General features: G+C 40.5%; 1 protein-coding gene across 1 annotated transcript; it reads right to left on the bottom strand.

Annotated features, from left to right (window-relative positions):
* Nucleotides 1-64,354: 64,354 nt before the first annotated feature.
* On the bottom strand, nucleotides 64,355-108,014 carry tafa5b (TAFA chemokine like family member 5b). Its single transcript, XM_060908989.1, has 4 exons — nucleotides 107,924-108,014; nucleotides 91,961-92,110; nucleotides 64,494-64,621; nucleotides 64,355-64,398 (listed from the first exon to the last, which is right to left on the bottom strand). Exons 1-4 carry the CDS (start codon nucleotides 108,012-108,014, stop codon nucleotides 64,390-64,392), a joined length of 378 nt encoding a protein of 125 aa, XP_060764972.1. The 3' UTR covers nucleotides 64,355-64,389.
* Nucleotides 108,015-144,179: the final 36,165 nt, after the last annotated feature.

The raw sequence follows: 144,179 nt of genomic DNA, 5'->3' as shown, positions 1-144,179 counted from the left end.
TGAGAGTCAACCCACAATCAATGAAGTCAAACCAGTCTTAGTTGAGCAAGTCGGTAACGGAATTTCTTACTTTCACCATAAATTTTTATTTATATGACTTTGGTCTATAGTTGTAAAAGTCCTCGGCCTTAAAACTGGTTACTGCAGTGACGTCACGCACTCAGGGCTGTCTGGCTCAGCGGGGCAGCTCAAATGCCAACTTTGCGGTCGATTTTAACTCTCAAAATATATATATATATTTATTCCCATTTATGCAGCATACAAGAGTCAAGGATGGAGATACTATCCACTCAGAAACTTATTTTAAAATAAAGGTTCTGTGTATCTGTTTTAAGTCAAGATACACATTTTAACTTAAATGTTTTTTCTTTAATTTTTTTAAAAATCTGATTTTCCAGCATTATTATGTTTGCAAGTCATAACATCAAAGGTTGTCCAGCCTTTGAGAAGTTGTGTAACATGCAATATTTAAAAAAACAACAACAACAACCTACATTTATACATCCACTCTATTACTTCTCAGAACAATTATGCACACATTAAAATAAAATAAAAAAAATACAGCGTACTAACACTGCTTAGCATGCTGCCGACCTAGCTTGCTGTTTTGACACATTTTTAAATTGCTTGTCTATGGACAACAACCTTGTTCCAAGATTTATGTTTTGCAACCTAAGTAAGTAATCATGGCACAGCTAATCAAATGTGCCACATATGCTAATGTAACGCTGAATAGATTGACAGGTACTCGATGTTCATTTAGCCATGCAAGTGAATAATAGGGTCACTTTTATTCTTTGCCAAGGATTTATAAAACCTAGTCAATACTTTTTAATAGTTATAACAAAGATTATACATTGAGCATGCAGTAAAGACTGTGTTCATTATCATACAGTAAAGACATTGTAACTGAAGATCATGTTCTTTATTTATTGTTTCATTATACTGTATCACTACATTGCATATAAAATATACTATATGGCCAAAAGTACAGCGCCCTCCACAATTATTGGCACCCCTGGTTAAGATGTGTTAAAAGCCTTAAAATAAATTCAATTTTTATTGCAGAAGCATAATCTCACACTAAAAATTGTAGAAAAATGTAACCCTTAACTCAAGTGAATTAAAAAAAAAATTTAAAAATCCCTGACTAAGAAATAATTATTTTTCATAAAATCACCCGTAGGGTGGCACGGTGGTGTAGTGGTTAGCGCTGTCGCTTCACAGCAAGAAGGTCCGGGTTCGAGCCCCATGGCCGGCGAGGGCCTTTCTGTGCGGAGTTTGCATGTTGTCCGCGTGGGTTTCCTCCGGGTGCTCTGGTTTCCCCCACAGTCCAAAGACATGCAGGTTAGGTTAACTGGTGACTCTAAATTGACCGTGAGTGTGAATGGTTGTCTGTGTCTATGTGTCAGCCCTGTGATGACCTGGCGACTTGTCCAGAGTGTACCCCGCCTTTTGCCCGTAGTCAGCTGGGATAGGCTCCAGCTTGCCTGCGACCCTGTAGAACAGGATAAAGCGGCTAGAGATAATGAGATGAGATGAGAAAATCACCTGTTCCACAATTATTGGCACCCATAACAATTCCTAGAAAATAAATGTAATTGAAGCATTTCTCTCATTTCTACTGTAGTTTATAAAGTTGATCAGAGTATCTAGGAACCTTTAATTAGTAATTCATCATATCCTGTTTCCCTGGGGTATAAATATGATGTGACACAGAGGCCTATTTCTCTTATCCACTCTTCAACATGGGAAAGACAAGAGAACACACCATTCAAGTAAGGCAGATGTGTGTCGACCTTCATAAGTCAGGCAATGGCTACAAGAAAATAGCCACTCACCTACACCTGCCCATATCTACAGTCAGAGGAATCATCAAGAAGTTTAAAACAACTGGAACAGTGGCAAACAAGCCTGGACGAGGATGCAAGTTTATCTTGCCACCACGCACAGTGAGGAGAATGGTAAGAGAAGTAAAAAGTTCTCCAAAGCTCACTGTTAGAGAATTGCATCAAAGAGTAACATCTTGGGGTCACGAAGTCTCCATAACAACCATCCGGCACTATCTACAGTGGGGCAAAAAAGTATTTAGTCAGTCACCAATTGTGCAAATTCTCCCACTTAAAAAGATGAAAGAGGCCTGTAATTTTCATCATAGGCATACCTCAACTATGAGAGACAAAATGAGAAAAAAAATCCAGAAAATCACATTGTCTGATTTTTAAAGAATTTATTTGCAAATTATGGTGGAAAATAAGTATTTGGTCAATAACAAAAGTTCATCTCAATACTTTGTTATATACCCTTTGTTGGCAATGACAGAGGTCAAACATTTTCTGTAAGTCTTCACAAGGTTTTCACAGACTGTTGCTGGTATTTTGGCCCATTCCTCCATGCAGATCTCCTCTAGAGCAGTGATGTTTTGGGGCTGTCGCTGGGCAACACGGACTTTCAGCTCCCTCCAAAGATTTTCTATGGGGTTGAGATCTGGAGACTGGCTAGGCCACTCCAGGACCTTGAAATGCTTCTTACGAAGCCACTCCTTCGTTGCCCGAGCGGTGTGTTTGGGATCATTGTCATGCTGAAAGACCCAGCCACGTTTCATCTTCAATGCCCTTGCTGATGGAAGGAGGTTTTCACTCAAAATCTCACGATACATGGCCCCATTCATTCTTTCCTTTACACGGATCAGTCATCCTGGTCCCTTTGCAGAAAAACAGCCCCAAAGCATGATGTTTCCACCCCCATGCTTCACAGTAGGTATGGTGTTCTTTGGATGCAACTCAGCATTCTTTCTCCTCCAAACACGACAAGTTGAGTTTTTACCAAAATGTTCTATTTTGGTTTCATCTGACCATATGACATTCTCCCAGTCCTCTTCTGGATCATCCAAATGCTCTCTAGCAAACTTCAGACGGGCCTGGACATGTACTGGCTTAAGCAGGGGGACACGTCTGGCACTGCAGGATTTGAGTCCCTGGCGGCGTAGTGTGTTACTGATGGTAGCCTTTGTTACTTTGGTCCCAGCTTTCTGCAGGTCATTCACTTGGTCCCCCCGTGTGGTTCTGGGATTTTTGCTCACTGTTCTTGTGATCATTTTGACCCCACGGGGTGAGATCTTGCGTGAAGCCCCAGATCAAGGGAGATTATCAGTGGTCTTGCACGTTTTTCATTTTCTAATAATTGCTCCCATAGTTGATTTCTTCACACCAAGCTGCTTACCTATTGCAGATTCAGTCTTCCCAGCCTGGTGCAGGTCTACAATTTTGTTTCTGGTGTCCTTTGACAGCTCTTTGGTCTTGGCCATAGTGGAGTTTGGAGTGTGACTGTGTGAGGTTGTGAACAGGTGTCTTTTATACTGATAACGAGTTCAAACAGGTGCCATTAATACAGGTAATGAGTGGAGGACAGAGGAGCCTCTTAAAGAAGAAGTTACAGGTCTGTGAGAGCCAGAAATCTTGCTTGTTTGTAGGTGACCAAATACTGATTTTACCGAGGAATTTACCAATTAATTCATTAAAAATCATACAATGTGATTTCCTGGATTCTTTCCCCCCATTCTGTCTCTCATAGTTGAAGTGTACCTATGATGAAAATTACAGGCCTCTCTCATCTTTTTAAGTGGGAGAACTTGCACAATTGGTGGATGACTAAATACTTTTTTGCCCCACTGTACATGCCAACAAGCTGTTTGGGAGGCATGCACAGAAAAAGCCTTTTCTCACTTACAAGCATAAACGTAAATGTCTGGAGTTCGCTAAGCGGTACTGGGACTTCAACTGGGATCGTGTGCTTTGGGCAGATGAGACCAAGATAGAGCTTTTTGGCAGCAAATGCTCTAAAACATCACAAAAGATGAGTATGCGGAAAAGTACCTCATGCTCACTGTGAAGTATGGGGGAGGATTGGTGATGCTGTGGGCCTGTTTCTCTTCCAAAGGCCCCGGGAACCTTGTTAGGGTGCATGGCATCATGGACTCTTTGAAATACCAGGACATTTTAAATCAAAATCTGGTGGCCTCTGCCCGAAAGCTGAAGATGGGTCATCACTGGGTCTTTCAGCAAGATAATGACCCTAAACATGTGGCCAAATCTACACAAAAGTGATTCACCAGACACAACATCAAGCTCCTCCCATGGCCATCTCAGTCCCCAGATCTCAACCCAATTGAAAACCTGTGGGGTGAGCTGAAGAGGAGAGTGCATAGGAGTGGACCCAGGACTTTGGATGATTTAGAGAGATTGTGCAAAGAGGAATGGTCGAATATCCCTCTCTCTGTATTCTCCCATCTTGTGAAATGTTATAGGAGTTGTACAAAGTATTAACATCAGGGGTGCCAATAATTGTGGCACACATGATTTCATGTAAAAGAATTATTTCTCAATGTGGATTTTTTTTTCCCACTGAATAAATGCACTTGAATTAAAGGTTGGATTTTTCTCCTTTTTTGCATTGTTGTCCTATATTATTTATTTTTTTTAAATGAATTTATTAGAAGCCTAAGAACACATCTTAACAAGGGGTGCCAATAATTGTGGAGGGCGCTGTATGTGGACATGTGCCCATCCGGATTTAGTCATCCTTTTTCTGTTATAAATAACGCCACTCTTCTGGTAAGGCTTTCCTCTAGATTTTGTAGCATGACTATGAGGATTTGCTCATGCAGCCACAACATGATCCATGAGCTCAGGCACGGATATCAGGTGAGGACAGCTGATGCACAGTTGGCATTCCAGTTCATCCCAGAGTTGTTCAGTGGGGTTGAGATCAGGGCTCTGTGCAGTTCTTCTGGAGCGCAGGTGGCCAAGTGGTTAGAGCGCTTGACCGCTAAGTGAACGGTCCCTGGTTCGAGCTTCGGCTCGACGGGGATCTGGGGCTCGCTCCCTGTCCACCCAGCAGTGAATGGGGACCTGGTGGAAACATTGGGGAAGTTAAAGGCGGCGAGGAAAGGAACTGGCCACCCTACCTCACTATGCCGATGGCCCAGGACAAGTGCGCTTTCTAACAGGCACTCCCCCAATGTACGAATCGTATATGGGACTCCCCTTTGCAGTTCTTCCACTCCAACAAGATAGTCATCCCATCCTGCAAAGCCGTTTAGCATGAATTACATATTTGTGACTAAGCTTCATTCACAGTCAATACATGAATATCAGATCCAAAAACCTTCAAATTGAAACATTTAGCATATTCAGTAGCAAAATCTGTGCATAATACTGTATGTCACAAGTAATAATTCAGCTATAAATTCTTTGAATGTTCAAAAATAAATCATTACATTTGTTTTCATTGCTCTTATCAGCAAAGTGTTCATGTTAGATGCATTTAGCCTTTATTTCTTCAAAGAGTTTTCAAATAATTGCATTTAATTATAACTGAGCAGTCATGCAGTTCTGCTAACAATACCTGAATCTGAGCCTTGATAGATAATTACCTTCCACTCTCTTGGATATTCATTGCTGTTCTTTTACATAGACTGAAAGTAGGGGAAATAATAGCTTTTGATAATAATTCAGATTGGCTGCTTATTTCTGTGACAACAGACATCATACTATCTGCAGTGTGCTTTGATTCATCAAACACTGTGATCATGCCCAAGAATAGTTCCTTCATTATAATGAGCTCCTCCTGTTGTGGGCACTGGGAAGTTGAACTTACCCAGCGTCTCTCACTGCCTGATTGTGCAGTCGGTGTGATGCTTTCCAGAATGTGGAAGTTTTCGATGCTGAAATTGACAACACTTTGATCTGAAGGGTCTTGTCCAAATATCACATGCTTCTGTGATGCGCTTCTGAAATATAGAGTATACCTTTAAAGATCAATTAAAATATAATGTAATTCAAGTGGCCATTTCTCAATGAATAAGCATTACATTTACATTTGTGGAATTTGGCAAACACCCTTATTCAGAGCAACTTACAGAAGTGCTTTGAAGTCTCTATCAATAAATAAATCCTGATACTGGTTTACTAGGTGACAGACTAAGAATACCATCAGTCTGAAAACTCTGTTGGGAAGGTAATACACTGTAGTAAGAAGTGAACACAGACAACACTTTTTTTAAGTTCAAGTGATAATTTAAGTATTTCAGGAAGCGGTAAGTCTTTAGATGTCGTTTGAAAATTGCCAGCTGTTCAGACATCTAGGAGACATTCATTCCACCACCTCAGTGCCAGAACAGCGAAAAACTTTGGCCATGCCTTTCATGTACCCAGAGAGATGGTGGGCCCAGTCGAGCAGTGCTACATGATCAGAGGTAGCGTGGTGCAATATATGGTGCAGTGTGGGGTGCTTTGAGCTACAGGCAAACGTAAATGAATAAACTTGAATTAAGTATATCACCGTTGAACAAAGGATATATGTAGGATGTAGGAGCAACTGAATAAAATGAAACATTTATGTTGATGACCAGGTTTGCGCACATGTCAGGAGGAATTTTGGTCCACTCCTCTTTGCAGATCATCTCTAGATCATTAAGGGTTTGAGGCTGTCGCTTTGCAACTTGGAGCTTCAGCTCCCTCCATAGGTTTTCTATGGGATTAAGGTCCGGAGACTGGCTAGGCCACTCCATGACCTTAATGTGCTTCTTCTTAAGCCACTCCTTTGTTGCCCTGGCTGTAGGTTTTGGGTCATTGTCGTGCTGGAAGACCCATTCACGACCCATTTTCAGTGTCCTGGCAGAGGGAAGGAGGTAGTCACTCAGGATTTTACAGTACATGGCCACGTCCATTCTTCTGTTGATGTGGTGAAGTAGTCCTGTACCCTTAGCAGAGAAACACCCCCAAAGCATAATGTTTCCACCTCCATGCTTGACAGTGGGGATGGTGTTCTTCGGGTCATAGTCAGCATTTTTCTTCCTCCAAACATGGCAAGTTGAGTTAATGCCAAAGAGCTCGATTTTGGTCTCATCTGACCACAGCACCTTCTCCCAGTCACTCTCAGAATCATTCAGGTGTTCATTGGCAAACTTCAGACGGGCCTGCACATGCCTTCTTGAGCAGGGGGGCCTTGCAGGGAATGCAGGATTTTAATCCATTACGGCAGGGGTTCTCAACCTTTTGCAACCTGGGCCCCACCAAAGCTGGTTCATTGCAGTTGGGGGCCCCTCTTCTCGTCCCGCCCCAAACACACTCACCCGCAGTGACGCCACCCGACCTACAGCACCTTATATCGACCGATAGATAGATAGATAGATAGATAGATAGATAGATAGATAGATAGATAGATAGATAGATAGATAGATAGCCCTGGGCTAGATTATTATTATTATTATCATTATTATTATTATTATTATTATTAGTAGTAGTAGTAGTAGTAGTAGTAGCAGCAGTAGTAGCATTATCCATTCCATAGAAATACATAGGCCTATTATCATTATTAGGCTATTGTTATAATTGGCAGTAGCACCACATTTCTAATCTGCTTTCGGGCATTATTATAATTATTATTATTATTATTATGGCCTATTATCATTACTAAGCTGTTGGCAGTAGTACAAGACTTATGTTCTTTCAGGCATTATTATTATTATTAGGCCTATTATTATTATTATTATTATTATTATTATTATTATTATTATTATTGCTGTTGTTGGTTGTTGATATTATTATTATTATTATTATTATTATTATTATTATTATTATTATTATTATTAGTGTTTTTATTAGGTATTTTATTAGGCTTATCATTAGCTGGCTATTGATATCATTGGGAATTGGGACCAGGCGTGAATTTAGGTTTTACTTTTTACTGTGCCTTTGTGATCTGCATTTGCGTTAATGCGAGACCTGAGCCTGCTTTGCCTTACAAAGATCCTCGATTCTTGGCGAAATGTTTGACAAGCACAGTCTCAAGTCATCCTCAATTTGCGCACGATTGCGATATTTCATTTTGAGCGCAGTCATTTTTGAAAATCCTGCCTCACACAAGTAGGTCGATGCGAATGGGATGAGCAGTTTCAAGGCTACGTCACACAGTTGCGGGTACTCCTGCATCAATGCTGCCCAGAATGTCGAAAGAGGGCATGAGGTGAAGACTGCCTTAAGTCTACTGTCACTCTTCAGCTCAATAAGCTGTTCCTGCATGTCAACTGGAAGTTCGTCAGCAGTACACACAAATGGATCTCGAACCCACGCAAAAGAGCGATAATCCTCTGTGAAGTATGCCGCAAACTGTTTTCTCATTACCGACAGGTGCTCTGACGCTGCTTGAAAGACAGATGAGAAATCGTGGGAAGTGCCTGCATTACTGATAAAGTCTGCAAGGCTTGGGAACATATCACAGTTCCCCCGACTGATGCGGCCACACACACAAGATTTTATGATAGATTGATGATAGATTTTATAATAGTATTGATTTGTATGTAATAGTCCAATGTCCTGCATTTTGACATGGGTAAATGTGTTGCATCTGCTTAGCTACTATAGCCTGTTAGCCCCAGATTTTTTTTTCCTCCATACATGAAGCCTACTCGCGACCCCCCTGGAGTACCTCCGCGCCCCACCAGGGGGGCGCGCCCCCCCGGTTGAGAACCACTGCATTACGGCGTAATGTGTTACCAATGGTTTTCTTGGTGACTGTGGTCCCAGCTGCCTTAAGATCATTAATAAGCTCCTCCCGTGTAGTTCAAGGCTGATCTCTCACCTTTCTCGTGATCATTGATACCCCACAAGATGAGATCTTGCGTGGGGCCCCAGACCAAGGTTGAGTGATGGTCATTTTGTATTTCTTCCATTTTCGAACTATTGCACCAACAGTTGTCTCCTTCTCACCCAGCTTCTTGCTTATGGTTTTGTAGCCCAGTCTAGCCTTGTGCAGCTCTACAATCTTGTCCCTGACATCCTTAGACAGCTCTTTGGTCTTGCCAGTGTTGGAGAGGTTGGAGTCTGATTGATTGATTCTGTGGACAGGTGTCTTTTATACAGGTGTCAATTTAAGACAGCTGTCTTTAATGCAGGTAACGAGTTGATTAGGGGTGTCTAACTGGTGTCTAACTGGCCAGAACTCTTAATAGTTGGTAGGGGATCAAATACTTATTTCACTCAACGAAATGCAAATCAATTTATATATTTTATAAAATGTGATTTTCTGGATTTTCTTTTTGATATTCTATCTCTCACTGTTAAAATAAACCTACCCTTAAAATTATAGACTGTTCATATCTTTGCCAGTGGGCAAACTTACAAAATCAGCAAGGGATCAAATAATTATTTCCTCCAATATATATATATATATATATATATATATATATATATATATATTGCCAAAAGTATTCACTCACCTGCCTTGACTCACATATGAGCTTAATTGACATCCCATTCCTAATCCATAGGGTTCAATATGACGTCGGTCCACCCTTTGCAGCTAGAACAGCTTCAACTCTTCTGGGAAGGCTGTCCACAAGGTTTAGGAGTGTGTTTATGGGAATTTTTGACCATTCTTCCAGAAGCGCATTTGTGAGGTCACACACTGATGTTGGACGAGAAGGCCTGGCTCTCAGTCTCCGCTCTAATTCATCCCAAAGGTGTTCTATCGGGTTGCGATCAGGACTCTGTGCAGGCCAGTCAAGTTCATCCACACCAGACTCTGTCATCCATGTCTTTATGGACCTTGCTTTGTGCACTGGTGCACAGTCATGTTGGAAGAGGAAGGGGCCAGCTCCAAACTGTAAAAACAGTCTGCATGCCTAGGTGCTTGATTTTATACACCTGTGGCCATGGAAGTGACTGGAACACCTGATTCCGATAATTTGGATGGGTGAGCAAATACTTTTGGCAATATAGAAACTGGTCTCTCATTTGGGACATTATGGTCAAAAAATAATTTTTCTAATTTTACTATCTTTTTTGCATTTACTTAACAGTCAATGTTTCTTTTGTCATGTTTAATAAGAATAAAGATAGCATCTTGCTTTATCTGGCCTCCACTGTGGAAAATTTTAACGATGTTCTGAAGTTCACTTGCATAACATGGAAACATGTATGCATTTAAAAACCCTTTTTAATAACCAAGGAATATCTTTTTTATGTACATATATTTGTTTCTTTAAATGCAATTATTGGACAGAAAAACAAAAACATTTGTTATCATTATTTTTAAATTTTACTCCTTAGTTTCGAATGTTCATCAGTTATCATACATTTTATTAAACTTTACTTTGTTGTGCCTGCAGGATGTCATGTAGATACACCCCTTATTTTGTACTAAATTATCAATTAGCATAATAGTAATACACAGACAAAAGTTTGAAACTGTCACACAATATCCCATTGATTTATTCAATTATTTGCTTTTTTCATCACTAACGTAACATGGAAACACTTTTTTTACTAGTTTCTTTTTACAGTGAAGATATCATTACTTATATCATATCTGAACAAGCTGCAGATTTACACATTGCATTAAAATGTAATCATTCTCACAACTTAAAGTTAAATTATATTTTGATTACAATTCAAATGTTTTTGTAAAATTGATTTACATATAAAATAACTACATCATGAAGAATTAAAGCTCCTTCACAGATGAGTGAAAATATTGAATAAATTTCCTCTTTTTGATTGCTTTGGTTAAAAATGCCAAGTTATGATGACTGAATTGATTATTCACTTAAATATGAATAATATGATACATTTTGGGTATTTGATATGGCAAAATAGGACAATAGGACACAATGGAAAAATCAAGAAGATGCCGGAAAGATGAGAATAACGGCGGTGGTAAAAGAACAGCTACTGTACCGGCTGAAGGTCGTGCGGGTCTCTGCTGCGGTGCGCGAGCAACGGGACATCACTACCGCACCGGATGGAGCCCGAGGCGGGGGCGGGGCAAAATGACTGACCATAGATTCTATCAAAAGTTCGATCTAAATTGACCATGGTTGCAAAATATTGGCCAAAAATACGCAAACACTACGAAATATGAAAGTAAGATGAAAAAGAAATATTCTATTGCCTTATACCGCAAGACTAAAACAAAATAAAACTGTCAAAACTCACCTTTTCAGTGATAATGTCCGAACAGATCACTCGCGTAACAGAAAGACCGCAAATGGAAGCACGATCAACTTCTAACTGTTGGAGTGGAAAATTCCATTCTACACATGCAAATTGTTAATGTGTGTCCTTCCCCGCACACAAATAACCAACCTTTTTAAGGGAATACGATGTCGTCGACCATTTATCATGTCCCAGATCAAGCCGCCATTTTTCCATAAATTTGCAGAATTTTTGCCAAATTCTGAAGAGTATTCACATCAAAGATTTAGTTTTATCTGTATTATTTCTTTCATCATTTTCTTTCAAATTAAAACCAACATCACCATTCAAAACCAGATAGTTTATTGACTGTGAGTATATTTAGTGGGGTACCCCCACGGTACCCAGTTTCTGAGACAAACATTATATATATATATATATATATATATATATATATATATATATATATATATATATATATATATGGGTTAGTCAGAATTATGTTAATTCACAAAACATTCATCATATGTGCAAGATGATTTACAGGACGGTCTCAACCTGTTCGCCATTGTGTTCAACACACAAAAACCAGCAAGCACAGTACCATTTAATCTGTCATCCATGGTGTACATCTATCTGCAGGAGAAAAATAATCCATTAGTGTGAACATAATTTTGACTAACCCTGTATATGGACACAAGTGTTTTACTGGGAAATACACCACTCATGTTGTTCATGCAGCATTACAGAAGATTCAAGACTTTAAACATGAGCTAATTTTATCCCTAATAAACTTGTTTATCCCTGATGAGCAAGCTTGTGGTCACAGTGGCAAGGAAAAACTCCATCAGACAACATGAGGAAGAAACCAGACTCAAAATGGAACCCATCCTCATCTGGGTGATAACAGCTAGCATGATTATAAATAACTTGCTTCTACAACTGTGCCCTATATAGTCACAAAGTGCAACTGGGTAACCAGGAAATTCATTACAGTTTTAAAGGTCCCATGGCATGGTGGTTTGTTGATGCTTTAAACGGGCTCGTGGAGGTTTCCGGATGTTATATCCGCAGCCTTTCTTGAAATGAACCCTCGGCACGTAGATATAGCCTCCTGGGAGAAAGCCCCATTTCAGCGCTTTTCCCAGTGCGTCGTTTTGCTAATGAGAAGCAGGAGGTGGGGAAGGGTAGAGGGTGGGGGCGGGTCTTATCATTAATATTCATGACATGTAAACGTGTTACCTCTGATTGGCTAACAGCACTGTGCCGCTACCTCCAGTGGGTCAGAACAAGCGGATGTGGGTGTCTTACTATGGCGAGAGAGAAGGAACAAACCGCGAAGGGAAAAATACCGCGCGCTGACGTCATTAAGGCGCGACGCGAGGAAATAAAATAAATTCAACAAATGTTTGGGTTTTTACTGAACAAACAAACAAATAAAATGAACGAGTGACTTAAAAAAAAGAATGTGGGTGTCTTTGTAAAAACTGTTTTGATTGGCTATTATAACAGAGCATGCTGCATGCTTTTTGGTTTTGTAGCGCAGAGTACCTGGCTAACTGCAGGAAGTGGTTAGCTGCACAGCTAATGTAGCCATTGCAAGGCTAACGTGGCACCGATTTTAAAACACGGCAAAACATAAGCTCATAAGTTACAGTCAATTTCCAGACTAAACTCAGTTTAACAGAGCATGCTGCATGCTTTTTGGTTTTGTAGCGCAGAGTACCTGGCTAACTGCAGGAAGCGGTTAGCTGCACAGCTAATGTAGCCATTGCAAGGCTAACGTGGCACCGATTTTAAAACACGGCAAAACGACTTAACAGTTATACACTTACTTGTTCGGTGTTTGTGGCTGATGCGGCAGGGATGCTTGGTACGGACCCAGGCTTCAGTGACAGTTGATGTGCAAAACCTGCCCTGTACTGTCCCAAGTTGTGGAAACATTCATCAGGAAAATGCTTCCGACAAACATACACCGTCTTAGGTAGACTCGACGGCGTATTATTGGAGTAAATAAAATTAAGCCACTGCGTCTTCAGGGGCTCTCCCGTCGGCAGTAAAAACAGACTCTTTTCTGTATTGTCACATCCATGTACAGCGCAACTTCCATGTTTGGTGGCAACTTTTGAGCTGGGCGGGCAATCCATACAGTGGGTGGGAATCCAGAGGGGGGGCGTGGGGATCATCTCCCTTGCTGACGTCGGCAAGAGAAGAGCTTCTCAACGCGCCGTTTTGACGCGCCATTCTCAAATATTGGGCATAGTTTGGTTTACACATTGTGAAATTTGTAGCCACTGGGGTGACTTAAGAAGGTCAGAGGAACTCATTTTAACGTTAAAAAACCTCAGAAAGTGAAAATTTCATGCCATGGGACCTTTAACATGAAGTCTACTTTGAAATTATAAACTGTTAATTGATGGAGATTTGAGTGCACAACTGTACATGACAACTGCAGTCCTAAAGTTATCATGGCAACTGTAGTCCTCAGCCATAATAGCAAAACTGTAAGTGTCCAGAGCCATCTTCCAAGTGCGACTTTCAACTGTCCATATGGGGCCATCCTCCACAGGAGCGATGTGATGAGACTCCAGCCAGATATAGGGCATCAGGATGGATCAGGCAGGTCTGAAGAGCAAAAGAGGTCAGAAGGTGTCTTGAGATTGACATGTAACTCAAAAGAGAGAGAGAGAGAGAGGATATTACACGGTGGTGTGAAGATATGAAGTTTATCTTCAAGTGGTGAACATATTCACAAGTGAACAAGTGAAATATTTTTCAACATGAGAAGATAAACTTCATATCTTTGCATCACCATGTAATATTCTTTTTATTATATGGACACCTCCACAAAAAATACTCAAGTTAATCAAAAGAATTTTAATTTTGAACCGGTTCACCGTTTTGACAATGCATGTCAAGTCAGTGGGAAAACATTGGAAGTGACATGATCGGAGTGAAGATATTGGAAAATATGTCACTGAGATCGGTGATGTATTTCGTATGAAAAATATGAGTAGCATATTTCCCAGAAAAACACTCATATCTATCTATCTATCTATCTATCTATCTATCTATCTATCTATCTATCTATACATACCAAATTGTTTTATCTAAATCCCTAACGTTTTAGCTGTATGTGATGTATGCTCTTCAGAGTCTTCAAATAAGTTACTAGCAAGCATAGAAGGAAGGTAAGGATAGCTATAAGGTACTGTTACATACAGCTGGGTTGTTGTGGTTAGTACACTGTACATCACTATCTGCTATTCATTCGACTGCATGTGCAAATGGATTATTTATTTGTCACAAAGGACTTGCTAATTAAAATATTTGCAGTGGAACACCTTACAATACAACCCTGTATAAAGTTGGGACACTGTGTAAAATGTAAATAAAAACAGAATGCAATTATTTGCAAATCCTTTTCAACCTACAGTGGATATAAAAAAGTGTACACACCCCGTTAAAATGATAGGTTTTTCTGATGTAAAAAAATGAGACCACGATAAATAATTTAAAAACTTTTCCCACCTTTAATGTGACCGACAGTGGTGCTTGAAAGTTTGTAAACCCTTTAGAATTTTCTATATTTCTGCATAAATATGACCTAAAACATCATCAGATTTTCACGCAAGTCCTAAAAGTAGATAAAGAGAACCCAGTTAAACAAATGAGAGAAAAATATTATACTTGGTCATTTATTTATTGAGGGAAATGATCCAATATTACATATCTGTGAGTGGCAAAAGTATGTGAACCTTTTGCTTTCAGTATCTGGTGTGACCCCCTTGTGCAGCAATAACTGCAACTAAACATTTCCGGAAACTATTGATCAGTCCTGCACACCGGCTTGAAGGAATTTTAGCCCATTCCTCTGTACAGAACAGCTTCAACTCTGGGATGTTGGTGGGTTTCCTCACATGAACTGTTCGCTTCAGGTCCTTCCACAACATTTTGATTGGATTAAGGTCAGGACTTTGACTTGGCCATTCCAAAACATTAACTTTATTCTTCTTTAACCATTCTTTGGTAGAACGACTTGTGTGCTTAGGGTCGCTGTATGACCCACCTTCTCTTGAGATTCAGTTCATGGACAAATATCCTGACATTTTCCTTTAGAATTCACTGGTATAATTCAGAATTCATTGTTCCATCAATGATGGCAGGCCATCCTGGCCCAGATGCAGCAAAACAGGCCCAAACCATGATACTACCACCACCATGTTTCACAGATGGGATAAGGTTCTTATGCTGGAATGCAGTGTTTTCCTTTCTACAAACATAACGGTTCTCATTTAAACCAAAAAGTTCTATTTTGGTCTCAACCGTCCACAAAACATTTTTCCAATAGACTTCTGGCTTGTCCATGTGATCTTTAACAAACTGCAGAGGAGCAGCAATGTTCTTTTTGGAGAGCAGTGACTTTCTCCTTGCAACCCTGCCATGCACCCCATTGTTGTTCAGTGTTCTCCTGATGGTGGACTCATGAACATTAACATTAGCCAATGTGAGAGAGGCCTTCAGTTGCTTAGAAGTTACCCTGGGGTCCTTTGTAACCTCACCAACTATTACACGCCTTGCTCTTGGAGTGATCTTTGTTGATCGACCACTCCTGGGGAGGGTAACAATGATCTTGAATTTCCTCCATTTGTACACAGTCTGTCTGAACATGGATTGGTGGAGTCCAAACTCTTTAGAGATGGTTTTGTAACCTTTTCCAGCCTGATGAGCATCAACAACGCTTTTCAGGACGCTTTTCAATGCTTTGTTTTTTAATTTCACCTTCAAATTAACTGCTAATCCTAGAGATTCACATACTTTTGCCACTCACAGATATGTAATATTGGATCATTTCCCTCAATAAATAAATGACCAAGTGTAATATTTTTGTCTCATTTGTTTAAATGGATTCTCTTTATCTACTTTTAGGGCTTGTATGAAAATCTGATGATGTTTTAAGTCATATTTATGCAGAAATATAGAAAATTCTAAAGGGTTCACAAACCTTCAAGCACCACTGTATAACCTGTACAATTCAATTGAAAAATGAACAAATCTGTTCAGGGGAAAAACATAAATAAAAAATGTATAATAAGCTGGTTACATAAGTGTGCACACCCTTAAACTAATACTTTGTTGAAGCACCTTTTGATTTAATTACAGCATTCAGTCTTTTTTGGGTAGGAGTATATCAGCTTGCCACATCTAGACTTGGCAATATTTGCCCACTCTTCCTTGCAAAAGCGTTCCAAATCTGTCAGATTGTGAGGGCATCTTTTATGCACAGCCCTCTTCAGGTCACCCCACAGATTTTCAATTGGATTTAGGTCTGGGCTCTGGCTGGGCCATAGCAAAACTTTAATTTGGGCCAAAATTGATTGCTATTTAGAACTGTTCATAATTCCCTCCACCCTGACTAAAGCCCCTGTTCCAGCTGAAGAAAAACAACCCTAAAACATGATGCTGCCACCACCATGCTTCACCGTGGGTATGGTGTTCTTTTGGTGATGTGCAGTGTTGTTTTGCACCAAACATACCTTTTGGAATTGTGGCCAAAAAGTTCAACCTTCATTTCATCAGACCATAACACATTTTCCCACATGCTTTTGGGAGGGTTGATGTATTTTTTGCAAAATTTACCTGGGCCTGGATGTTTTTCTTTGTAAGAAAAGGCTTCCATCTTGTGACCCTACCCCACAGTCCAGACATATGGAGAATATGGGAGATTGTTGTCACATGTACTACACAACCAGTAGTTCCCAGAAATTCCTGCAGCTCCTTCAGTGTTGCTGTCAGCCTCTTGGCAGCCTCCCTGACCAGTTTTCATCCTGTCTTTTCATCAATTTTGGAGGGACGTCCAGTTCTCAGTAATGTCACTGTTGTCCCATATTTTCTCCACTTCTTGATGACTGTCTTCACTGTGCTCCATGGAATATCTAATGCCGTGGAAATTTTTTTTGTACCCTTCTCCTGACTGATCCCTTTCAACAATGAGATCCCTGTGATGCTTTGTAAGCTCTCCGTGAACCCTGGCTTTTGCTGGAGGATGCAACTCAGTAAATGTCTGAACTTTATTTGGGGTTAATCAGAGTCATTTTAATTGATGGCAGGTGTGAACCCAAAAAGACTGAATGCTGTAATTAAATCAAAAGGTGCTTCAACAAAGTATTAGTTTAAGGGTGTGCACACTTATGCAACCAGTTTCTTGTACATTTTTTATTTTTTATGTTTTCCCCCCTAACAGATTTGTTTGTTTTTCAATTGAATTGTACAGGTTATAGGTCACATTAAAGGTGGGAAAAGTTTTGAACTTTTTTATCATGGTCTCGTTTTGGGGTTGTTTTTTTTTATTTTACATCACAAAAACCTATCATTTTAACGGGGTGCGTAAACTTTTTATATCCACCGTATATTTATTTGAATGCAATACAAAGACAAAATATTTAATGTTCAGACTGGTAAAATTTATTGTATATTTGTAAATATACAGTCATCCTGAATTTGATGTCTGACATGATTTGTAAGTTTAATTTAGTTGACTAGCTGTTCTTTGTCCAGTATCATCCCCCAGCAGTATATATGTCCATGTTAGTATGGTTCTGATTATGTTAGCTTAGCATGCTACTATTCTGAGCTGTGTGCAAACTTTGACTTGCAGCATGGCAAAAAAAAAAAGATTCTGAGCGTGCATATTTACTCAAGACATAAGTAGTGATCTGTCTCACACCTAAGGGGAAAACAATGACAAGCCAACAGCAGAGTGCACCTCCCTGCCAATGTTATTTATGAAAAATTGCGATGTCTTCTATAACCATTATCCATTATCGCTTATCCTGTGCAGGGTTGTGGGCAAGCTGGAGCCTATCCCAGCTGACTATGGGTGAGAGGTGGGGTACACCCTGGACAAGTTGCCAAGGCTATAACCTTATCAACGTTATCCCTGTCTAATGGAGATTTGTAGTTGATTGTAGATTTTGTAGGATGGATCAGGCAGTTCCAGAGAGCAGATGCAGCCAGGGCCACTGGTATCTCAGGTTTTGCAATGGCAAAGTCATGTAAAAATGTCTACACACACACACACACACACACATACATACATGATATTCATGCAATAGTATGTAGACTTTTATTCATAAAGAGTATTGCAATCTAGTGTTCTTCTCTGCAGGATGCTGATAATTCCCCCAGGTCAAAACATAATACCTAATGCACTTGGGTGTCCACTTCTACAAGGTCATGAGTGTTGTAGTAAATGGCTTCTTGAGGTGGGCAAATATCATCTCAGATTGTGTGTTCCAGGCGGCACGGTGGTGTAGTGGTTAGCGCTGTCGCCTCACAGCAAGAAGGTCCTGGGTTCGAGCCCTGGGGCTGGCGAGGGCCTTTCTGTGTGGAGTTTGCATGTTCTCCCCGTGTCCGCGTGGGTTTCCTCCGGGTGCTCCGGTTTCCCCCACAGTCCAAAGACATGCAGGTTAGGTTAACTGGTGACTCTAAATTGACCGTAGGTGTGAGTGTGAATGGTTGTCTGTGTCTATGTGTCAGCCCTGTGATGACCTGGCGACTTGTCCAGGGTGTACCCCGCCTTTCTCCCGTAGTCAGCTGGGATAGGCTCCAGCTTGCCTGCGACCCTGTAGAAGGATAAAGTGGCTAGAGATAATGAGATGAGATGAGATTGTGTGTTCCACATATTTTTTTCTTTCCTCTTTTTTAAAAAGAATATGAGGGGTGCAGTGACTGAGGTAAAATTTTTAAAGGTGCCCTTCCACCAAAAACGTTTAATACTGGCTCTTTTTGAAATACCATAGTTCACTCCAAGTTGCATATGCATGCTGCATGTGAAAATGTAATTCTACCCCCATTCCCTGTATTAGCTTATGAAAGAAAATAGTCGGAAAAACGAGCGGATCAGAAAAAGCCATACGATCTCACGTCACTTCGTAAATTAGTATTCATGGCCTCGCCCACCTTGGCTTGCGACCGCCCACAGGAAGGAAGTTCGGATTTAAGCGCGAGGAGAGATAGCAGAGCCAGTGTTGCCAGATTGGGCGGTTTTAAGTGCATTTTGACAGATTTGAACATATTTTGGGCTGGAAAACGTCAGCAGTGTCTGGCAACACTGAGCAGAGCCCATCTCGTCAGTAGCTAACGGAGGGGACCTAACAGCAAGTTGAAAACATGTCTGAACAAGTTCGTGCCTGTGTTATTTGTGGCAATAAGACATCAATGTTGCATTTCTTGCCCAAGATAGAAGAGGCGAAGAATAAATAGTTGGAATTTATCTTTGGAACACCACCAGTGAAGTATAATGCAGCGTTAGTACTGTGTTCTGATCATTTCAACCACAGTGACTTTTCAAACTTCGGTGCCTTCAGTAGTGGTTTTGCTTCGAGGTTGCATTTAATCCCTGGATTTGTGCCGTCAAGACGATCGACCGCCAGCTCACAAGCTATAAGTAAAACATGAACTTTTTGTTCGAAGGTTTTTGTTACAAAATAGCATGTTCATATTCTCCACGTTAGCATGCATGACATGGTCACAAGCTAGGCAGGGATGAGAGTTGTCCGCTTTTTCTGAGTAAAAAACGACCTTTTTATATTATGCCAAATCCGTTGAGAATTTTTTTTTATTAATTTTGGGGGGTTGGGGTATGTTCCTTCATGCTGTTCAAACTTTATTAAGTCCAACGATGTTTACACATTATTTGTAAGTTGCCATCTTTAGTCTCATTTAAATCTCATTGAATGTGATGTAAAATTCGTGTTATCTACATTGTTATTGGTCAAAACATTGACGTCGAGACCATAATAGCCAATCAAAACAGTTTTTACAAAGACACCCACATTCTTTTTTTTAAGTCACTTGTTCATTTTATTCGTTCGTTTGTTCAGTAAAAACCCAAACATTTGTTGAATTTTTCTTATTTCCTCGCGTCGCACCTCAATGACGTCAGCGCGCGGTATTTTTCCCTTCGTGGTTTGTTCCTTCTCTCTCACCGTAGTAAGACACCCACATCCGCTTGTTCTGACTCACTGGAGGTAGCGTCACAGTGCTGTTAGCCAATCAGAGGTAATACGTTTACATGTCATGAATATTAATGAGTAAGAGCAGAAATCCTGTCGTTCTCCCGCCACCCACTCCTCCAGCAAACTAGAGCAGCTTGAAACAGGAGAACCACAGCATTTTTTCACCAAAACCGGCTCACAGGGCATTCATTCATACTAGAGACCACCGCACAATTAATGAAAAAACGATGCAAGGAGACCTTTAATGAATCTCCTTTAGACGTTGGCAAAACCAATAAATTCTTTGATGATTTGGGGAACAGGACAGTTAGTGACGACTTAGATCATGGTATCATCCATGACAACCCCCTTCTTGCTTATAATGTACTCCACAATATTATGTTACACCAACTAGACTGAACAGATTACATAAATGTCACAGAAATGTCACAGGTGAGTGCTAGAGCAAGACTTTACAAAGACTGAATGAAAGTTTGGATTATTTAAAGGAACGGGAATGTCTGTTCAAAACACCAGGTTAGTACAGAGAGCAGATCACTCTGTACATCATTGTAATTTGTCATTTGCAAATAAGGACAAAGAAATGTCCAAGATAAAGGTATTTGAACACAATTTTAAAATGATCTGCATAGACCAGAGCCCGTTTCAGCAATGTAATAGTTTCTAGGCTTCTCATTTTGTAACTAAAATGTCTTTTTTTCCTTTTACCTCTCTACAGATGTAAAATTATGCATTGCCACATTTTCAACAAAAATGCTCTCAGAAAATTCTTCACTGTAGTTTAAGGGAAACACCCCAAATGCGGCACAGTAAGCTATTACATTTCTAATAAATGAGGCATGTGTTGTGGCACACACACATTTTCAGATAGCTGCAAAAACATTTTGTATAGCTGCCAGAAATTGATCCATTTGAACAACAGATGGTATAACAAAGGCACTCACAATTCAATACCAACAGAAGTTTTCAGATATGGATAAAATGTTACACAGCTGAGCCTGTAAGCTTCACTTGGAACACTTATAATAAATGATAACTAATAGCTGATAACAAATTAAAAAAAATCACAAAGAAATGTGATTTTATTATACTAGAATCAGATTATTAAAAAAGTGTATATTTTCAAGTTCACATTTTAGTAATGAACATAATGTAATTGGAGGGGAATGTGATTAAGTACATGCATATGTTTTATAACAGGGGTGTATGCATATTACTAATAGGGGTGTATTAGTAATCACGATCAAGATATATTAGTAGAAAGGTGCCATTACTATATTATACACAGAATAAATTATGCTTATTAAATAATTAAGGTTGGCTGGCATTATTGTGTGCATGTGAAGTTGTGATAAATGAGATCATAAAGTAAGAGTATGAGTACAAATGCTTTTATACAATGAGTTAGTTCCGGTTCACTAATTTGATTGGTCAAGGAGTGTTACAAGAGTGCTTATGTTTACTATGTCTAGGATATTTCTTTTTGTGCGTATCGGATTCACTCCACGTTTCTGAGTTCGTCACATAAATTTCCACTTCTTCCTTTGAAACGGTTACTACAGTAGAGTTAGCAACATCATCAGCAAATATGGCAAATTATACTATTCAGGAATGTAACTTTTGACTTAAATATGAAAGCTCATTTGAATGAGACACTTCATCCAAAAGCAGTTCCCACACTTCCCAAATCCCCTCCCCCCGAAGCTGAAATTGACCAGTTCCTCTCCCTCAATTCAGAGCAAAAACGACTGATATCCGTCATCTATAACAAGATTGCACTTCTGAGTCCAGTCCCCACTGTATTACCTAAAAATGCTTGGGAACAGGATTTGGGGATAGACATATCTGACAGCCAGTGGAGGGACATTTTAAAACTGGTCCATTCTTCGTCTATATGTGCCAGGCATGGTGTACTGCAGTGGAAGTGTTCATAGAGCCCATTTCATCAATGCTGAACTTGCTAAAATATATCCCAATGATAATCACAGTGATGCTTGTAACTGCTGTAACCAGTCTCCAGCTGACCATTCACACATGTTCTGGATGTGCCTGAGGCTGACCAACTTTTTGTCAGATATATTCCAAACTTTCAATCAGGCTCTCAATACAAATTTAGAACCGAACCCCTTGACTGCTCTTTTTGGTCTCCTTCCAACCAAAAATTTGCCCATTACTACCCAGCCTGTCATTACCATCGCTACCCTGCTGGCCAGGCGTATTATTCTTCTCAAATGGAAACATGTTTCTTCCCCAACTCACAACAGCTGGATACATGAAATCTTAGTGTCTGCAGTTAGAGAAGTTAAGGTTCTCACAGAAGGGACCTCTGACATCATTTCATAAAACCTGAAGCCCCCTGCTACCCTATATTAGCAATAATCTTACTATTATTCCTGATGATGCTGAGTACACTTCTTAAGTGTCTTAGCTGCTGGAGAGAGAGAGAGACCCCCCCCCCTTTTTTTCTTTCCTTGTTATTCATTTACTTTACTCTATTTTATTTTGTTTTACTTTATTTATGTATTTTTATGTTGTTATGTAACTAATGCCGCTTTTCCACTACAAACGCGGCTGAGTTGGGCTGAGCCGTGCCGTGCTGAGTTGGGCTGAGTCGAGCTGAGCGGGGCTGTTGAAGTTGCATTTCGACTACAACCGCGCTGAACCGTGCTGGCTGGAAGTGGGTGGACACATTGGGTGGAGTTAGCGAAAGCGGGTGGACGTCACGTGATGTCGTTAAGCGGCGCAAACAGTGACATCAGTGACCTTTTAAGCGGTAGTCTCACAACCCGAATAGTAAACAATAAACATGGAGGACATGGAGTCGTTAGTGTTGCTGGTCTTGGTGCTGTGGCTTGTTGTCACCGACAACGCCAACAGATACTGGCAAGAGCGTATAGATGAGGCGAGGTGCATAAGGCTTCATAATTCTCGTAATTCGTAATTCTCCTTCTTCCAGGTTTACAGTGTTTACAGATCTCAGCGTGCTCGCGGGGCGTGTGTGGGCATGTGAGGACACTCCTCCTCACCAATCAGTGCACAGGGGAGTGTCTGCTCACGCCCCCAGCCTCACTCGGCTCGCTTTGGCTCGCTTCAGCCCCACTCCAAAACCGTGCGAGTTTTAGGGGCTAAGCAGGGCTGAAGCGAGCTGAGTCGTGCTGTTCTTTGGTAGTCGAAACGCGAGCCGTGTCGGGCTGAAGTGAGCTGAAGCGAGCTGAAGTGAGCTGAAAAAGGGTAGTGGAAAAGGGCCATAATTAGTCACTTACTGTGGCCACAACTGACATGGGATGTAGGGTGGGATAGTGGGATTTATGCTGGGGTTTTCTTTCCCTCAAATGCAGATGCTCTGATGTAATGTAAAGTTGCATGATGCCAATTTTACCAGAAGCACCTTTAACGGAAATGTACTAATTAATATGTGCTTGATAGCAAACTGACCATCTATAAAGTGAGTGTAGCATCTTCAGGATCTACAGTTAGGTCCATATATATTTGGACACTGACACAAATTGTTTTTTTTACCTGTTTACTGAAACATATTCAAGTTATAGTTATATAATGGACATGGACATAAATTCCAGACTTTCAGCTTTCATTTGAGGGTATCCACATTAAAATTGGATGAAGCGTTTAGGAGTTTCAGCTCCTTAACATGTTCCACCCTGTTTTTAAAGGGACCAAAAGTAATTGGACAATTGACTCAAAGGCTATTTCGTGGGCAATTCCTTCATTATGTCATTCTCAATTAAGCAGATAAAAGGCCTGGAGTTGATTTGAGGTGTGGTGCTTGCATTTGGAAGATTTTGCTATGAAGAAAACATGTGGTCAAAGGAGCCCTCCATGCAGGTGAAACAAGCCATCCTTAAGCTGCAAAAACAGAAAAAACCCATCCGAGAAATTGCTACAATATTAGGAGTGGCAAAATCTACAGTTTGGTACATCCTGAGAAAGAAAGAAAGCACTGGGGAACTCATCAATGCAAAAAGACCTGGACGCCCACAGAAGACAATAGTGGCAAGGCAAGGCAAGTTTATTTATATAGCACATTTCATACACAATGGCAGTTCAATGTGCTTTACAGAAGCAAAAACAAAACAGTAAACAAAAGAGAAATAAAATTACATAAAATAATTTTATTTTTAATCTAAAACAATTAATTAAAAGAATTAAAAGAAAATAATAAGAATTAAACAACAGTAGAACTAAAATAATAAAATGCCAAAAAGAAAAAAGGAGAAAAAGAAACCAGCGGAATAAAATAGAATAAAATTAAAGTAAATTTAAAACATGCAGAGAAAGTAAAGATTATAAAAAATGTAAAAATATTAATTATTTAACAGAAAGCATCTGAAAACAGCTTGGTCTTTAACCTAGATTTGAAGCTGCCAACAGCAGGAGCATTTTTAATGTCCTCTGGCAGTTGGTTCCATAGATGTACTGCATAGTAGCTAAAAGCTGCTTCACCACACTTTGTTTTAACAACTGGTTTTAATAGTAAATTTTTCTGTTGCGATCTGGTAGATCTGATTGGGTTAGGCCGCTGCAACATATCAGAGAGGTAATTGGGCCCTGTACCATTTAGAGATTTATACACCAGCAGCAATGCTTTAAAGTCAATTCTGTAGCTTACTGGAAGCCAGTGAAGGGACCTTAGAATTGGGGTAATGTGCTCTGTTCTTTTTGTTCGTGTGAGAACCCTCGCCGCTGCATTTTGAACCAGCTGAAGTCGTTTGATGGTCTTTTTTGGCAGGCCTGTGAAAAGGCCATTGCAGTAATCAACCCTACTAGAGATGAAGGCATGTATTAGTTTTTCCAGATCATTTTTTGACATAAGTCCTCTTAGTTTGGAAATGTTTTTTTAGGTGATAAAATGCCATTTTAGTGATTGCTTTCATGTGACTGTCAAAGTTTAGCTTGCTGTCAATGAAAACACCAAGATTTTTAACCATTTCTTTAGTTTTAATCCCTTTTGTGTCAAGAATAGTGGTAATCCTGAGTCTTTCATCTTTTTTTCCAAATAGAATTACTTCTGTTTTATCTGTGTTCAACTGAAGAAAATTTTGTGACATCCAGCTATTGATTTGATCGATGCACTGGTAGAGACATTCAAGGGGGGCATAGTCATTTGGTGATAGAGCAAAATAAATTTGGGTATCATCTGCATAGCAGTGATACAAAATTGAATTTTTATTGATAATTTGCCCAAGTGGGAGCATATAAAGGTTGAAAAGTAATGGTCCAAGAATCGACCCCTGGGGGACACCACAGGTCAAGGACATTGACGTTGAGGAACAATTTCCCAGGGTAACAAAGAAGCTTCTATTTTTAAGTATGATTTTAACCAATTGATAACTTTACCAGTCAATCCAACCCAGTGTTCAAGTCGATATAGCAGTATGTTGTGATCAACAGTATCAAAAGCTGCACTGAGGTCCAGTAATACCAGGACCGATGTTTTGCCTGCATCAGTATTAAGACGTATGTCATTTATAACTTTAATCAACGCTGTTTCAGTGCTATGATTGGCACGAAATCCTGACTGAAAATTATCAAAACGGCTGTTTGATATCAAGAAGGCAGTTAATTGATTGAAGACAATTTTTTCCAGGATTTTCCCGATGAATGGTAGATTTGATATTGGCCTGTAGTTATTTAACACTGAAGGATCCAGATTATTTTTTTTTAAGAAGGGGCTTTACAACAGCTTTTTTTAGGGACACAGGAACAACGCCAGTCACCAAGGATGTATTTATAATTTGAAGCACATCTGTAATTATAAGATGAAGAACAGACTTAAAAAAGTTGGTGGGCAGAATGTCCAATTCAGATGTTGAAGAACTGAGATTTTGTACAGTTTTTTCATAGAGTCTCATAATCAATTAAACAAAATTCTGACATTGTGTTAAAGTTATCTATCTGTGTCATTGGTGATTGCAGTTTTTCAATTTTTTGCAACTGAGATATATTATGAGAAATATTCTGCCTTATTTTATCAATTTTACCTTTGAAAAAAGATGCAAACTCATTGCATTTATTAACTGATAGAAGTTCAGGTGCTAATTGTGGCGGGGCATTAGTTAGCTTCTCTACTGTTGAAAATAGCACACGGGCATTGTTCATATTCCTGCTGATGATGTTGGAGAAGAAAGACTGTCTTGCTTTACGAATTTCATAATTATAATTACAAAGCATCTCTTTATGGATTTGATAATGGATGTGAAGTTTAGATTTGCGCCATTTTCTTTCAGTCTTTCTACATTCTCTCTTTAGCAGTTTAACAGCCGGGTACTGCTTCCATGGTGCTTTCTGCTTATCATTGACTCTTTTTATTTTGAATGGAGCAATATCATCCATAATTTGGGTCATATTTAAATTAAAAAATTCCAGTAAATCATCTACAGAGTCTGACATTTTGGTTGAGTTCTGTAAGAGAGCTTGCTCAAAAAGAACATGTGTTGTCGTTTATGACTCTCCTACCTATAGTCGTTGAGCTATTCTGAATGTGAGGAGACATAGAAACTTCAAAGAAAACACAGAAATGATCAGATAATGCCAGGTCAACAACAGTATAAGAAACAGTAAGACCCTTTGTGATGACGAGGTCAAGAGTATGACCACGAGAGTGGGTCGGTCCCTGTACATGTTGTACCAGGTTAAAGTTATCAATAATTGCAAATAGTTCTTTGGCATAAATGTTATCAGTATTATCTACATGCAAGTTAAAATCCCCAGATATAATAAGACAATCAAACTCTAAGCAAATTACTGATAACAGTTCACCAAACTCTTCAAGAAAGACTTTGGCTGAATGTCTCGGAGGCCTATAAATAGTTAATAATAATATGTTAGGAGAGCATGTAACAAGTGCACATAAGTGTTCAAAGGACGTAAAATGACCAAGTGAGGATTGTTTACATTGAAAAGAGACTTTGAATATATTTGCGATCCCTCCACCTTTCCCTTGTCGGGTAACATTCAAAAAATTAAAATTTGGGGGAGCTGCTTCGATAAGGGTGGTAGCACTATTTGCTTGATCCAGCCAGGTTTCAGTTAGAAGCAAAAAATCAAGATTGTGTTTACAAATAAGATCATTAATTAAAAATGACTTGTTTAAAAGTGATCTAATGTTCAGAAGAGCTAGCTTTACAGAAATTCTAGAAGCTATATTTGGTTGTGCACTTTGATGCTGTTTTAAAACAGGAAGGAGATTAGATTGGTTCACCCCCAGGGTTAAATGTGCTCTATGTTTTCTGTTTCTTATCAACACAGGAATAGTGTCAACATCGGGTCCCAACTTTTTTTCAACATTACATCCATTTGCAGGGACCCAAACTACATCAAACAAGACTTTCTAAGTGTTCCATTTGGTTTGAGGGTGAAAGGACTGGAGATGACATGTATCTTTTGGATGGTGAAAAAGATTTGTAGCCAGCTGAAAGTCCTGGACGAACACAATTTTGATGTACTGGATACACTGCTTGTCGCGACAGATTTGGGCTGGAAAAGGAAAGTGTAGCCATTGGGAGCAGTTTTTTCATGCTATTTGGGAAATCCATCCGAGGAGAAGTGGAGTCGTCTGTCCTTGAATGTTGGGAGGCCTGCAAGTCAGATGTTTGTGTGTCCTTGATGACGACTTGCAAAGATGATTGTTTAGGCTTTGTAACTATGTCAGTCTGCGACATCTTATCAGCTGTTTTCCTCGGTGCTGGCTGAGAAAAGATTGCAAGTTTGTAGTGGTCTGCTAAGACTTTGGCTCCAATCCAGCTGAGTTCAGTGCTATTTGGCTTGTAAAATTCTTTGCGATTCCAAAAAAGGTTAAAATTGTCTATGAAATTCATACCAAATGAAGAACAAGTTTTTCCAAGCCAGGTGTTAAGACTGAAGAGTCTAGAAAAAGCAAAACTTCCTCTCGCTGGGAGTGGGCCACTGATAAAAGATTGAATTCCAGTCTTATAGAGCTCAGAAAAAAGTTTTCTGAAATCATCTTGGACAAACAGCTGTTCTCTGAAAACATCGTTTGCTCCCACATGCACAACGATACGTTTAATAGTTTTATGCTCGGACATGAGTTTCAAAATGCTGTCTTTGGTGTCAGAGATGGATGCATTTGGAAGACAACAAATAATCATCTCATAACCTTTTAATTGTCTTACAGTGGAATCACCAAGAACAAGGGTTGTGGGATCAGGTGGTGTTACGAGCTGCTTTTTGCCTCTTCTCACAGCTCTTCGATCTTGGTGTGATCTCTTTTTACTATGTGTTTGTCCGCTTGACAAATCCTCTTCCACATCCCTGAGGCATTCAAATTTGTTCTGAAGCCTTATAGGCTGTAGATTTTCCATAGGATTGTAGATCCTATTGTAATTTGTAGAACGCGCTGGTGTTGAAGTAATTACTCTTCTGTTTTTGTTTTTTGGCTTAGCACCCATCATTTGCCAGTTTTCAGTACTTACAGGTTGAGTTATGAATTCTTCCACTTGGTCTGCAATGTCCTCAGTCTGTCAGAGCGCATTCTCTGCATTCTCAGCCACTGTTTCAGTACTCCTTTCCTGAGATATCGCTTTTAATTCGTCCATCTTTGGCATAGCATTAATCTTTGATTCCAGAATAGAAATCCTCTGTTCTAATTCCATGCATTTTCTGCAGGATTTTTTGCTTCCTGGCATTTAAAAAAAAAAAGTGGAAATTAAATTAAAATTAAATTAAAAGCTTATAAAGATAAAAAATTTTAAAAAAAAGAATAAAATAGTGGAAAGTCAATGAGAAAGTAAAGTATAGAAATAAAGATTAAGAAAGCAGGAGCAAAGCAAAGAAGCGTCCTACTCGCTTGAGTAGGAGGAGCAGTGGTGGATGATCGCAGAATAATTTCCATGGTGGAGAGAAACCCCTTCACAATAGCCAACCAAGTGAACAACACTCTCCAGGAAGTAGGCATATCAATATCCAAATCTACTATAAAGAGAAGACTGTATGAAAGTAAATACAGAGGGATCACTGCACGGTGCAAGCCACTCATAAGCCTCAAGAATAAAAAGGCTAGATTGGATTTTGCTAAAAACATCTAAAAAAGCCAGCACAGTTCTGGAAGAACATTCTTTGGACAGATGAAACCAAGATCAACCTCTACCAGAATGATGGAAAGAAAAAAGTATGGCAAAGGCGTGGTACAGCTCATGATCCAAAGCATACCACATCATCTGTAAAACACGGTGGAGGCAGTGTGATGGCTTGGGCATGCATGGCTGCCAGTGGCACTGGGTCACTAGTGTTTATTGATGATGTGACACAGGACAGAAGCAGCCGGATGAATTCTGAGGTATTCAGAGACATACTGTGTGCTCAAATCCAGCCAAATGCAGCCAAACTGATTGGTCGGTGTTTCATAATACAGATGGATGATGACCCAAAACATAAAGCCAAAGCAACCCAGGAGTTTATTAAAGCAAAGAAGTGGAATATTCTTGAATGCCCAAGTCAGTCACCTGATCTCAACCCAATTGAGCATGCATTTCACTTGTTAAAGACTAAACTTCAGACAGAAAGGCTCACAAACAAACAGCAACTGAAAACCGCTGCAGTAAAGACCTGGCAGAGCATTAAAAAGGAGGAAACAGCGTCTGGTGATGTCCATGAGTTCAAGATTTCAGGCAGTCATTGCCAACAAAGGGTTTTCAACCAAGTATTAGAAATGAACATTTTATTTACAATTATTTAATTTGTCCAATTACTTTTGAGCCCCTGAAATGAAGGGATTGTGTTTAAAAAATGCTTTAGTTCCTCACATTTTTATGCAATCATTTTGTTCAACCCACTGAATTAAAGCTGAAAGTCTGAACTTCAACTGCATCTGAATTGTTTTGTTCACAATTCATTATGGTAATGTACAGAACCAAAATTAGAAAAATGTTGTCTCTGTTCAAATATTTATGGACCTAACTGTATTTCTGCTAGCGAAGCAAAAATAAACAGAACACTTGGGCATGTTGTGTATTACATGTCATTTATTGATACTAATTTCTTGTTTATAGGTTTATTGTATAAAAGCAATATCACACCAGTAAGAGTGCAGTTATACTGAATATCGGTACAGCTTTGATTACCTACAGCAGTGGTTCTCAACCGGGGGGGCGCGCCCCCCTGGTGGGGCGCGGAGGTACTCCAGGGGGGTCGCGAGTAGGCTTCATGTATGGAGGAAAAAAAAAATCTGGGGCTAACAGGCTATAGTAGCTAAGCAGATGCAACACATTTACCCATGTCAAAATGCAGGACATTGGACTATTACATACAAATCAATACTATTATAAAATCTATCATCAATCTATCATAAAATCTTGTGTGTGTGGCCGCATCAGTCGGGGGAACTGTGATATGTTCCCAAGCCTTGCAGACTTTATCAGTAATGCAGGCACTTCCCACGATTTCTCATCTGTCTTTCAAGCAGCGTCAGAGCACCTGTCGGTAATGAGAAAACAGTTTGCGGCATACTTCACAGAGGATTATCGCTCTTTTGCGTGGGTTCGAGATCCATTTGTGTGTACTGCTGACGAACTTCCAGTTGACATGCAGGAACAGCTTATTGAGCTGAAGAGTGACAGTAGACTTAAGGCAGTCTTCACCTCATGCCCTCTTTCGACATTCTGGGCAGCATTGATGCAGGAGTACCCGCAACTGTGTGACGTAGCCTTGAAACTGCTCATCCCATTCGCATCGACCTACTTGTGTGAGGCAGGATTTTCAAAAATGACTGCGCTCAAAACGAAATATCGCAATCGTGCGCAAATTGAGGATGACTTGAGACTGTGCTTGTCAAACATTTCGCCAAGAATCGAGGATCTTTGTAAGGCAAAGCAGGCTCAGGTCTCGCATTAACGCAAATGCAGATCACAAAGGCACAGTAAAAAGTAAAACCTAAATTCACGCCTGGTCCCAATTCCCAATGATATCAATAGCCAGCTAATGATAAGCCTAATAAAATACCTAATAAAAACACTAATAATAATAATAATAATAATAATAATAATAATATCAACAACCAACAACAGCAATAATAATAATAATAATAATAATAATAATAATAATAATAATAGGCCTAATAATAATAATAATGCCTGAAAGAACATAAGTCTTGTACTACTGCCAACAGCTTAGTAATGATAATAGGCCATAATAATAATAATTATAATTATAATAATGCCCGAAAGCAGATTAGAAATGTGGTGCTACTGCCAATTATAACAATAGCCTAATAATGATAATAGGCCTATGTATTTCTATGGAATGGATAATGCTACTACTGCTGCTACTGCTACTACTACTACTACTACTAATAATAATAATAATAATAATAATAATAATAATGATAATAATAATAATAATCTAGCCCAGGGCTATCTATCTATCTATCTATCTATCTATCTATCTATCTATCTATCTATCTATCTATCGGTCGATATAAGGTGCTGTAGGTCGGGTGGCGTCACTGCGGGTGAGTGTGTTTGGGGCGGGGCGAGAAGAGGGGCCCCCAACTGCAATGAACCAGCTTTGGTGGGGCCCAGGTTGCAAAAGGTTGAGAACCCCTGACCTACAGTATTCACCCTGCAGCCTCGCGCCTATGACCAAATTATGGCCTTGCAATATTCGGTATAACCACATGATTGTGAGTGCAACACTGCTTAACTACCACAAACTGGTCCTGATGATCCTGTAAGTTATATACATTTATTTAATTTATAAAGCATACAGTATGTCTTAACTGTGATTGTTGTTCAATTGTAAATGTAGTTTAAATTGTGTCTCAGATTAAGAAAAATATTTTGTGAAATTTCTTTTAAACTAATAATTTTCAGTTGAGCATTTTAAAATAGTGACTGTGTGTGATTGGTTTGTGTCTCAATTAGAATCACATACTGTATGTCCTGGATACACTGCAGTACTAACACTGAACCCATAACGTCTTTAGCACTAAAGGAGGAAATCACAGTGCATAAGGCAGTAGTTCTTTCTCATCTGAGCAATTTCTTTTGATTCACTGTGTTTGACTTTCTGCAAGGTCTTCCTCCTTGTTTTCACTTATAGAATAATCTAAATATTTTGTTATTGACCCCAACTATTTATGCATATTAAGTATCTGAAAAAATTCTTTGTGTCACAGAAACATCAGTAGTAATAATAATAAGTAATTTTAGAGAATGATATTGTTTAACCTGAGCATTTTTTTTTTCCTTTTGGTGGATAATATGGAAATACAGAATGGCAGGCTGTAATAATTGTTTGGCAATGCAAAATCTACTGAGCAAACAAAATGTATTTTAAAGAAAGTGAAAAATATCCCATCATCAGTATTTTGCACTTCTTTCCACAACTGGGACAGTCTTAAATGAAATGTCATTTTAATACTTCTTTCATATCTAAAATATTATCATTATCTTGTGTTCTCTATGGAGAAATAAAATATGGTGCACCTACCACCATGCTTCACTGTGCAGATGGTATTCTCAGGGTGATGAGAAGTGTTGGGTTTCTGCCAATTGTACTGCTTTCTGCCGAGGCCAAAAAGTTCAATATTGGACTTATGGACATGGCTTTTTTTTTTTTTCAGTAATGGCTTTCTTCTTGATACACTTCCAGAAAGCCCAGCTTTGTGGAATTTACAGGCTATGGTTGTCCTATGAACAGCTTCTCCCATCTGACCAGAGGATCCGTCCAGCACCTTCCAAGCTATATTTAGCTTCTTGGTTGTTTCCAGGATTAATACACTCTTTACCCAGCCACTGAATTTTTGCAGATGTGCCATAATAAAATGCATTTGTTCAAAGTTTTGAATATTTTTATAACCAAACCCTGACTGATACTTTATCAGAACTTCCAGGAACAGGAATATTTCTATTGAGATCATGTGACACTGTAATTGAACACAGGTGGACTTCATTTAACTAGTTATGTGACTTTGGATAGCAACTAGTTGAGCCAGAAATGATTTAGGGATTTCCCAATTGATTTGCCAATAATACTAATGTAATTTTTTTAATTTGCAAATAATTTTATTTTATATGATAATTTTCTTCCCACTTCAATATTTTCGACTCTTTGTGGCAGTTGGGGCGTGGTTAAGTGTCAGTTGTGGATGAAGAGGAGGCAGGTTGAACCAGTAGGTAACACGTGATGAGCCTCATCTGTGTCAGATTGCTGGCAGTTTATTTATGCGTGTTCTTTGTGTGTGTTTGCAGAGAGAAGCTGGTAACCAGAGAAAGAGAGAGAGAGAGCTGAGCCGCCAAGCGCTGTGTGTATGTGCATGTGTGTGCTTAGAGTACAATAAAATAGAAATAAAAATCACTGAAAAGAGAACCAAGCGAGAATAAAACACACATTGAGTTGTCACAAGTCTGTCTCCCATTTCCTCATTTACCATGAGATCGTTACACTTTTTAATGTAAGTTCATGAGATACAATCCCTATTAAGTCCATTTCGGTTTCATGTTCCAACATTACAAAATATGGAAACGTTCATGGGGTTGAATACTTATGCAAGCTGCTGTATGCACATACACAAAGAGGTATGTGCGTGTTGCACACTTTTAATCACTTTGATCCCAACTGCATTATGACTGACTATTACATATGAAATTAATGTCACTATTAGAGGAATAAACCTATTAGTGGTACTGTGCCTCATATCATGGAGAAGAGCTATTCTTCAGGAGGTCTCATTTCAGCATTGATTGGGCTGACATCCTCTTTGTCACATGCCTCAGTAAAATTAATGAGATATCAGCAAAGATGTGGATGATGAGCAAGCTCCATAACCCACAGTTCAGTGCCAGTGTGATAATGCTTAATAGTGAGACACCTGAACTTTAAACTGAACAAAAATAGCATTGTGTTGACACATACTTCAAAAAACTCTTTCATTACTGTTTCTCTGAAATTTAATTTATTGCCTTGCAATCCTTCCTATGATCATGAAACTACTGACCCACAGAATGGCACTAGCCTAATAGTGTATGTGTCTGTATATCACAAAAGCAGCGATAATAAAAAAAAAAAAAAAATATATATATATATATATATATATATATATATATATATATATATATATACAGAACGTGTTCCAAAAAAAAAAAAAAAATAGGGTTGCCATTTGATCTAATTTGCATGTCTTTTAACAGTGGGAGGAAACCAATGCAGGTACAAAGAGAACATGCGAACTCCACACAAAAAGGCCCCAGTCGACCAGCAGGTTCAAACCCAGAATCTGCTTGCTGTGATGCAACAATACTAACCACTACACCACTGTGCCCCCTGGTTTAATGTCCACTGAAGCTTTATTTACAAATGAGCAGTATAGGTATGAGAACGAAATCCATCATCAGCTCTTTTCATCCCAGAACTGTCTTATCTTATCAGTGTGAATCTGTGAAAAAGGCTGTTCACAGGTCTCTTCTGTTATAGTAGGCTAATAAATTACAAATGCTCAACTAACAAGTAATGCTCACACATTTTAAAGTTGAATAACTGCAAAGACATCAATGTATTATTGTCATGCTGACCAACATGCTCTTGTGTCGTAAATTTTATTCAGATTTTCTTTTGCATTGAAGAAAGATGCTAAAGGTATCTCACCCGCTTGAAATGAATTTACCTAGTAGTTATTCCAGAAAATCTGCTGTGCTCTATTTCCTAAATATGACCATAGTGCACACACTTTCTTCTCTTTTTTTGATAGATTATATTCCAATATTTTCAATATATTTTAGAATCGGGCGGCACGGTGGTGTAGTGGTTAGTGCTGTCGCCTCACAGCAAGAAGGTCCAGGTTCGAGCCCCGTGGCCGGCGAGGGCCTTTCTGTGTGGAGTTTGCATGTTCTCCCCGTGTCTGTGTGGGTTTCCTCCGGGTGTTCCGGTTTCCCCCACAGTCCAAAGACATGCAGGTTAGGTTAACTGGTGACTCTAAATTGACTGTAGGTGTGAATGTGAGTGTGAATGGTTGTCTGTGTCTATGTGTCAGCCCTGTGATGACCTGGCGACTTGTCCAGGGTGTACCCCGTCTTTCGCCCGTAGTCAGCTGGGATAGGCTTCAGCTTGCCTGCGACCCTGTAGAATAGGATAAAGCGGCTAGAGCTAATGAGATGAGATATTGTAGAATCACTAGTGTATGTATTTGTTGAAGACTTTATGTAGGTCAAATCCTTGCACAGTTGTGGGTGTCTTCTGGCCCCCATTTTAAAACAGATTGTGTGGGGATTTCAGCAGGATGCCTCTATGGCAATACAGATTAGGCAATTAACCTTGATGTCATTGTAATTATTAAGACACTTCAGCAAAATGAATTCATTTCCCAAATGGTTGTGGTACAAAAATCTTTTACTCTCTATACAAAAGCAGAGAGGAAACTGCAAATAGGTCTGAGAGGCAATGATCATTCTTTGTCATAGAGAGCCTTACATGTACTGACTTTATTTGTAGCATAAAACACCTAACTGGTCAACCAATTTCACCAGCCAATTAATGTGAATTTTTAAGGGTTTTTTTCATGATGTACATTTAAAAGTTTATTTTTACCCTTCACATTTGCATTCAAGGTACCTAATTGAGATTCCTAGGGATGCTTCCCAAGTGCATCCTTTATAACATTTATAAGTAATGAGTAATGGTTGGATAGTTTGCTAATGAATTTCAAAGGTAAGCCTTTGTGACCTTACAGCACCTGTCTGAAGAAAAGATATACATACTTCACTTCATTTAACACAACTGCCTTGGATTAAGTCAGCGTTAATAATTTATGATTCATTGCACTGATTTAGCAGTCTACAGTTTTTCATAGCTCAAAGAGTAAAACATACTCCAACAGACGTATGGGAATAGTCAGATGTTTATGAATGAGCCTAATCATCATGTGCTGTACAGTCTGTAATTAATTTGGCTATTGGCATGATATAATTTGATTAATTCCCAATGTGTTAGTAACTGACCAGTTGATCCCCAATCATTGAATTGTCTCATCTCATCTCATTATCTCTAGCTGCTTTATCCTTCTACAGGGTCGCAGGCAAGCTGGAGCCTATCCCAGCTGACTATGGGCGAAAGGCAGGGTACACCCTGGACAAGTCACCAGGTCATCACAGGGCTGACACATAGACACAGACAACCATTCACACTCACACCTACGGTCAATTTAGAGTCACCAGTTAACCTAACCTGCATGTCTTTGGACTGTGGGGGAAACCGGAGCACCCGGAGGAAACCCACGCTGACACGGGGAGAACATGCAAACTCCACACAGAAAGGCCCTCGCCGGCCACGGGGCTCAAACCCGGACCTTCTTGTTGTGAGGCGACAGCGCTAACCACTACACCACCGTGCCGCCCCTTCATTGAATTGTATTGTAGTTTAAACATCTCACAATTATGATTAAAAATGTAAGAAGTGTGGTGGAAAAAGTAATAATTTAACACCTTGAGACTGTTAGAAGAAAGCAAGGAGAAATCCGACTTTATTATAGACTTGCAAGAGCAGGCTTCCAGCAGTAAAAACAGTGAATCACCCAGAGCGTTTCACCCAGAGAAACGCTTCCTGTTTTTCACGCACACTCTTTAATACAGTCCCGATAACATTACTTGCATATCAGATATTTTCTTAATGTCAGGGTGTTCAGCCTCGACATTCTCTCTATCGCTACCTTGCTATCCTCACTATCTTTACACGTATACATACTTAAGAACCTTGCAGAACAGAACAGTGTGACAGACCTTACCTTATATACAGCGCCCTCCACAATTATTGGCACCCCTCGTTAAGATATGTTCTTAGGCTTCTAATAAATTAATTAAAAAAATATAGGACAACAATGCAAAAAAAGAGAAAACTCCAACCTTTAATTCAAGTGCATTTATTCAGTGGGGAAAAAAATCCCACATTAAGAAATAATTCTTTTACATGAAATCATGTGTGCCACAATTATTGGCACTCCTGATGTTAATACTTTGTACAACTCCCTTTTGCCAACAAGACAGCACTTAATATTCTCCTATAACATTTCACAAGATGGAAGAATACAGAGAGAGGGATATTCGACCATTCCTCTTTGCACAATCTCTCTAAATCATCCAGAGTCCTGGGTCCGCTCCTATGCACTCTCCTCTTCAGCTAACCCCACAGGTTTTCAATTGGGTTGAGGCCTGGGGACTGAGATGGCCATGGGAGGAGCTTGATTTTGTGTCTGGTGAACCACTTTTGTGTAGATTTGGCCACATGTATAGGGTCATTATCTTGTTGAAAGACCTAGTGACAACCCATCTTCAGCTTTTGGGCAGAGGCCACCAGATTTTGATTTAAAATGTCCTGGTATTTCAAAGAGTCCATGATGCCATGCACCCTAACAAGGTTCCCAGGGCCTTTGGAAGAGAAACAGGCCCACAGCATCACCAATCCTCCCCCATACTTCACAGTGAGCATGAGGTGCTTTTCCGCATACTCATCTTTTGTGATGTATTAGAGTGTTTGTTGCCAAAAAGCTCTATCTTGGTCTCATCTGACCAAAGCACATGGTCCCATTTGAAGTCCCAGTACCGCTTAGCGAACTCCAGACGTTTATGTTTATGCTTGTAAGTGAGAAAAGGCTCTTTCCGTGCATGCCTCCCAAACAGCTTGTTGGCATGTAGATAGCGCCTGATGGTTGTTATGGAGACTTTGTGACCCCAAGATGCTGCTCTTTGATGCAGTTTTCTAACAGTGAGCTTTGGAGAACTTTTTACTTCTCTTACCATCCTCCTCACTGTGCGTGGTGGCAAGATAAACTTGCATCCTTGTCCAGGCTTGTTTGCCACTGTTCCAGTTGTTTTAAACTTCTTGATGATTCCTCTGACTGTAGATATGGGCAGGTGTAGGCAAGTGGCTATTTTCTTGTAGCCATTGCCTGACTTATGAAGGTTGACACACATCTGCCTTACTTGAATGGTGTGTTCTCTTGTCTTTCCCATGTTGAAGAGTGGATAAGAGAAATAGGCCTCTGTGTCACATCATATTTATACCCCAGGAAAACAGGATGTGATGAATTACTAATTAAAGGTTCCTAGATACTCTGATCAACTTTATAAACTACAGTAGAAATGACAGAAATGCTTCAATTACATTTATTTTCTAGGAATTGTTATGGGTGCCAATAATTGTGGAACAGGTGATTTTATGAAAAATAATTATTTCTTAGTCAGGGATTTTTTATTTTTTTTAATTCACTTGAGTTAAGGGTTACATTTTTCTACAATTTTCAGTGTGAGATTATGCTTCTGCAATAAAAATTGAATTTATTTTAAGGCTTTTAACACATCTTAACCAGGGGTGCCAATAATTGTAGAGGGCGCTGTAAACATGAGACACAGTGTCTCTGTAACATGATGTCTAAAAATCACTACTCTGCAATTTTCCTCTACAGAAGTTTTCCATACACAGAATTGTATTTCACATACAGTGCCATGGACAGATTATTTCATACAGTCTGACCATATAAATTGTCTAATAAGTGTGTGTGGGGTGGGGTGTGTGAGAGTGAGTGACAACTTCATGATTATCATACTGTTGCAGTATGAGTGTGACCTTGGTTCATTTTGTGCCTTCGATATAATGAAACTATCGAGAGCATGAACTCAGTGCTGATAAAGAGTAATTGCTCAATATAATTAGCATAGAAGTGTGCAGCTGGTGTTCAGCTATAATGTCATTGTCAGTTTTTTACTAATGACTGTAGACGGTGGGTGGGTGAGTGTGTGTGTGGGGGTGGGTGGGGGGGTTAAGATCTTCGAGATAGGATGGACTTAGCAAAATGTGATAGGTCACATTTGATTTGGACAGATTTTTGGAAGCTTCTTAAAAAAAGAACCATTGTACTATGGTGGTTCTAAGAGTTTACAGACATGTAGATATACACCAGACCATTATATCCATATGTGGGTCTGGAACACCAACTATACACCAGGCCACTTCATCCAATATCAGTGCCTGACCTCACTAATGCTCTTGTGGTTGAATGAGCAAATCCATACAGCCATGTTCCAGAATGTAGTTACTATTTCGAGACAAGATCTGGAAACGGGTGTTCAAAAAGTACATGAGTGTCATAGTCGGGTGTCCACAAACTTTTGGCCATGTAGTGTATGATGTGAGAGTTGTCCCAGTTCCTTACAGCTATTTGATTTGCATCATGGTGATTGTAAAATAAGTTTAATCGTCTCAGTATTCCTCTATTAACCTAGTGGCCTCTCAAGGATTTCTCAGATTGGCTGATGAAAGACGGCCTGTGATACCCCAGTGACTGTTGTTATGATTGTAAAACTCAATAAAATTGTTCTTTTAAGAGAACATGCATAATAAACCTTACTAAAATGCTTTTCTTGTTTTACAATGTGCACTGCTTCCACTCATGCCAAGCAATCCTACAGGATCTCTCTCTCTCTCTCTCTCTCTCTCTCTCTCTCTCTCTCACACACACACACACACACACACACCACAGTTTTTCCCATGTGGGGCTGCTGGGAATCAGTACACCTGTCTGCCAGCACCACCAGTGCTGCTGTTCATTTTGTTTGTTTGTTTGTTTGTTTGTTTGTTTGTTTTATTTTAATCTTATTTTATTTGCTAGCATTCAGCCTCAAGGGATAAGGTTTGAACTGGTATTTGTGGATGTAACTCTGTCTTGTAGTCCTTGACAAAGGTTTGCCAAAGTAATCTCAAGCCCATGTGGTTATATCAGTTATAGAAGAAATGATGTTCTTGATGCAGTGCCATCTGAGGGCTCGGAGATCACAGGTGTTCTGCTTGATGACAGGTGTTGCGCCCTTGCCCTTTACACACCGACATTCCTCCAGATTCCTTGAATGGTTTAATGATATTGTGTACAGTAGTGGGTGAAATATCCAAATCCCTTTGTATCTTTCTTAGAGGAACATTTTTAACCCTTTGGTGACTGACCCCTTGAAAATTGTTCCTCCAGGAACGATGACGTTTCAGTTGTCAAGACAACGGAAAAACTAAAATACAAAACAGAAAGATTTTGTTGTAACTTGTTTTGTTGATAAACGTTGTAACTTTAGTTTTAGTTTTTCCATTGTCTTGACAACTGAAACGTCATAGTTCCTGGAGAAACGATTTTCAAGGGGTCAGTCACCAAATTAAACATTTCAGTAATTTTCTCACGCATTTGTTGACAAACTGGAGATCCTCGGTCCATCTTTGCTCCTTAAAGACCAGGCCTTTCCTGTAAATTGATTTTGTACTAAATCATGAGTATAATTATGTGTTGACGTTGTTATTTAAAATCACATCATGATTTAATTGTTTTACCTCATTTTTAGCCCTAAATTGCCCCTGTCCCATTAGTAAATGTAAGAGCAAATAAAAATTTTAAAAAAGTAAATTGATATTATCTTTATTTATGTTTCATTATGAGGCAGCACGGTGGTGTAGTGGTTAGCGCTGTCGCCTCACAGCAAGAAGGTCCGGGTTTGAGCCCCGTGGCCAGCGAGGGCCTTTCTGTGTGGAGTTTGCATGTTCTCCCCATGTCTGCATGGGTTTCCTCCGGGTGCTCCGGTTTCCCCCACAGTCCAAAGACATGCAGTTAGGTTAACTGGTGACTCTAAATTGACCGTAGATGTGAGTGTGAATGGTTGTCTGTGTCTATGTGTCAGCCCTGTGATGACCTGGCGACTTGTCCAGGGTGTACCCCGCCTTTCGCCCGTAGTCAGCTGGGATAGGCTCCAGCTTGCCTGCAACCCTGTAGAACAGGATAAAGTGGCTAGAGATAATGAGATGAGATGTTTCGTTATGATTAAGCCATTAACTAGAAATGTCAGATTTCAATATGAAGACCTGGAACACAGTACCCTAACCCAAGGTTTGATTTAATGCCATCTGACAGTGTAGACAGAAGTATATACAAATAACACAAATTGTTCAGCTATAAGCCTATCATTCAGATGGGTCAGATGCCTCCCACTGATGACCCTGGGCTTTCCGTCACCATGAGGTCAGCTGATGGTCAACCTTGGCTCAAATGTGCAACATAACTCCAGAAATACATGACATCTTGTCAACTAGGATATTGACAGGTGTGGGTGAAGATAGAGGTGAGAAATCCTCCACAAGTGAGAAAAAGCTCTCATTAAACTCTTCACCGTTCTATATTTAGCTATTAGCTAAGCTACTGTCAGGTTTGTTTAGGTTCAGTGGGACTGGCATGTCTCGAATGCTATTGGTTGATGTGTAAATCAGTCAAGCACTTCAACATGCTGTCACTGACACATCCTGTTTCTAAAGGAAATATGTCAGCATTTGAATCAAATCATGACTTTCAACCCATTTAATGGGGATATAAAGGGTTTTTTTAAGTTTTAATTTTTATGCAACATGATTAATATGTTCTTAAATAACATATGTATCATATGGATTTTTGATATAGTAACAGAAACACTTAAACTGGCATACTGTAAATGTCCAACTGCAGCAGTTCTGAATAGATATTTCTTGCAGACACTGAGGTAGAAAAGCTGAGTAGGCTTCATCTCCACCGCATGTGTTGTGTTAATGATTCACTATCTGAGTTCACCATTATAAGCAGTCAGAGAGGCAGATGGTTCCTCCATCTCCATGCTGTAATCACATCTGATCCATCTGCTCATGCACAGTAACACTCCACAGGCTCTGTGTCACACCTGTACGTTCCTGCTTGCCTTTCCTGGTTTTCTAATACTACTGCTCTTATATGATTCTATGTGTCACAAGAGATCTGGGTCAAATATAGGATGTATTTAATGATGGGGATGAGTGAATAGATGGCACCAACAGTTCTGTTTTCTGGTGACTTTTAGCTCTTTAAAGTTAAAAAAATGAATGAATTAATTAATGAAGGAAGGCGATCTATATGAAGAGGAAAACTCTCAGCATATTTCCTGGTGAACAAAATCCAGGAGGTGCTCTTACTGTAATGAGAGATGTCGCTCAATCTCATGAGCCTTATCAGAATAACTTCTGCATCCCATCTATAAACAAACAAAATCTACATATTCATGTGTCACACATAATATTCTGCATGAATAATAGAGTGAAAGTGATTAAGCTCAAACTCTGTTTTGGTAGTGTGTTGATTACTGATTACTGAACAGTGAAATATGAAGGACAGTGAAGGCCACACGTGGTGCAGGGAGGGATTCATCCTCAACCCTTTTTAAAAGCCAAAACTAGATCTGCTGTTAAAGAATAATTTAACATTATTGCCTCAGAGAACTACATTTTGGTAAATCCTGTAATCCATGAATGATACATGAAGGGAATATTAAATATTTCCACCACAAAAAATATTCCTACATTTTGAAATAATTATTCTGTAAATTATTCTATAAAGATTACACAGGGTTAGTCAAAATTATGTTAACAGTTAAATGGTAGAAACCATTTATTCACAAAACATACATCATATGTGCAAAATTATTTACAGGATGGTCTCAACCTGTTCGCCCTCATGTTCAACACACAAAAACCAGCGAACAACAGTACCATTTAATCTGTCACCCATAGCGTACATCTATCTGCAGGAGAAAAATAACCCATTAGTGTTAACATAATTTTGACTAACCCTGTATACAGATGATTGGCAACTACGTGATCAAAATGTGCTACATTATGAGCGTCTGCCATGATGGTGGATATACAAAGCAACTAGGATGGCAGCCACTGAAATTGTGTCTGTAAACAATGCTGAATTTTCTTAGCATTATCACAATTTAAATGGTCAAGCAAAGACAGATATGTGTGGTTTTAACCCATATTATTGAAAAAAGTCAGACTTTTTTGAAGATAAGATGCTTCTACTGACCGTCAAGTACCCAGATATCACGTTCTATCTGGTTTGGCTGCCGAAGAGTCAAGTCCGACCTTGGACAAAACACAGCCCATTTTCTGAGTGGGTGCCCAGTCTGGACTGTTTCTATCGTATAATTTTGCTGGCGCTCCTAGAAGCGAAATGGTAATACATGTGTTAAAATTATAACAACAACCGAGTGAACCACAACAAGAGAACTTCCATTTTATAGCAAAATTCTAGTAACACAATATAAAATTCTTCCATGATATTATTGAGAAAGCTTTTGAATCTCACCTGAGGTAAAATGATTACTACAAACATGAGCTGTTTTGGTTTTAGCCTCTGTTAGATCAGCCCTGCCGATGTTGTTCAGCCGTGCTTGTCGCCTCTCCGTACTAAGCCTCAGTTTCCTCGCCCTTTTTCCGAATCATGGACAGAATTCTAAAAAATCTGAACATGCCATGGTCACAAGTACTGTTGTGACCACAACCATATACAACACAAAGATATGGCTTCGCTAAAAGAATGCTTAAAGCAGTGGAAAAACAAAGAGAGTTGCGCACACGTGACTATGTTTTGTATGGAATGCTGCTTGACCCCGCATTTGTATATCCACCAACATGGCCGACATCGGGGTTTCTATTTTGCTTTGATATCACTTGCAAGTCAAAGATAGTGCTGTAAATAAAGGTATTATTTAGTGATGGAGACCAAATTTGTTAAATGACTAGAAATAAGAGATTATAAATAACTGTGTTAGTTCAGATTTGAACCTACAGCCAGCAGCCAGGATCACAGCACCCAGTCCTTCCACTCCCTTGGGCTTTGCACTGGTTTGTATATAGTACACACCTGCTACTAAGCTCCTGCTGTAGTTTCACCCCTAAGTCTTGTTTCCCTGCCAGCTGGACAGATGCTGCCCAATGCCCTGTCCCCCAGTTTATTTTTTTAAAAGCCAGCTGCATGGTAAATAACCTTTGTGCTATGAGCTGAGGAATGCTTTCCTGACGGAAGATGGATATCAGTGATTCATATCAAAGATGCTCAAGAGTCACAAAGATAATAAATTACTTCTTAGTCTGTGGCACCTATGCAAATGTTTACTGTATATTTCTCACATGTCGTGCATTAATAATAATAATGTCTTACAATCTTATAATGTCCTCATTAATCATTTCTCTAAAATACATTATAATCAGAGAAATTGAACCAATAAATGCAACCAGAACTGGTCACATCTTTTCTTTACGTTAAACCCAAAGAAAGGATTAAATGGCAGACTGAATGGACTGGAACTCATCTATTGATCTATTCCATACTTTTTTGGTGCTCAGAGACCATGGATGAATAAAACTGTGGAAGGAGATTACACTGAATGTTATAGAACAGCTAATCTGAAGAAGGGAAAAAAAAACCTACACTTTGGCAGAAATCACCTTACTAATTTCCTCTCAGCCACTATTGTAATGTTCCCTCGAGACTTTGATGGCTGAGGCCATCAGAGCGGCTACATCACTGTAGTGATATGCCAAAATGGATGGATGGAATTTCCTCTCCTTCAACAATTCTCTTTTGATTTTAGCCCGACTCTACATATCAATTTATATCGAGAGCACATGATGACATGATGACACATTCACTGTTATATTGATTTGAACTATCTGGAATTCCCCCAGCCTCCAACTAAAGCATTGCTCTATTATACTTAAAGACTTTCTGTTTTAAACAGTAACAATGCTCTTGTTAATATCCTCATGAGCATGCCCTTTAAACACATGATAAATGGTGCCTAAAGCTGCAGTTGACACCTGGGATTAGCTAACATTCATCAGAACCCAAGCACTCCTGAAAAGCTACTATTAGAAATAGCTGCTGGGCAGTAATATACACATAATAAATGGACCTCCCTGCAATATAATAATTCATGCATTTGTATAATGCAAGATGACTGAGCTGAACCTCCCCAGTTTGGTACGGGCCACTTATCAAGCAAATGATAAATACATATTTTCTTAGGTTGCATTTTAGGCATAATAAGAAACATTGAGAATTTGCTATACAGGTTTTAATATTTAATGAAGACAATTTTTCAGTTTTCTCTGTGTTACTTAAAGGGATGGAACAGTGGTTTTGTTTGTGATGTTTTTAAACTGTTTACCCAGAGGAGGGTTAAAGAGTTGAGTCCCAGATCAAGCCTAGCTTACAGCTATATTTGATGGTACTCTGTACCCAAACCATCTTAGACTGTTAGAAAATTCTGTTTTTTGTCTGAAAACTCCTGAGGCACCACCATTCCCTGGCCTTCCAGAGTTCTTTTGCTCAGTGGGCAGATGGATATGTTTTTCACTTATACAGTAGTCCCAAACTTTCTTTTCAGAATAGAGGACTCGCTAGACATTTGACTTTGTACAGGTCTTACAATCATACCTGTCAACCCTCCCGTTTTTCCTGGGAAATCCCTTATTTTGACTTATTTCCCGCTGTCTTCCTGTTTTTTTTATTTTCCCAAAAATATCCCGTATTTTCACATTATATAAAAGTCTCAGGCGGCACGGTGGTGTAGTGGTTAGCGCTGTCGCCTCACAGCAAGAAGGTCCTGGGTTCGAGCCCCGGGGCCGGCGAGGGCCTTTCTGTGTGGAGTTTGCATGTTCTCCCCGTGTCCACGTGGGTTTCCTCCGGGTGCTCCGGTTTCCCCCACAGTCCAAAGACATGCAGGTTAGGTTGACTGGTGACTCTAAATTGACTGTAGGTGTGAATGTGAGTGTGAATGGTTGTCTGTGTCTATGTGTCAGCCCTGTGATGACCTGGCGACTTGTCCAGGGTGTACCCCGCCTTTCGCCCGTAGTCAGCTGGGATAGGCTCCAGCTTGCCTGCGACCCTGTAGAAGGATAAAGCGGCTAGAGATAATGAGATGAGATGAGATAAAAGTCCCATATTTTCACAATATAAAAAAGTCGGTAGGTCCAGAATTCATGACGCGCCTCTGACAGGAGTTTACAGCAGGAAGTCGGGCCATGAATTCCCGTCCCCGCCCTCTCAGGCATCAGTAATTACATAACTCCGTCCGGAGGCGAGGCTGAACAAGTGATTAGGTCCAATGTTGCCAGATTGGTCGGTTTCCCACCCAAGTTGGGCGGTTTCAAGTGCATTTTGGCGGGTTTTGAACATATTTTGGGCTGGAAAACGTCAGCAGTATCTGGCAACACTGATTAGGTCTGAGGTGAACATGGCGATGCTAATAGCTAAGAAAAACATTAGCCTCTCTTTCTTTGATGATTTCAACAAGTGCGTGGCTGGAATGTTCCCAGACTCTTCCATCGCAAAGAAATTTTCCATAGGGAAAACGAAAGCCTCCCAAATAATCAAAGGTAAGCTACACATGTTTACATTAAGTATGTCCTGGCTAAGACCTCATAAATAGCCTAGTGTAAACTAATTGGTGTATTAACTGTTTTATCCACTCATTGTCTATTTTATTTTCTATCTGAAACTTACCCATTTTAAATCACTCTTGGTTTAATATCTTATATTACTCTATCTATCTATCTATCTATCTATCTATCTATCTATCTATCTATCTATCTATCTATCTATCTATTGTTCCGAGGCCATATGGTAAAACCATAATAAATTGCAATGGAATTGAATTTATTGACTGGTTATATAATGACCTTTCTTATTTTAACATAAGATACGTATTTTAGCCCTTAATTTGGGAAATAACTGGTACCACTGAAAGCAAATAAAAATAAATGTATAGTTTATTCACAAATGCACTCTATAAACCATAAGCATATTGAGTTTGGGTCTTGGCTATCACCAACATGCACCAGAGTACAGGAAATCACAAATACTAGATAGAAAATTGCCCCCCATTCAACTACACACCCACTTTTGGTGAAGGGTATGACTTTCTGAAATTTTCCCTTATTTTGAGTTAAAAATCTGGGAAATGTCCCTTTTTTTCAAACCTCAAAGTTGACAGGTATGCTTATAATACGACTGTAGAGTCTTTGTTTGTTGTACATTTACAGAGTGTATCTTTTATTCTGATTGTCAAAGGCCTTCTCTTTATTTGACACTTGCTTGCTGGATAAAATTTCTGCCTGGCTGGCCCTGAGGATGCTAACATTAAGAAGAAGAAGAAGCCTTCATTTGTCACACGTACACTCAAGCACAGTGAAATTCACCCTTTGCATTTAACCCATCTGAACCAGTGAACACATGCATGCACACACACAAGTGAGCAATGAGCATGCACACACACATTAAGCTGACATGAAGCAAAATGCGATGATTTGTTTTCAGTATGAGGGCCACCAGTCTTTTTTTTTTTTTGCTTCTTATTTACATTTACAACATTTATTAGATGCCTCTATCAAGAATGCCTATAGAAGTGCTTACTCTCCATCAAAAAACTATCTTCATGGAAGGAATATGGGTCAGAGTAGAAGAATACCATCCATCCATCCATTATCCGTAGCTGCTTATCCTGTTCTACAGGGTTGCAGGCAAGCTGGAGCCTATCCCAGCTGACTACGGGCGAAAGGCGGGGTACACCCTGGACAAGTCGCCAGATCATCGCAGGGCTGACACATAGAGACAAACAACCATTCACACTCACATTCACACCTATGGTCAATTTAGAGCCACCAATTAGCCTAACCTGCATGTCTTTGGACTGTGAGGGAAACCGGAGCACCCGGAGGAAACCCACGTAGACACGGGGAGAACATGCAAACTCCACACAGAAAGGCCCTCGCCGGCTGCTGGGCTTGAACCCGGACCTTCTTGCTGTGAGGCAACAGTGCTAACCACTACACCACCGTGCTACCTCTAGAAGAATACCACTGAGCTAAAAACCCTGTTAGACAGAAGTTAGTACAATAACATATTAGAACAGTTTAAAAAAAAAAACAAGTACAGGGTTTTCTGCCTGGATTTAGTGCTAAGTGCTTAATAAAGAGGTGGCTCTTCCATTTTCATTTGATGGTAAACAGTGACTCAGCTGTTTGGATAGCCAGAGGATGTTCATTCCACTATCTGGGTGCCAGAGAAAAGTCTTGATGCACATCTTCCTTTTACATTGAGGGATGAAGGGTCAAATAGAGCTGTGCTTTTGGCTCAAAGGGAACATGGTGAATAGTAGAGTTTAATAAATCTTCAGGGGCCAGTCCATTCTTTTGACTTCATTGATGAGCATCAGTGTTTTAAATCTGATGCAGGCAGCTTCAGGAAGCCAGTGGAGGGAACACTGCACTGAGGTGATATGGGAGAACTTAAAAAGATTGGAAACAATTGGACTTGTCAGTTGCAGGTAAAGGAGAATCTACATGACTGAGTAAATGTAGCAATATAAGAATGAGAGTTGGTTGTCCGTTACTACTCCAGGGCTATTTGTGTTGTAAGGTGACATGATCCAATAATTTTTCAGAGAAATTCCAAGAGGTTGAGGTGGGGATGCATTTCCAGGCATAAACTTAGAGCAGCTTAATCTTGCTAGGATTTAGTCAGGTGATAAACTATCATCTGTGATGAAATGTCTTCCAGATATGCTGAAATATGAGCAGAAACATGAGGATGAGTTGAATGGCATCAGAATAGTAGGGCTATGAAATAGAATATTACTTGACTGACATAGTGAGGATGGAGGGAAAATAGAAGAGGACCAAGTACTAAGCCTTGTTAGGCCACCAATGAAGAGATTGCATGTCTGATACTATGGTCCTTCCATGTAGAAAGCAATGCTGGGATGTCATGCTGGGAGGCAAATTCTAAGGTTTGTGAGGATGGAGAGGAGAGAAGATGTGACTGACCATGCGAAAGGAAAGGTCAAAATGGATCAGAACAGATGATAATTTGGCTGATCTAATGGCATTAAGCTTCACAAGGGTCATTACTATAAAGTGTACTGCTGGGAAGCCAGACTGACTAGGATCCTAGAAATTGTTCTGAGCAAGAAAAAGAGGCAGCTGTTTGTATACAACATATAAAAGAGAAATTACATCAGTTGGTAGTTGTTGATATCAGGTGTCTAGTATGAGATTTTTTTAAGGATGGGAATAAACCTTGCTTTCTTCAAGCCATTTGGCACATGATCTCTCCAACTTCTACAATCTTAAAAGGGAAGTCTAACTATTTTTCCAAACTATCACCATAGTGAACTGATTGAAATGTAGACATAATCAAAATGGTACACACTAAAGAATTTTACCAGGGCTTGCTTTAGGAACCATGAGTCATAACATCTAGAATACAAAGATAAAGATAAGAGTATACGAAGTGTCTTGTTCAAAATAGGCTGCAGATACAAATGAAGTACCTAGCAAATTGTTCTCTGGTAACCAGAATGACCTACCTTTAGTCCAGTTTACTTATTAAACTTCTGATTTTGTCCATCTCCAATCAAATTTATAGAGGTGGAAAAAAGTTTCCAAAATTGCAGGCTTAATGTGGTCCTGAAAGTGTTCATCATTGGTGATGCAAAGTGCAGTTACTGTTTCATCTCCAGGCACACTGAGGTATTGAATAAGTGGCATTGTGAATTGCCAATCTTAGAAACACAGACATTCAATTTTCGTTGACATGGGGGGACATTTGCTGCAACGACACCACTGATTTCCACCCGGCCTGGGGGAATTCTGCTTCTGCACTGACTGTTTTAGTCTTAGTGGCTCATCGATCCACTACAATTCTTCATTTGTTCATTCCAGATAGATAGATAGATAGATAGATAGATAGATAGATAGATAGATAGATAGATAGATAGATAGATAGATAGATAGATAACTTTATTTAATTTCGATATGTACAGTGAGCCGAAGACTTGTAATGAATACATTCGAACCTTTATATAAAATCTAATTAAAAGAACTAATTAAAAATTTGTAAAATAAAAGCCTAAAACTGTTATACTGCATAGATAAATAATAAATTGTGAAAAATAGGTAATTGTAATTAAAAAATCATAATAATCCTTATCAATAGAGAAAACAACATACATTAAGGTTAATAAAAATATTAATTGAAAGAAAAATAAAAATAAATAAATGAATAAATAATAAATAAGCATACATATGAATATCTCACACATCCACTACTAGTGCAATAACCCCCGCACAACTCGCTGGAGTATTGCTAAACAAATAAACATCACACATAGCAGACGATTGATGTTTTGGAAATAATCTACTTGCTGGACATCTTTGTATACTGACTTTCTCAGTGACAAGGCTAACTATAAACAGACGTAAACTGTAAATGAAATAATATTTTGCTGCACACTTGTTTTTCATGGAATATTATTCATTCTCATTCATTATCTCTAGCCGCTTTATCCTGTTCTACAGGGTCGCAGGCAAGCTGGAGCCTATCCCAGCTGACTACGGGGGAAAGGCGAGGTACACCCTGGACAAGTCGCCAGGTCATCACAGGGCTGACACATAGACACAGACAACCATTCACACTCACATTCACACCTACGGTCAATTTAGAGCCACCAGTTAACCTAACCTGCATGTCTTTGGACTGTGGGGGGAACCGGAGCACCCGGAGGAAACCCACGCGGACATGGGGAGAACATGCAAACTCCACACAGAAAGGCCCTCGCCGGCCACGGGGCTCGAACCCGGACCTTCTTGCTGTGAGGCGACAGCGCTAACCACTACACCACCGTGCCGCCCCATGGAATATTACATCACATTACATTATCTCTAGCCGCTTTATCCTTCTACAGGGTCGCAGGCAAGCTGGAGCCTATCCCAGCTGACTACGGGCGAAAGGCGGGGTACACCCTGGACAAGTCGCCAGGTCATCACAGGGCTGACACATAGACACAGACAACCATTCACACTCACATTCACACCTACGGTCAATTTAGAGTCACCAGTTAACCTAACCTGCATGTCTTTGGACTGTGGGGGGAACCGGAGCACCCGGAGGAAACCCACGTGGACAGGGGGAGAACATGCAAACTCCACACAGAAAGGCCCTCGCCGGCCCCGGGGCTCGAACCCAGGACCTTCTTGCTGTGAGGCGACAGCGCTAACCACTACACCACCGTGCCGCCCCCATGGAATATTAATTTTAACAAATCATTGTGTGCCTCCAGTTTGCTTCATAAAAGCTAAACATGGTCAGTGTGTTTACAGTTTCAGCAGTTTGTGTTATTTTGGGAAGTGAAATAACTTTCCTTTAGAAACTGGTTGATGCATGCTAGAGGAATTTTTCAAGTGGGTCAGGAGTGGGAGGATAAGGAGGCACATGCCTATGGGTCCTAGGTGTGAATGAGCGTGTGTATAGATCAGTACTCTGAAATGACATTTTCATATTATTTAGTGTGATTTAGTATTGCTTTTCTAATTTGAAATCATAAATCTGTCTGGATATATTCATCATATTTCATAAATGTCTCCATAAAATTGAAAACAGTTTGTCAGTAGTGCCTCTTTTCTTCATCACACTACTTGAGCAGTGAAAAATCTGACATCTTGTTTCCAGTGCACATGTTTGGTAGGGTATAGGAACCCTCTCAAGGATGGCTGATGTTCTGCAGGGATAGTGCTGTGTAGTGGTGATGGGAACATGTGATGGATGAGGGCTTGGTTTTCCCCAGGGTGTCTCTCTCTGTCTTCTCTGGGGTTAAATAATATTCAGTCTTAACCTCACTCATCCACCATACAGAGACATACAGATATCACATGCTAACATAGAAAAAAAAACTGACTGCCTACTTCTATTGTATTAAATATTAGCAGTGTCTAGATTATGAATGAATGAATGAACCCTTTATTATCACTGTTACCAGTGAAATTGACCATCAACCTGTCCTTACAGAGGGGAACAGGACAGGAAGACAGGGATAAAGAAAAAGAAACACAGTAGTAACATGAGGAAAGATATTACTAGACTTAAAATTAAATGCATCCTGGCATTTAATTGAATTGTTTACCACAGTCGTGAGCTGGTTAATTAACTCTTGAATTAGATTATTTCCTGGATATAGTGTTGCGGCCTCCGACGCAGTTCAAAATTTGCGCGGAGACGCTCTGACAGGAGCAGCCAGTGAGGTTAATGACACGCGGGTTACTTTCTTAACTTAAACGTTTATTTGTTTTAAATCCTTTTACATTTCTGTTTGCCACGGTCGAAAAACTGTGCCCCCTTCCTACTCCCGCCAGCTGATTCAAAATCACCTGTGTCCGTAAGGTGAAAGGAGGTGGGGCCATGTAGTATCTAACGTGGATCTACTGTAAATCTGTGCCCATTATTGCCCAAACACCCTGTGACACAGACTGACTACATCAGCATAATCAATAATAATATTTAACTTATTATATTCATACTAACAAAATGAAACAACAAAATGGCAAAAATGGCTCCAACATATAGTGTTTTCAAATTTACTCAAGATACGTGACCTCCCAAACTAGACCGAAATGTAACACTCTCATGGTTCTAGGAAATGAGGAATCAGGGAACAGGCTGGCAATAACTTGGGTGGGTTTAATTTGCACTGTCACTTTTCAGTGGAACATCTTTTTATTTGCAGGTCTCACACTGAAACACACATATAGGCACCCACACAGCTCTGTGATGGTTCTCACCCTCTTTCCACCAATGCCAACCAGGTGCTAGTGCTGGTTCAGAGCTGGTTCAATGTGTGAACCTTCTAAGAAGAAGGTTTGCTTTTCCACAGGCTAGAGAGCCACCATAGAGCTATGTCATTATGTTACTGTATACAACCCCGATTCCAAAAAAGTTGGGACAAAGTACAAATTGTAAATAAAAACCGAATGCAATGATGTGAAGTTTCAAAATTCCGTATTTTACTCAGAATAGAACATAGATGACATATCAAATGTTTAAACTGAGAAAATGTATCATTTAAAGAGAAAAATTAGGTGATTTTTAAATTTCATGACAACACATCTCAAAAAAGTTGGGACAAGGCCATGTTTACCACTGTGAGACATCCCCTTTTCTCTTTACAACAGTCTGTAAACGTCTGGGGACTGAGGAGACAAGTTGCTCAAGTTTAGGGATAGGAATGTTAACCCATTCTTGCCTAATGTAGGATTCTAGTTGCTCAACTGTCTTCGGTCTTTTTTGTCGTATCTTCCGTTTTATGATGCGCCAAATGTTTTGTATGGGTGAAAGATCTGGACTGCAGGCTGGCCAGTTCAGTACCCGGACCCTTCTTCTACGCAGCCATGATGCTGTAATTGATGCAGTATGTGGTTTGGCATTGTCTCATCTCATCTCATTATCTCTAGCCGCTTTATCCTTCTACAGGGTCACAGGCAAGCTGGAGCCTATCCCAGCTGACTACGGGCGAAAGGCGGGGTACACCCTGGACAAGTTGCCAGGTCATCACAGGGCTGACACATAGACACAGACAACCATTCACACTCGCATTCACACCTACGGTCAATTTAGAGTCACCAGTTAACCTAACCTGCATGTCTTTGGACTGTGGGGGAAACCGGAGCACCCGGAGGAAACCCACGCGGACACGGGGAGAACATGCAAACTCCACACAGAAAGGCCCTCGCCAGCCCCGGGGCTCGAACCCAGGACCTTCTTGCTGTGAGGCGACAGCGCTAACCACTACACCACCGTGCCGGGTTTGGCATTGTCATGTTGGAAAATGCAAGGTCTTCCCTGAAAGAGACGTCATCTGGATGGGAGCATATGTTGCTCTAGAACCTGGATATACCTTTCAGCATTGATGGTGTCTTTCCAGATGTGTAAGCTGCCCATGCCACACGCACTAATGCAACCCCATACCATCAGAGATGCAGGCTTCTGAACTGATCGCTGATAACAACTTGGGTCGTCCTTCTCCTCTTTAGTCCAAATGACACGGCGTCCCTGATTTCTAGAAAGAACTTCAAATTTTGATTCGTCTGACCACAGAACAGTTTTCCACTTTGCCACAGTCCATTTTAAATGAGCCTTGGCTCAGAGAAGACGTTTGCGCTTCTGGATCATGTTTAAATGCGGCTTCTTCTTTGAACTATAGAGTTTTAGCTGGCAACGGCGGATGGCACAGTGAATTGTGTTCACAGATAATGTTCTCTGGAAATATTCCTGAGCCCATTTTGTGATTTCCAATACAGAAGCATGCCTGTATGTGATGCAGTGCCGTCTAAGGGCCCGAAGATCACGGGCACCCAGTATGGTTTTCCGGCCTTGACCCTTACGCACAGAGATTCTTCCAGATTCTCTGAATCTTTTGATGATATTATGTACTGTAGATGATGATATGTTCAAACTCTTTGCAATTTTACACTGTCGAACTCCTTTCTGATATTGCTCCACTATTTGTCAGCGCAGAATTAGGGGGATTGGTGATCCTCTTCCCATCTTTACTTCTGAGAGCCGCTGCCACTCCAAGATGCTCTTTTTATACCCAGTCATGTTAATGACATATTGCCAATTGACCTAATGAGTTGCAATTTGGTCCTCCAGCTGTTCCTTTTTTGTACCTTTAACTTTTCTAGCCTCTTATTGCCCCTGTCCCAAATTTTTTGAGATGTGTTGCTGTCATGAAATTTCAAATGAGCTAATATTTGGCATGAAATTTCAAAATATCTCACTTTTGACATTTGATATGTTGTCTATGTTCTATTGTGAATACAATATCAGTTTTTGAGATTTGTAAATTATTGCATTCCGTTTTTATTTACAATTTGTACTTTGTCCCAACTTTTTTGGAATCGGGGTTGTACATCTCCACTTTCCCAGGTGCTAACATTACATTACTGGCATTTAGCAGATGCTTTTATCCAGAGCGACGTACAATGTACCCAGAGCAGCCTTGCTCAAGGGCACTTCAACTATTCCTGCTGGTCTAGGGAATCAAATCAGTGACCTTTTGGTCTCAAAGCTTCTTCTCTAAATATTAGGCCATCACTTCCTCACTGTTAGTCCACCCCACGAACACCACTAGCCAGCACTACTAGCCTGCCCCACTAGAGCCACTAGCCCGCCACTCTGGCTCCTTTAACCCATGCTGCTATCCTGCCCAGCTAGCACCAAGCACAACAACAACAACAACAACAATCATGTCTACATCATCTCTTTTAATTCTTCTTTTTTGCTTGGGTTAGTCAAACTAGATAATATACTAGCTTTGGTTTTAAAACATGGCGTTCACAAAGTTTTAGCTGGTCTTGTTGGTCATGATAATCCTGCTCCTAGCCCCTGACATAAGTGGTTCTAGGTTCTAGACCAGCAAAGAGTTGGTGCCATTCTGGAACCAGTTTTCCTGGGCAAGAGCCAGTTCTTTGGCTGTCAAAATGTGAATAACTAGTTCAAGATTAGGTGCTGGCTCCAAACCATCCCTGGAACTGCCTTGTTGGTAAAGGGATATCTCTGGTCACTGGCTTCTCTCTACAAACACACACAAAGGACACACACACTGCAAAAAACTGAAAACTGAATTTGAGGAGAAAATTCCTTAATACTAGTGAAATGATCTTGCTGTATGGACAGATAATTTTACTTGACAAGACATCTTGGAATAAGTTGGTTACAATCTAGAACTAGTTTTAATAATCTCAGAGTTGGTGTCTTGTATTCTTCTAATAGGAAATGCTAGATCGTTTCAACTATATTCAAGATATTCTAACTTGTTAAACTATCATTTTTGCAGTGTAGAAGAATACAAGACACCAACTCTGAGATTATTAAAACTAGTTCTAGATTGTAACCAACTTATTCCCAGATGTCTTGTCAAGTAAAATTATCTGTCCATGTAGCAAGATAATTTCACTAGTATTAAGGAATTTTCTCTTCAAATTCAGTCTTCAGTTCTTTGCAGTGCATAAATCTGTTGCTGGCAATCCAACACAGGTGCACTGCACTGCAAAAAATGATATCTTAGCAAGTGAAAACATCTTGAAAATAGTTGAAACGATCTAGCATTTCCTATTAGAAGAAAACATGACACCAATTTTGAGATTATTAAACCTAGTTCTAGATTGCAACCAACTTATTCTAAGATGTCTTACCGAGTGTAATTATTTTACTGCACTGGCAGAGTATTTCACTTGATTATAGTCTAAATGTTCTCAAATTTATTATGTTTTTCCTTATTAGGATGGCTAGTTTTTGCAGTGTGAGACTCATCACATGTTACCTGCTGGTTCAAACCTGCCTCCTCTCTGTCCACAGCTGATGCTGGACCACACCCTTGCTGCCACATACCCTCACTGCCCAATTCAGGCTGGGGAGCCATCCAGCCTGCAGCTGACTCCCCCCAACGGGAGAGGTCAGCTGCAGATGTCATCACCATCTGCACCCCCGGTCTGTGGACTACCTCAAACTTAAATGATTGATATGCTAGATACCACCAAGTGATCCACACTTTGGCACCCTTCATACAGTGGAACCATTGGAGTAGGGCATGATTGGAACACAGAGTGAAAGGGTGCCCCAGTAGGTAGGACTGGCAGGTTGAGGATGCCAACTCACCAAGATGGCATAAGGCCTGTGTCCACACAATAATTCAAATGGGGAGAACCCCATGGAGGCTTGAAGGACCTCTTGTATGACAAATATGGGTTCAAGCCATTTATCCGAATTCTGTACATCCATTAGTGAATTCACTGACCCCTCTAAAGTGCCATTGTGCCCTGTACCATTGACCGAGATCTGCTTCAAAAGAATTGGTATGGATCTCACCAGGGCATTAGCCCAGACACACACACTGCTCTGTGCTGGTTCGTTGTCTCTCTGGTCAGTGACTTCTCTCTGCAAATACATACAAAGGACACACACAAATCAATTGTCAGGAATCTGACATAGGTGAGACTCATCACATGTTACCTGCCTGTTCAACGACCCTCCTCTCCATTTTCAGCTAACGCTTGACCAAGTTCCCACTGCCACAGCTAGATTATACTACACTGTAAAAAATTATTTGTTGTTTTAACTTAAAAAGTTAGTTTGAATGAGTAGGTGTGTCCAAACCTTAGACTGGTACTGTAAATCAGAAACAATATTATTTTCAAAATGGGTTCCTGCTTTGGTGAAACGTTTATATTTGTTTGTTTAGTAAAAGTTGGCAATGTGACATCATGGAGAAGGATACAGTTTACTGAGGTCATCAATCCTGTGAGTAATAATAAATTATATATATATATATATAATTTATTATATATATATATATATATATATATATATATATATATATATATATATATATATAATTTATTATTATATATATATATATATATATATATATATATATATATATATATATATATATATATATATATATATATATATATATATATAAAATAATTACTCACAGGATTGAAGATATATACACACAAATGCTTGTTTTTTATTTTGTCTCTTTAGACTTTGTTCCTGGGAAAGTTGTGTTAATTTTCTACTCTGTAATAACATCCTCCATTTCAAATGTACATGTATTGATTGACACCATTTTGCCTATACAGTACAGGAAAAATGTCACATCAAGCTGTTTGGGTGACCTAAAGGGCTATTGGTTGGAAGACTGAAGAGGGTAATTTATCATTCGATGGTCTTTTTGTCCTGCGTGTCGTGCTGTCATGTTATTGTTAGCATCAGCAATCAGCTGTCAGCCACGCTGCATTATCAAGCATTGAGGAATGACTCAGAACTCTGGACATGACCAGAACCACACAAAGATGTGTTGCAGCAGGGTTATATGATCACCAGGGTTCAGCATCTATTTGGGTAAAAGCTCAGTGCAAATATATACGAGAAAGAAATGAATATAGCTTAACATATTATAACAAATTGATTGTGGCTCTTTCAGGCTATAAGGTCATTGTTTAAATAGGCTGCTCCATTTCTACCTTTTTAAGTCAGGTCAATTTATTTTTATAGTGCTTTTAACAACAGGCATTGTCACAAAGCAGCTTTACATAAAAATAAAGGTTTTAAACATCCATTATCTGTAGCCGCTTATCCTTTTCTACAGGGTCACAGGAGCCTATCCCAGCTGACTTTGGGAAAGAGGCGGGGTACACCCTGGAGAAGTCACCAGGTTATCACAGGGCTGACACAGAGACAAACAACCATTCACACTCACGGTCAAATTAGAGCCACCAACTAACCTAACCTGCCTGTCTTTGGACTGTGGGGGAAACCAGAGCACCCGGAGGAAACCCACACAGACACAGGGAGAACATGCAAACTCCACACAGAAAGACCCTCGCCGGCCACTACACCACCATGCCACCCCAATTTTAAACATCTCATCTCATCTCATTATCTCTAGCCGCTTTATCCTTCTACAGGGTCGCAGGCAAGCTGGAGCCTATCCCAGCTGACTACGGGCGAAAGGCGGGGTACACCCTGGACAAGTCGCCAGGTCATCACAGGGCTGACACATAGACACAGACAACCATTCACACTCACATTCACACCTACGGTCAATTTAGAGTCACCAGTTAACCTAACCTGCATGTCTTTGGACTGTGGGGGAAACCGGAGCACCCGGAGGAAACCCACACAGACACAGGGAGAACATGCAAACTCCACACAGAAAGACCCTCGCCGGCCACTAGGCTCAAACCCAGGACCTTCTTGCTGTGAGGCGACAGCGCTAACCACTACACCACCATGCCACCCCAATTTTAAACATATGAACTAATAAATTTATCCCTAATAAAGATATCCTTAGTGAGCAAGCCTGAGGCGATGGTGGCAAGGAAAAACTCCCCAAGACAACATGAGGAAGAAGCCTTGAGAGGAACCAAAAGTGATTCAAAAGGAAACCCATCATCATTTGGGTGATAACAGACAGCTTGATTATAAACAACTAGCTTCTATAACTGTGTCCTATATGGACAAAAAGGACAACTGTGTACCTAGAACATTCTTACAGTTTTAACATGAAGTCTATTTTAATGAACTTATCAACTGTTAATTGATGGAGAGTTGAGTGCAAAACTGTTCATGACAACTGCAGCCCTAAAGTTAGCATGGCAGTTATAGTCCTAAGTCATAGTAGCAAAATTGTAAGTGTCCAGAGCCGTCTTTTAAGTGTATCTTGAGACTGTCCATATGGGGAAATTCTCCACAGGAGCGAAGCGATGAGAACCTCAGACAGAAGTAGAGCATCAGGAAAGATCAGGGGCTGTTATCATCATGGGGCCATCCTCGTAGGAGGAAAATGATGAGAACTCCAGCCAGAAATAGAGCATCAGGATGGATCAGGCAGGTCTGAAGAGCAGGAGAGGCCAGCATCAGTGGTACAACAGTGTAACTTTTAAGTATCTTTTGGTATCTTTTTGGAGTTGTTAGTTCTGATAGTATTTAAAAAAAAATAGGAAGTAATTGCACATCTGAGAAAACCCTTTCCCAACCATCACTTTTGCCATCTGTGGCCATTCATAAATCCTCTCTCTTAGTGAGCTTCTCTGTTTGCTTGTTCTGTCTCCCAAAAGGACACTTTCCTGTTTCTTTGTAGTGAAGGGCACAAATGTGGAAAGGTGACATTCATGTGTCTGGCGAGATGGATATAAATAATCAGTTTAGCAGGAGCAAAGTCAATAGAGCTTTGTCTCCTTCATAAGTCTTTTTCTAACCATGTTTTGCTTTTCAAGTCTATCTTGCATTGCCATTAATAGGTTAATTTGTTGAATTTCCACATATTATGGTGGTGTTTAAAAGATTAAGAAAGTGCTCTAAGTGTTAACCTTTTTTTTTTTTTTTTTTTGCCAAGCTATATTTTGGAAAGCTTTTTTTTTTTTTTTTAATTGAAGAAATAAATGTGATTGTGAGGAATCTAGGCTAGTTTGGTGCTGCAAGTTTTCAAAGTTGCATCCAGGAGTTAAAATGGACAGGAGCGCAAGGGAGTGGATCTGCAGCACCTTTGGCTTATCTGACAGTAAGTGGAAATGAGAACTGATATCATTTGGATGGGAAATAAATGATTTCTAATACATTCTTTTTGAAATAAATTTCACTTTTCAATGTGATAAATCACACTGATAGACAACCCATGTACTCCCAACCATTCTGTGATCATTTGGGACTTGTGTTGCATGTTTTTATTTTTTCACTTGTCTTTTTACAATCATGCAAGGACATTTTAGTCCTTATATTAACTTGCTGCATAAATTAGTCAATCCCTTTAGTCAGAAACTGAAACAGTAAAAACGTGTACTCACATTCTCATAGAAATGTTTAAAGTTCCGTATAATGGCATATACATTCGGTGATAATGTTCCCACATTGTTACCATCTATGAAAAAAGTAAGGCTCTCCTAAACCTCTGAACCTCCCAAAACCTGACAGAGAGCCACTCTTTACAACAACAAGCTTTAAGATGAATAACTGAATAATAAACAATAAATATTAAGGAGATAGACACTACACTAAGTATGAAGTTTGTTCTAATTCTTCATAACGTTTGTGTCTCCAGCGAATCTTGACTTCAGCAAGTTTGTGATTCAAATGGACCAGGTCTGAAAGTGTGGCCAATCTAGCAGGGGAATTACAACATTGCCTCGTCATCACTGCCGAACCAAATCCAGGCTCGAGGCAAACCATGGCTGGTTGATTTGGGCAGAAATGCAGCAGTAGGGTGGCCATTGGCATGAACACATTCACACCTATGGGCAATTTAGAGTAACCAGTTAACCTAACTGCATTTCTTTGGACTGTGGGGGAAACCGGAGCACCTGGAGGAAGCCCATGCACACATGGAAGAACATGCAAACTCCACACAGAAAGGTCCCCGTCAGCCACTGGGCTCAAACCCAGAACCTTCTTGCTGTGAGGCGACAGTGCTAACCACTACACCACTGTGCCGCCCCACAACATTGCCTACAGACAATTAATAGCTGAATAATACAACTTCTTGAAGGACAATTCTAGATTTGCATGGTAGCAGCTCTATCGAGAGGGAAATTAATACAACACATAAGGTAAAAGTGGGTGTACACCTTTGAAAATGTAGTCTACTCTGAGGCAGACTGCCATTCTCTACGTGTGCTTATTCCAGGTGCAAAGTTGTTGGTCATGTCATTATGTAAGCAATGGTTTTATCATGCAAATTTATAATTGCTACATAATTATCTGTAATTGCAGAGTTCTATCCTGGTTTCCCCTTAAACCCAAATTTGCACTATAAAAAGTGTCCGGTTTTAGAATTTTCACAATTATACATACATCACCCTTAATCTTTCTCTTCAATTCTGAAAAACTGAGTTTATTCAAAAGCGCAGCTGAGTCCTGGCCATTTATTATGACATTCAGTCACAGAGTAATTGTATCCCATTAACAATATGCATCTCTGCCTGTTCTAATTGTTTCCATTTGAATTGCAGATGGTATTTCCTTTTCAATAGAATTTAGAGTAAGGAGGACAAGTGTAAACATCTACACATACCAGTAGATGTGATTTCTACCAAACTTGTCCTATAATACAAATAATAATAGATTAAAAATTAAACCAATTATTAAAAATGTAAAAGGAATTAACTGTATTGGTCTGACTTAACTCATATACTAAAGTATACAAAATCAAAGCAAATTTCTTGTGACTGAATCTACGGTAGCAAAAAATGTATGACTAGCTACATACAGTACTGTGCAAAAGTCTTATGCACTCTATTTTTTTTAGTACAAATTATTATAGATATTTATTTTATGACTTATGTATGATTGAGTTGGTACAAACACATTGTATATTTCCAAGCATTACTTTTCAAACTAAATTAAATGTTACAGAGCAATGTTTGTATGTCAGTAAAGAATCAACTTATTACATAACAGACCACTTTTAGGTAAAAAAAAAAAAAAAACCCACAAGACTGCATTTCTGCAGAGAAAATGCAAAGTGTGCTTGCTGAGCTGTAGCAGAACAGCTATCATGCTAACATGCTAAGGCTAACATGTTAAGAGCTAGCATGCTAATATGCTAATGGATAATTTGGTAACAGCGAGCATGTCAACATGATAACAGATAACATGCGAACATCAAGCATGCTAACATGCTTACAGCTAGTATATAAACATGCTAACAGGTAACATGCTAACATCCTAACTGATAACATGCGAACATGCTAAGATCTGAGATGCTAACAGTTGGCATTCTAACATGCGAAGCCTAACATGCTAACAGCTAGCATGCTAACATTCTAATGGATAATATGCTAACGGATAGCATGCTAACATGTTAATGACTAACATGTTAACTGTTAGCATGAAGTTTGGTGGATGTGTGGTGGTGTTACTGAACGTTACTCCATTCATTTGAATGGGGCCAAAAATCAATGGAAGCCTATGGAGGGAAAAAGGGATGCAAGTAGCAGGCACACTAATAATGAAGGCTGCTGGGTTTTGAATGCAAAAGAAGAAACAAGTGCACCAAAGTCTCTCAAAGAACTGTGGCAGGTTCTCCAAGACACCCAGTAAAACTTACCAGCTAATTTTCTTATAAAACTGCACAAAGTGTACCTCAGCCTGCTAGTAAAAAAAAAAAAAAGAAAAGGCAAAGGATTGTCACACCAGATATTTACTATTGTGAACAGTTCATTATAGTATTTTTATGCAAAAACAGTTAATCTGATAATTGTTGAAGGCATCTTTGCTTTACAGCATTTCTTTGCCGAAGGTTTTTATCCAGTACTGTACATGCCACTCTCCATTTTCCACTTTATGCCAAAACTCTGTAGTTTTTAATCTATGGCTGATCATATAATAAAATTAAAGCAAGTTTTCAAACCAGGTGATTACTGGTTTGTGTTTAGTTCAGTGCAGCATGTCTTAGGAAGAAGTTCAAATTGAGGCGAAATTGTCTGCCAGCTCGGCAAGAACTGACAAGATTACCATAATAGGCTTCAGCTGGATTTCTTCTCCATATTATTCCTCATTGTCCAGATCTTCATTCTTAATAGAAACTGACAGAATGTAAATGAGGTTTTAAAAGGAACCAGCGACGTCTGGGGTTTTTTTTTTTTTTGGATTTTTTTTCCATTTACTTTGTGGATAAGTAAGGCTTCTGTCATGTGTATTGAAATTTGTGAGGGTTCAAAATGTCATGTCAGGTTAGGATCATAAATGTATGAGATCTTTTGTCTTTTACAAGAGTTCATGCTTCTCTGCAGACTGCTTAACACAGTTTAATAATAGTGTAATGATTGTGTAACGTCATCAGAATTAGTATTACTTGACCAGACATAATATTATAAATGAATATATATTAGTTGTTTTTGAAGAGCCTACTAAAATGATACCTACTGATACATTAGTAAGTCAATGGGGTTATTTAAAATGTTTGATTGAAAAATAGGTGCTAGTTCTTCTCCAGTACTTCAGTATTCTTGGAAATTTATTCAATGAAGCCTATAAAGCACGCAACCCCTCACCATTAAAATATGATCACTTCCAGTGAGGAAACAGTTCAACATGGCCACAGCAGCAGTGTGTGAGTAATAAGAAAAACTGTATAATGTATGCAGAATTTTAGTGATGTTAAATGAAGCTTGAAGCCTGAATGACAGCAGCATATCTTCACACACTCTGAACTCAGGGAAAGTGGAAGACAAAGACAAAAGCATAACCTGACACAGAATTCACAGAGGCACACCGTACACGAAATATATGGACACGAAGCATTTTAGAGCAATTACCTTACTGTGATGAGAGCTATCATATGCTTTGGGCTGAAACATAAACAATTTCATGACAAAGGTACACAAATCTACTGTGAGATTTATCTTTACTTTATACAGTGCTGAAATAATAGTTTGTCAATAATATGCTTTTAGAGGAAGATGACCTCTGAGGACATCAGTACAGAAAGGCAAGGACATGGCTGATTATGAATGCAATTTTTTATGGTTGCACACGTGACCACATTATTAACATTAAATAAGTCACTCTAGAAAATTACAACATAAGAAATATTAAATACATTCTGTGCCGTTGAAAAAAAATTATTAGTCTTCCGCCAAAGTTCCTTTTCACGTCATCAGCATGGATATTGCGCTTTCCAAAAATACCTGATTTATGTTCATTATGCAGCATAAGGACCAACTGATAAATCCAAGTAAGATGCACTGAGAATTCTAAACTTTTTTAAATGTCCTTATTTCGCTTTGTGCCACCAGGTGTGTGTTCAGTGTATGTTTGTGTGTTTTTCTGTTTGTCTAATTGTGCATTTATGTTTGTCATTAGTAACTCACATCATCAAAATCTTTCCAGACAGAAGCCTGGTGTCCATTCAGTTTGTCTTTGGTCTGTAAAAATGTCATTTCACTGGAGAGGGGAAAAAAAAGTTCTGCCAGCTCCAAAACAAATCCACAATCTTATTCAGTCCAGTAGTGTGAATCTATATATTTCTGAGAATTATCCATGATCCGTTCTGTTGTGGGATGGCTCTGATCATCTACACAAGTACCAGGAGCAGGTCTTTATTCCCCTTATTGATGGGTGGATAAACAGACTAGAAAATATTGATGGTAGCTGTAGCCATAGAGGACGGAGTGGAACATCTGCATCCAACAGCTTCTCTCAGAGGGATCATCTACAGCTGATGTCAGGATACCTAGGAAATTACCAAAATTTTGTGAACAAATATATATCTTTATTAATATTAAAAGAAACAAACAGCAGTTTAAAAAAAAGAGGCCAATAGCTTACTGTGGTAGTTTTCACTTTGCCGCCAGGCTGAGCACATCTCCAGCCTGATCTGTTTACTAACAGGTCACAGCCTTCATCATCCAAGCATGGCATCATCTCACACCACTGTTTGTTCCTCACAATATGAGCTGAAAACAGAAAAACACTATGCATCATCAAGAATTACTCATTAAGACAGGTGACAAATTAACAGAAAAACTGGTGACTTTGTTATACTGATATGGTTTATGCCCCCTTGCCCCCTCAGAGGAAAGGGTCAGTACAACATTATTCTGACTGATCACTTTTCTGATAAGGATAGAAATGTTTAGAACGGTCTTGTCCAAGATAACAACGTCCCCATCCACAGGTCATGAGGGCTCACTGAATTGTTTGATGAGTATGATGATGTTATGGTCTTCACAGTTACCAGATTTATGGTAGATTTTGAACTGATGTGTTAGACAGCTCTAGGGAATTGCTTTTGGAGGAGTGGTGTTCATCCAGCCAGTATAGTACAGTTTTAGAGATGTGTACAAGCTTTTCCTTGGCACATTGAAGCTGTTCTGGTGGTTTGTGGTCACCAAAACCTTTCTAAGAAGTGTTAAGTTGATTTGTTTTTTTTTTTTTTATTTAATACAATTAATTTATTTTAGGCTGTATCAAAATCCACATTGCTCTTGAAGATAAAAGTGAGAACATTGGAGCATTTCTTATAGCAGAGACATAAGATTAACAAAGAGAAACATTAGGCTGCACTTCGTCTGATAAGTCCTTCTCAAGATATGGAACATGTTGGTTCAACAGAGAAGCAATTTTTCCTGAAGTAAGATGGTTTTATATGTAATAAAACACAAATGTCTATTTATAATATCTGGGGCACCATTTGCATACCATGACACATTGTTCCTTAGAGAGGGAAGGATGGAGAAAATGAGGTGTGTGTGTGTGTGTGTGTGTGTGTGTGTGTGTGTGTGTGTGTGTGTGTGTGTGAGAGAGAGAGAGAGAGAGAGAGAGAGAGAGAGAGAGAGAGAGAGAGAGAGAGAGAGAAAGAAATGAATGAATGAATGAATGAATGAAATAAATCTATTAATCATTAAAAGCTGATACTAAATAACAAGTCTGATACTAGAAAAGGTAGTAAATTGATTCAAACAGTAAGTAGTCTATATCACAGCCATAGGGTTAAATGAAAACATAAATGCACTACTGGGAGAAAGTATGCCAGTAGTACAGTCAGTATTTTAATTGTTTATTTTTATAGTAAATGTACTATAATCATTGATCATCTGGATCAATATTTATTCATAAATGTCATAAATGTACACTATTTTTACATGTTCAAACAATACTGACACATGTCCTCGTCTTTCTCTTCTCTTCTTTTTCGTCTTCTTCACACAGTTTTCAAAGGCTTAATGTACAGTGCCATGAAAAAAGATTTGCCCCTTCATGATTTCCTTGATTTTTGCATCATTGTCACACTAAATCATTGGGTCTCAACTGGTTTTGGATCCATATTTTATGTTGGGTATCAAGCAGTGACCCAACACTACACTAAAGCTGTAGGGAAGTAAACAAATCATATGGAAGTAAACAAAGAAATGCATATTAATATTACATAATAATGTTATCAATATTAATAATTAGCCATTGCATATATAGGCCCAATAAAGTTAGATAATAATCATTTACTACCTCACATAACAGGAAATAAATCAACTTCTATATTAACTTGTTAAGGTTGTACCTCATACGTATACAGTGGAAAATATCAGTTTATTAAATGCAGTGTGCATGCTTAATCAAGCGCAAGTTAATTATTCACATGGCATTAATATGAAAATGGGCCACTGTATAAATGCATACAAGTAATCCTGAATAAGTGCAATTTACCTAGCCTAACACATAAAACAAACACTGAGGCAAATATTAAATAACAAAATGTATTTTTGATGTGTCTCAAAATCGGGATGTATGATCAGATACATCTGTTGATTCATTTAGCTTGTGTGCGTAATAGTCACTTGCCTTAATGCTAATCTTCTGCTTCTCAGACATACAGTGGTGCTTGAAAGTTTGTGAACCCTTTAGAATTTTCTATATTTCTGCATAAATATGACCGAAAACATCATCAGATTTCCACACAAGTCCTAAAAGTAGATAAAGAGAACCCAGTTAAACAAATGAGCCAAAAATATTATACTTGGTCATTTACTTATTGAGGAAAATGATCCAATATTACATATCTGTGAGTGGCAAAAGTATGTGAACCCCTAGGATTAGCAGTTAATTTGAAGGTGAAATTAGAGTCAGGTGTTTTCAATCAATGGGATGACAATCAGGTGTGAGTAGGCACCCTGTTTTATTTAAAGAACAGGGATCTATCAACATCTGATCTTCACAACACATGTTTGTGGAAGTGTATCATGCCACGAACAAAGGAGATTTCTGAGGACCTCAGAAAAAGCATTGTTGATGCTCATCAGGCTGGAAAAGGTAAGAAAACCATCTCTAAAGAGTTTGGACTCCACCCATCCACAGTCAGACACATTGTGAACAAATGGAGGAAATTCAAGACCATTGTTACCCTCCCCAGGAGTGGTCGACCAACAAAGATCACTCCAAGAGCAAGGCGTGTAATAGTCGGCGAGGTCACAAAGGACCCCAGGGTAACTTCTAAGCAACTGAAGGCCTCTCTCACATTGGCTAATGTTAATGTTCATGAGTCCACCATCAGGAGAACACTGAACAACAATGGTGTGCATGGCAGGGTTGCAAGGAGAAAGTCACTGCTCTCCAAAAAGAACATTGCTGCTCATCTGCAGTTTGCTAAAGATCACATGGACAAGCCAGAAGGCTATTGAAAATGTTTTGTGGACAGATGAGACCAAAATAGAACTTTTTGGTTTAAATGAGAAGCGTTATGTTTGGAGAAAGGAAAAACACTGCATTCCAGCATAAGAACCTTATCCCATCTGTGAAACATGGTGGTGGTAGTATCATGGTTTGGGCCTGTTTTGCTGCATCTGGGCCAGGACAGCTTGCCATCATTGCTGGAACAATGAATTCTGAATTATAGCAGCGAATTCTAAAGGAAAATGTCAGGACATCTGTCCATCTCAAGAGAAGGTGGGTCATGCAGCAAGACAACGACGCTAAGCACACAAGTCGTTCTACCAAAGAATGGTTAAAGAAGAATAAAGTTAATGTTTTGGAATGGCCAAGTCAAAGTCCTGACCTTAATCCAATCAAAATATTGTGGAAGGACCTGAAGCGAGCAGTTCATGTGAGGAAACCCACCAACATCCCAGAGTTGAAGCTGTTCTGTACGGAGGAATGGGCTAAAATTCCTCCAAGCCGGTGTGCAGGACTGATCAGCAGTTACCGCAAACGTTTAGTTGCAGTTATTGCTGCACAAGGGGGTCACACCAGATACTGAAAGCAAAGGTTCACATACTTTTGCCACTCACAGATATGTAATATTGGATCATTTTCCTCAATAAATAAATGACCAAGTATAATATTTTTGCCTCATTTGTTTGACTGGGTTCTCTTTATCTACTTTTAGGACTTGTGTGAAAATCTGATGATGTTTTAGGTCATATTTATGCAGAAATATAGAAAATTCTAAAGGGTTCACAAACTTTCAAGCACCACTGTATCTTGTATTTTCCCAAAGTCTTTATAGGGCTTAAAATGTCTCTGATTCTCCTCCACATGGTGTCACTGGGGGGTGGCACGGTGGTGTAGTGGTTAGCACTGTCGCCTCACAGCAAGAAGGTCCTGGGCTTAAGCCCAGCGGCCGACGAGGGCCTTTCTGTGTGAAGTTTGTATGTTCTCCCTGTGTCTATGTGGGTGTCCTCTGGGTGCTCCGGTTTCCCCCACAGTCCAAAGACATGCAGGTTAGGATAATTGGTGGCTCTAAATTGACCGTAGGTGTGAATGTGAGTGTGAATGGTTGTTTGTCTCTGTGTGTCAGCCCTGCGATGGCCTGGTGACTTGTCCAGGGTGTACCCCGCCTTTCGCCCGTAGTCAGCTGGGATAGGCTCCAGCTTGCCTGTGACCCTACACAGGATAAGCGGCTACAGATAATTGATGGATGGTGTCACTGGAGATGGGATTTTTTTTTTTGAACTGATTATGTAGCTGATTTGCACTGAGGATCTCTCTGGTCATGTCTACAGCAGTAACAGCCTCTGTAACTTTGTGGGTCTTTTTGCATTTTGAAATGCACTGATTGCTCCTGTACAATGCACATGTTTTGATCATTTTTTAGACATATCCAGACCCTGTCCCTTTCTTTTGAAAAAAAAAATCATCTGGCTTGTCTTTATGGCTTGAGTGTTTTGTCTCTAAATAGCGATGGCTTCATGCTTTCCACACCACAAACCATGCTTGTCATATTTTTGTTTACCTTATGTAGTTTTTTCCCCCAAGCCTCTTATAAGGAGAGGGACTTTCACTCCATTTATCAATATTAGAACCAATTATTTATAGATGAATTAGCACCAAAATTAGTGACAGAATTTGACTGGATGCATCACATGACTGTCACATTCACTGCCCATTCTCCATCCCCTGCAATTTCATTGACTGCGCAACACACCCCACACTACAACTCCCATCATGCTCCTCACCACTCTCTGTCACCTGAGTACTGATTAGGCACACCTGTTCAGTATCACTCCACAATATTTCAGGACTCTGTTCTCTCTAGCTCTCTACGAAGTACTATTCTGGTTTTCACTGCTCATTACCAAGCCGTTTTTTATGCCTGTTCATCCTGTGTTTTGAGCTGTTCCTGCTGACTGACTTTGAGTTTTGAATTATCCTTTTTATGCCTGTTTGCAAATTGCTCTACCCATGCCTGTTTATTGACTATGTTTCTGCCTATTGTTTTAGAATTATCAGCAATTTTGAACATTTATTAAAAAGCCATTAAGCTGCACTTGCATCCTCTCATTCCATGCAGGGTTTTCCATGCAGTCACATGACAAAATTTTTCATTTTCTCTAACAACAGCTACAGGGAGTGTTCCCTTATTATTATTATTATTAGTAGTAGTAGTAGTAGTAGTAGTAGTAGTAGTAGTCATTTTTTGGAAACAATAATTTTCTTTATTGTCATATTTTTCATTGTTTTCCATGTTATGTTTTATCATTTGCACTTAGCAATACTTTTTTTCTACCCAGCAATCCCCAGCCCAATCTTAAAGGGCCCATGGCTCACCAGTTACACTGCAAAAAATTGAAAACTGAATTTGAGGAGAAAATTACTTAATACTAGTGAAATTATCTTGCTGCATGGACAGATATTTTTACTTGATAAGACATCTTAGAATAAGTTGGTTGCAATCTAGAACTAAGTTTAATAATCTCAGAATTGGTGTCTTGTATTCTTCTAATAGGAAATGCTAGATTGTTTCAACTATTTTCAAGATATTTTCACTTGCTAAGGCCAAAAAAAAAAAAAGTGTGTTTCCGGTTACATAGATTTCAAAACTAGGGTAGGTAGGCAGGCTTTTTTTTTTTTTTGAATTTTTTTTTTCAAGATGGCTGCCATAACCTATATTTAGACAGGAATAATTTCACAAAATATAATGAATTTCTTTGCAGGTCACCTGAGTTACCACCTTCTGATGAATCTGATGCAGCATGATGTAAATGTAAATATTTCATTGAAATGGATTAATATATTTTTAATTGAATTTCTTGGGATACCTTTTCCAACTATACAACAAACATATGTTCAGATACCCATTTTGAGAGCATAGGAAATCATGCTCCTTTTTAAATCTCTTGAAATTTACAGATATTTAATACATATGCTATATTTAAAAACAAGAAAATTCGAGATAGCTTTTGGAATATGGTCTGAGTGGCTATATTCAAAGTATCAAATGTTCATTTATAAATTAATAAAGTGAGGTTTAAATTTGAAAATAGTCAACACATTTGGAAGTAGAAAAGAAACTATGCCTAAACATATTTAGATTTAATTTATTTAACATTCTTAACAAATTACACAAAATTGATTCACAGAATAGTATATATAGGAATCCACTTTTGATAGCAACATGATAAATACTTTTACATACAGTTTTGCTATGAAACTAGGAAAATATTTGGAAATTTGATATTTTGGCCATATATTTATAATTATTGTCATGTTCATAATTTATTGATTCAATGCACCTCCTTTCTGATATTGCACCATTTAAAAAAAGGTGTCTACGAATTCACCTACATTTTGTCTACGAATTTCTATCTATGAATTCACTTTGTCTACGAATTCACCAATCCCCTTTTTATAATTGTACAGATATATTTGATATATATTTATATATTTAAGGTAATGTAATGCTTTTAATGTTCATGCACTTTTTAAAATGTGATTTTACAAATACAAATTTATGTTTATAATTTCAGGGTTCTTCTTTAATTTATTAAATATTTGTGGGTTGGGGGATCTAGGGGATAGCTTCATGGCTAATCCCTTGCTAGATCATGCTAGAAAATCGTTTTGACTTGGACACATGTTCAGCGATTTTCAGATTTATGTATATGCACCTACTGGTCTTCTTCGGTGGAAACTCACGTCCTCTCGCCATGAGAATCTGAAAAGCGTCGATAGTCTTCGCTGTAGCTTCGTTGCCAGCCGTTTCCAAAGGGTTGTCCACTGGGATACAAGTATACTTTAACTTTTTTACGCCAAAATTGGCCACAAGGTCACCAATTATAAGACCAGGATCCACATCAAAATACAACCCCGATTCAAAAAAAGTTGGGACAAAGTACAAATTGTAAATAAAAACGGAATGCAATAAATCGAAAGTAAGACATTTTGAAATTTCATGCCAAATATTGGCTCATTTGAAATTTCATGACAGCAACACATCTCTAAAAAGTTGGGACAGGGGCAATAAGAGGCTGGAAAAGTTAAAGGTGCAAAAAAGGACCAGCTGGAGGACCAAATTGCAACTCATTAGGTCAATTGGCAATAGGTCATTAACATGACTGGGTATAAAAAGAGCATCTTGGAGTGGCAGCGGCTCTCAGAAGTAAAGATGGGAAGAGGACCACCAATCCCCCTAATTCTGCGCCGACAAATAGTGCAGCAATATCAGAAAGGAGTTCGACAGTGTAAAATTGCAAAGAGTTTGAACATATCATCTACAGTGCATAATATCATCAAAAGATTCAGAGAATCTGGAAGAATCTCTGTGCGTAAGGGTCAAGGCCGGAAAACCATACTGGGTGCCCGTGATCTTCGGGCCCTTAGATGGCACTGCATCACATACAGGCATGCTTCTGTATTGGAAATCACAAAATGGGCTCAGGAATATTTCCAGAGAACATTATCTGTGAACACAATTCACCGTGCCATCCGCTGTTGCCAGCTAAAACTCTATAGTTCAAAGAAGAAGCCATATCTAAACATGATCCAGAAGCACAGACGTCTTCTCTGGGCCAAGGCTCATTTAAAATGGACTGTGGCAAAGTGGAAAACTGTTCTGTGGTCAGACGAATCAAAATTTGAAGTTCTTTATGGAAATCAGGGATGCCATGTCATTCGGACTAAAGAGGAGACGGACGACCCAAGTTGTTATCAGTGCTCAGTTCAGAAGCCTGCATCTCTGATGGTATGGGTTTGCATTAGTGCATGTGGCATGGGCAGCTTACACATCTGGAAAGACACCATCAATGCTGAAAGGTATATCCAGGTTCTAGAGCAACATATGCTCCCATCCAGACGACGTCTCTTTCAGGGAAGACCTTGCATTTTCCAACATGACAATGCCAAACCGCATACTGCATCAATTACAGCATCATGGCTGCGTAGAAGAAGGGTCCAGGTACTGAACTGGCCAGCCTGCAGTCCAGATCTTTCACCCATAGAAAACATAAAACAGAAGATACGACAAAAAAGACCGAAGACAGTTGAGCAACTAGAATCCTACATTAGACAAGAATGGGTTAACATTCCTATCCCTAAACTTGAGCAACTTGTCTCCTCAGTCCCCAGACGTTTACAGACTGTTGTAAAGAGAAAAGGGGATGTCTCACAGTGGTAAACATGGCCTTGTCCCAACTTTTTTGAGATGTGTTGTTGTCATGCAATTTAAAATCGCCTAATTTTTCTCTTTAAATGATACATTTTCTCAGTTTAAACATTTGATATGTCATCTATGTTCTATTCTGAATAAAATATGGAATTTTGAAACTTCCACATCATCGCATTCTGTTTTTATTTACAATTTGTACTTTGTCCCAACTTTTTTGGAATCGGGGTTGTATTTCGTTGACGAATTTATGTCCGGATCTGTGGAGGCCAGTGGCGGCTGGTAGTCTTTCAAACAGGGGAGGCTGGTCGGTTACGATATTTCCAGATTTTAAAAGAAAAAACATCAATTTTGCCCATACTCTTGCCTCTGATCTGGCTGATTGTTGGCAGGGTCACAAACTGTGAAATAACAGGTTCTTTTGGCCCATTAGCCTACTGTCCAATATACATGATGGTGGTGTTGGGGGGGGGTATATTTTAACATTTTATATTTTAAAATTGTGGCATGTTGTTTAAAAATTGACTTCGGCTGTGTTTTTGTTTAAAAATGTTTTCCAAATTGTAGCGGTGTTTAATTCATATCCAGAAAAACATATATTCCAATATAATATACTCAGCATAAACATTTTAAATAGATTCTATATTTTTGGTCCATCCATGACATATTACTAAAGTAGCCTATTTACTGTTGTTGATGTGGGTCACTTGCTGTTAGCCAATTCACTTTCTCATACCAGGAGAGCTGAAAGGAACGAGTATTATTCCCTACCTTTTTCACCAAGTCAATTTGAGGCGTTGGTCTACCCTGCTCTTTAATTTTAATTTTTTCCTCGAAAGGAAGACTGGCAAATGGCTTCGCCAAAATTAAATCAGCAATGCTTGGCATCCGTGTGCAGCTTTCTTGCTAGCTGACTAGCCCCCTCAAGTTCAAGTTCAGTCACTCAAATAAACGAAATTTCTGGAACTAAGATAGCAAACTTGACAACACTATATTTACACTTTATTTACAATGAAAATATATACAAACTAAAAAAGCTGGTAGAAACCGTATGTAATGAATGAAATCGAAATGTAAGCCGATTTCTTACAATACACCACAGCACTTGCGAATCCGCATGGGACTGAACTGATGTTGCCAGATACTGCTGACGTTATCCAGCCCAAAATATGTTCAAAACCCACCAAAATGCACTTAAAACTGCCCAATCTGGCAACACTGTACCGCTGCCTGTCTATAGTTGAAACGAGCTGTCAATCAAAGAAAATATCCGGCCGCTTTCACCAATCACCAGTCTCCTCGTGGAAACTGCCATGTCCCTCCCATGTGAGGCTCGGAGTCCATGGGCGGGCATTTTCGCAGTATTTGTCCAATAACCGTCTTGCATTTTGAGATTGAAAAGCACATAGCTCCCAAATGCCATTGAAGTCCATTGAGGCTGGGAGTCCGTGAGACTCCGTGGGCGGGCGTTTTCACAGTATTTGTCCAATAATTGTCTTGCATTTTGAGATTGACAAGCACATAGCTCCCAATTCACTGAGGCTGGGCTGCATCGCGCTGTCACGAGGGGGAAAAACTCACGCACACATTAGGCGAACTGGGGAAAGTTATAAGGGAATGATTTCGCACTGTAGTTGGGTTGAGCACATATATTTCTATGATTCTGGATCTGAAATAGCAATGTTATAAGGTCGGCTATAACATAAGCCTAGCACAATTCATCCTACACGATGTTCGTCATTTTTAGAGGAGGCTGAGCCTCCCTCATTGTCTTAGAGCAATCGCCTGTGGTGGAGGCCTTGCTTTGAAAGATTTCCCCTTTACCATGTTCACTATGGTAGTGGTAAAAAATGTCTCACACAGTCAACTGTTAGGGTTTTGCTGGGATTCAAACCTGGTTCGCTGGTGTGATAATCCAGCAAACCCCTACTAGGCCACCAGGGGGATGACTCAAGTGCAGAGGCGTGAGGCGGAAGTAGAAAAGTATCAAAAGGTTTATTTACAAAATGTACAATCCACGGCAAAAAAACAAAAGTAATCCAAAAGCTCAGAAGATAAAGGGAAAATAAAAAATATCCAAAAGTTCAAAGTCCAAAAATAAGAAAAGAAAAGAAAAGGCAAAAAAACAAACGCTCAGAAGATCTCAAAAATGGTACAAACAAAATTCAAAAAGGTCCAAAAAGAAAGCAAAGTACAAAAACCACAAAGACACAGGTAAGGAACATGGAACAGAGGGAACTAGCACTAACAGGCATAGCATAGGAAAAAGACTCCGTGACAAGGGAACAAACAGAGGGGTATTTATACACACACTAATTAAGGAACAGGGCGGGGCAGGAAACAGGCAATGAAGACAAACACACAAACACAGTGGCGGCCTCTAGAGGCCACAACAAACATGACAAGATGGAAATAACAGTGGCCTCTAGAGGCCAAAACAGTCCCAGTCCTAACAGGACCAACCCCCCCCCCAGGAGCGTCTCCTGACATTCCCAGGGCGATCCGGATGGGCCGAATGGAAGTCCCGGCATAGTCCTTTATCTAGAATGTCCCGGGCGGGGACCCAACAGCATTCCTCAGGGCCATAGCCCTCCCAATCAACTAGATATTGAAGCCCGCCGCGGACCCGGCGGGAGTCAAGCAGGCGATGCACGGTGAACACAGTCTGACCCTGGAAGATACGGGGGGGTGGGGGGGTTCCTAGGGGCAGGGGCATACGTGGACGTAAGTACGGGCCGCAACAGGGAAACATGGAATGTGGGGTTGATCCTCAGAGTCTGGGGCAACTGGAGCCGGTAGGTGACAGGGTTCACCCTGCACACCACCTTGAAGGGGCCAATGTAGTGAGGAGCAAGCTTGCGGTTCTCCACCCGCAGCGGAAGGTCCTTAGTGGACAGCCAAACCCACTGCCCAGGGCGGAAAGCATGGGCAGGTCTTCTATGGCGGTTGGCCTGAGTCTGGTTGGTTCTGGAGGTCTGGATGAGGGTCTTCCTGACCTTGCTCCAGGTCTTGCGACACCGTCTCACATATTGGTTGACCGAGGGCACCCCCGCGTCCTCCTCCTAGTCTGGGAACAGAGGTGGCTGGAACCCGAATTGGCACTGGAATGGCGACAGCTTGGTGGCCAATGACTGCAGGGTGTTGTGGGCGTACTCTGCCCATGGCAGCCAGGTGCTCCACGATGTCGGGTTATCCATAGCCAGGCCTCGCAGGGTGGTTTCCAGGTCCTGGTTGAGCCTCTCCGTCTGGCCATTGGACTGTGGGTGAAACCCAGAGGAGAGGCTGGCAGTGGCTCCGATGACCTTGCAGAACCCGTGCCACACTCGGGAGGAGAACTGGGGCCCTCAGTCTGAGACGATGTCCTGCTGGAGACCAAAGACTCAGAAGACATGAGTGAATAATAGCTTAGCAGTTTCAAGAGCAGAAGGGAGCTTGCACAGTGGTAAAAAGCGGCAGGCCTTGGAGAATCTGTCAACTATGACCAATATGACAGTGTTACCTTGTGACTCGGGGAGACCCGTGATGAAGTCGACTGCCACGTGGGACCAGGGACGCCGGGGAATGGTTAGAGGATGCAGGAGACCCTGGGGGTGCTGTCATGGGTTCTTGCTTCTGGTGCACACTTCACAGGAAAGGACGAATGACCTCACTTCCTTTTCCATGCTAGGCCACCAGAAGCGCCTTCTCAAAAAGTCCAGAGTCCTTCGAGCTCCCGGGTGGGCGGTGAGAGGGGACGAGTGACCCCACTGGAGAACCTTGGCCCGGGCTTGATGTGGGACGTACAAGAGGCCCGGTGGCCCCGTCCCAGGACCGGGGTCCTGGCGTTGGGCTCGTCGGACAGCCTCCTCAATACCCCAGCGGACAGGGGCCACAATCCGGGACACAGGGATAATAGGCCCGACTTCACTCTCCCTGTTAGTGGCAGAGAACAGCCTGGACAGTGCGTCAGGTTTGGTGTTCTTGGAGCCGGGGCGGTACGATAGGGTGAAGTCAAACCGACTGAAAAACAGGGCCCACCTAGCCTGTCGTGGGTTCAGTCTCTTGGCTTGCTGGAGGTACTCCAGGTTCTTGTGGTCCGTCCAAACCAGGAATGGATGTTGCGCTCCCTCCAGCCGGGTGCCTCCACTCCTCAAAGGCCAGTTTGACTGCTAGCAGTTCTCGATCCCCCACATCGTACCAGGACTCCGCAGGACTCAGGCGGTGGGAGAAGTATGCGCAGGGGTGCAGCTTTCCTTCCGAACGTTGAGAGAGCACCGCGCCGACACCACTGTCCGAGGCGTCCACCTCCACGATGAATGGTTGGGAGGTGTCCGGGAGGACCAGAATGGGTGCCATGCAGAAGCGGTGCTTGAGGTCTTTGAACGCCTTTTCCGCCTGAGGAGACCAGACATAAGATCCACCTGTCCCTTTGGTGAGGTCCGACATGGGTGCTGCTACAGAACTAAAGTTCCTGATAAACTTGCGGTAGAAGTTAGCAAATCCTAAGAACCGCTGAACCTCTTTGACGGACTTGGGAGTGGGCCAGTCCCGGACGGCCAGGGTCTTGGCTGGGTCCATTTGGAGTTGGCCTGTCCGTACAATAAAACCCAGAAAGGAGACCTCGGGAACATGAAATTCGCATTTCTGGGCCTTGGCGAACAGATTGTTCTGTAGCAGCCTCTGGAGAACCTGGCGGACATGGTGGCGGTGCTCCTGCATGGTCTTGGAAAAGATAAGGATGTCGTCGAGGTAGACAAAAACGTACAGGTTAATCCTGTCCCTCAAGACATCGTTGATTAGGGCCTGAAAAACAGCTGGTGCGTTGGTGAGTCCAAAGGGCATCACCTGGTATTCGTAGTGCCCAGACGGGGTGTTAAAGGCAGTCTTCCACTCGTCTCCCTGTCGGATACAGATGAGGTGGTATGCGTTCCGTAAGTCCAACTTGGTGAAGACGGTGGCGCCTTGGAGCAGGTCGAATGCTGTGGACATCAGCGGAAGGGGATATCGGTTGCGCACAGTGATCTTGTTCAGGCCCCTGTAGTCAATACATGGTCGGAGCCCCCCATCCTTCTTGCCGACAAAGAAGAAGCCGGCACCAGCAGGTGAGGTGGAGGGTCAAATGAACCCAGAGACCAGGGCGTCTTTGAGGTATTCCTCCATGGCCTTGCGTTCTGGCTGAGAGAGGGAAAACAGTCTGCCACGAGGAGGGGTAGTCCCAGGGAGCAAGTCGATGGCACAGTCGTAGGAGGAAGAACGGCGGCCCTGCTTTTGCTGAATACCTCCTTCAAATCCCAGTACTCTGTGGGAACTTGAGATAGCTCGGTGAGATCAGGGGGCTCGGCAGGAGACACAGGAGAGCTAGAGAGCAGACAAGAGGCATGGCACGCAGGGCCCCATTCCACAACCTGGCTTGTTACCCAGTCTATGTGAGGGTTGTGGCGGGTAAGCCAAGGAAGGCCTAGAATCACTGGGAACTCTGGTGAAGGAATCAGGTGCAGGGATATTTCTTCCTTGTGACCTTGAGACTGGAGGAAGACTGGAGAAGTTACTTGGGTGACTCTTCCGTCACCTAAGGCTTGGCCATCCAGGGCAGACACAGACAGTGGGACTTCAAGAGGTGCAGTCGGGACATTGATACTTTGGGCGAAGTGAACATCCATAAAGTTTCCAGCCGCCCCGGAGTCTAACGAGGCTTGACAAGAGTGGACAGACTCACCCCAGGAGATGGAGACCAGGATGTAGATTCCTTGGCCAGGGAGTCCGGGAGAGAGGGTAGGCCCCGTCACAACCCTCCCTCGGCTGGACGGGGCGGTCCTTTTCCTGAGAGTTCGGGACATGATGCTCGGATGTGACCAGGCTTGCCACAGTAGATGCAGCACTTGTCCCTCCTTCTGCGCTCCCTCTCAGATGCGGAGAGGCGAGTACGACCCACTTGCATGGGTTCTGGACAGTCACTGGAGGAGGTAGACGGGCTCCAGGTAGAGGAAGGGAGGCCGGGGAGGCTCAGGACTTGGCGGCGTTCTCTCATCCTGTAGTCCAGACGAGTAGAATGTGAGATCAGTGTTTCGAGGTCACTAAGGCATCCGATAGAAGCCAGACCGTCTTTGATGGGGTCAGACAGACCATGGTGGAAGGCTGACACCAGGGCAGTCTCGTTCCATCCACTTACTGCTGCGAGCGTCCGGAACGAGATGGCGTAGTCTGCGACGCTTCCCCCTTGCCGGATGGACATGAGCTTTCTGGCTGCGTCTTTACTGATGTCTGCTTGATCGAATACACGAAGCATCTCCTCAGTAAACAGCTGGAAATCAGAGCACTCGGGTCCCTGTCTCTACCAGATAGCAGTGGCCCAGGCCCGCGCCTTACCAGCTAACAAGTTTATCACAAAGGCAATCTTGCGGCGATCCGTAGTGTAGGTGGTAGGCTGAAGCTCAAAGGTGAGTTGACACTGGGTAAGGAACTCTCGACACTCACTGTGCTTGCCATCATACCTCTGTGGTGCAGGAAGGCTGGGTTCGCGAGGTGAAGAAGGCAGCATGGCAGGAGGCACTGGAGCAGAATCAGGCAGAGGAGATGGGGGCAGAGAAGTCAGCTGTGCCAGGGTTTTCCCAATCTGCTGAAGCAGTACCTTGTGGCAAGCAAGGGTCTCACGTTGGCTTGCGAGAGTCCATCCATGAGTGTCCATGGTGGATCCGAGGCGTGTTAACGCAGCCATCATTCCCTGAAGGTTGGCCGGGTAGACAGATGAAGAAGCCTCTGCTGAGTTGGTCATGACGGAATCTTTCTGTTAGGGTTTTGCTGGGATTCAAACCTGGTTCGCTGGTGTGATAATCCAGCAAACCCCCACTAGGCCACCAGGGGGATGACTCAAGTGCAGAGGCGTGAGGCAGAAGTAGAAAAGTATCAAAAGGTTTATTTACAAAATGTACAATCCACAGCAAAAAAACAAAAGTAATCCAAAAGCTCAGAAGATAAAGGGAAAATAAAAAATATCCAAAAGTTCAAAGTCCAAAAATAAGAAAAGAAAAGGCAAAAAAAACAAACGCTCAGAAGATCTCAAAAATGGTACAAACAAAATTCAAAAAGGTCCAAAAAGAAAGCAAAGTACAAAAACCACAAAGACACAGGCAAGGAACATGGAACAGAGGGAACTAGCACTAACAGGCATAGCATAGGAAAAAGACTCCGTGACAAGGGAACAAACAGAGGGGTATTTATACACACACTAATTAAGGAACAGGGCGGGGCAGGAAACAGGCAATGAAGACAAACACACAAACACAGTGGCGGCCTCTAGAGGCCAAAATAAACATGACAAGATGGAAATAATAGCGGCCTCTAGAGGCCAAAACAGTCCCAGTCCTAACATCAACAGTTTTGAAAATGATGTCAATGCCTTAATGCCGCCAATGTGTTTACAAGGATCAATTTCAATCGCCACGACCACATGTGAGAACATAGCAGCTGCCATTTTCCCAGTGAGTGACAAAAACTTCCGGTTCACGCGGTTGGGTTATATGTAAAAGTCGTGACTGGGAAAAAAACGGAAAAAAAGTTTAGGGTCGGGCGGTACGGATTAGGGTCGGTCGGGTAACCGGAAACACACATTTTTTTTTTTTTTGGCCTAAGATATCATTTTTTTGCAGTGTAAGAAATACTGCACTAAATGGTTTTAGGTCCTTATACAAAATCAAGTATAAGACAAAGACAACATGAGGAAACATCAACACAGTTTTAAAATGGTCATTCCAGTTACTGAAAGACAAAACTTATACCTATATGCAACACCTGTATCACCCATGTGAAATGGTAATCACTCACCTGCTGAACTTAATAGCTGGTTGTGCTACGTTTAGCAACGACAAAGCTTCCAATAACTGGAGATAAATGTTTCATATCATTGTGGAGGAACATTAGCCTAGTCAGCTTTACAGAATTGCTTTAATTATGCTACATTGGAGAGCTTCCAAGCATGAACTGCCTGTTTAACGTCCTGCCATAGCATTTCAATTGGATTTAAGTCAGGACTTTGACTAGGCCACTCCGAAACTTAATTTTGTTTTGTTTGATCAATTTAGAGATGGACTTGCTCTTGTGCTTTTGTTGTCTTGCTGCATATCCCATTCATGCTTGAGTTTCAGATCACAGAGTGATGACAGACATTCTCCTTCATGAATTTGTGGTAGAGAGCATAATTCATGGTTTCATCAATTATGGCAAGTCACTCAGGCCCTGAAGCAGTAAAGCACCTGTACACCATCCCACTACCACCACCATGTTTGACTGTTGGTTTGAAGTTCTTATTATGGAATGCTGTGTTAGCTTTATGTGAGCTGTAATGGGAAGCATGTCTTCCAAGAAGCTTCAGACCCATCAGTCCACAAAACTTTATCCCCAAAGGCTTGGGGGTCATCAAAGTGTTTTTGGCAAATGTGAGACAAGCCTTTATATTCCTCTTGGTGAGCAGTAGTTTTTGTTTGGTTTACCATTTTTGCCCAGTCTCTTTCTAATGGTGGAATCATGAATGCTGATCTTATCTGAGGCGGGCAAAGCCTACAGTTCCTTAGATATTCATCTGGGTTCTTTTGTGATTTCTTTGATTAATTATTGATGCGCCCCTCAAGGAATTTTAGTCGGCAGGCCACTTCTGGAGAGATTTTCCACTGTTACAAGTTTTCTTAACTTGGAGATAATGGCTCTCGCTGTGCTTCACTGAAGTCCCAGAACTTTAGAAATGACTTTGTAAGCTTTTCTAGACTGATATATAAAACTAAAATTAATTTCCTGGTTTCACAGTTATACTTTGTGACTGTATAGGACACTGTTATAGAAGCAAGTTATTTATAATCACGTTGTCTGTTATCACTCAAATGAGGATGGGTTCCCTTTTGAGTCTGGTTCTTCTTGAGGTTTCTTCCTCATGTCGTCTGAGGGAGTTTTTCCTTACCACCATCGCCACAGGCTTGCTCATTGGAGATAGATTAGGGATAAAATTAGCTCATGTTTAAAGTCTTTAAATTTCTGCAAAGCTGCTTTGTGACAATGTCTATTGTTAAAAGCGCTATAAAAAATAAGCTTGACTTGACTTGATATATTTCATCTGACTGATATATAACTATCTTTCTCATTTTCTCCTGAATTTCCTTTGATTGTGGCATAGTGTGATGCTTGTTGAGACCTTTTAGACTACTTCATATTGCTGGAAAGGTTTTGTTTCACATGTTTAGATTCAACAGGGCTGGTAGTAATCAGGCCTGGGTGTGTTAGTCTAATTGAAACCAGTTATCAATTAAATATTGTTAATATTTTTGATTGAGTAATTAAGGAGACAATTTTTTTTTTCAAACAGTGCCAGTTGGTGTTGGATTAACCTTTTTTCCTTCAATAAATTAAATTATCATTTAAAAACTGCATTTTATCTTTACTCAGAGTGTCTTTATTTTCTATCAAATTTTGTTTAAAGATTTGAAACAATGAAGCGTGACAAATATGGGGAAAATACTGTAGAAATCAGGAAGGGGCAAATAATTAATGGCACTGTATTATTAAAGTAATAAATGTTTCTTGGCCTAAGGACCAGTATCCCACTGATTTGTATTTAAATTTCTAGTCTGTTACAACAATATAGTTGAGCAGACTTTTTAATGCAAGTCTAATATGTTTTTCACTTCGGAGAACTGTGGATTAGTAGATATTTGGAGACACTGAAATTTGTGTCCATGAAAACTGATCAGCCAGAAAACTCCTTTTGGAGTTATCCATCAAACATCTAACACAGAAAGCTTTTATCTTTTCTGCTCTGTGAACTTGCGTCCTTTATTATAGTCCATTAGTTGGTTGCGGAAGTAAGAATGATTACTTTTTGTGCAATACAACAAATAATGTCAATAATTGTATCTGCAATAATTTCAGAACCTCACTGTATGCAATAAGTATGCAAATACCAGACTGTCTGACACTGCTCCAATACTGTCTAATGCAGTGACAACAATCAACAAATATGAACAAACAAGTGCCAAAGAGCATCCTATTATCCCTCAGTGTGCAAAGGACTGAGTGCTATTCTCAGACTGCTGCACTAATGAGCCATCAGCAAACTCTCTGAGGGGCTGTGTGGAAACTGCCACTCATCTTATAAGCCACCAGACTATAGCAGGATGCAAAACTTTTTTTCTTTAATCCAACAAACTCTGCTTGAACATGAAAATAGCAGACAAAGAGGCCCCAAAAACAATATGGAAAGAACAAGGAAACCCAGTGAGATAGTCCAACATTTTGCATGGAGATGCTGTATAAATGGGTGGCACGGTGGTGTAGTGGTTAGCGCTGTCGCCTCACAGCAAGAAGGTCCTGGGTTTGAGCCCAGTGGCTGGCAAGGGCCTTTCTGTGTGGAGTTTGCATGTTCTCCTCGTGTCTGCGTGGGTTTCCTCCGGGTGCTCTGGTTTCCCCCACAGTCCAAAGACATGCAGGTTAGGCTAATTGGTGGCTCTAAATTGACTGTAGGTGTGAATGGTTGTTTGTGTCTATGTGTCAGCCCTGTGATAACCTGGTGACTTGTCCAGGGTGTATCCCGCCTTTCGCCCGTAGTCAGCTGGGATAGGCTAGCTTGCCTGCGGCTACAGATAATGGATGGATGCTGTATAAATGAGCATATCTTAGATATAATAGATAGTTTTCACATGATGTCACAGAGTCGGGGATTCCCCAGTGGCGGCCATCTTGCGGGTCAAGCTTACCGTACGGGTCACTGAGCACACATTGTAACGCGCGAGTACAAAGTCTTCAAAAGAACCCAAGCAGGCTATTTAAAGCTAGCAATGGTGCACACCTGTTGTATTCACGGCTGTCGTAATAGGTCAGATGATGACGTCAAGCGGAGCTTTTATGGAATTCCCACTGCACGGGAGCACGAAGGTGAGCAAACAAAGAAACTCAGCATACAAAGGAGAAATCTATGGCTTGCGAGAATCAACCGCAAGGATTATCAGCTTTCCAAACACAGCAAAGTCTGCTCCGATCATTTTATAAGTGGTAACTTGTTTAAATAAACAATCAATTGTGTTTAAGTTTGTTTTTGGAAACCAAAACATCGTGTAAACAATCTCTTGAGAATGCCTAACTGGAACCGCTGAGTGTACATTTATATTGTAATGTACACTTAATATCGCTCGTTTGTCATGTTTCTATTTGACACTTGTCACTTCACTCACGCAAGGGTCATTTTTGAAAAACATTTTAGGTCTATTCTGTATGCAGGGATGCAAACGGCGCGCCTTTTGGCGGATGCCGCCTTTTTCACGGCTGAATCGCGCAGATCCGATTTTTTTTTTTTTAAGGGGGGGCGTTGGAGTGTCTGATTATAATTTCAAAATTTCAAAGTAAATTCTGTATTAAAATTACTAAATAAGCAAATCTGTTACAGTCCATGAAACATAGGAAGTATAAGGATGAGAAAAAAACAGTGAATCGGAAAGCTGCGCACATTTGCGCAGCCCCAATCAAGGCCAGTTTGGCTGCATACCGTTGTAGTGAGATGTTGTCCAATGTATCCATATACTTCCATTTGCTTGATTTTGCTGACATTGATCTTTATTTTAGAAAACTGACTATATAACTTTATAAATTCGTCTGAGATAACGTAGCCGGTAATGGCGATGGTCCTTTGTTTGCCCCACAATATGGCGGCTGGAGGGCGTTCCCCGGAATGCCGTGACGTCAGTGAAAACTATCTATAGGTACTACTGTAAATTTTCCAGACTTTTTGGGAGTGTAGATGTCAGTTATGGGTTTTATTAAATACTTCTGGGCATTGTTATTGATAAACATGTAGGGTTAGAAACAGACACTGAGAAAAAATGGACTTTCATATTTAGCAGTGAGAAACTGAGCAGTTCAATTCAAGTAAAACTACACACAGACACAAAAAGGAGTATGTTTTTCTTCACTTCTCCCCATGGGGCAAACATGCTTGAATCAAGTATCTAATTAACTGAAGAGGTTTAAACACTGTTCTCCATCATCACAGCATATCTACTCTAAAAAAAAAAATGCTACTTTTCGATAATGTTTTCATTTATTCAGAAAGTGTGTCAGTATGGGTCTCCAGTGGCTATACTCGGATTTTAGACTGCTACTAAATTAATTTTACTGGCTATGGGAAGGAAGTTTCAGTGTCATTTCAGTGAAGCCATGCAACTTTAATGGCACTTTAAGGATAATTCCTCAGGAAGAAACTAAAAGAGACAGCATACAATACAACTGTAAACCTCTCTGAGGCACTATACTGTCAAGTGATAGTTACTGTTAAAGTCATTGCTGCTATGTTATACCAACACAGTTGTACTTCTACATCGGTAATACTAATATTTCATTCAATCTTTGCCTTGACAAATAATCAGTGGCAATAGCTAGCCATTATATACTGTATATACTGTATGGCCAAAAGTATGTGGGCACATGACCATCACACCCATGCAGTGGTGCTTGAAAGTTTGTGAACCCTTTAGAATTTTCTATATTTCAGCATACATATGACCTAAAACATTATCAGATTTTCATACAAGTCCTAAAAGCAGATAAAGAGAACCCAGTTAAACAAATGAAACAAAAATATTATACTTGGTCATTTATTTATTGAGGAAAATGATCCAATATTACATATCTGTGAGTGGCAAAAGTATGTAAATCTCTAGGATTAGCAATTAATTTGAAGGTGAAATTAGAGTCAGGTGTTTTCAATCAATGGGATGACAATCAGGTGTGAGTGGGAACCCTGTTTTATTTAAAGAACAGGGATCTATCAAAGTCTGATCTTCACAACACATGTTTGTGGAAGTGTATCATGGCACGAACAAAGGAGATTTCTGAGGACCTCAGAAAAAGTGTTGTTGATGCTCATCAGGCTGGAAAAGGTTACAAAACCATCTCTAAAGAGTTTGGACTCCACCAATCCACTGTCAGATAGATTGTGTACAAATGGAGAAAATTCAGGACCATTGTTACCCTCCCCACAAGTGGTTGACGAACAAAGATCACTCCAAGAGCAAGGCATGTAATAGTCAGCGAGGTCACAAAGGACCCCAGGGTAACTTCTAAGCAACTGAAGGCCTCTCTCACCTTGGCTAATTTTAAAGTGCATATTCTGGACCAATTTCAGGGTTTTTTATATGAAAGTATGTCCCTTTACACACCCCTCCAGAAGGGTAAGTTTGCATAAGGCCATCTGTCTACAGCAGAAAAAAATAAAATAACAAAACGCGTCTGGAAAAATCCCACGGGAGTCTGGAGCCAGATTCGTGATGTTACCTGCGGAAGCGCCAGTAGGCTGCACAAGCTTGCACAGTTTCAGTGCACAGCCTGTGTAGACCAAGCACTCCCATTTCTCTCTCATTGTCCGGTCTTTTGGAAAACAATGAGTACTAATCCCATCAAGATTGGTGTTGCTACACACTCCTACGATACATCTGTTAACCATTTTAATAATTACATGATAATGTTGAAGAAGTTCACAGAAAACCACCAGGTCGTTTTCTCATAAACAAACCAGCGCCGACGTAGGATTCAGAGGGCAGTATCCTGCACGTGACGTCACGAAAATCAATGTTTCCAAATCCAATCCAAATTTTTTCAGATGCGGACCAATTCGCCTCAAATGGCTTGATTTCAACTGAATTTTTCTGGTATTGCACAAGGTAAAAAAAATGCACAAAATGCAAAATGTGACAGATATTTGACCAAAGTTTAATATAAAATAGGAGAATTACATTGATCTTGCTCCTGAATTTACCTGTGATATGCACTTTAATGTTCATGAGTCCACCATCAGGAGAACACTGAACAACAATGGTGTGCATGGCAGGGTTGCATGGAGAAAGCCACTGCTCTCCAAAAAGAACACTGTTGCTAATCTGCAGTTTGCTAAAGATCACGTGGACAAGCCAGAAGGCTATTGGAAAAATGTTTTGTCGACGGATGAGACCAAAATAGGACTTTTTGGTTTAAATGAGAAGTGTTATGTTTGGAGAAAGGAAAACACTGCATTCCAGCATAAGAACCTTATCCCATCTGTGAAACATGGTGGTGGTAGTATCATGGTTTGGGCCTTTTTTGCTGCATCTGGCCCAGGAAGGCTTGACATCATTGATGGAACAATGAATTCTGAATTCTACCAGTGAATTCTAAAGGAAAATGTCAGGACAGGTGTCCATGAACTGAATCTCAAGAGAATGTGGGTCATGCAGCAAGACAACGACCCTAAGCACACAAGTCGTTCTACCAAAGAATGGTTAAAGAAGAATAAAGTTAATGTTTTGGAATGGCCAAGTCAATGTCCTGACCTTAATCCAATCAAAATGTTGTGGAAGGACCTGAAGCGAGCAGTTCATGTGAGGAAACCCACCAACATCCCAGAGTTGAAGCTGTTCTGTATGGAGGAATGGGCTAAAATTCCTCCAAGCCAGTGTGCAGGACTGATCAACAGTTACCGGAAATGTTTAGCTGCAGTTATTGCTGCACAAGGGGGTCACACCAGATACTGAAAGCAAAGGTTCACATATTTTTGCCACTCACAGATATGTAATATTGGATCATTTTCCTCAATAAATAAATGACCAAATATTTTTCTCTCATTTGTTTAACTGGGTTCTCTTTATCTACTTTTAGGACTTGTGTGAAAATCTGATGATGCTTTAGGTCATATTTATGCAGAAATATAGAAAATTCTAAAGGGTTCACAAACTTTCAAGCACCACTGTATTTGGGCCATCCACAAACTGCACACAATGTTGGAAGCACACAGTTGTCTAGAATGTCTTTGCATGTTATAGAATTAAGATTTCCCTTCATTGGCATAAAGGAGCCGAAACTCTTCCAGCATGACAATGTCCCTGTGCACAAAGCAAGGCATTAAGGCATGGTTTTCCAACTTTGGAGTGGAAGAACTCAAGTATCCTCATAGAGCCCTGACCTCAACCCCACTGAACATCTTTGGGATGGACTGAAAAGACAACCTGCATGCCAGGTCTTCTCAGCTGACAACAATATCTATCCTCACGAAAGCTCTTGTGGCTGAATGAGCACATGTCCTGACGGCCACATTTCACAATCTCGGGGAAAACCTTTCCAGACGACTGGAGGCTTTTATAGCTGCAAAGTTGGGACTAATTGCAAATTAATGTTCATGGTTTTGGAATGGGATGTTCAAGAGGAGCCTGTGGGTGTGATGGTCAGATGTGCACATGCTTTTGGCCAGTGTATTATTTACACTATATATTATTCCAAGAGAGAACATTTTATCAACAGGAAATGCTTCAAAAGAAATGTTCCATTTACTTAATAGCATTTACTCATGTGGTTTGCACATGGGCAAGTTTGCCCATGTTGTGTCCATCTAGGGAGCATTGTTCCAATTAAATATATATCTGCAAAATTGTCATGATGTTTGCTCATGTCTGTGACTGTAATTTATGACTAACAGATCTCAGCAGACTAATGAAAGTGACCCAATCCTTCTCTTCAGAGTAATATAATCTGTGGCTGAATTTCAGTGAAATGAAAAACTCTGTTGAACATGTCTAAGGGCAGAATGACCTGTATTTTGCTGTCTTTTTAATTAACCTACAACACCGTTGCAAGGTTGTGGCTTTAAACAACTAAAACATCACAAGTGTACTAATCAAACCACACTGAACAGGAGCGCTACAGCCTTGTTAAATTCTGTACTTAATATGGAGATATATTACTCGTGTTTTGACGAGGTGGGTGTGAGAAAGTAATGTCCTTTAGAATTTAATGAAGCTTGACATCACATTTTATCTTTCTCTGTATTTCAGATCTGATAAAAAAGAACAGACTGTTGTTCTGAAACCAACCAATTATATCTGCCCTTATTTTCACTTACTGGAAGTGCAGTGCTAGAGTTATTGAGGCAAAATATAGTACTTCTAAGCATCTGTAAGACATTTCTTGCAACTCTGTGAAGTCTAATTAGATAATCTGCACAGTGTATTACCTTCAGTAAACATTCAGTAGTATTGTATGTGCAGCAGGCCTTAACACCTGCAAATACTTTATCAAGGCAGAGATGGGTTTGTTGTACGGCATGCATTCTCACTGTAAAAGCCAATTTGTTTGGACCAGCCAAGTAGTCTTCCTGCTGAAAAGCTGTAAATGCTGATACATCAAGCAACTATGAAGCTGAGACATCATAAGGAACTCTAAGGCCCTGTCCACACGGCAATGGATTCAGGTGAATCTGATAAAATTGTTTATCGTTTCGGCCTGGCGTCCACACAGCACCGGCGTTTTGGGTGCCCCAAAATGAAATCTTTTGAGAACAGGTTCCAGAGTGGAAAAATCTGGCAACGGCGCCGTTGCGAAGTCGTCTGGATGAGTAGAACGGATTTGTTTACGATGACATCACAACCACATGACAATCCCGCCAGCAAAAATAGGGAAAAAAAAGGAGCGATCTCACCTCTTCAGATGTTGGTTTAAGTCTGACAATACATTCCTCAAAAAGGGCGTAGAAGAACAAAGTAATCCATCAACGTGTAGCATTCAATTTATTCCGGACCATTAAAGAATTCTGGAGGATCTCAGAATGTTGGCGTATCGGCTTCCATCTACCCCCGTTCATTCCTCTCTCTCTCCATCTACCCCCATTCATTCCTCTTTCCGCATCTCCATTCAAAAAACGAGCACATGATTTAAAGGGACTATATCCATAGGATAGGGAGTGAGAAGGTGTGTGCATGTGACAGTGACAGGGTGAGTGACAGGGAAGAACCTAGGCTCATGCTCGCCCTGAATTTCTCTTAAAGTGAAGGCAGAAGAACATTCAGCGCCTGGCCAGGCTTTCTATGTATTAATTTACATAGACGTTTTAATATGAAATATAAATAAGTGTCTTAGACAATAGATACTATTTTACGCTACTGATTAATAATCAAAACTTTGTGGCTGATGCTACAGAAGAAGGGGTTTATGCGCATGCGTCTACTTCTTCTATTGTTCTAGTGTCTCCGATGGGACCGTCTTACAGCGCACGTAGAGGTGTGGCATGTGTATTGCATCGTTTTCAGCAAGCGTTGCGTTGCCATATGTACCTGATATTTTATTGATCCGTTGCCCATGTGGACGCGATATTTAAAAAAAAAAATCTCGTTGCCGTTGTCGTGTGGATGTAGCCTAAGGCTGTTTTTGTAAATAGGTTCAGGAAAAAAAATCAGGATACAAATTAAGCCACTCTGTTATTAAGTCAATCTGATACCCCATGGGTCGTGGACAGAGCTTTCAGAATCTTGAACATTCCCATCTGACCGATTTTTTTTTTTTTTAAGTTACTGGTGAGTAAACATGATTCTCTTGCAAGTTTGAGGACAAACTCCATCTATGCATTTTGGTAGGTCTAATTAACAGTTATTCCATGAAATCGAGTCGTACATTAGCTCATAGCCAACTTGGTGCGTAGCACCGAGTTGGCTATAAGCCATGTACAATGAGATTGAGTGGAATAACTATTTTATTCTATCCACATTCACTGGATTTTGAGAAACAGAGCATTTTTATTTGTATTTTTTGCAAATTCAATAAATAAAAACTTTATAAAAAACATCCAACAAAATAATTTCCGCTTAGAATGTAAAAAAAACCCAGCAAAATAGCAGTAGCAATTTGTGAAAAATGCTATAATAATATTTCTTGAAAAATAAAAAAAAGATATGTTCTTACTATCAAATACTTTTATTCTATATTTTGTTGATTTTTTTTTTGTATGTTTTGGGGTTTTGTTTTTGAGTAGTTTTATATTTCGTCCTCGGTTGGTTCAGCAACACACTCCACCATTTTGTTTTTCTCTACTCACGGTATATGAGCTGATATCCTAGTAGTCGAGTAGCCAATCAGAGTGCACAATTTCTCATATCCAATGATTGTGTATAAAATAATTTGAGATTTTTCGAACGGTGGCAATGCAAATTTTGGAGTAGCAGACAAAATGTTCACGTAAGATACTCTGTGCTCGTAATTAAATGATCTAAATATTGTCATTACTCCATATAAGGAATGGAAGAAGACTTTATTTGTCACATATACATTATAGCACAGTGAACTTCTTTTCTTTGCATATCCCAGCTTGCTAGAAAGTTGGGGATAGAATGCAGGGTCAGTCATGGTACAGCATCACTAGAGCAGAGAGGGTTAAGGGCCTTGCTCAAGGGCCCAACAGTGGCAGCTACATAAAAAAAGACACTGTATCATGTAATTACCTAGGAACTGTGCTCGAACTACCAAATACAGTTTATGACTAATAATGTCCTGTATATCTCTGCTTTATTTTTAGATTATCTTTGACTGTATATTTTATTTTTGTCAAAATAGCAAAAGAAAAAAGTTTATTTTCATGTTGGCTATGCCCCTTAGCTAAATAATATCAACACTATATTTCAAAGTATATTAAATGCCTAAAAGTGAAGGGTATTATTAATGTTAATGCATTTCACAGGATGCTACTGAACCAAAGATAATATAAGTTGGCCTTTGGCAGTATTTGTGTTTGTTGTCCTAAGCATCATCTTTTTAACTGTGCTCTGGTGATACTGAGGGCCTTTAGTGTTCCTATCGTACTCCCTTCGTGTGTGACTGAAAAATGGCTCACTTTTCAACAGCAAGGCGTGTTTACATGCTGGCAGCAATCGCTTGACTGAATCTGTCAGAAAGGTCTGGCACAATGGCAGGCAGAGGTATCTTTGCTTCCTTTGACTTCAAAGTCCTTCTGATTACCTGACTTTTCACAAGGATGGGAAGGAGTCAAAGGACACACAGATAAACAGAATACTTGGTTCAGTCACTCTGAAGAACTATCATTTAATCCAGTGTGGAGATCACAAAGCCAGTAATTGGGCTGCTAGCTACTGTGGTTGTCTGACAATCGTGCCTACTCATCCCCTCTTACCCAGCTTCACCCTGTCATGTTGTGAGACACAGAAGAAACCAGATGAATGAAATTGCGCCTAAGAAAAATGTGTGATTAATGAGATTATCTCTATGAAATGTGATCTGTGTAGGAGTAATAAGACAACTCTAAAAACATGAATAGCAATTTAAAAACAAAAATTTGTGTTGCGTTTAATTTGTCCAAATTTGATATCTAAAAGACATACTAAGGAGTACAAGCCCTTCGGATCACAATCTAAATCCCATCCCCACAAAATCCTGGTTTCCCAAGCAGCTAGCACCTTGACTGAAATCCTGTAAAGGTGGCCTCAGTTCAAGAAGAGACAGTGATGAAACTCATAGCAATAGTCATAATCCTATGAGGAATGCTTCACACAGCCTTTTGGTGAGCAGACAGCATAATCTCCAGGATCAGACGCTACTCTGGTGTGCTCTAGTGGGCTCGGATACAGTGGCACCAATGCTTGGATGAATGCCGCCTGGCTCTTACCGTCTACACACGCCGGGTTGGCTCTGGTTGTGCCGGCAATCTGGCCTTTCCTGCAGGCACACCTGGCTGTCTGCCGTGCAATGGTCCTCCTTGGCTGACTGCTGTCTCGGTTTAGTGTGACTATTTCACATGTGCCTGCTGCCAGCTGACCTGCATTAAGAAGACAAAAAGCATGGTAAATGTTATATCCTTTTTTTTTTAATAATTACATTCAGAATTAAGTTAATTTAAAAGTTGTGGTGTTCCATTCTGCTGAGATAAATTATTCATGACCTTGTTATTTATGGCTGGTTAGGTTACGTTAGGAATGGCATGCATGATTAGGAATAAATTGATAGATTTATGAAAGTTTTGCTCACTTTCTGCAAATCAAACACCTTTCAATATTCCACTGAACTAGACTATAATGCAAAAAAGCAGAAAATCAAGGGGTCTAAACCAATCATAGATATTGCTGCTTGAATCATCTGCTAATCCAATACATTTTGCCAGATAGAAAAATATGCAAAAACAAATCACAAAAAGAACAAGTGTTGCCAGGCAAAACAAACCTCACCTGGTAGCACTCATAATGAATATGAAGGAAGATATCGTAAAAAAAAAAAAAATAGGTATCCTATGGGTACATGTGGCTACTGCTTATAAATAAAATTGTTTTCTGATACCATGTCCATACAGTAAATATAGCATATATACTGTATTTACTCTATGAGGCAGTAACCACAAAAATGGAGCGTAATCCACAAATGAACAATTTAAAAATCACAGAAGTAAAATATACCAAGTGTACTTTATACTATTCTACTCTTACACCTCTTAGTTTTCGAAAGTGAAACCTCCGAACTGAGGCTGATATACACACGCTGTCGCCATGACTCAAACTCTTATTTCCCGGAAACGGCCCGGCGCTAAAGCTCAGTGGAATGCACTTTCCCTCTGTAATAAGCATAAACATTGTCTGAAAGCGATTTCTTTAGTCTAGTCCATTTATTTCGAATGGTGAACCAAATTGTATACACTCACCAGCCATTTTAATCGGAACATGTGTATGCATATGCGCAGTGCACGACTGTTACACTCTTACATTCTTACAGCACGATGACATAGTGGCTACTGCCTCTACAGTTGTGGTCAGAAGTTTACATACAGTGACATGAATGTCATCTTGGATATTAATGTCATGGTAATATTTGGGCTTTCAGTAATTTCTTTGAACTGTTCTTTTTCTGTGGCAGAATGATTGTACAGAGAGAGTATTCTTTCTTCTCTAATGTTCACAACTCATTTTCTAGAATAGATTTCTTTCTGGTTGATCCTTTCCTGCTAAATGTGATAACACACTGTACATACAATTCGATTATGATCTCCGACCATGCTCCTGTAGGTATGTCTTTAAAAATTCCAACTCAGAGAACAAAACAGACATGGCGGCTTGATCCCCTTCTGCTTGCTGACTCTGACTTTGTGCAGTTTATTTCAAGACATATAGATTTTTATTTGGAGATGAATGCAACTGATGGCATGGCTTTTTCAACTCTATGGGAAGCTCTCAAGTCTTATCTTAGAGGGCAGATAATCACTTATAGTACACATGCTAGGAAAGTCCACCATAACAAGGTTGAGGATGTGTCTTCCAGGATCAAGGCAGTAGATAGTCTCTTATCCTCATCTCCAACCTCTGACTTGATTAAACAGAGAATAGGGTTACAGGCTGAAGCTGATCTCTTAGCCACTTCCCAGGTGGAGAGGCTTATGAAAAGGGGGATAAACCCTCCAAATTACTGGCCAGTCAACTTTGTCAAAAAACTGCTTCTCACATCGTTCCACAGATTAGATTATCTGATGGCTCATTAAGTGAAGATCATCAAAATATTAATAATCACTTTAAAGAGTTCTACTCCAAGCTATATTCTTCGGATTTGAAACCAGACCAACACCAATTTGACACTTTTTTTTCTAAATTCAGAATTCCTACAATTGCCTCTGGTATCAAGAGGGATTTAGAACAACCTCTTACAATAGAGGAAATCACCTGTTCAATAATGGGCCTTCAGAGTGGGAAAGCCCCAGGCCCAAATGGGTTTCCCACTGAATTTTATAAAAAATGTAAAGATCAACTGGCCCCTATTCTTCTGTCAGTTTATAAAGAAGCAGTGGAAAATAATATTCTCCCACCCGCACTCTGACAGGCATCTATTACACTGCTGTTAAAGAAAAATAAAGACCCACTTGACATTTCATCCTATAGACCAATCAGTCCGACAAACTGTGATGGTAAAGTTTTTTCAAAAGCTCTTGCACTTTGCCTTGAGCGAGTACTTCCCCATATAATTTCTGATGACCAGACTGGATTTGTGCAGGGCAGGCAGTCTTATTTTAATTTGACTGTTTAACTTAATTTATACAAAATCTGACACCTCATCTCCAGAATCAGTCATATCACTCGATGCGGAAAAGGCATTTGATAGGGTCGGGTGGGAATTAGAGTTGAGCCGGATACTCGGCTGAAACGAGTATCCGGTACGGATAAAGCACTTTTGCCGAGTACGAGTATTATACGAGTAATACGAGTCAATATCTGTGCTCGGACTGAATGAAAATCCTCACACAGCGTCACAGCACCCCTCCCTTACACACACCGCTCTGCTCATTCACACAGAGAACAGCTCTCTGTCTCTCCCTCAGTCACTCAGGTTCGTGGGGCTTTTCCGTTAACGTTTCGGGTTTCTTCAGCTTCAAGTTTGTTTTTATTTCAGTTTGTACTTACTTATAACCAGTAGAGTTCAGGTAAACGTGGGTTCGTTCAGACGTGGTGCTTGGTAGAAAGCGACTCGCGTTGCGTCTCTGCCTGTCGGAGATTTTTTTTTCTTTTTTTAACCATCGGTTAAAAACAGTTTTTTTTACTTCATGCATTGCGTGTCTGACACTTTCTTGCTGTAATTCATGTAAAAATAAAGGTAGTAGTGGTATAAGTATTACAAATTAAGCTACACACTCTCTCTCTCTGCCGGTTGTCAGAGGTTGTTTTTTTTTAAACTGTCAGTTGGCTCTAACCAGTTTTATTTTACTTCACGCACTGAGTGTCTGACACTTTCTAGGTAGTAGTGGTATAAATAATATTACAAATTAAGCTACACACACACACACTCACACACACCTGGTGTGGAAATAAAAAAAATAAAAAAGAACCAAAAAAAAATCGCACTGATCATAAAAAAATTAAAAGTTAAAAAAAGAAAGTTATGTTGAGTATGAAAACTCTTGTTCATTACATTTCATTTCATAATTGCAACCACATGTGTTGTATTCATTGTTGCAAAAGTTGTTCTGTAAATAGTTCATTTGCTATCGTGATCAAAACCATTGATCTGAAGCTCAATGCTGATGCTGTCCTGTAAATAGTTTTCTAATCAGCAATAAATATAACAATTTCTGATCAACCCATATCAATTGCATGCTTAAAATAACATACTGGTTAAAGCCCCACCCATTTCAAGACAACCAGACCCACTTCCGGGTTAAATCCCACCCACTCCGAGTACGGATACGGATACAGATAATTCATATGGTTAACAGATACAGATAATGCTGTACTCGCTCATCCCTAATGGGAATACCTTTTCCATACCCTGAATCAATTTGGATTTGGACCTAAATTTGTTAAATTAATCAAACTAATCTATACTGACCCAGCTGCTTCAGTCCATACCAACTCTATCTCCTCTGATTATTTTTCTCTTCAGAGAGGGACTAAACAGGGAGACCCACTTAGTCCACTGCTTTTTGTTTTATCCATAGAGCCGCTTTCTATTGCTCTAAGAAGTAATGTTAATATCCAAGGTACAACACGTGGCAGTTTAACACACACTGTCTCACTTTATGCAGATGATCTATTATTATGTATAACCAACCCCACTTCTACCATACCAGAAGTTCTTCGTGTTCTGAAAGACTTTGGGAACATATCAGGGTACAAACTCAACTATGATAAAAGTGAGTATTTTCCTATCAACACACATGCTAAGAAAGTTCCCAATCTGCCATTTAAACTTTCATTGGACTCATTTACATATTTGGGGGTCAAGGTCACCAAATCCTTTTAAAATTTATTTAAGAATAATTTTACTCTGCTCCTAGAACAGTCTAAAAAAGATATTAAGCAATGGTCTACTTTACCATTATCCCTTATTGGGAGAGTGAATTCTGTAAAGATGAACATAGTGCCTAAATATTTGTATTTGTTCCAAGCTATACCTGTGTTTATACCACAATCATTTTTTAAGATATTCAACCAGATGATCTCTGCCTTTATTTGGAATAATAAATCTGTGCGCCGGTGGTGTAGTGGTTAGCGCTGTCGCCTCACAGCAAGAAGGTCCTGGGTTCAAGCCCCATGGCCGGCAAGGGCCTTTCTGTGCGGAGTTTGCATGTTCTCCCCGTGTCCGCGTGGGTTTCCTCTGGGTGCTCCGGTTTCCTCCACAGTCCAAAGACATGCAGGTTAGGTTAACTGGTGACTCTAAATTGACCGTAGGTGTGAATGTGAGTGTGAATGGTTGTCTGTGTCTATGTGTCAGCCCTGTGATGACCTGGCAACTTGTCCAGGGTGTACCCCGCCTTTCGCCCGTAGTCAGCTGGGATAGGCTCCAGCTTGCCTGCGACCCTGTAGAAGGATAAAGCGGCTAGAGATAATGAGATGAGATGAAATCTGTGCGCATTAGAAAAGAATTTATGGAAAGACCAAAAACTGTAGGTGGGCTCTCCCTCCCAAACCTCTGCTCATATATTACTGGGCGGCAAATCTTAACGCCGTCTCACTATGGTTAAAGGATTTGGATGGCGCTACCCCAGCTTGGCTTCAGATTGAACTGGCCACAAGCAAACCACATTCACTTCCTGCTCTACTCTGTTCATCTCTGCCATCAATAGTGAATAACATCAAAGGGAACATAATTGTGACCCAATCTCTACGTATTCTGAGACAATTTAATAAATGTTTGGGTATTCAACAGATCTCCATACATTCACCTCATCTCATTATCTCTAGCCGCTTTATCCTGTTCTACAGGGTCGCAGGCAAGCTGGAGCCTATGGACTACGGGCAAAAGGCAGGGTACACCCTGGACAAGTTGCCAGGTCATCACAGGGCTGACACATAGACACAGACAACCATTCACACTCACATCTACGGTCAATTTAGAGTCACCAGTTAACCTAACCTGCATGTCTTTGGACTGTGGGGGAAACCGGAGCACCCGGAGGAAACCCACGCGGACACGGGGAGAACATGCAAACTCCACACAGAAAGGCCCTCGCCGGCCACGGGGCTCGAACCCAGACCTTCTTGCTGTGAGGCGACAGTGCTAACCACTACACCACCGTGCCGCCCTACATTCACCTATAGTGAATAATCACCTTTTTCAGCCATCTTTGTTAAATAAGGGCTTCCAGACATGGCATAATAAGGGTATACATTGCACTGGAGATTTGTACATTGACAATGTATTTGCCAGCTTTGAACAACTGTCTCAGAAATTTCAATTGAACAACACTCACTTTTTCCATTATTTACAAGTCAGGGATTTTGTATGTAAAAAATTTGCTATCTTTCCAGGTATTCCCCCCTTAACATGTTTGGATTCTCTATTGAAAGTTATCTTTATTACTAAGGGTAGAGTTTCAATGATTTACACTCACATTATGGCTAGACATAGTCCTTCTATTTCACATATCCGAGAACAATGGGAAAATTATATGGGGGTCACACTCTCTGATGAGGACTGGGATATGGCCCTCGCCAGGGTTCATTCATCCTCTATATGTTCAAGGCATGCCTTAATACAGTTTAAAGTGTTACATCAGCTACATTTTTCCAAAGCTAAACTTGCAAGAATGTTCCCGAACTTAAGTCCTATCTGTGACAAATGTAAACAGACCAACCATCTACCATATGTTCTGGTCATGCTCAAAGCTTGCTCCCTTTTGGTTATCCTTTTTTGATACCATGTCTCAGACATATGGATATGATATTCAGCCCTCCCCTTTAGTTGCTATTTTTGGTATAATTCCTGACTAGGAAGATTGTAGTTTCCCGGCTTACCTGCAGAAGGTGGTCGCTTTTTCCTCCTTATTGGTGAGACGATTAATTCTATTTAAATGGAAAGATGCAACTCCTCCAACACACAGTCACTAGATCAGAAATATGATGCAGAACATAAGACTTGAGAAAATCAGATGCACACTTAATGGTTCCCTTCAGACATTCTACAAAACCTGGGACCCGTTTGTAAACTGTCAATATGTTACCAGGCCTTTATTGAATCTTGATCTGTCCTGTATGAATGTATTTGGATGCACTTTTTTGTTGGTGTTGTTTCTTTGTTTGTTTAGTATGCTTTGTTTTTGTCTTTTTTTTGATTGTCTTGTTTAGTGTCAGCACAGTTGTTATATCCTGAAAGATACCCTTCATTCTGATATTGTGTGTTTAATGATAAAACTCTCATAAATAAAATGTAAAAAAAAAGAATGATTGTACAGCATACATCTTTAATAAAAAAAACACCCACTAGAATTTGATGCACAAGTTTTAATTTTCTTTGGGTTTTTTGAAATCAACACAGGGTCAAGATTATACATACAGTGTCAAAAATTTACCTACACTCACTTAGATTATTCATTCAGAGGTGCTGAAACTTCCAAAATGTTTCTTATCTTGCCATGGCCGAGGCCTCTTAACTTCCTGTTCGTGATCATGATTGACTACAGCTGGTAGCTTCTCTGTTCCTTCATAAAAAGGGTTTGTTTACAGCACTTATTGGATTGACCAACACACAGTAAAATGGGAAAGTCCAAGGAGCTCAGTGCAGATCTGAGAAAGAGGATCGCAGATATACACAACTCCAGAATGTCTTTTGGAGCCATTTCTAAACAACTGCAAATTCCAAGATCAGGTCAGACAGTTGTATCCAAGTTATTGTGAAGTGTAGTCACTTTGCCAAGCCACTTTGCTTCAAGAAAACCCAAACTGTCACCCTCAGCTGAAAGGAAATTGGTTTGGATGAACAACCTAGGAACCACCATGGCACAGCCCTGCCATGAACTGGAAGCTGATGGATCACTGTCTACAGTTCAGATCACCATGGACTAAGAAGCTGCTATCCAAGAAATAACCCCCTGCTCTAAAACTGACACCTTCAAGCTTAACTAAAGTTTGAAGCTGACCACACGGACAAAGAAAAAGCCTTCTGGAGGATAGCTGTATGGTCAGATGAGACAAAGATTGAGTTGTTTGGCCACAATGACCACCATGTACAAGAGGGACACTGTATCAACTGGTGGTGGTGGTGGTAGGATCATCATGCTCTGGGGCTGTTTTGCTGCCAGTGGAACTGGTTCATTGCACAGACTGGATGGAGTAATGAAGGAGGACTACCTCAGAATTCTTCAGCATAAACCATCAGAAACTTGAACACAACTTGGGACTTGGGAGTTACAACAGGACAATGAACCCAAACACACATCAGAGCTGGTTGTGGAGGATAAAGCAGGCTAACATTAAGCTTAAAACAAGTCCTGACTTCAACCCTATTAAAAATATATGGACCATGCTTATAAGTCGAGTCCATGCCAAGAAAAAAAAATTAATCAAACTCTACCAATTCTACCATGAAGGGTCGTGAAATATCCAACAAGAATTCTGCCAGAAGCTTGTTCATGGTAAACAAAAATGTTTGGTCAGGGTGAATCTTGCGAAGAGACATTTTATCCAAATATTAGGTGTGCTGTATGTATATTTTTGACCCTGTATGTATAATTTTGACCCTCTGTTGATTTCAGAAAACCCAAAGAAAATTAAAACTTTGCACCAAATTCTAGTGTTTTATTTTTTAAATTAAAGATCTATGCTGTACATTCTGCCACAGAAAAAGAACAGTTCAAAGAAATTACTGAAAGCCCAAATATTGCCCTGACATTCATGTCACTGTATGTAAATTTCTGACCACAACTGTATATGAGGCATTAGCCACAACAAGAACAATTTTGACCTTTTTGGTGACCTTGACCAGATGACCCTCAAAATGTTGGAAGTTCTACTTGAGACCAATGCCCATCTATCCTGAAAGTTTCATGAAGATTGATCCAGCCATTTCTCCGTAATATCGTTAACAAAAAAAACAAAGAAACCCAACCGAAAACAATACCTCGCCCCCTGGTGGACTCCATCCTGGGCAAGGTAATCAGTTCCAGACAAATCAGACTAGATGTTTCATTAGCTAACACTAATCATGTTTGACTCAACAGTGATTTCATAGATTTCTGCAAGAGTTCTGTTGTAAACTTACTGACATCTCTACAGTTAGCCATAACCCTAACCCAGTGTAATTTTCCTTATCATGTTCTACCACATCCCAAGAACACACATCAGTTCTAAAGAAATAAGAGTTTTGAGAAGTGGACAAATACAGTACCAGACAAAAGTTTGGACACACCTTCTAATTCAATCATTTTTCTTTATTTTTATTAATTAAAAGATACTTCATGTCTTAAAGTAACAATGGGCTCTTGTTTCTCTTTACTTAGTTGAGCGGTTCTTGACATAATATGGATTACTACAGTTGTGGAATAGGGCTATTTACTGTACTTTTATTATTTACTATTTACTGTTTGATCTCAAATGCATCAAGAAGACAAAAAAATTGCATTAATTAACTTTTGATGAGACACAGCTGTTAATTGAAAAGCATTCCAGGTGACTACCTCATGAAGCTGGTTAAGAAAAATGCCCGTAGTATGCAAAGCATCATCAAGGTAAATGGTGGCTACTTTGAAGAATCTATAATATGAACCTTATTTTGTTTGGTTTTTTTACATAATTCCATATATGTTCCATATGTGCTGTTTCATAGTTTTGATGTCTTCAGTATTGTTCTGGAAAATGGTCAAAAGAAAGAAAAATCTATAAATGAGCGTGTCCAAACTTTCGACTGGTACTGTATATTAGTAGCTAAGTATGTGGGTTATCATTAAAAAATAATAAATAAATAATCTTCTTAATTCCTAAAAGACAAACGGAGATCTCCTTCTGACCCACAGGCAAATATTTCTCATCCTCTCCCCTCCCTCTTTCTCTGCCTCACTGACTCATCAGAATGCAAAGCATCCCTTATTACACCCTGTATTTCAAGCTACATTTAAAGCAGAAGTAGCAGAAGAAATATTGCAGGGCTTGTCAAAGATGCCATAAAAAAAACTGAAACGGGTTCTCCAGACAACCCTTTTTGCAAACCACTCATCATAAAATCTGAAAGTACTTTCACGCCAATCTGTTTCACCCAGCTGAGTTGCTTGAGCACGTCAGTGATTGCTGGAACATTTTCAACAGTGATTTGATTTTCTCTTTTTCACTCACCACCTCTCCCCTCCCACCACCCACACTTTTCCCTCTTTTCCTCCCAAAAGTTCTCAAAGTGATTGTACTGTTCCCCTCAAAACATTCAGAGTGCCCTTCACATTTCAGCATCGTACTACAGTGCTCCAGTATCTGTAGGATTACATATATCAATCAATAAAAAATAAATAAAAAATCAAATGCAGTGCAGTTTATTGCAACTGATAAAAGAATATTTCAACTGAACAGACTGTCAGGAAGTCTTCAATCTAGAAATGCCTAAACCAGCAGCAGCTTCTTAACAATCCCTGCTAAAGTCAAAATGATAGTGATAATTGTGCATTCTGCCAGTGCTCAAACCCACTTGTCCTGGGTTATATTTGCCAATCTGCTGCATCAGCCTAATAATGAATATTAATTAATATTACAAATATAATATTAATATTTGTTTATTTTTAGTAGTAGTAGTAGTAGTGTCACATTAAAGCTGATCTAAAGTCATGTTTCCAGTGCTCAAAATCTTCATTAAACCCCCAAAAGGGATTGACCACTTACGGATTAGAAACTGCAACCAGGCATCGGTACAATGCTTGAACATAGAGTAGGTTACTTGCCAATCAGGTAAAAATAGCATCTCAAAGGTTTGGAGGCAGCAGTGACACTTCACCTATTTCCTAAATCTAGAGATAGGGTGAAACATATATAAGATCTGGACTAAACATTTTCAGGCTAGTTTTGTAAATGAAAATGTAGAGATAAATTATAAGGCCTTCAAAAACTATTTATGGATCAAGACATCCATACTGAAATTTAATAAAAACAGCAGAAAGCAATCTAACTGCTACTTGAGCTGAGGTAACCAACACAGAGTTGGTGTTGTGATAACCAGCAATACTGGAAAAGCTAAAAAAAAATGTAATCAGTCACTGTCTTAGCGCTCCCATAAGAAGCAGAAGAATCATTTATCAAAAGGTTTCAATGTCTATGAATGGATGTAAAATATTTCACCATTTGCCTGTGTTTCTGTACATAAGTTATTTGTTGCTGCATTTGCATTATTTGGTTAAGACAGGGGTATGAGGCTTTATATTTGATGAGGCTATAATTTTGATGTTGTTCTAGGGTGAAGAATATTGCATGATATAGACAAGACCTTATATCACTCAGCCATTAAGGTCTCAAAGTTTCTGTAAAAATCCCCACTGGTTCAAACATTACATAAGAAAAAAACAACTGTAATCTATTTTCTCTCTATTTCTGTCAATATCATAGATGGTAAAAAAAAATCGAGCTTCATACTGAAAATCACTGGCATCTCTCTGTAATCTCATACAAAAATAGGCCCTGATGACAGGGGCCTAAAGGGTGCTGGAGTCCATAGACTCATTCATGGAGCTTCATCAACATGCTGCCAGTGAAGCATGGTCCTGTGTTTAATCAATTCAGACTTCAAGCACTCCTCTTTTAATACCTTTCACATATTTGTTCGGCTCAAGCCTGGCCTTGAAGACAAAGACAACAAGCCTCTTGCTTTCTTTCTCTGGGGCCCACTACTCTATGTACTCTACCCTTTCTTGCAACTAGGGTAGGATAACTTAACACAAGCATCAGACTAATTTGCAAGAAGTGTTTCCTTTTCTGAGTCAATTCACTAGCCTTGGTTTGACACTTGTGCAAGACACTTTGATAGAATGACACTTAGGCATGCTAAATACGCTTACTAAAGTTGGATGATGAGTAATCTCTGTCTGAGTGAATGGCCTTTTTGACAGTAAAATGTTTGCTGTGTCCGAGACCTTACAGAGTCCTATTTCCTAAATCTCTTGCATACTTCAATGCATATCTCAACCCGGAGTTTTAGGAATGAAAGCACTACCAACCACGCATCTCAGAGGAGGAGAGTGTGCTACCTCTCCTGATCTGAAATTCAAAAGCCATCCTTTACTCTCTGTCAGAAAAGTGATGGAGTGAAAAGTGAATCCACCATCAGGGAACCAGGAATGGAGACTGAAGAATGCACCAATATAATATCAGCATTCCAATGCAATTACAAATCATGCAGTCATGCTACACATTAGATTAATGCTTGGAATAAACATGTTGTTTCAAATTATTCTGTGTGTGTGTGTGTGTGTGTGTGTGTGTGTGTGTGTGTGTGTGTGTGTGTGTGTGTGTGTGTGTGTTATTGACTTTTAACAGTTATTTCTGAAACATTGTTAGAAGTCATAATCCTGTTGAATCAACCTCCAGTCATTTAATCAGCTGAAAAATCCATAAGGTTTAGTGTTGATAATAAATCCTTATCAATATAGTCAATTGAATCTCTTGAGGTGTTTTATTTATATAAGGAAACAAGCATCAAAATTCTTCGAATTTCATCTGCCAGAGCCTTAAAATGAGCAAAAAAATCTAAGCAGTGAAGAAACAGTATCTCTTAATCCCCCATCCTCCCTGCATCTTCTCTCTGTTCTCTGGGGATGGGTGAGACTAGTTGATGATGGAAATGAAGATGCCAGCTGCTCACTGAAGCATGCACCGTTCATTAGCCAGTCACTGGCATTAGTGCCAAGCCAGTTGGACCAAGCATCTATGTTTCTGCCAGGTCTTCTGCTCTATTCAATCAGTCCTACCCCATGGTAAAAACCTGAATGCAAAAGAATTTCTTATTTTTAAAACTTACACAATTGACCAAGTAATATATCAGGTGTCTTTTTGAGCTGATTTAAATGTACTGGGTATGATAAACTGTGTAGCATTTTAGTTGACAGTTTTTACGATGGGGAGCCAAATAAAAAAAATACACTGATCAGCCATAACATTAAAATCACATCCCTAATATTGTGTAGGTCCCCTTGGTGCCATCAAAACAGCTCTGACCTGTCAAGGCATGGACTCTACAATACCTTTGAAGGTGTGCTGTGGTAGCTGGCACTAAGATGTTAGCAGCAGATCCTTTAAGTCCTGTAAATTGTGAGGTAGGGCCTCCATGGATCAGACTTGTTTGTCTAGGACATCCCACAGATGCTTGATCAGATTAAGATCGGGGAAATCTGGAGGCCAAGTCAACACTCTGAACTCTTTGTCATGTTCATTAAATCATTCCTGAACTATTTTTGCAGTTTGGCTGTGTTACATTATCCTGCTGAAAGAAGCCACTGCCATTAGGGAATACCGTTGTCATGAAGGGGTGTACTTGGTCTGTAATAACATTTAGGTCAGTGGTTCATTTCAAAGTAACATCCGCATGAAGGCCAGGACCCAGGGTTTCCCACCAGAACATTGCAAAACAACTCTGCAAACTGTTTGTTAATTTCTCCCTAATATATCCCAACTCTTGACAGGTGCCATTGTAAGGAGATAGTCAATGTTCTTCACTTCACCTTACTTGCTAAGACATTTTTATTGTATTCCTACGATACAGAATGTCGATATGTCAAGGATTTTACCATGGCCATGTAAGTCATTGCCTCAACAATATGATTAACATATTTAAGAAAGTACAGTGCTGCTTGAAAGTTTGTGAACCCGTTAGAATTTTCTATATTTCTGCATAAATATGACCTAAAACATCATCAGATTTTCACACAAGTCCTAAAAGTACATAAAGAGAACACAGTTAAACAAATGAGACAAAAATATTATACTTGGTCTTTTATTTATTGAGGAAAATGATCCAATATTACATATCTGTGAGTGGCAAAAGTATGTGAACCTTTGCTTTCAGTATCTGGTGTGACCCCCTTGTGCAACAATAACTGCAACTAAACGTTTCCGGGAACTGTTGATCAGTCCTGCACACCGGCTTGGAGGAATTTTAGTCCATTCCTCCATACAGAACAGCTTCAACTCTGGGATATTGGTGGGTTTCTTCACATGAATTGCTCGTTTCAGGTCCTTCCACAACATTTCGATTGGATTAAGATCAGGACTTTGACTTGGCCATTCCAAAACATTAACTTTATTCTTCTTTAACCATTCTTTGGTAGAACGACTTGTGTGCTTAGGGTCACTGTCTTGCTGCATGACCCACCTTCTCTTGAGATTCAGTTCATGGACAGATGTCCTGACATTTTCCTTTAGAATTCACTGGTATAATTCAGAATTCATTGTTCCACCAATGATGGCAAGCCATCCTGCCCCAGATGCAGCAAAACAGGCCCAAACCATGATACTACCACCATCATGTTTCACAGATTGGATAAGGTTCTTGTGCTGGAATGCAGTGTTTTCCTTTCTCCAAACATAACGCTTCTCATTTAAACCAAAAAGTTCTATTTTGGTCTCATCCATCAACAAAACATTTTTCCAATAACCTTCTGGCTTGTCCACGTGATCTTTAGCAAACTGCAGAGGAGCAGCAATGTTCTTTTTGGAGAGCAGTGGCTTTCTCCTTGCAACCCTGCCATGCACACCATTGTTGTTCAGTGTTCTCCTGATGGTGGACTCATGAACATTAACATTAGCCAATGTGAGAGAGGCCTTCAAGTACTTAGAAGTTACCCTGGGATCCTTTGTGACCTCACCGACTATTACACGCCTTGCTCTTCGAGTGATCTTTGTTGATCGACCACTCCTGGGGAGGGTAACAATGATCTTGAATTTCCTTCATTTGTACACAATCTGTCTGACTGTGGATTGGTGGAGTCCAAACTCTTTAGAGATGGTTTTGTAACCTTTTCCAACCTGATGAGCATCAACAACGCTTTTTCTGAGGTCCTCAGAAATCTCCTTTGTTCATGCCATGATACACTTCCACAAACATGTGTTGTGAAGATCAGACTTTGATAGATCCCTGTTCTTTAAATAAAACAGGGTGCCCACTCACACTTGATTGTAATCCCATTGATTGAAAACACCTGACTCTAATTTCACCTTCAAATTAACTGCTAATCCTAGAGGTTCACATACTTTTGCCACTCACAGATATGTAATATTGGATCATTTTCCTCAATAAATAAATGACCAAGTATAATATTTTTGTCTCATTTGTTTAACTGTGTTCTCTTTATCTACTTTTAGGACTTGTGAAAATCTGATGATGTTTTAGGCCATGTTTATGCAGAAATATAGAAAATTCTAAAGGGTTCACAAACTTTAAAGCACCACTGTATTACTTTCATTTAAATGTATCTTTACTTGGTGTATTAAAATGTGGTAATTTGAGCATGGTGTGGTGACATGATGGGTCACACAAAAAAAATCAGAAGGCATCCAAATGTCTCATAGATAATCTAATATCTTAGATTAAATTATTATTCTGAAAATTCCTGAACTAATGTCTGTTTTTGAAAACTAAGTGCCAAGGTTTAACCATAAATGCAATACGGTTTATATTTAAGAACTTACCAGCCAAATGTGGGAATACATACACACAACTCCACAAGTGAGGCCAACAAATCTACAGCATACAATGTAGTTTGGCCCCTGATCAAAGGGATATTTATTACTTCACAAGTCTACAGATAATTGCCAGTATACAGGCAACAATTTTATGTGTAAAAGTGACCAAAATACTTGGCCAGCATGACTTTATAAATAAATAAGGGCTTTGAACAATGTGAGCTACACTCCAAGCTTGGCAAGCAAGCCTGCCAGCTCCACCACCCAGCATCACTCAGCGTGAACAAAATGAGAAGTGCTTTGGCAGATGCCAAATATTACTATGCTGGAACTCACCATTTGTGTTTTCTGATTTTATGAAAGTCAGAGCTATGCATTGCAGCATTATATTCAATAACTGACCCGTTACTGTGATAAGCCTACATGTGGCGTCTTTACCATGGCAGCAAGCCAGTACAAGCCTGTACAGTATATTCACTTATGCCTTGCAGATAAAATCAGTGTTAGTGGTCATTCTGTGGTCTGATCACCATTATCACCAATACAGCTTTCTGACTCATTCATTAGTCACTATGATGAAAGGGGCAACTCAGGGTCAGCTGTGCTGCCATGCAGTGTTCATTAAGCTGGGTGGGCTGAATAAGAGGATCCATTGGATCATCCTCCGCAAGACCTATTATCAACATGATTTTAATTCATATAATAACAGGCAATATTCCATGCAGTGGTCATGGCTTAGTTTGATCCAACAATTACACAGGTCTGTACCTTATCTGAAGTCCTTTAAATCTTTCAAAATGTACATTTCACTGGGCCATACTTGTCCCGTACAGATGTATTCAGTACGAATGTCATTTACACTCTGGGGTGTCAGGGTGTCGGTTTAACACCGGCAAGCAATGTATATAGATTTAATTACAATGCTTACCTTGGCATTATCTTCACTAACCTAAACACTGAAACATCTTACATCAACGCTGTTGCTTCTCCGTTATCTCCATCCTGTTTCCTGCCAGGATTGTTACAGTGAGTGCAGTGTTCTGTAATCGCCCATGATCAATATGAAACGAACAGAATTTTTCCTTGCATTCAATCCTTCAAATATCAAAACGAGAAATTATGCAATATTCATCCAGTTTAACTATATCCAGAAAATATACACTTTAATCCAGATGTGTTCACCACTGATCAAAGTGCAGTGTGTAGTTTGTATATTTGCGCGTGCCAGTGTGATTTACCTTCTCGCAGAGCGCGCGCTTGGAAGAAGAGAAGAAGGAGAAGAGCCGAAGCCGCGGCCGCGAGCGCACAGCCTGCCCGCACGAGCTGCATGTCTGCGCACCGGAAACGCGTTACAGCCGAAACCCCATCCCGACTCAGTGCGGCATTGTCGCAGTGCACGAAGGAAAAGGTGAAAGGTAATTACACATGAAAGGAGAAATATAGTCTGTTCGATGCCACCGTCGTAACATCGGCTCGAAGAGAAAAGTTCAGATGCTGCATCGGACAAATCACGAAATGAAAAAGGACAAGTGACTTAAACCGTCTTTAGGATATCTGTTTCTCTGCCAACTCGGAATACGGTCCAGGTTTGAAAAAGGAAGAAAAAAAAACAACCCACCAAGAGCTCCTGTATGCGCTTGTGATCTCTTGACAAACTCTGTGTTGGTCTTCACTCTCTCATGCTCTCGGTACAGGAACAAGTCGTCCTCATCCTCTTTAATGCAAAGGCATATATATCCTATACTGTATAACAGCTATCTCTATGCTATTACTGCATGCTTGAAATGCGCATAAATTCCTGGACACATTGGCACTGCTCTGTGCGTCATGATGCTCACACGGTTTCGAGAGCAGCTCTGCTTTAAAACCCCGCACGTTTGGACTTATACACGAGGTTTTACGTCACTACAGGATTATAACGTCACTCCAAGGGCGATCCCGACTGCTGCTGCGAGGAAGGGCGAGTCGTGAACTTAAGATCTAACGTTTTGTCCATTTGTCTTTTACTCGCCTGTTATACGACTCAAACTCTTAACACAACCCCAATTCCATAAAGTTGGGACACTGTGTAAAACGTAAATAAAAACAGAATGCGATCATTTGCAAATCATGGAAACCCGATATTTCATTGAAAGCAGGACAAAGACAACATATTAAATGTTGAAACTGAGAAATTTTATTGTTTTTTGAGAAATATATGCTCATTTTGAATTTGATGTCAGCAACAAGTTTCAGAAAAGTTGGGACAGGGGCAACAAAAGACTGAAAAAGTTGTGTAATGATATATATATATACCCATCCATTATCTGTAGCCACTTTATCCTGTTCTACAGGGTCGCAGGCAAGCTGGAGCCTATCCCAGCTGACTACGGGCGAAAGGCGGGGTACACCCTGGACAAGTCGCCAGGTCATCACAGGGCTGACACATAGACACAAACAACCATTCACACTTATGGTCAATTTAGAGTCACCAGTTAGCTTAACCTGCATGTCTTTGGACTGTGGGAGAAACCGGAGCACCCGGAGGAAACCCACGCGGACACGGGGAGAACATGCAAACTCCACACAGAAAGGACCTCATCAGCCGCTGGGCTCAAACTCAGGACCTTCTTGCTATGAGGCAACAGTGCTAACCACTACACCACAGTGCCACCATATATACGTCATTATCTCTAGCCGCTTTATCCTGTTCTACAGGGTCGCAGGCAAGCTGGAGCCTATCCCAGCTGACTACGGGTGAAAGGCGGGGTACACCCTGGACAAGTCGCCAGGTCATCACAGGGCTGACACACAGACACAGACAACCATTCACACTCACATTCACACCTACGGTCAATTTAGAGTCACCAGTTAACCTAACCTGCATGTCTTTGGACTGTGGGAGAAACCGGAGCACCCGGAGGAAACCCACGCGGACACGGGGAGAACATGCAAACTCCACACAGAAAGGACCTCATCAGCCGCTGGGCTCAAACTCAGGACCTTCTTGCTATGAGGCAACAGTGCTAACCACTACACCACAGTGCCACCATATATACGTCATTATCTCTAGCTGCTTTATCCTGTTCTACAGGGTCGCAGGCAAGCTGGAGCCTATCCCAGCTGACTACGGGTGAAAGGCGGGGTACACCCTGGACAAGTCGCCAGGTCATCACAGGGCTGACACACAGACACAGACAACCATTCACACTCACATTCACACCTACGGTCAATTTAGAGTCACCAGTTAACCTAACCTGCATGTCTTTGGACTGTGGGGGAAACCGGAGCACCCGGAGGAAACCCACGCAGACACGGGGAGAACATGCAAACTCCGCACAGAAAGGCTCGAGCCGAGGACCTTCTTGCTGTGAGGCGACAGTACTAACCACTATGGACCCTTTTCACGTGACGTCACGACAAACGCGGCCGCCATTTTGGACATGTACTACCAGTCGTCTACCACAGCCAGCATTGAGGAACGGCAGCAAAGAAAGTGTTTATTTTCAGCAAGACTTCCATCATGCCACTATATTGTTGTGCACCTGGATGTAGTAACCATCAACAAACAAGGCAAGGGTTATCATTTTATCGGATCCCGGTAGATGCTGACCAACGGAGAAGATGGATAGCGGCCATAAACAGGAAAGATTGGCAGCCCTCGGCATACCAGCGCTTGTGCAGTGACCACTTTGTTGGAGGTAAGACGAATAAAATTAGCCAGAAAAGGCATTACATTGCTGTTAACATTCTGTGGCGGCGAGTGTGTAACCAAATAGGTTCAAATAACCCATTGTAACCTCTTTGTTCTTCTGTAGTAGCTATTAGCTAATGACATTAGCTAGCGTTGTGTTCCTTTGCTGTTGGTAGACTGTAGGACAGATCAGAGGCAGTGTCCTACAAACAGCGCTTAATTTGAGGGGGAGCAAGCCGGAGCGCGCTCCGGAACCTCGGGCGTTGGCTCCGGCAGCTATTTACACTGGATCCGGTGATCCGACACCTCTTTTGACTATGTAACAAAAAAATAAATAATTAAATAATTAAATTAAAAAATGCAAGTTTATTTAGTGTTAATGTCTGATTTTGATATCTGTCTTGTTGGTGATTTCTGTCATGAAACGACATCCACAAAATATCTGCAGATGAACTTAATTTGCAGTGTTATTACAAAACATGCCCAGAAGCTCAGCGCCGCGCCCCCCTCCCCCCCTCTTTTTTTCCGCACCGGAGCCGCTCATCCTCTGCGCTCCGGGACCTCCCACTTTACAAATTAAGCACTGCCTACAAATAAGTGTTCAAAACAAGAGTTTTCAGATCAATACCTGTGTATGGCGATGGGTTTTTAACCAGAGTGCGAATTACCCCACCATAATTGGGGGGTACCATCATGGTCCACTATCATATCAATTGCCCCCCCGGTCCCGTCCCGTCTCCTCTATGGAAGTCGGTGTCAGTAACTCAACACAATAACTCTGAACAATAATTTTTAATGTCATTAAGAAGCATGACAAACCATACAGTACTACCACAGAAGAAAAACAGCAGTACAACCTGATAACCTTCTTTGTCAGAACAAACTGGGTATCAACACTACAAATGAGTCACATACAGTATATACACACATACAGAACAGTCCTGCTGAATGTCTTGCTCTCTTCCGTGCTGCTGTGCCTCTCCTGTCTGCTGGGAACCCATTTTCTTTATTCACATGAACAGTGTATAAAACCTAACTGCACCTACACTTGTACTGTAATTGTCTGTAGATCTTAGTGCTAATATTTACTACTTACTCTTTTAGCACCAAAAAAAAAAAAAAATGCCTGATGTCTGGCCCTTTTCTTTTCCTCATGTTTGGCCTACTGTCTCTGTGAATAAAATCAAACAGGGTACTCATTTGAAACTATGAATATCTTAAAAATAATACAAAAGGAATGTAAGTAAAAACAATAGAAAAAAATTCAAATACTAGCATATGCACTAGGCTATTTTGCCTAGGCTCGCCTACTACCTGTCTCTTTTTATGTTGCCCCCAGTCCCCAGAGGTTCTGATTGTAATTTTACATAGGCTTAGCTAGGCCTACATCAGAACTTCTTGTGCCTAATCTCACACACAGGATGGGCCTATGTGCCAAATTAATTTCAGAAGGGCACAATTTATTCATGATAAAATGAGAATGGAAACATATGGAGTTCTTCTCCTTTGAAATGAGAATCGTTTCTATACCACACTGTAATAAGCTTGATTTAAATAGAGACTTAGCTTATCTTGCTAACTAACGTTGGTAACTAACGTTAACGTCCGTCCACTGGCCTCAGTAGGTAAGTAATTCAACGTATAAAGACGTGACATGAGCTGAAAGAAGAGCAAATCACTTTAATAAATGAAAGTTGTAAAATAACACATTTTCAACAGGCTAAAAGTTGGTTAGCAACTAACATTACCAATGCACATCTTCTGCTGCAAACCCATGGACTGTATCTGATGAATCAACTGAATACGGTGTGGAGTAGAAGCTGGTGCTTCAAGCGCGTTCTCGCGCTGCGGTGACTAAAAATGGTACAGTCCACAATAGGGGTGTCTGTCTGAAATCGATTTACATTAAAATGTTCCTACAATAAGAATGCCGAATGGGAGTTGGTTTGAATTATATATTCCTTTTCACAATGTCAGAAAAAATATCGGACCCCACAAAAACTTATATTTTTGTCTCTTTGGGGGGTACTGGGTCTTCATTGGGGGGTATAGTACCCCCCAGTACCCCCCGTAATTCGAACTATGTTTTTAACGACATAGGTATAAAGATCATGTGGGCCAAAGTCAGGTAAAGACGAGGGCTTCGTGTACTTCCATACGTCTGTAAACAATCCAGGCGGAAGCAGGTAAACGTCGCTCTCTAAGCCTGCTAACCTCAATTTTTGAAAATACCTCTCCCTCTGCTCGCCCTGTAAATGCCCTACGTCGCTGGATAGCAAAGGTGTTTTCTGCATCTCGCTCCTTTTTCTTTTATGTTCTCCGTTTGTCACCTTCCTCGCATTCAAACCAATTCGAGCCGAAGTCCGCTACATGTCCAAAATGGTGGTCGCGTTTACGAAGGTCACGTGACTGAAAAGGGTCTATACCACCGTGCCACCATATATATATATATATATATATATATATATATATATATATATAGGTTAATTGGCACCAGGTCAGTAACATGATTGGGTATAAAAAGAGCATCCCAGAGAGGCTCTCTCAGAAGTAAAGATGGGGAGGGGTTCACCGATCTGTGAAATACTGCATGGGCAAAGAGAGCAACAATTGAAGAATAATGTTCCTCAGTGTAAGATTGCAAAGAATTTGGGGATTGTCCTCATCCCCCCTCAGCAAAGAATCTGGAGCAATCTCTGTATGCAAGAGACAAGGCTGACAACTGACATTGGGTGTCTGTGATCTTCAGGCTCTCAGGCAACACTGCATTAAAAACAGACATGTGTCTGTAGTGGAAATCACTGTATGGGCTCAGGAACATTTCAGAAAACCATCATCTGTGAAAACAGTTCATTACTGCATCCACAAATGCAAGTTAAAACTAGATATAAACAATATCTAGAAATACTGCCACCTTCTCTGGGCCTGAGCTCTTTTACGATGGACTGAGAAGTGGAAAACTGTCCCAAGGTCTGACAAATCAAAAGTAGAAATTCTTTTGAGAAATCATGGACACCACATCCTCCAGGCTAAAGAGGAGAGGGACTATCCAGCTTGTTATCAGTTCAAAAGCCAGCATCTGTGATGGTATTAGGGTGCATTAGTGCACATGACATGGGTAGCTTGTACATCTGGGAAGACATCATTAATGCTGAATGATATATACACATGCCCTATGATGACCTGGCGACTTGTCCAGGATGTACCCCGCCTTTCGCCCGTAGTCAGCTGGGATAGGCTCCAGCTTGCCTGCGACCCTGTAGAACAGGATAAAGCGGCTAGAGATAATGAGATGAGATATATACACGTTTCAGAGCAATATTCTGCAGGTAAACATGCCCCTGAGCAATATTCACAGTGGTAAACATGCCCCTGTCACAACTTTTTTGAAACGTGTTGCTGACATCAAATTCAAAATGAGCATATATTTTTCAAAAAACAATAAAATTTCTCAGTTTCAACATTTGATATGTTGTCTTTGTACGATTTTCAATGAAATATCGGGTTTCCATGATTTTGCAAATTATCGCATTCTGTTTTTATTTACAGTTTATACAGCATCCAATTTTTTTGGGAATTGGGGTTGTAAGACTTTATTGATCCTCACTGCACATGGAACTTATGGAATTTCCTAGTGGGCTTTAAATTTATATCAAATAAACTCTGCAGGTCATGTACAATATGTATGTATGTACAGTACTATGCAAAAGTCTTGGGCACATGTAAAGAAATGCTGTAGACCAAAATTGACTTAAAAATAATGAAATAAGGGCGGCACGGTGGTGTAGTGGTTAGCGCTGTCGCCTCACAGCAAGAAGGTCCAGGTTCGAGCCCCGTGGCCGGCGAGGGCCTTTCTGTGTGGAGTTTGCATGTTCTCCCTGTGCCCACGTGGGTTTCCTCTGGGTGCTCCGGTTTCCCCCACAGTCCAAAGACATGCAGGTTAGGTTAACTGGTGACTCTAAATTGACCGTAGGTGTGAATGTGAGTGTGAATGGTTGTCTGTGTCTATGTGTCAGCCCTGTGATGACCTGGTGACTTGTCCAGGGTGTACCCCGCCTTTCGCCCGTAGTCAGCTGGGATAGGCTCCAGCTTGCCTGCAACCCTGTAGAAGGATAAAGCGGCTAGAGATAATGAGATGCGATAATGAAATGAAATGCTTCAACATTAAAAAATACTATAAACAGCAGTAAGCCATAATAAATGAAACAGTCAATATTTGGTGTGAGACGACCCATCCATCCATTATCTGTAGCTGCTTGTCCTGTTCTACAGGGTCACAGGCAAGCTGGAGTCTGTCCCAGCTGACTGTGAGCAAGAGGCAGGGTACACCCTGGACAAGTCGCCAGGTTATCGCAGGGCTGACACAGAGACAAACAACCATTCACACTCACGGTCAATTTAGAGCCACCAATTAACCTAACCTGCATGTCTTTGGACTGTGGGGGAAACCAGAACACCCAGAGGAAACCCACGCAGACACGAGGAGAACATGCAAACTCCACACAGAAAGGACCTCGCTGGCTGCTGGGCTTGAACCCAGGACCTTCTTGCTGTGAGGCGACAGTGCTAACCACTACACCACTGTGCCGCCCTGTGTGAGACGACCCTTTGCTTAAAAAAAAAAATAGTAGTAGTCTCAAGAACAGTTAGTGCAGTTTTATCAGGAAATGAGCTGTAGGTTTTACTGAGCATCTTGCAGAACCAGCCACAGTTCTTCTGGACACTTTGACTGTCGCACTCGTTTCGTAATTTTGCAGCAAAACCCAGCAGCCTTCATTCTTTTTTTTTTTTAATCTGAAAAGTGCTCTCTTATGTAATATGCTGCTCAGATACAAACCTTTTTTTTCTGTAACATTTAATTTTGGGCTGGAAAACGAACGTTTGGAATTCTAAAATGTTTTTGTACTGACTCAATAATGTAGAAGTCATAAAATAGAAATCGATAACAAAGCTTGCGTGAAAAAAATAGTGTGCCCAAGACTTTTGCACAGTATTGTATGGATGTATCCATGTATGATTAATTTTTTATCTAACCATGACACTGTTTTTTAATCAAGTGTTATCACAAGATTCTGAGTGGGACTAAAAATGGTGACCCAGAATTATCCTTAGATGTTGATGTGAGATTTGATCAAAAACACTGACAGTTCCCTATCAAGTTAAACATCTTCAATTTCAATTATGCCATTGAAAGAAAGAACAGGAACAGATGACTATTAATACACTTAGGATTCATAATTATCCAAGGATGTGGAAACCATCATCTTAAAAGTCAATGTGCAAATATTATTTCACTTTCCTGATGCACCCGATTGACCTGATTGTAATGATTTCTGAGACTGTTCTTCTTGACCTCATCTTCAATTCTTTTGCAGTTTTGTGACTGAAGCACTTGCAACTGGGCCAGACTTTGTGGAACTCAACATATGTCTCATGTTGTATTGAAAACATGTTAACATGCTGACTGTCGGCTCTGACTGTTTATAGCTGACTCTGCTAGTTGCTGGCAGTGAAAACAAAATGCTGAAAAATCACAATTGAAAGAAGGTGAGCATCTGGTTAGGCAGCACTTGCTAAATAGGCTGTAAAAAATGTTATAAAATGTGTTTTATGTATTAAATAATTAAAATGAGTGTTTCAGTTATTGTGTCTATTAGTGATGCATTTTCAAATGTTACAAGAATGAATGCTTATATGATATTGATTTACTGTTGAAGCTTAAATAACCTTTCAGTGAGAAATATAATCACTTGACAGTGTTCCATTTACTCACATGGGCAGTATTTGAGGGAGATGAAAAAAAAACCTTAATGTACCAATAAAAATGTGCCACTTTATAAATTCTATTGCAAAGAGGTCACTTGAGACTGATTTCATTCTAAACACAGCATGAATTTATACCTGTTCGCCATCATTACTATGCAAAGCACAGTAGGTCATTTTCAAGGCAAACTTGTGGTGATTGTTTCAGCTTGTTTATGTGAGCCTGTCTGTGTAGGTGGGTGGGTGTGGGGGTGTGGTTTTTTTTTTAACTCTTTACAGAGACCACTTTAGAGTAACCAGTTGACTAAGGCCAAGTTTACATTAGACCGTATCTGTCTCGCTTTCTTCGCGGATGCGCTGTCCGTTTACATTAAGACGCCTGGAAACGCCGGGAAACGGGAATCCACCAGGGTCCACGTATTCAATCCAGATCGTGTCTGGTCCGGTGCTGTGTAAACATTGAGAATACGCGGATACGCTGTGCTGAGCTCTAGCTGGCGTCGTCATTGGACAACGTCACTGTGACATCCACCTTCCTGATTCGCTGGCGTTGGTCATGTGACGTGACTGCTGAAAAACGGCGCGGACTTCCGCCTTGTATCACCTTTCATTAAAGAGTATAAAAGTATGAAAATACTGCAAATACTGATGCAAATACTGCCCATTGTGTAGTTATGATTGTCTTTAGGCTTGCCATCCTTCCACTTGCAAGTGGTAAGTGACGCGCATGCCCGATATGCACTGGGATCACACACACAGCGGCTCAGTCCCGAATCACTGATCATGCGCTTCACTCGCGTGCTCTGTGAGCTGCGCAGGGCCGGAGTGCACACCCTCCAGAGGGCACTCGCTGTTCAGGGCGGAGTGATTTGGAGCGCAGGATGCCTGCGGAGCCAAGCGTATCCATGTATTGGCGTTGCTGTGTGCACGCGAATCGTGTATTGGTGTTGCTGTGTGCACGCTAATCGTTTTAAAAACGTTAATCTGATGATCCGCTGATACGGTCTAATGTAAACCCCACCTTAATCCACATATCGTTAGACTGTGTAAGGAAACTGGAGCACCCATCACCCATAGGTAACCCATGCAGGCACAGGGAGAACATGCAAACGCTGCACAGAAAGGCCCCGGTCAGTCGAGAGGTTCAAACAAAGAAGTGCTAACCACTGCATCACCGTGCTGCCCCTCTATTCTATTATAATCTAATACTGTTTCACCTTGCACTGTGAGTTGGCCTAGTGGTTAGCATGTTCACCTTTCAACTGGGAGATCACGAATTCTACTCACGGTTGGGTCATACCAAAGACTATCATAAAAATGGTACCTACTACTTTCTGACAAGGCATGCTGCAATACAAATGTGAGTGGGGAAGTCAAATTCTCGCAGTTAGCAGAGGACCAGCCCCCCCCCGTAACCCTAGCTGGCTATCGAAACGAGATTGGCGCCACACCCATACGCCTTAAAAGAGTTTGTTAGTACTGGGACCGGAGACTGCCTGGGAAGACCAGATTCTAGGCATAAGAGGGACTTTGACTGTTTCATCTTACTCTAATCTCCCAGAATAAAAGTAATAACACTGTACACATCTACACTTACTATATTGACATTTGTGCATACATGATTTACACACGGCAGCACGGTGGTGTACTGGTTAGCACTGTTGCCTCACAGCAAGAAGGTTCTGGGTTCGAGCCCAGTGGCTGACGGGGACCTTTCTGTGTGGAGTTTGCATGTTCTCCCCATGTCTGTATGGGTTTCCTCTGGATGCTCTGGTTTCCCCCACAGTCCAAAGACATGCAGGTTAGGTTAATTAGTGGCTAAATTGACCGTAGGTGTAAATGTGAGTGTGAATAGTTGTTTTTCTATGTGTCAGCCCTGCAATGATCTGATGACTTGTCCAGGGTGTACCCCACCTCTTGTCCATAATCAGCTGGAATAGGCTCCAGCTTGCCTGCGATCCTGCACAGAATAAGCGGTTATGGATAATGGATGGATGGATGGATGGTTTACACACTGTTAATTCAAATTGATTTGTGAAAGGGAAGGCATAACTATATTTTTGTATCAAGCCACCAGTATTAATTCACAGAAAAGCAATAACTATTCCATTATCAAAAATAAGTGCAAAGAAAAGAAAAAAAATATTAACATCAGGCTCTACCCAAGCAATAATCTGCTGAGATGGAACCCCAACTCATATAAAGTTGGGATGGTATGTTGAAATTGAAATTAAAACTGAAAACAACGATTTGTAAATAATCTTTGACGTATATATTTCACTCATAATAATATAACAGCACATTATTTGATGTTTCACTTCATGAATTTTATTGTTTTATTTTTTCAAAAGAAACACATTACAATTTTGATACTTGTAAGACATTTAAAAGAAAGTTGGGACGGTAAAGCATTTACCACTTTATAATGTTGCCATTCCTTCTCACAACGTTTAAAAGGTGTTTAGGGACTGAACACACCAAGTGATGAAGTGTTTCAGGTGTTATTTTGTCCCATTCTTTTGGCAAACAGGTATTAAAGTGTGCAACAGTACAGGGTAGTCATCATATTTTTTGTTTCAAAATTCACCATACATTCTCTGTTGGGGACAAAGGGGACAGGCACCCTCTTCTTCCACAGCCATGTCATTGTAATGTGTGCAGAATGTGGTTTTGCATTGTCTTGTTGAAATATCCCTGGAAAAGATGTCATCTTGAAGGCAGCATATGTTGCTCCAAAATCTCAGTGTACTTTTCTGCATTAATGCTGCCATCACAGAAGTGTAAGTTACCTTTGCCAAGGGCACTGACACAACCCCATACCATGACAGACCCTTGCTTTTGGACTTGTTGCTGGTAACAATCTGGATGGTCCTTTTTGTCTTTGGGCCAGAGCACATGGTGTCTATTTCTTACAAAAAAGACCTGGAACACTGGATTTATCTGACCACAATACATGTTTCCACTGTGTGACTTTACACAGTAAAGTTTTAACTGGTATTTGTGGATGTAACTCTGTATTGTCATGCTTGAAAAAGGTTTGCTAAAGTAATCCTGAGCCCATGTGGTTATATCAGCTATAGATGAATGATGGTTCTTGATGCAGTGCTACCTGAGGGATCGGAGATTACAGGTGTTCAGCTTAGGCTTGTGCCCTTGCCCTTTACACACCAAAATTCCTCCAGATTCCTCAAATTGATTAATGATATTATGCATCATAGAGGGTGAAAGATCCAAATCCCTTCCTATCTTTCTTTGAGGAACATTGTTTTAACCCTTTCAATAATTTTCTCACACATTTTCTTGACAAACTGGAGATCCTCAGCCCATCTTTGCTCCTCAAAGACTAGGCCTTTCCTGGATACTGCATTTATACCAAATCATGATTACAGGCACCTGTTGACATCACCATTTCAAATCACATCAAGATTTAATTGTTTTATGTTATTAATAGTTCTAAATTGCCCTGTCCCAACATTTTTGGAATGTGTTGCAGGCTGAAACGCAGGATTGGGTGTATATTAACAAATGAAATGAAGCTGACCAGACGAAACATGAAATATCTTAGGTTTATACATTCTGCAATGAAATACAAGCCAAAGTAAATTTAGAAATCACTGCTTTCTTTTTTTATTTGCATTTTACATTTCATCCCAACTTTTTCTGCCTTAGGATTGTAAACACATCCTCACTGGTGTTATATAATCAGATTTAAAAGCTTCCTTTAAATTATTTTAAACACAAAAAGTAATAATCTAAGCCAAAGCACTAGTCTATTTGCATTAAACATGATTAATCAGGCATTTAGCAGGGGGATAAAGGACTTATCCAGCAAGATGTTAAAAAATGGGGAATCACTAAAGAAGCCATGCTGTTTTGTGCTGTGCAAAGTAGATGTTTGTGGTGGGGCTTATGATGTATATGTGAAGAATGAATTATGGAATTACAAAGATTCTGTTCCTGACAAGGTATTGTTCTTATGTGAAGGAAAAATGAAACAGTACTATTTACTGGCAGTGTTTATGTCCAACTTTGTCTATTATTTTCTCCAAGACACATCTCAGAAGGATGACATATTCTAACTTCTATGAAGCTTCTTATCATAAAAGATTTAGTTCTACTCTCAAGTCTACAAAAATAAATCAGTAACAAAGAAAACAGGATTTAGTCAGGAAACAACTTATAACAATGTCTAACAGCCAATCTTCAGACTCAATAAAAAATGGAATTTCACTGCTTCAGTTGAAAAAGTATCTTCAAGGAATGTTTCCCCCTGTGTTGGTTAAAAAGTTTTGTAAGCTGTCTCACTTCATAGTTCTCTCTCTTTCTTCCTCACTCACATTTCTTTTTTGATAGTGACTATTAATGATTGTTTTAATAATCATTAATCCACATGAATGGTGTTAATCTTGAACACTGCTGAAGAGAAGAGAGGAGAAGAGAAGCCTTTATTTATCACACATACACTCAAGCACAGACTCAAGCACAGTCGGGGCGGACCTAAGGGGGGGCAGGCAGGGCCATTGCCCCTGGGCCTTGGGTCCTCCCCCTAGCCATACAGGGCCCCACCCTTTGACATTCAGGCCCTCCCAATAAATGTGCCTTACGCGATTTCATTGGAAATTCCTTGAAACCTACAAGTTTTCACATGATTACAGACTAGTTGACCTGTATATCTCTCATTTTTGCTACACATTCTTATCATGGTTAAATGAAATAAAATAAACCCCTGTGAAATCACGATAGTTGAGGCTTTTCTTGGATTCGAGATAACTGTGAACGCATCCGCTTCTGAACTGGAGGACCGAATTATTAGCTGCATTGAAGGGAATGGCTTAGATCTCTCCAGATGCCGTGGACAGGGTTATGACGGCGCAGCAAACATGAGCGGAATTTATTCTGGTGTTCAAGCGAGAATAGCAGAGCGGGAGCCCCTTGCTTTGTACGTGCACTGTGCGGCTCATTGTCTGAATTTGGCACTGAATGATTCTGTTAAAACTATCCCAGAGATTAGACAGTTTTATAATGTGGTTGCCAACAGTGTTAAGAGATGGACATTACTTGGCGACTTATTGAGCCCAGAGAGCAGGGACATAACCTTGAAACACCTCTGCCCACGATGCCTCTGCCCTCCTCCCGCTACAATGTGCTTGTTGCGTTAAAGTACAGATATGGAGACGTCATTAAAGCTTTCACTTACAAGCGAGAAAACGAATGAACAAGATGTGGCAGATGCACTTAAAAAGGCCATTACTAAATTTCAGTTCATATTTTTAATCAGCCTTCAGACAAAGATTTTGGAGTGCACTAATGCCATCTAATTAGGGCGGCATGGGTTCCGGGTTCGAACCCAGCGGCCGGCGGGGGCCTTTCTGTGTGGAGTTTGCATGTTCTCCCCATGTCTGCATGGGTTTCCTCCAGGTGCTCAGGTTTCCCCCACAATCCAAAGACATGCAGTTAGATTGACGTGGGGCGGCCTTGGGCTGAGGTACCCTTGAGCAAGGTACCGAACCCCTGACTGCTCCCTGGGCGCTCTAGTGTGGCTGCCCACTGCTCTGGGTGTGTGTGCGTGTGTTCACTGCTTCAGATGGGTTAAATGCAGAGGATGAATTTCACTTTACTTGACGTGTGCATGTGACAAATAAAGGTTTCTTAAAGGTTTAAAGGTTTTAAAGGTTTTCAAAGTTACTGCAGGAGAAGACCATTGATTTCCCCAAAGCGTCTGCATTATTGCAGAATGCTGTACGAACTCTACAGGAGTACAGGGAGCAGTTTGATGAGGCAAAGGTTTTAAAGGTTTTCAAAGTTACTGCAGGAGAAGACTCTGGCATTGACTGTGAAATGGGGCAGTCAAACGCAATTTGTAGCCACCAGGTTGAAAAAAGTGAAGCGCCACTTTGATCACCTTAGCGAAGACAGTCGGCTTTCCGATGCAGAACATTATTTTCGGGTGAATGTGTTCTATGCATGCCTTGATGTAATCATTCAGCAGCTGTCACAAAGGTTTGTCAGTTTAAATCGGACTGCTCATTTTTTTGAGGCTATTCATCCAAATACGCTCCAGCATGCCAAGGACAAGGAGCTATACGAAGTGGCCCGTCGACTGTGTGATCACTATAGTCAGGATATTGACTCCAGCTTTCCTGGTCAACTAGTGTCATTTAGGGCTTGTTTCAAGAAGCAGATAGCGAGACACACATCTGTGCTTAAGCCTGGCTAGGTTGCTGGTAGTAGATCATCCAGCAGTAACTTCTACATTTAGTGAGGTGTGCACGGCCTTCTTGCTTTTTCTCACTCTCCCCATCTCAGTTGCGACAGCAGAGCGCTCTTTCTCCAAATTAAAATTGATAAAAAATTATCTCAGGAGCGCAATGGGTCAAGAGAGACTCTGTGGATTGGCCATTTTATCAATTGAGAATGAGCGAGCAAGAGCGCTTAACATCCCTCAAATAGTCGTCGAATGCCTTTTTAATGACGAACGCAGGTTTCCGCGTCGGCATTGGAGTTGAAGACGTGCTTACACAATGAGGGTGTATCATTCATGGTTGCTGGATTTTGTTGTTGTTGTTGTTTAGTGTCTATTTGGAACATAATAAAAAATGAATGGAAAATACAGGCTATGTAGGCCTATAAAAAAATTATAATAATAAAAAAACTTTGAGCAAGTTCTGTTCTAATATAGCCTGATTATATGCCGCAGGCCTTCTGTTTGTTTGCAATTTCGCCATGGCTAGGTCCAAAGGCTATGTTCTTAAAAACTGCTTTTTGTTGGTATATACGGTAGCCTGAGTAGGCCTATATGCCACAAGCCTTCTAATTTGTTTGTTTGCAATTTCACCATGGGGGGGCCCTGATTGGTGTTTTGCCCCAGGGCCTTGTGTGCAGTTGTTCCGCCACTGAGCACAGTGAAATGTGTCCTCTGCGTTTAACCCATCTGAAGCAGTGAACACACACAAGCACACACACAAGTGAGCAATGAGCACACACAAATGTCCAGAGCAGTGGGCAGCTATGCTACAGCGCCCATGGAGCAGTTGGGGGTTAGGTGGCTTGCTCAAGGGCACTTCAGCCCAACCTTCATGCCGTGGCTGCCCCATGTTAACCATGTTGTAGAGAAAAACAAAATGGTGGCGCGTGTTGCTGAACCAACCGAGGATGAAATAAAAACTCTACTCAAAAACAAAACCCCAAAAATTATCAAGTATTTAAAAGAAATAGAAATACCTAAAAGAACATAGTGTGCTCCCCCTCCTCAATATCTCCTGTTCCACACTCCAGCCCAGTCGGTGGCAGTACACCTTTGAGTTGGTTTGCCAAACGCCAAAAAACGCTAAAGAAAAAGAAGAAGAAAACCCCAAAAAATACAAAAAAGCAACAATATATGGAATAAAAGTATTTGATGATAAGAACGTATCTTTTTTATTTTTCAAGAGTTATTATTATAGCATTTTTCACAAACTGCTCCTGTCATTTTGCCGGTTTGTTTACATTCTAAGCAGAACTGATTTTATTGGATGTTTTGAAAAAAGTTTTTATTTATCAAATTTGCAAAAAAAAAATTCTCCATTTCTCAAAATCCAGTGAATGTGGATTGAATAAAACAATTATTCCACTCAATCTCGTCATACATGGCTTATAGCCCACTCGGTGCTATGCGACATTCATGATGTAGTCGCTCCAATGGATGTTAAGAATGGAGAAAGACAGCGTTGATGGAAGCGCTTGAAGAGGCGCAGGTGGCGGCGGTAGGTGACCCAGGCCTCAGAGCCGTAAAGGAGAGTGGTCAGGACCACAGCGTGGTACACAAGGACCTTGGTGTTCTTCTTTAGGTCCTTGTTACCCCAGATTCTTTTCTGGAGTCTGCCAAAGGCGCTGTTTGCTTTGGCAAGCCTGTTGTCAATCTCCTTGTCAATCTTGGCGTCCAATAAGATGGTGCAGCCTAGGTAAGTAAACTGCTGGACCGAGTTTAGTTCAGTTGGGTTGATGCAGATGTGAGGCTGATGATACACCTCGCGAGGTGCAAGTTGGTGAAGCACCTCTGTCTTCTTGAGGCTGACTTCCAGGCCGAACTGTTGGGCTGTGTCTGTGAAGCAGGAGACCATGCGCTGCATAGCTGGCTCATTGTGAGCGACCAGCGCGGCATCATCGGCAAACAGCAGTTCGCAGATCAGGTGCTCCAACGTCTTGGTGTGGGCCAGCAGGTGCCTCAGGTTAAACAGGTGCCATCTGTGCGATAGCGGATGTAGACGCCATCGTCCTCGCCAAGCTCTTCCATGGCCTGGTGTAGCATCATGCTAAAGAAGATGGAGAAGAGTGTCGGCGCGAGAACACAGCCTTGCTTCACTCCATTGCTGATGGTGAAAGGCTCTGAGAGTTTGTTGTCATAGCAGGCCTGCCCCAACTGGTTTTCGTGCAGCTGGATGACCATCCACAGGAAATTTGGGGGGCAGCCCAGGCATTCCAGGATTTGCCAGAGTCCCTGTCTGCTCACAGTGTCAAAGGCTTTGGACAGGTCCACGAAGGTCACATACAGGCCCTTGTTTTGCTCACGGCATTTTCCCTGAAGTTGCCTGAGTATGAAGACCATGTCGATGGTGCCTCTGTTTGCCCTGAAGCCACATTGACTCTCAGGGAGGTGATCATCTGCTGCGCTGGTCACGAGTTGGCTGAGAAGGACTCTAGGAAGGATTTTGCCAGTAATGGAGAGCAGTGTAATTCCTCGATAGTTGGAGCAGTCTGACTTTTCCCCCGTGTTTTTGTAGAGGCTTATGATCACCGCATCTCGGTGGTCGGGGGGAGTTTGCCTTGTTCCCAACAGTGGCCAAGGAATTCATGGAGCTTAGCATGTAGGTGAGGGCCGCCGTACTTCCAGATTTTTGGTGATATGCCATCGATTCCTGCTGCCCCCCTAGGCTTGATCTGCTCTATGGCTTTGACAATCTCGTCCAGCATAGGGACTTCGTCCAGTTCAGCCCTGATCATCTTTTGGGGGATGTGGTGGATTGCTGCATTGGTGACTGAGCAGTTGGCGCTGAAGGGGTTCTGGAAGTGCTCAGACCAATGACTGAGGATGGATGCCTTGTCTGTCAGGAGCGCCATGACGTCCAGGCTACGCAGTGGGCTCCGCACTTGGTGGACTGGACTGTACACTGTCTTCAGGGCCTCATAGAACCCTCTGTAGTCCCCTTGGTCTGCACGCAGCTGGGTCCATTCAGCGAGGTTGGTCCACCACTGATTTTGTATTTCACGCAGGGTGTGCTGGAGGTTGCTGCAGGCCAGGCAGAAGGCTACTTTTTTCTGTGGATAGGTGGGCTGAGCTAGGTGGGCCTGATGTGCTGCCCTCTTCTTCGTCAGAAGGTCTTGGATTGTTGCGTTGTGTTCATCAAACCAGTCCTTGTTGTTCCTCGAGCTGAAGCTGAGAACTTCCTTGGATGTCTGGATAATAGCAATCTTGAGATGTTCCCACTGATCTTCAATAGAGGTGATAGGGAAACTCTCGTGTTCAAGTCTAGAGTGCAGGCTTTCTTCAAAGGTTGCCCTCACTTCTGGGGACATAAGGTTGTTGACCTGAAATTTCTTCTGGGGTGGGCCTCTGCACTTGGTTTTGGTCTTAGGCTTGAATTGGATGTTTAGTTTGCAGTGGACAAGCCTGTGATCTGTGTGGCATTCAGCGCTGGGCATCACTCGGGTGTGTAGGACATCCTTCCTATCACGCTGGCACACTATAACATAGTCTATGAGGTGCCAGTGTTTCGACCGAGGATGCATCCAAGTTGTCTTCAGGCTGTCCCTCTGCTGGAAAATGGTGTTAGTGATGACAAATTGCTGCTCAGCGCAGAGCTCCAACAGCAGGCGCCCGTTGTCATTGCAGTTCCCCACGCCGTGCTTGCCAAGGATTCCTTTCCAGGTGTCCGAATCTCGGCCCACTCTGGCGTTGAAGTCACCAAGGACAAGCACCTTGTCATCTGCAGGGACTTGCTGTATGACAGTGCGCAGGACAGAGTAGAACTTGTCCTTTTCAGCTGGTTCTGCTTGGAGCGTTGGCACGTACACACTGATCATGGAAATATGGCCATTCCAGACTGGTAGATGCAAAGAGATGATGCGGTCAGAGTGGCCCCTTGGTAGCACAGTAAGCTTGGAGGCTATGGTGTCCCTGATCATGAAGCCCACACCAGAGAGGCGCCTATCTGCTGAGCATCTGCCCGACCAGTAAAGGGTGTATCCTGCACCTTGCTCATTCAGGCTGCCTGCCTCCGCAAGTTGCACCTCACTGACTGCCGCTATGTTGACATTTAGTCTACCGAGCTCATGAGCGATGAGAGCAGATCGACGCTTTGGGCGACCGCTGTTCACTGTATCCAGCATGGTTCTGATGTTCCAGCATGCTACTTTCAAATGTTTTGAGGTGAGTGGAGAGCACATATTCTTTTTTTCCTGATTTTGAAAGAGAAGATGCCCATTAACCACGGCAAGCCAACTGGGTTCTATGCAGATGAGCTTTGATCAGGCCACCTTTTCTAGACCCCTCCCCAAGTGGGGCAAGCAGTGCTGTCCCTAAACAGGGCTGCTTGGTCGCTCAGTGCACTGCCGGGTGACGTCGTCATCTCCAGGTCGACATCAGACGACCCATGGTCCTGAGCCGCCTGCATGCAGGTTTGGGGCTCTGGCTACCAGTGACATCTTCCACCTGCCATTTTCACCCCTCACCCATCGCTGCAGGACTGGATGTGGACTTATCCTTCATGCCTTGCACTATGGAGCTTTAAGGTAGAGTGCAGTGTGCGCCGAACTGGCCCTACCCTTTACACCAGGGGTTCCTCTGTCATGGCCTAGCGAACTAGGACAGTGGCAGTGATGCTCCCTGGTCATAGGTTTTATATCAGAGTTTCCCTCTCCTATGCAGGTTGCTGTACTGAGCTGAGAGGTCTGCCTCCCCTATTTGAAACCACGGCCACAGTCCGCCGGAGTGGCGCGCCCTGTTTCGTACACCTGGCCAGTGACTCCATCGTGGGAGTTCATATGCCCAGTGAAGCAGTGAAAACATCACCCCCTCACATGGTTTAGCCCACCAGCTGAAATGGTGTACTGGGGTGTGGCGCTAGGAGCCAGCATGTGAGAGTTTGGAGATGAATGAGGACCAGTGATGCCCGTTACATCCTACAAGTGGATGCAGCTGCCAGACATCAAAGGTACTACCTCTATCCAGAACCTCCTACACCCCATAAACATTTATTTTTATATATATATATATATATATATATATATATATATATATATATATATATATATATTAGTGCTGTCAAAAATGTCGCGTTATTAACGCGTTAACTTGACTCAATTTTAACGGCGATAATTTTTTTATCGCGAGATTAACGCTCTGTGACATGATGCCACGCCCCACACAGCCAGAGTCCTCTGCCGTCCCCCGAAGAGCCATGGTGCTCGGCTTACGTTTCGTTTTCCCATCGGCGGCTCCAGCCCCACTTTGCAGTGGCTGTGACAAGACGTGTTATGCTCTGCAATAAAAAAAAACATTGGTACAACCAGTGTTCGAACTATGCCGATATTTTCGGGGGGGTCCCTTATTTTCCCTTGGGGGGGGGGTGCTTGCGCTTGTCTCAGAGCGCGGCTCTCCATCGCGCGCTCACTTCGGATATGCAAATGCTTCCCGTTACACACGATTGCTATGTCAATAAACATCATTTTGCCAATATTTTAGAGATCCCCCACCATTTCCCAAATCATGTTTTCAAGGGATCTCATGTCTGTTTCAGGGGATCTCGGATCCCCCGTGTACCCCCGTAGTTCGAACGGTGAGCAAGCCCATTCACTTTTTTATGCTGATAAGAGAATTACAATGGTTTTTCATGTGACAAAAATGTGCGATTAAATTGCGATTAATCGCGGGTTAACTATGACAGTCGCGACATTAATCGCAATTAAATATTTTAATCGCTTGACAGCACTAATATATATATCTCATCTCATTATCTCTAGCCGCTTTATCCTTCTACAGGGTCGCAGGCAAGCTGGAGCCTATCCCAGCTGACTATGGGCGAAAGGCGGGGTACACCCTGGACAAGTCGCCAGGTCATCACAGGGCTGACACATAGACACAGACAGCCATTCACACTCACATTCACACCTACGGTCAATTTAGAGTCACCAGTTAACCTAACCTGCATGTCTTTGGACTGTGGGGGAAACCGGAGCACCCGGAGGAAACCCACGCGGACACGGGGAGAACATGCAAACTCCGCACAGAAAGGCCCTCGCCGGCCCCGGGGCTCGAACCCAGGACCTTCTTGCTGTGAGGCGACAGCGCTAACCACTACACCACCGTGCCGCCCTAATATATACATATATATATATATATATATATATATCAGGGGCAATTTCTCAGAGACAACAAGGGAAGCCGAGCTTCCCCTAAAATTCTCTCCCCAAACTGTGGCGTCTACGACGTTGAATTCTCATTAAAACAATAACTTGCATAACATAATATATGCCCAAGATTGTATTTATGTTCATAACTATCCTGTAACTTATTTGAGTGATGTCTGATGAACTTGCAGTTCGCTATGAGAATCACCTTTGCTGCCAGGCTGTAACCTTTCTTATTTCAATGGGCTCTATGGACCGGCAGCAGTGTTGCCAGATTTGGCGGTTTTAAGTGCATTTTGGCGGGTTTTGAACATATTTTGGGATGGAAAACGTCAGCAGTATCTGGCAACACTGACTAGAAGCCGGGTATCCGTTGCAGTCTACGAGACGGCTCTGAACAGCCAATTTCGGCTAGTTGTTATTGGTTAAAATCAACAAAATCGTCACTTCCAGGGAAGCCGGGCTTCTCTGGGACTAAACGAGACAGTGGGAGGGACAAGAAGCCGGGCTGATAAAGGATTATTGGAGGTAGTGTTTGAAAGACATGAGGAGGGCGGTACTTCGGCGAGGAACACGAAAGTATGATCAGTTAGTCCCTAGCGGATGTCGAGAAAGTGCAGTTGTGTGCCAAAGTGCTGTCCGAATTTCTTTTCATATAAACGTTTCTTCTCATTGATGTCTCTGTACATTACTCTGTAAATAAATGTAAATATTACTCGTTGTGCTCCGTTAACTTTCATCCATTCTATCAGTTTGATCATTCGTGAATTCACTCGTTTATTTCATTTGTAGTTCAATCTGGTTGTAGGCTAGCTTGAGCCTTATTGGGATCTGCAGTGCTAGCTGATAACAGAAATTGGTGAAGTCTCTGGAAAGCACAACCAGCCGGTATGAAAGGGTCACAGACCATTTTCTGGAAAAGGAGCGGAGGGCAGAATTTGTGTATAAATAGTGTTCATGTTCATGAATCTGAAGTGTGTATATTGTTCAGTAATGTTAAGAGAATGGTGGGCTCTGTGTTATAGGTTATACCTGGGTATAATATTTAAGGTTCTGTGTGTTGCATAGCCTACCTGGTTATGAATTTCCAGACTGTGTTGCAGAAGATGTTCAAGGATGTGTTGCACAGCTGGGTGTTGTGTTAAAGACTCTGTGTTGCATATCATGGTATGATGTTCAAGGCTCTTTGTTGAATAGCCAGTGATTTTTGGATGTTTGATATTTTTGATTAAGGATATGAGACACTAGCCTGGCAAGCCAGACTATAACATGAAATGTACAAGCAAAAATACTTTCTGCCACTAGGTAGGGTTGTCTAGTTCACTATGCTAATGGGGCACACCTTTCTATGCTTTGATATCCGGCCTACAGGTTTTACGATGAATGCGTAAAATGGGCTTCCCCTGTTTTAAAAACCAGCAGCCGCCACATATATATATATATATATATATATATATATATATATATATATATATATATATATATATCTCATCTCATTATCTCTAGCCGCTTTATCCTTCTACAGGGTCGCAGGCAAGCTGGAGCCTATCCCAGCTGACTACGGGCGAAAGGCGGGGTACACCCTGGACAAGTCGCCAGGTCATCACAGGACTGACACATAGACACAGACAACCATTCACACTCACATTCACACCTACGGTCAATTTAGAGTCACCAGTTAACCTCACCTGCATGTCTTTGGACTGTGGGGGAAACCGGAGCACCCATATATATATATATATATATATATATATATATATATATATATATATGAGTGATTCCACGCTTATGGGTACTGAAATGGGGACATGAACTTTATTTTTAAAAATTCACCTAAAACCATTTCTTTTTTTTACCATCAGGTCACAAAACGTAATCTTAAATGAATATGTTAAAAGATAACTTTAATTTTCTGAGATGTAATAAAAACATATTTATATGCCAAAGTCAGAATGTAACAGAAGTGTTGTGGACATATATATTCTCAATTTTAACAATGTAGAATTACTTTTTGAAACAGAAAGGTGATGTTTTAGCAAATATAATTAATAAACATGTGTAGTAGAATAAACATACACATTCTTTCAATAAGATTAACATGGTATATAGCTAGATTGTAATTAATTTGTAACAGACGCGAGATGGACAATCATAACAGAAGTAATGTAACAGACATCATTTTGGAACTCATAGGCTTGACTTTGGCATATAAATGTTTTTATTACATCTCAGAAAATTAAAGTTATCTTTTAACACATCATTCATTAAAGATTACATGTTTTGTGACCTGATGGTAAAAAAAGAAATGGTTTTAGGTGAATAAGTTCATGTCCCCATTTCAGTACCCATAAGCGTGGAATCACTCATATATATATATATATATATATATATATATATATATATATATATATATATATAATTTATAAGCTTATTTATTTATTATATATAATAAATAATATATAATAATATAATAATATAATATAATAATATATTACTTATATATTATATATAAGTAATATATAAGTAATATACTTTATAATATAATATAATAATATATTACTTATATATTATATATAATTTATATATAAGTAATATACTTATATATAAATATAAGCTTATTTATATATATATATATATATATATATATATATATATATATATATATATATATATAACATTTTATATATAAAATGTTTTATATATGCTGTTTTACATCAGCCCATGAAGGCCTGATTTATTATCTGCTGAGTTGAATCAGGAATATTAAATAAGGTTGAATGCTATACTATGGAGACATCCTGCTGGTTATATAATACTGGGTATACACAAGCTAATTATTATTCCTGCACACATTTTAATTTGCTTCTATTCAGAAGCAGTTCAGAATATTCTAGATGAATTTATTATTTCTAGTATTTATTCTATCTCTCAGTGCCATAATGTTAATTGCAGTAAAACAGTTTATTTCTGTGGTTGTAGTTTAGTTGACTTAAAAATATTTGTTTGTTTGTCTTGTCTTCTTCTCTTTGCTTTTTTTTACAGGGAATCTTATATATTCTTTCACTTTTAGTGTGACTTGCACTCATGAAAAATGTTTCAAGCCAGCATGATACACGATCATGTTATTCATATTTAAAAATGTCTTATTCTATGTTATTAAAATTTGAATTCTGATTATAAATTACAATTCTGATACTGTACGATGTAGAAATTGGGAGATTTTTCCTTTGGTGTTCTCAAATATAAAATGGACCCATACATATAAAATCTCTGATTTAAAGAGTCTTTGAAAAGCTACTCTATTAACTTACAATTTTGATTAACCAGTAACCCAGGCCATAATTTCCAGTGTTACTCATCAGAACTCAATTAAGTGTTATATACCGCTTATCTGTCAGGGTTGCAGGGGAGGCTGGAGCCAGTCCCAGGTGACTTGGGGTAAGAGGTGGGGTACACCCCAGGCAGGTTGCCAATCTATTGCAGGGCTGAGACAAACAACCATTTACACTTTCATTCACACCTATGGGCAATTTAAAGTAGCCAGTTAACCTAATTCACATGCCTTTGGAATGTAGGAGAAAACTGAAGCACCCAGAGGAAACCCACACAGTCATGGGGACAACATGCAAACTCCACACATAGAAGCCCCCATCAGCTGTAAGGTTGGACCCCAGAACCTTCTTGCTGTGAGGCAACAGTGCTAACCACTGCACCTCACTTTGGGGACATTCTGTTCTATTTTTATTACCATTTTCATCTACTTATATGAAATTAGAGCCTGAGGGTTGTTCTGTGTATCGAGTACAAACAAAAGTAAAACAACAAGCAATCTAAATGTTTTAGAAACCACTCAAATTCTAAAATAGCTTCTTTTCCTTTTGTGCCTATGTTATTTGTATTCTTTTGTACTTTATGCTCAGAAAGGTTCACTCATAATCATGTATTGTACTTGACAGTTTATTTTAATATGTATAGAAATGAGTCTCTCATTTAAAAATGATTGGGAACAAAAAGTTTTACTATACTTCCAAAATCCACATGCATATTAAATAGATTAGAGGTGGATTTTGGTTTAAAAGGTACCAGGAGAAAAAGGCAAAACAAAATACCGTAGGACAGTTCTGTGCATTTGGGAGGTCAATCCATTACCAAGTTGACTCTGAGAAATATTTACAGTGTGGATTTGCATGTCTGTCAGTAAATTGTTTCACAACAATTCATTCTTCAGTTACTTCCCTAATCAGTCTAGATGGGAAAACACACTGGATGGAACACTAACAGGGCACCATGCTCATTCACATTTACATCTCATCTCATTATCTCTAGCCGCTTTATCCTTCTACAGGGTCGCAGGCAAGCTGGAGCCTATCCCAGCTGACTACGGGCGAAAGGCGGGGTACACCCTGGACAAGTCGCCAGGTCATCACAGGGCCGACACATAGACACAGACAACCATTCACACTCACACCTACGGTCAATTTAGAGTCACCAGTTAACCTAACCTGCATGTCTTTGGACTGTGGTGGAAACCGGAGCACCCGGAGGAAACCCACGCGGACACGGGGAGAACATGCAAACTCTGCACAGAAAGGCCCTCGCCGGCCACGGGGCTCGAACCCGGACCTTCTTGCTATGAGGCGACAGCGCTAACCACTACACCACCGTGCCGCCCACATTTACATCTAAAGGTAATTTAGCATCATCAATCCAACTACTGGCAAATTTTGGGGACATAAGAGGAAACCAGTAAATTCAGAGGAAACCCACACGAACATAGGGAGAACTTGTGAAACTCAGATAGTAACCAGAGTTCAGGCTGGAACCAGAGACTCCGGAGCTGTGAGGTGGCAACACTTAAAGTGCATATCCTGGATCAATTTCTTTTTTTTTTTAATATGAAAGTACACACTCATCCAGAAGGGTAATTTTGCACAAGGCCATCTGTCTACAGCAGAAAAAAATAAAATAAAAAAAACGCGTCTGGAAAAATCCCAAGGGAGTCTGGAGCCAGATTCGTGACGTTACCTGCAGAACCGCCAGCAGGCTGCGAGAGCTTTGCACGGTTTCAGTGCACAGCCTGTGTAGACCAAGCACTCCCATTTCTCTCTCATTGTCCGGTCTTTTGGAAAATGATGAGTACTAATCCCATCAAGATTGGTGTTGCTACACCCTCCTGTGATACATCTGTTAACACTAGAAGTCCCAGACAGGGGCCATTTGGCCTTTTTACCTAGAAAACCCACAAGAGGGCCAATTGGCCCCAAGTCCTCCCTGTAGACATTCATTTTGTTATGGAAATGTGGCTGTTAGTTACCTTACAGCTTAGGCCCTGTCCACATGGCAACGGATTCAGGTGACTCCGATACAATTGCTTATCATTTAGGCCTGGCGTCCACACGGCACCGGCGTTTTGGGTGCCCAAAACGCAATCTTTTTGAGAACGGGTTCCAGAGTAATAACATCTCGTTGCCGTTGTCGTGTGGATGTAGCCTTAGAAATGAAATCTTACAATGCCTGTTGAATGTTGAATCTCTGCATCTTCGTTCCTTGGAGAGGAGCTTCTTTCACCACAAAATTCTTGAGGGAACTGAAGCGATAGTCCATGTGCACTGAGGTATTTATCCATCAAACAATTGTCTGGTTGCAGTCACATGAGTCGTTATGGTCACATGGGACATTCACATGTTCACATTTTAGAATAGAATGTGTTTTTATTCCTCATTCTCACATTCACACAGAAGTAGCCAACATGACTTCACCACTGAAGTGTGAAGTGTGTGAAATGTGACCTCCTCACCCCACAAACTGCCACTAACAGCCTCATTACCATAACAAAATGAGTGATTAGTGTATTGGGGAAAAGCGGTCGGGCCAAATGGCCCCTATGTGGGTCTTCTAGGTAGACAGAAAAATGCTGGGACTTCTGGTGTTTTAACCATTTTAATAATTACGCGATAACGTTTAAGAAATTTGCAGAAAACCACCAGGTCGTTTTCTCATAAACAAACCAGCACTGACGTAGGATTCAGAGGGAGGCGTCCCGCACGCGACGTCACAAAAATCAATGTTTGCCGGGAAATCCAAATGCCAAGTTTTTTCAGAGGTGGACAAATTTGCCTCAAATGGCTTGATTTCAACTGAATTTTCCTGGTATTGCACAAGGTAAAAAAATTGCACAAAATGCAAAATGTGACAGATATTTGACCAAAGTTTAATATAAAATAGGAGAATTACATTGATCTTGCTCCTGAATTTACCCATGACATGCACTTTAACTTTATCATGACCATATGTTTCAATATGGTAACATAAAGGGAGATGGACAGCAATCAACAAAAGCATCTTAAATGAAATGAATTACTGACAACCTCATATGGAGGATGTTGAAGATCTGCAAACTGTATGAACAAAAGCATGTGATGCACAGATGATCTTGTTTTTGAGCATTAATGCAATGTCTTGGAACCCTAAATGAGCTTCTCATAGGAATTTATTTATTTTTTATTAGGGGTGACATGATGGTGCAGTGGTTAGCACTGTCACCTCCTTGTAAGAAGGTTCTGGGTTTGAGCCCAGCAGTATGTTCTCCTCATGTCTGTGTGGGTTTCCTCTGGGTGCTCTGGTTTCCCCCACAGTCCAAAGACATGTAATTAGGTTACCTGGCTACTCTAAATTGCCCGGGGGGGTGTGTGCGTGCATGCATTGCAAAAAATGATATCGTAGCAAGTGAAAATATCTTGAAAATAGTTGAAACGATCTAGCATTTCTTATTAGAAGAAAACAAGACACCAATTCTAAGATTATTGGAAAACTCAGAAAAGGCAGTGAGGTGAGGAAACAACTCTCCAAACATTTTACTGAATTGGATGGCTTTATTGGTGAATTATGCCACCAAAAAAGAACTTTACAGCCGAGGAAGGCGAGGACATTAAAAAGTCACTCGACTTTCTGGCGGAAGAAGTTTCTGTTATTAAACAACAACAGAAAACCATCATGGAGCTGGTGACGGAAGTGAAGTCGCTCAGGCTGCAGAACACCGAGAAGGGCCGGCATCTCGCCCACCTGGAAAGCAGAGTTGCTAAACTGGAACAGTGGACCAGGATGAACGACGTCATCATCACTGGGATTCAGATTAAACCCAGGTCATATGCAAAAGCAGTGAGAAGGGAGGGAGAATCTGACAAACTGGGCAGCAACTCCGTGGAGCAACAAGTGTCGGCATTCCTACACTCAAAGGGAATCGATATTGATTACAGCAACGTCGAGGCCTGCCACATTCTACCCAGGACAGACAAGGAAAACTGCCATCATCATGAGATTCATCAATCGGAAACATAAAGCTGCATTGCTGTAACAAGGAAGGAAACTGAAAGTTACAAATGTCTACATCAACGAGCACCTGACAAAACGCAATGCTGACATCGCCAGAAAAGCACGACAACTGAAGAAAGAAAATAAAATTCAATCTACATGGATCACCAACTGCAAAGTATTCATTAAGCAGAATGGTACACCGGTGGAGGCTAGAGTTCTGGTCATATGAAATATTGAGGACTTGGACAAATACCAGTGATTGCTATCGGGACTGTATGGTAATCAATACCGACGTGACCCTACACCAAACTCAACCATGACACACACCGAAATAACTTTTTCATCCATTACTCAGAACACTACTCGGCTAAAGCAAATGCTTGTTGATTATGAAAACCTGGAACTGAATTCACTGACCATAAACTATTGGATATAGATAATGACATAGACCCGGACAATAACTTTTTCTCAACCATTAATGACAATTGCCACTATTACACAGAGGAACAGTACAGTCAGTCCATTAAGGCTGTGGGAAAATTATTAATAATACACTTCAACAGTAGAAGCATGTACGCTAACTTCAAACACGTCAAGAAATACTTAAGTCAGTTTACTCATCCATTCAACATAATTGCCATATCGGAGACCTGGATTGACCTGGAGAAAGGAATGGGTTTCGAACTGGCTGGATATGAATTTAATTATATAAACAGGAAAAATAAAGGTGGAGGAGGAGTGGCGCTGTATGTGGACTGTAATTTGAATTATAAGCTAATAGATGGCATGACAACGGTGATTGATAACTTATTAGAATGTTTAACAATCTAAATTAATATTGAAAAAAGTAGAAATATATTAATTAGCTGTATATATAGAGCGCCAGAAACTAGTAAAGAGGTGTTTAAGCACTGGGTAGAAAAGACATTTACAGTGGATAATAAAAAAGTTATCTTCATTTGTGGGGATACTAATATTGATCTGTTGAACCCTAATAAGCACAGTATGACTGAGGAATTTATTAATACCATGTACAGTATGAGTCTCCACGCAAAAATTACCAGACTCACCAGAATTACTGACCATAGTGCTACCTTAATAGATAATATATTTACCAATGATATAGATAATAACATTATAAGTGGAATATTAATCAATTATATCAGTGATCATCTACCAGTTTTTACAATTTATGACTGTAATTGTAAGAAAAATGTGACAGACCATAAACTTAAGTATAGAAGAGTTAGGACAGAGGAAGCCATGTTTGCATTAAATAATGATTTATTAATGCAAGACTGGGAATCAGTTTATATAGAGAATAGCATTGATGGAGCATATTTATTGATCTTCTAAAAGCTTTTGGTACTATTAATCATGATATATTAATTAATAAGATGGAACAATATGGGATAAGGGGAGTTGTATTAAATTGGATAACAAGTTATTTGAGCAACAGGACACAATTTGCGAAGTTGGGTGACTCTGTCTCAACTCGTTTGAATATTGATTGTGGTGTCCCTCAGGGGTCAGTATTGGGTCCTAAACTCATCTCATTATCTCTAGCCGCTTTATCCTGTTCTACAGGGTCGCAGGCAAGCTGGAGCTTATCCCAGCTGACTATGGCCGAAAGGCAGGGTACACCCTGGACAAGTCGCCAGGTCATCACAGGGCTGACACATAGACAACCATTCACACTCACTTTAGAGTCACCAGTTAACCTAACCTGCATGTCTTTGGACTGTGGGGGAAACCGGAGCACCCAGAGGAAACCCACGTGGACAACATGCAAACTCCGCACAGAAAGGTCCTCGTCGGCCACGGGGCTTGAACGCAGACCTTCTTGCTGTGAGGCGACAGCGCTAACCACTACACCACCGTGCCACCCCTATGTGCACTGTATCAAAGATATTTAAGATGGTATTATTTGCAGATGACACAAATATGTTTTGTTCTGTAACAAATTTACCTGAGTTAGAAAACATAATCTCTTCAGAACTGTGCAGGTTAAAAAGTTGGTTTGATCAAAATAAATTATCATTAAATCTGTCTAAAACAAAAATCATATTATTTAATAATTATAAAATAAATAAGGCAATAAATATACAGGTAGATGGTGTTGATATTGAAAGAGTTTCTAATAATAAATTTCTTGGGGTAATAATAGATGATAGAATTACTTGGAAATCACATATAAAGTACATACTAATTAAACTATCAAGAAGCATATCTGTGTTGAGTATAGCTAAGCATGTCCTGGACTATAATTCACTTCTTTACTGTTCCCTGGTTTTACCGTGCAACTAGAATCCTACATTAGACAAGAATGGGTTAACATTCCTATCCCTAAACTTGAGCAACTTGTCTCCTCAGTCCCCAGACGTTTACAGACTGTTGTAAAGAGAAAAGGGGATGTCTCACAGTGGTAAACATGGCCTTGTCCCAACTTTTTTGAGATGTGTTGTCATGAAATTTAAAATCACCTAATTTTTCTCTTTAAGTGATACATTTTCTCAGTTTAAACATTTGATATGTCATCTATGTTCTATTCTGAATAAAATATGGAATTGTGAAACTTCCACATCATTGCATTCCGTTTTTATTTACAATTTGTACTTTGTCCCAACTTTTTTGGAATCGGGGTTGTATATATATATATATATATATATATATATATATATATATATGCATATGCATAATTGTATATAATATATATGCATAATTATGATATTATGGGTGTCTGTGTACGTATGGATATGTGTATAGTTATAGGTATGTGTATATGTATGTACTGTATATATGTATTGTATGTGTGTATATATGCATAAGTATCTGTATATATGATTTGATTTGGTCGATATTATACCATGTTGTCTTGGTATGTTGCTTTTGTTTTCTTTTGTATATATAGTTTATTATGGCGGAAAGTGACGTTTGATTAGCGGTGGTATAGAGGGTTAGGATTTGATAAGTTATTTACTTTTTCCTAATCCTTTCCGAACATTATTATGTTACTGCCTTGTGGCTATGCTATTCTGTTTGTTTATGACAATGTTTTGATTATTGCATTTTTTATTATTTTTATTTTTTTAAATATCTTCTTTACTGTTCGGAATAAAGCAATCAATCAATTATTAAACCTAGTTCTAGATTGCAACCACCTTATTCTAAGATGTCTTAGCAAGTAAAAATATCTGTCCATGCAGCAAGATAATTTCACTAGTATTAAGTAATTTTCTCCTCAAATTCAGTTTTCAGTTTTTTGCTGTGTGTGTGTGTGTGTGTGTGTGTGTGTGTGAATGGTTGAGAGGAGAAAACCTCTTTAATAATCCAGCAGAAGGCAACAGGAAACCATTACTGCAGTTTTTCCAAGAAACTCTGATGGAAGTCAGAGTGGCCATGTCACTGTAGTGACATGCCAAATAGACAAAGATTTTCTATTATCGTTAACAATATTATTAAAATTAAGAGGACTGTCAGTGATTTAAAAAATCCTGCTGTTCTTGTTCTTGTTTTGTTGCTTGTTGAACAGATGGCTCATCCAACCCCTTTGTGTGTAGTTATTGCCCTTTCAAATTCCCTTGATTAATTCCAACCTTCAAAGTGTGGGGAAAAAAACAGGGAGAAGAACTAATTCATTACTAATAATAAAGTGACTGGTGTTGTGCCTGCTTCAGTGAACCAGTTTACTGCTCTGTGACATGATCAGCCATGCAGTGTAGCTGGTTTGATGTCCTATAAATATGAATGAACATCTACAAATGGTTTTGGTGGCCTTGACAAGAGTGTAAGGATGAATTAATGATTCACTGTCCTCAACACAAATGCCTTCAGTGTGCACTTACCTGACATTATTATGAAGACATGAAGAACCCTAGACTACGTAGGTTTGCCCATATCAGAAAACACCACAGAAGAAAAGTAAAATTTGTGGTTGCTATTAAGGAATTGGACAGTGGGAGCCACAAGTACTGACTAAGACCACAGACATATGGGCCATCAATCTTCAAATCTTTAATCAAATACAATTACTTCATCACACACAGTTTAATCAGATCAGATGCAACCTCTCTCTGACCCTCTCTGATCTCTCTTAGTCTGTAATTAGTCCTTGCCTCGGCCCATTTATTAATCTCTTTATGTTTCTCTCCATCACCTCCCATGACTCATTTTGTAAAAGTGGGTTCATGTTCCACATAAAGGACACAGATTAAATTCTCATAAGAGCAGACAGAAATCTCCCATAATTGACATAGAGCTATGAGGGAATTGAATTATTTTAAAAATGTTTTTATGTACTGAACTAAATACAGCATTTTAATATGTATAAGACTTCAGTCCAGAATCACCAATGTTGAATTAACACTTACACTCTTGTTTCTGAGGCAACCTCTGTGTAAACAATTAATCTGATATATTTTTTTTAAAAAAGAAAGAAAGAAAGAAAAGCAGTCCACACGTGATTTCATTGTTTACTTCATAATTGCCCCTTTTTAAATTTAATTGCTGATTTTTGAACTGTTTAAACAGAATCTTTTTGTCACTGAACTAAATACTGAACTGAACTGAGGTTGAAATAACTATGAACTGAGTTTGGAGAGCAGTGGAGATATAGATCTGAGGTTTTGAAGCTGTTCTTTCTCTTGGCTAAAGAAAAACAAGCTGACAAGGCAATCAACTTACTTCCAGGAATTGGGGGCATCTAATTGCCTCAAAAGCAATATCATCATAGTCTCACTTTTTGCTCACACTGCTTCTTTGTGTCTCTGTCTCCAAAAATGAAAGGCTTGATAAGTGGCATAAGCTGTGTGCTGGTGTAAGAAAATGTCATGGCACTGCATGATGATATATACTGGATTAAAAAGACCAAATAAAATGAAAATGTTTATAAGATGATATAATTATAATACATTTATTATTAGAAATTATGATAAATTATAAACAATATATTAAGTGGAGGGCGGCACGGTGGTGTAGTGGTTAGCGCTGTCACCTCACAGCAAGAAGGTCCGGGTTCGAGCCCTGTGGCCGGCGAGGGCCTTTCTGTGTGGAGTTTGCATGTTCTCCCCGTGTCCGCGTGGGCTTGCTCCGGTTTCCCCCACAGTCCAAAGACATGCAGGTTAGGTTAACTGGTGACTCTAAATTGACCGTAGGTGTGAATGTGAGTGTGAATGGTTGTCTGTGTCTATGTGTCAGCCCTGTGATGACCTGGCGACTTGTCCAGGGTGTACCCCGCCTTTCGCCCGTAGTCAGCTGGGATAGGCTCCAGCTTGCCTGAGACCCTGTAGAAGGATAAAGCGGCTAGAGATGATGAGATGAGATATTAAGTGGATAGTGATCCATTTAGGATTTTAAAAAAAAAGAGAGTTGATTCTGAATGGCTCACAAAGAGCACTGCCAAGATAAGACTAATGGCTCTGGGGGAAGCCATGGACTAATGGTTTGAGAAGCAGCTTTGGAACCAAAAGGTCACTGGTTCAATTCCCTAGACAAGCAAGAATGGCTGAAGTGCCCCTGAGCAAGGCACCTAACCCCCAAGCTGTTCTGGGTACACAGTAAAAAATGGAGTGTCAATATTGCAGTGTAAACCTATTTTCCTCTGGATAGAGTAGTTATAACACTATGCAGAGTAAAATCGTCTAAATGGTAGTGTCAAAAGTGAGAGTTAATTCCCACTTGCACACAACGACAAAATCTACTCTGCAGGGTGATGATTCCCCGCGAAAATACAATATAGAGTCAGATTAACTCTGAAAATCTTACACTATCTATAATGTTAAATATTTTTACACACCTCATTGTTAATTTTGACACAAAATAGAGTAAAATTAACTCTAAAAATCTTACACTGGCTATAGAATAAATTTTACACTGATTTTGAGTGGGACCAAATGTTATCTGACAGAGAGTTAAATTCAACTCTTAAAGAGTAAAATTGACACTATGATTTTTACTGTGTAGGTTGTGTATTGCTCTGGATAAAAGTGTCTGCTAAATGCCTGTAATGTAATTATCATTTTCATGATAATTCACCACTGATAAGGGATACACCACTGCATGAGAAGGGACTGAGATGATAAGGCTTAACATCATAAGGGACTCACCACTACATGAAAATTTAATTAAATTCAATTTGATTTCTGTATCACTTTTAACAATATGCATTATTAGAAAGCCATTATACAGTGGTGCTTGAAAGTTTGTGAACCCTTTAGAATTTTCTATATTTCTGCATAAATATGACCTAAAACATCATCAGATTTTCACACAAGTCCTAAAAGTAGATAAAGAGAACCCAGGTAAACAAATGAGACAAAAATATTATACTTGGTCATTTATTTATTAAGGAAAATGATTCAATATTACATATCTGTGAGTGGCAAAAGTATGTGAACCTTTGCTTTCAGTATCTGGTGTGACCCCCGTGTGCAGCAATAACTGCAACTAAGCATTTCCGGTAACTGTTGATCAGTCCTGCACACCGGCTTGGAGGAATTTTAGCCCATTCCTCCATACAGAACAGCTTCAACTCTGGGATGTTGGTGGGTTTCCTCACATGATCTGCTCGCTTCAGGTCCGTCCACAGCATTTCCATTGGATTAAGGTCAGGACTTTGACTTGGCCATTCCAAAACATTAACTTTATTCTTCTTTAACTATTCTTTGGTAGAACGATTTGTGTGCTTAGGGTCACTGTCTTGCTGCATGACCCACCGTCTCTTGAGATTCAGTTCATGGACAGATGTCCTGACATTTTCCTTTAGAATTTGCTGATATAATTCAGAATTCATTGTTCCATCAATGATGGCAAGCCTTCCTGGCCCAGATGCAGCAAAACATGCCCAAACCATGATACTCCCACCACCACGTTTCACAGATGGGATAAGGTTCTTATGCTGGAATGCAGTGTTTTCCTTTCTCCAAACATAACGCTTCTCATTTAAACCAAAAAGTTCTATTTTGGTTTCATCCATCCACAAAACATTTTTCCAATAGCCTTCTGGCTTGTCCACGTGATCTTTAGCAAACTGCAGACGAGCAGCAATGTTCTTTTTGTTAGGACTAGGACTGTTTTGGCCTCTAGAGGCCGCTGTTATTTCCTTTTCGTGTCATGTTTATTTTGGCCTCTAGAGGCCGCCACTGTTCCTGTGTTTTGTGTTTTTGTTAATTGCCTGTTTAGTCCTAATTATTTTCACCTGTGTCCTTAATTAGTTTGTGTATTTATACCCCTGAGTTCAGTCCTCTTGTCGCGGAGTCTTTGTGCTGTTATGTTTATCTCCAGTTTCCTCTGTACTGTGTTCTTTGTTTTGCACTTTGCTTTTCTGGTTTTTTGGCTTTTGTTTTGTACCTTTGGATATTTTTATTTTTGTGATCTTCTGAGCTTTTGCATTTTTGCCTTTTCCTTTTTGGACTTTGAACTTTTGATATTTTATTTTTCCCTTTGTCTTCCCAGTATTGGATTATACTCTTTGTTTTTGTTTTTTTGTTTTGCCCTGTATATAGTATAAATAAACCTTTTGATACTTTTTCTACTTCCGCCTCACGCCTCTGCATTTGAGTCATCCCCCTGGTGGCCTAGTGGGGGTTTGCTGGATTATCACACCAACGAACCAGGTTCGAATCCCAGCAAAACCCTAACAGAAAGACTCCGTCATGACCGACTCAGCAGAGGCTGCTTCAACTGTCTACCCGGCCAACCTTCAGGGAATTACGGCAGCTTTGACACGCTTCGGAGCAACCATGGACGCTCATGGACGTACGCTCACCAGCCAACGTGAGGCCCTTGCTCGCCATGAGGAACTGCTTCAGCAAATCGGGAAAACCCTGGCACAGCTGACATCTCTGCCTGCATCTCCTGATCCAGCTCCAGCTCCCGCTCCTGCTCCTCCTGCCATGCTGCCTTCTTCACCTTGCGAACCCAGCCTTCCTGCACCACAGAGGTACGACGGCAAGCACAGTGAGTGCCGAGAGTTCCTTACCCAGTGTTAACTCACCTTTGAGCTTCAGCCTACCACCTACACTACGGATCGCCGCAAGATTGCCTTTGTGATCACCTTATTAGCTGGTAAGGCACGAGCCTGGGCTACTGCTATCTGGCAAAGACAGGGACCTGAGTGCCTTGATTTCCAGCTGTTCTCTGAAGAGATGCTTCGGGTCTTCGATCAGGCGGACATCAGTACCGACGCAGCCCGAAAGCTCATGTCCATCCGGCAAGGAGGAAGCGTCGCAGATTACGCCATCTCATTCCGAACGCTCGCAGCAGTAAGTGGATGGAACGAGACTGCCCTGGTGTCAGCCTTCCACCATGGTCTGTCTGACCCCATCAAGGATGGTCTGGCCTCTATTGGATGCCCAAGTGAC

This window comes from Neoarius graeffei, chromosome 2 (assembly GCF_027579695.1).
Source record: "Neoarius graeffei isolate fNeoGra1 chromosome 2, fNeoGra1.pri, whole genome shotgun sequence".
In the NCBI taxonomy this organism is placed as follows: domain Eukaryota; kingdom Metazoa; phylum Chordata; class Actinopteri; order Siluriformes; family Ariidae; genus Neoarius; species Neoarius graeffei.
Note: the sequence above shows the minus strand (reverse complement) of the source record. Positions and strands in the feature narration are given on the sequence as shown.

Excerpts from the sequence above, each read along its gene's own strand:
- tafa5b (XM_060908989.1), bottom strand. The coding sequence starts at position 108,014 with ATGCAGCTCGTGCGGGCAGGCTGTGCGCTCGCGGCCGCGGCTTCGGCT. Across the intron at positions 92,111-107,923 it reads AGCGCGCGCTCTGCGAGAAG|GTCAGCTGGCAGCAGGCACA; the intron begins GTAAATCACACT and ends TTCTTAATGCAG. Across the intron at positions 64,622-91,960 it reads CAACCCGGCGTGTGTAGACG|CTCATATTGTGAGGAACAAA; the intron begins GTAAGAGCCAGG and ends TTCTGTTTTCAG.